This window comes from Mytilus californianus, unplaced genomic scaffold, assembly GCF_021869535.1.
Source record: "Mytilus californianus isolate M0D057914Y unplaced genomic scaffold, xbMytCali1.0.p SCAF_3, whole genome shotgun sequence".
NCBI classification, from domain to species: Eukaryota; Metazoa; Mollusca; class Bivalvia; order Mytilida; family Mytilidae; genus Mytilus; species Mytilus californianus.
Window position 1 is genome coordinate 91,664,949 of NW_026262679.1, and position 120,019 is coordinate 91,784,967.

The 120,019-nt window shown below is 31.5% G+C and overlaps 1 protein-coding gene and 3 long non-coding RNA genes across 4 annotated transcripts; 2 read left to right on the plus strand and 2 right to left on the minus strand.

The window, feature by feature from the left end:
• Window positions 1-6,698: 6,698 nt before the first annotated feature.
• Window positions 6,699-20,482, minus strand: LOC127735420 (uncharacterized). The gene is made up of 3 exons (XR_007998409.1): window positions 20,141-20,482; window positions 18,178-18,299; window positions 6,699-7,740 (listed from the first exon to the last, which is right to left on the minus strand). It is a non-coding gene; the product is annotated as an uncharacterized LOC127735420 (long non-coding RNA).
• A 1,641-nt stretch (window positions 20,483-22,123) lies between these two features.
• LOC127735422 (uncharacterized) lies at window positions 22,124-24,033 on the plus strand. Its single transcript, XR_007998412.1, has 3 exons — window positions 22,124-22,158; window positions 22,780-22,917; window positions 23,884-24,033. It is a non-coding gene; the product is annotated as an uncharacterized LOC127735422 (long non-coding RNA).
• A 2,103-nt stretch (window positions 24,034-26,136) lies between these two features.
• LOC127735419 (uncharacterized) lies at window positions 26,137-62,010 on the minus strand. The gene is made up of 3 exons (XR_007998408.1): window positions 61,592-62,010; window positions 27,938-28,010; window positions 26,137-26,891 (listed from the first exon to the last, which is right to left on the minus strand). It is a non-coding gene; the product is annotated as an uncharacterized LOC127735419 (long non-coding RNA).
• A 1,230-nt stretch (window positions 62,011-63,240) lies between these two features.
• LOC127735402 (transcription factor LBX1-like) lies at window positions 63,241-87,012 on the plus strand. The gene is made up of 2 exons (XM_052245579.1): window positions 63,241-64,578; window positions 86,268-87,012. The coding sequence occupies exons 1-2, from the start codon at window positions 64,164-64,166 to the stop codon at window positions 86,786-86,788; spliced, it is 936 nt and encodes a 311-aa protein (XP_052101539.1). The 5' UTR covers window positions 63,241-64,163; the 3' UTR covers window positions 86,789-87,012.
• The last annotated feature ends 33,007 nt before the right edge of the window (window positions 87,013-120,019 follow it).

Genomic DNA, 120,019 nt, shown 5'->3' on the forward strand with positions numbered 1-120,019 from the left:
AACAAGAAAAAGGTAAAATAACAAAAATACTTAACTCCGAGGAAAATTCAAATTGGAAGGTCCCTTATTAAATGGCAAAATCAAAAGCTCAAACACATCAAACGAATGGAAAACAACTGTCATATTCCTGTCTTGGTACAAGAAAGAAATGTTTGTCATGAATTCTATTCTAGTCTATCATGTTGGAGTGTCATTTATTGAAGATGCATATAGACCTAGTTTTTTTTACACAAACACTTGCACATACACATTTCTTAGGCACAATTTTGTTTTTGCTTTTGGTCCCATTTAGCTTTTTGTATCGCCTTTTCATGGCAGATTCTGAGAAATAGGGGGAAAATCAGGCGGCGACGACCTCATTTTCATGGTTCACTCGCGGCAAGTACTTTAAAGTCTGTGGGTTTTAATCACGTTATTTTCTCACTTATGGACTTAAATTCATATAGTGTTGTTTTCATTTTTTATGAGGGATAGGACAGCAGCATATTTTGTATTTAGCACATACTTGCAACTTTTCGTCCTATCAAATTGCATGAAATTTTTCCTGCTAAGTTTCGTAGTATATATTTATCCCGTGTATTAAGTAACTATGCATGAATGACCACAAGGGTAAGATTTCATTGTATCGTAATCAAGATATTGAAAGCAAAAATTACCACTGGCTATTGATGTTTGGCCCAAATTTAAAAAAAAAAGTGATGGTAGTTAGTATTTACATTGATTTTTATACAATCCAGTCATTAAAATCTTAAGCTCTTAAAAGATATTTTTGAAAGTACAAGTTTCTATCATTCAATTAAAGAATAAACAATATGGTTCTTAATATCTTGATTAGAGTATAATCGTATAGTTGTGGTATTTCATCATCAATGCAGTAACATTTAGCCAACATGTATGTACTATAAAACCTTGTGAATGGAAATTCAAGCAACTTGATGATGAGGAGGACGATAAGTTTTTAACCTTCTTACGGATCTTGATCCCTTTCATCGTGAATTGGAAAACCATGATGATGTCTAAAGGGAATGTGTGCCACCAATATCTTTATTGAACTATTAGTTTTTAAATTACTGGCTTTGAAATATTATAAAAAAAAAAATGCAATCTATTAATTGATCTATTGTTAGTTGCTTTTTAATGCCTATCTGCTAGACTATCTATGGGCCATATTTATCTATAGTTTTCAAATATAACATACTTAAGTTGTACTTTGAAATAAAAACAAATGTATAATGCGGATTGCAATTTAACTATATATGTCTGTTTTGATCAATTTGTTTCGTCATTCTACCATGTAAAGAAGTAGACATCTCTTTATCTTAATATACACTTAAACACACCCGCGGGTCCGTGACTGAATTAAAGTACTTATGACTTATTTTTAGAAAAAAAAAAATGGATTTTTAGTATTCGTATTGTAATCTGATAAAGTCATGCTAATTGTAAGGTGAATAGTTTTCTCTGTTTTCAAAATCTTTCTCTTTGAACTCGTCCTGGTTTTCTTACTACAATAAACTTACTATAAACTAAATTAAATATTTTTTACTAATTAACCAAAACTAATAGTGATATTGAGGTGGAAGAAAACACACTTGTTAAATAGTGTACTATAGTGTAGCATAGATATAAAACAACTACTGGAAGAATTCCAGGTTCTCCTGATAGAGAAGGGATTTACAGAAGGTAACAGGTAACTACAACCGGAAACTACATGTGACATATACTATTGGTATCGGTATCGGATTCGACCCGGAACTTGTTAATTATTAGTATTATTAATTATGTGGAAAACAAAAGGGCCTGGAATGGTGTATTTTTTAAACAACATCATTGACATATACTAGTTACATATAAAGTTGAATTCTTTGATTCATCGTTTTTACGTCATGCCGGCTAACACATTGGACCTTGTTATTTTAGTAATATACTAGAACACACCCATGACATCGCGGTTCCATGAATGAATTAAAGTATCTATGCCTTGTTTTCAGCCTGGATTTTTAATATTCGTATTGTCATCAGAAAAAGTCATGCTATTGTAAGGTGTACAGTTTTCTCTACTTTCAAAATCTTTCTGCTTGAACCCGTCCTGGTTTTCTTACTACAATAAACTTACTACTATCAACTAAATTTTATTTTTTAACTTATTAACCAAAATTTAGTAGCGGTATTGAGGTGGTAGAATACAGACTTGTTAAATAGTGTACGATAGTGTAATATAGATATAAAACTACTACTGGAAGAATTCCAGGTTCTCCTGATAAAGAGGGATTTTCAGAAGGAAACTACATGTGACATATACTATTGGTATCGGTATCGGACTCGAACTGGAACTTGGTAATTATTGTGAGTAAATTTACAAAACATAAAACTTAGTTAATGAATTCCGTTTTACAAACACCTGTGGAACAAGTACTCAGTCAAAAAAATACCAATAGACCAATTAAAAGATCACTCGAGTTGTAAATATGTGCTAAATTGGAAACTCAATGGAAAGGTTTTGGTACAAGCCCCTCGCTCTTAATTTCATAGTATTTACCATCGATACATATAATCATTTCACGGTCATATGTCTATATGTCCGTTAACATTGTTCACTTGGTCTTTACCTTATCAAGTTCATTGATTAGTGAACAAGGTTTAACTTTTGTGCTCTCATCGCGGGGATATGATAGTCTGTCCATTCGTGCGTCCGAAATACATCAATACTCCGATACCGATTGACAGAAAGCTTGCATACTCAGTAGGATTAGTTTTCATCATATTCTCTTGACCATATTATTTCGTCAATATGCTATGACAACTTTTACGGAAAGGTTGGTGATTTTTTTACCACGTTTTGGTATTTTTACAATGACTCCATGTGAACGCAACTCCTCTGAGTCCATTTTACAGAAAGATTTCATACTTGCTAGGATTGTTTGCGATCATGTATAGCTGACCCTATTGTACCGCTATTTGTCCGGACCATTTACAGGGGAGTTATAGGACTTTGAAGTTTTTACTAGTTAACACTATTGTAACACAATTGCACGCTGTGAACGCTACTCTTCAGTGACTATGATAGAAAGCTCTCATACTTGGTAGGATTGTTTACCATCATATGTAGATGATCATATTATACATAACTTCATTCTGATTCGACCATTTTGAAGAAGAGTCAGGGGACTGACCTTTATAAGAATATCTTACCACAATGACACCTTCAGACGCATGAAATTAATAAAGTGTTTTAATTTCATTTAATAGCACTGAGGCGATATCACTGTTGTTTGGACTGTTAGTCCCCGAGGGTATCATCAGCTCAGTAGTCAGTGCCTCGCTACTGACTTAATTTATAAAAAAATGTTTTGAAAATTCTCCGTTGATAAATTTTTATAAATTAAGAAATTAATAAGGAACTAAGATTCCAACTCCCACATGCAAAGTTGAAATGAGATGAATTTGTCTTTTTTAGTGTTCCGTTTGGCCATCATACATGTATCTCTTTATGTGTTTTGGTTTTATACTTTCTAGGCTTTCATGTGTTTTGATTAGAGCGTTCCTGATGCAGGTAAATCCAGAAACACGCTTTGGGCGCTCGACATTAATAAAGTGTGTTTATTTTCATTTTCTAGCAATGGGTCGATACCCCGAGTGTATCATTATCTTAGTAGTCGTAGCCTTAGTTGACATTGGATTGATTTGGCCATTTTATTTTTTTTGTCCCTTTTGGTTATATAGCTCTTCATGTGTTTTGGTCTTGTACATCATATACGAAATTAATAAAGTGTTGTTTTTGTTCATTGTTAACGCAACTCCTCTGTGATCGTTTGACATTCTTGGTAGGATTCCTTGCCATCTTGTGTAGTTGACCATTAATTAACCTCATTTGGATTCGATTATTTTAACACTTTCTACTATTATACCACAATGACATCATCTTTGGCCTATCGAATAACTGCAACACATTCAACAGCTAGAAATACACTTTATCTTGATCTATGGTCCTGCTGTTCAACTCTATATTGTACACACAATTGTATCCCTCATTTACACAATGGTGGGAGACTTTTCGTTACGGCGTTAATCAAATTGGTTTTATTATTACAAATGGTAGTATTAAATGAAAACTGCTCTATTTTATTTCAAATTTTCTTCTTCTTTATACTCTCTACTAAATACACCATCCATGCTTCTCTTGTGTTATTTTCATTATTTTTTCACATTTTATTGTCTTCAAATTTTTTCTTCAATTACAAATGCTATGCTTTTCATTTCTGCATCTTTAATTTCTATGTATAGTAACAACTTCCCTGGTTTCTTTTACCTTACATTGTTTTACCTGACTCTGCAATTTAAACATATAATCTAATTTGGTCTGTAAATATTCTTCAAAAGTCGCGCTTTATCTGTAATCTACTGGGTGAGATGTTTATGTCGTATGTTTTTTTCCTCTCACTCTGTGCCCGATAGTTTTCGGTGTACTATGAAGGGAGTACAAAAATGCTCGTATTCCATTGTTGTAATTAACATTTCCCATAGAATTGCAAGCGATATTCGAGATCTCGCTAGTTATCGCTAGCTTCTAAACTAAGGCAAACTATTTCCCGTTATTATCTCAACCGTTGTATCTTGGAGTTACTGCTCTTAGTTCAGAACTATAGCAACTCATTAACTGAAGTTAGTTGGACTAGCAGAATTGTTGAAATTAAAATAGAAATTTCAAAATAAGGAGATGTGGTATGATTGCCAATGAGACAACTATCCAACACACTATCGAAAACGTCATAGAACTGTACTTTTGATCCAATAGGTTTTTGCTAACATTGTTAGATATCCCATATTATTATCTTACCTCCTATACATTTCTAGGAATATCATTGGTTAAAAAGCGAACACATGAAGACCCTGTTATATTTAATATTGGTTGAGTGGGCGTGTTTTATTTCAATACACGGTTAGTAGCAGTGTTACGTCCCTTTGTAAAATTAACATGACGTCGAAGGGGAAGAAATTGTTCATAAACGATTGAATATAAATGCAGAAAAATAACAAATTGTAATTGTTGGTGTTTTTGTATACACCAATGAAGTACGTTCCTAATATTGAAAACGTTATCACTTTAAGAGGCAACTAGTCTGAATTCCTCATGTTAAGATAGCCGGTAAGATAAATTCGTTACATATTGGGTGAGAGCGAAGACCCAGTATATATCGTATTAGGTCACTAGCACACTTTGTAACTAATATAGACATTTGCAATCACTAAACTGAAGAAAGCAACGAAAATGTGATGTCAATGACCCTCTTGGCTTATACTTTCCTCATTCAATGTTGTATTGTGTACATTTATCCCTTTATATCCGTACTTATTTTCAAATATAAACGTTTTATGTGCATTTAGAGAAGAATTCAAATTTGCAAAATTAAACATCGATATCGATAAATTTTATCAAAATACTATGCTCTCCTGTATTGACTAAAGTTTAGAAGTCTAGAACAAATGATGAAATTTTACAGAAAATGTATGATCTACAGTATGAAATATTTTAGTCAGTAACATTACCGGTATATACAATTAGGCAAACTTGGTTGAAGAGGAAGAAGATACCAAAAGGGCAATAAAAAACCGTTAGTCGAATATATAAACACAATCACAAAAAAGAACAACATGGAATTGAGAATGGAAACTGGGAATGTGTCATAGAGACAACAACCCGACCAAAGAACAGAAAACAACCCAATGGGTCTTCAACGCAGCAAAAAATCCTGCACCCGGAGGCTGGCTTCAGCTGGCCCCTTAACAATAATGTATATTAGTTCAGCGAAATGGACGCCACACTAAACTCCGAAACATATAAATGAACAAACAAGACTAACAATGAAACTAACAAATAGTACAGAAAACTATACACAGAAAACTGAAGATGGAGCAATACAACAAAAATTCGGTAAGCAGATCCTAATCTACTGGTGACACCCGTCGTGTTACTAATTATAGTGAAAATTCATTGACATGACGCATTCAGTGATGTCATAAGAGGACTTGATTGTGACTACGACATGCATAAGTGTTAATCTATGACGCCGATATTCAATAGCTGAACCAAATTATAAAACATTCGAAGGGGTGCGTTTAACCTTAATAAATTCTTTGAAAGCAACAACACTCTTTCACGTAAATCATATTTAGGAATCCTTGAATATCGTATCACCTGGTAGATATATACACAATATCCATGTGCTGCTGGTATGGTGCTACAGAGGAAAGGGAATTTCACAATGAGAAAATGTAAATCAACTTTTTCGTCGTAAAGTTTAGTTTTCATCCGGTATCATTGTCAATTTATATATGTAGGTCAAGATATGAAGCAGACTCAATTGTATCTGTGGTATCGTTTATTTCAATTTCAATTATATAGGTGCGTTCAACATAGTCACCAAACTTTCGAATATTCAGCGAAAGGACATCATCTATATAGTAGAAAGTGACATAAAAGGTTAAAGTTAATAAAGTTGGACCTATACTTTCAATCTGTCTTTCAGTTTAGACTAATGATTATCGTGTAAACGGAGAAAAAAATCAACTGTTTTAGATCTATGCGATCTGGCCATTGGCCCATGACCTCTGTTGTATGGTTAAAGGACTTACTTATCTCGATGGTAATTATTCGTGCTTAACTAGATCAATTGCTTATTGAATATGTACGCTGAACAATAAGTAAATATATATTTGTTCTATTGAATGTGCAACAGCGGAGCATGATTTTGCTCCCAAATTACCACTGTACCATCCGGAGTTAGAACCCAAGACTATATATAGTAAGCCATCGCTCCGCCAACTGAGCTAAAGAAATACGCAATTGCAGCTGCTCTATGGCGGTTATATGTCTACTAGTCCAAGGTCCCCACATCAATAGTCTTTTATATTGTCGCTATCCAACATCAAACCCTATCGCTAAATTCTCTAAATTTCGTTTAACCATATTGGAATTTCAGTTGGATCACCAAATAAACAGTAGAAAATTATTTTCCTTCCAAAGCTTGTATCATGAGAACAGCAAACAGCTCATTACTCGTTGATGCAACTGTATAATATTTCTCATGTGAACCAGCAGAAGGTGTGTAATGGACAAGGCAGGGAATTTCAGCTTGAAGGTAAAGGTTTACACGTGATCAATTTTGTATAACACATAGTTTGATGTTTCAAATACTTGCAGTCATCTCTAAATCTAAATTGAATTACCACTCGGAGTTCAAGGTGATATTAACAATACTACAAGATCTACATGTACATAAGACTTGAATCTCTAGCTTGAAGGTGAAGGTCTATATTTCTGTTTAATATCGCAGACTTAATGTTCATTGTCAACAAAACATCAATCATAAATCGTTTAAATTAAAACACATCCCAATGATCCTGAGTATTGTTTAGCGTTCAATGATGATACTCTGTTTGATTGTTCAGAAACACTAGAATACTTGTTGCGAATAAGGTCACAATGTAACGTTGAACGTAAAGGTTACACTCTTTGTTAATGCTCCATGCCATTTGTTCATGGTTACTAATTCCTTGTTTAAAAAAAACAAACAAACTTTAGGACAAAAATCTCAGAGCAGATAGCACCGATTTCACCTCCATTGTTTGGTGTAGTTTTTATGGCTCAATAATTGTTTTCTGTTGAGAGATTTGCAGACTGTTGTGTCTGTTCGTCTTTTTGTTTTGACTTCTCCCTTTTAGAGATTTTGTTCAGGAGGGCTGAAAAGTAAGTTTTGTATTTTGTTAAAATTAAGGTTGCAATTATATTTGATAAGAGGCAAGCAGCTTTGTTGGCTTTGTGAAATATATTACATTCTTTTGCATGGCTTAATAAACTTATTGATAAAGGTTATAATCGTACTAATGTAGCCTATCAGGGTATATTTGGATTAATGTCGATTCGCTAATTTACAGTTTGAGACCCGCCTAAATGATTTATTTATAGCATTGCACAAGATCATGCCTTCCACTCATTGCAACTGCCGATAAAATAATCAGACATGGTATCGATATCTGCAACTTAAGTTCTTTGTGGTTGTTTTCAGTAACTACGGGCTATCTTTGATACTTTACTATTCAATTACAAAAGATGAAAAATAATGAAGCTTGCGGTGATGATATGTTTATTAATGAGTTTATTACGACTTTTCTCTACAACTTTTGGCAACTAAATTCGTTACTAGTTTTTGGCACCACGAAATTCTTCACAATTTTCTTAACTGCTGGTGTACTGCAAAAACATCCGTGTCGCTATTTGTCCTGGTTGGTCTTTTCTCCTATTCCGGCTGTTGGTGGCACATATTTTTATTTGTATTTGTTTTTTTAAATCATTATTCTAAGTATTTTTATTTCTATCTTCATTTATTTTATTTCTATTTTTTTATTCAATTTGTCAATTATCATTTATGAATAATGAAGATAATAACATCTGTCTGAACTTTTTAATGTTTTATTTTAATATATAAAAATGTTTTTCTGTTACGAATCATGATGTATTGTTTTATGTGTACATGTTATGCTGCCCATCAAGGGCCCTTGATTGGAATAATAAATATTCTTATTCTTATTCTTATTCTATTTATGAATCTATTTATTGATATATTTTTGTTCACATCAAATTATTTATACTCCTTGTACAAATTTATAAATATTTTTGTCTCTCAAATTACATTAAATACTGTAAGGTAAAAATAAATTATTAAATTGCAAAAAGGCGTAAGCCAGAGCCGACCGTGCGAGACCCTCATGTGAAGTCAAGGTAGTTAAATACCCCATAGTAGTTGTAGATTTGTTCAATATCATACGTTGCAAGGTTCTCCGATGAAGTTTTATTAATCAACGAAAACCAGTGTGGGTTTCGAAAAGGTTACTCATTAAGTGACCGTATCTCAATATTCGGCTTTGAGCGTTCCTGATGAAGGTAGACCCAGAAAAGGTCTTCGGACGCATGACATTTCATTTGTTTTACACTCCACTCTTTTTTTTTTTTATTTTAAGATTTAAAAAAAAAGAAAGTCCTGTGCTTTTGTCGATTTTTAAGAAACAAATTGACACAGGGAGGAGAGATGATTTCTGACATACGGTGCATGCTGGTAAAATATAATTTTAGTGGTTATATGAATAGAATTATTCATAACATGTATGCTGATATAAAATCATGCTGGTCATATGATACAATGGTGAGAAATCTGATCATTTTCAAAGCAAAAATTAGACTACGCAAAGGGGAGAATGTATCCTCTTTTTTCCCCTGTTTTGAACGATTTAGAAAAATTCTTTTATAACGAGATTTTGGTATGTTTGAAAACTATCGCGGATGTCCTAGAAGACAAAGTAGATGTTTATGTCACAAGTTAAAACTTTTGCAATTCAGGATCCACACATGCAATACTGAACTTATAACAGAATCAGCTCCAGAACTTCAAATCATTCCACTAGAAAAATTTCATTCATATAGTAATCATTAAAAAAAATAAAAGTCAATGCAGATAAGACCAACATTATAGTTTTTGTAGTGTTAGGCAACTTGAAAATCTTAAATATGTTGTGGCAACTCTGACATAGAAACTGTTGAAGAATTTAATTATCTTGAAATTTATTTTCCTATAGCACCGTACGATGACCTATAGTTGTTAATTTCTGTGTCATTTGGTGTCTTGTGGAGAGTTGTCTCACTGGCAATAATACCACATCTTCTTATTTTTACATTTAAAGCAAACAAGCCGCATCAGGCAGAAAAGGCTACGAGAGCCATACATGAAATTATAAAAAATGGAAGACAATATCGATAAGTTTTCATTTATATTTGTTTGATTAATTAGTGAAACAAGTTTGCTGTACGGCTGTGCAAATTGGTTTTTTTTTGGGAAATAATGAAATATTAGAAAGAGTTCATTTGAACTTCTGTTAACATCTCCTAACATTAAGCTTTAACAAATGACAACCACTGGGGAGGCTCCTATTTTTTTTTTTACATAAATATGAACATGAGGCAGGATTAAACTAGTTTTTTAGAGAGATTTCTAAGTTCACATAAAACCAATATATGCATACACATATACGACTGAGAAGTGCTTGCTTTTATCTGGGACATAATATATTAGAATAATAGTCCCAGCTTTTATTAAATAATTTCAAGAAAGACAGTTTCTAACGACATTGCTTACATTATTTTGTCAGTTTTATTCAATATTCACAAACTATCTCTATTTAAAAAAAAATCTCTTACAAATTTATTATCTCTCAAATTGTGTGGTCCTTTTGGTAGATTGTATTCATAGATTTTGGATATATTTATGACCATATAGTACACTAATATGTAACAGTCGTAACAAGGGAAGACCCTGAAGTCATCTGATAGAATCCATTAATATTCCCTCCATATCTACTTTGAAGCTGTCATATTTTTTAAAAACATAATTGGCCAATGTCATCAGGTGTAGAAACATACATCATCAAGATATTTTCAGTAGCGAAATTTTATGACTGGTATCATCTATGCTGGTGGCGGGTAAATTAATTTTTATTCCTAACAATATTCTATTGTATTTAGATATATCGACATAAATTTACGGCTCTAATATGCTAACATTATACCCACTTGCAAAATATTTGAAATTTATAGCTGATAGTCCACTCGGGTGGGTTCGATAAAACACTCTGTAGTTTATTACCTCGCATTTTATTGGAATCAAAAATGGAAGCCTAGATATCAGAGTTAAAATCTCTTAGCCTTTAATCGCTCACCCGTTCAACTGTGACCTTTTGGATGTAAAATAAACAAAAGGTTCTCCCTGGATTTTAATTCCACTGTATTTTTCATGCCATTCGCCATAGAAAATTTCATTAGATAAGAGTGAAGTAGGCTGTTTATGAGGGGCCATTAATTTTAAAGAATGCCTGAAATCAATTAATGTATCACCTGTTGTATACTGTGCCAATAATAAACAGAACAAATTATTAATATACTCCACAAAGATGGTTTCTTATGATGTCATAATTTTGTAGCAGTTATGGTTATTTACTTGTATGTATTCTCTTGTTTCGGTTTTATAAGTGACAGGGTTATCTCAATGTCAAATTTTAAAATGTTTACGATTTGGTGCAACATTTATTACCTAATAATTATTTAAAAATTATATTATTACCGGTAATTTAATATTAAGAACGATGAGTTGTAAAAATTTAAGTGATGTCTTTTCGTCCTAAAAAGATAATTAATATTTGAATAACCGTTGAAGTGACAAGAAGTATTTTAAAATCAATTGAGTAAGTTTTTAATGATGATATACATAACCAATGAATGCTTAAATGTACTGACAATCTTCATCTCAGGCCATTTACAAAATTCAAGTTTCATTTTTCTTTTTTAGTATTAAAAGAAATGCTGTGTTGCTCTCATATATCTACAAAAAAATCTTTAGAATTTGCGCATATAAATTGATCGAGATATTTCTGTGTATTTTAAATATTAATGTCGGAATTTTATGATATTGATAAAAGCGCCAATATAACAAAATTTTCAGAAAATATGAAGACACTTAGACTATTAGACATCCGACACTTTGTTAAAATGTATACAACCACGCTTATTTGGCTGTTTTAAGCTTTTCACATCGTCTATACACTTGTCCTGAACGTGCATGAAATATTTGTCACTGTACATTAAGCAAACAACAATAAATCGCTTGCGTTTTTAACAGATAAACCTCAATGAGACAGCAACCTGACATCACAAAACCGAAAGACGTCTTGATGTTAACATAATGTCTTCAACCTGGGAATTTTAGTATACTAGTCCCAGCTTCAACAATAGATGAATTTCCAAACAATATGTCCGGCTCTAAAACGCTCGAAAAAGTGAATAAATTGAGCAAAGATTACCAACGAGCTTCCATCAATATCAAATTTCAAATTAACATACAACATAGAACAGGAATAAAAGCCCTGTTCATTGATAATTTTGTATGTTTTCTATGTATTGTTTGCGATTTTGTCCCATATACATTTACTCCATATCCTTTCATTTTCTATACAACCGCATACAAGGTCCCTCCTTTTTGTATCGGTCTATGGGATATCAAGAGAGACTAAGAAAGCACGACAAAATAATTTCAGAAAAATATGCTTTACCCTATGATTCCAGTATTATTGACAATACAAACACAGGCATATGTAAACAATACTTAATAATACCGTGTCAAATAATACAAATAATACTAATGAAAGCAAGCTGAAAATGCGTAAAGTGCTGATAAAGATATCATCCCGTCCTATATATTCTAATACCAAGTAGATTTAAAACGGCAACTATAGAACAGTTCAGGAAGACATACTCTTGGCGTTGCCCAAAGTAAATCTGTGCAAAATTTTAATTCAGAACAATTAAAAGAAACATTTTAAGTATCATGTCATTGCATATAGTATAGAGGTAGCAAGAAAACATTGTTATCCCCGAAAAATTCATTGAGACATATTTCTTTACCCAAACCTTTTTTTCGTACAAAAATACTGATAAAAAACCTAATACATTAGAATATTTTCCCCCATATTTTTTTTTTGCTTTCTGTTTTTATTTTACTGTGACCGCTTTGTCGGCTAGAAATGAAATACATAAATAAATAAATAAAATAAAATGAATAAATGAATAAATAAATAAATAAATAAATAAATAAATAAATAAATAAATAAATAAATAAATAAATAATTTTGGTATATGTTTGAACATTTAATTAAAATATGAAATGTAACAAAATAGAAAAAAGTCTTTAAACAACTCTAGAATCTTCATTAAGTGTGCAAACGACCAGTTAAGTTCCATGGTTTTCGGTTGAAAACTATAGGAGTTGACAACACAAAACTAGTTTTCTCTATTGTAAATTTTGCTTAAAAAATTTCATATGTTCCCAAGGCTTAAAAAATGTAAATGACAAATATATAACAGGTGCGCTGCTTCAATATGTGTGCTTTTTTCTGTGAAATTTCCAGGATGTGAGTTAAAACTATAGGATGACAATATTCCCGGTAATCTATGCCAGGGAAAATAAAAAGTAAAATAAGTAAAATGTGGAAAATGCTCAAAGGTAATAATAACAAGAAAAGATTTAAATACTTTCAATTAGGTTTTAGAAAATCTGGGTGTTACGTGTATTATGGAGCTGCCGTTCCTATACCTGACGCAACGAAGGAAATAATATTGTTGTCCCGTCCGTTCTTCGGTCCATTCATCTGTCAATCTGTACGTTCATCCGTCAGTTCGTTTGTCAATCCGTCCGTCATCAGTTGTTGTCGCCTTGGTAGCATCTTTATTTTTGTCGATTCCACTTCACTCATCAAAACCATGGATGAATTCTAATCAGAAAATTCTGAAAATGGTTACTAACTTTTCGGAAAGGAGCTTTGTAAAAATTTCCGATATAAATTTTGTCGTTTGAATAGCGACTTATTTTCAATTTATATCCTCTACAAACTTGTATGAAGGATTCCACTCTTCAAACATCGAAACTTTGGATAAGTTCGATCATAACTGTGTTTTGTAATGACTAAATGAATTATTTCATATATTTTGGTTAATAAAATGTGCTTTCAGTTAATATCATATTCACATAACACGTGTCCCTTTACATTTACAGCATGATTTTTTGTTCCCATGTCTTTTACTGACCACCTGTAGCTATCTATTTTTTTTAAAGTTTCAATATAAATAGAAAGACATCTACATTAGCCACGTGCCCCTAAAAAGTAACAGACTTTATCTGCAACATTTCATATTATGACTTAGTATGTATAGAAATTTTGGACATACGATACGAAGTAAAAATTGCTTAATAGCCTTATCTGTATAATTTCATATTAAAATCATTTCCTATTACAATGACCAATGGTAACATAATTGAAAAAAGTGGTAATGGATTTCTAGTGATGAAATTAGCATTGGTCAACTCCTCCCAAGTGCATTCATCAAAATGGACATCAAAAGGTGTTACAGAAGTTTGCATAAAATGTGCGTCAGATGGCCAAGCGTAACTGTTTATCTCCATTAACGGTCGCAACAAAGAGCAAAATAATTGCATGTCAACTATACACAATGGGGTATTATATGAATATTTATTGTGATGTAAACTGACCAGACGACCGTAAACTTAAAGAGCCCTATACTGCACTGCATTCTACAAGTTGCAAGCCTGTATACCTGGTACATAATAACACCGGTCATTAATGTCATCTTGATTTTTTTTATCATGCGTTCGTATTTCCAAGTGAAAATATACACCAGTTAGTAAAGTATTAAACGAAGAATTTATTAGTTATAGATTACAGAGCACGGATACCCGAGACGTTAAAACGAGGCTTTGCCTACGCTTTTATTGACAGTTAAATGTTCTATATATTGTTATCGTTTCTAAACTGTTTACAATTTATATTCATTACTAAGTTACTCTTGCATTTTCATCGCAAAGGTCTTTGATCAGGTTGGTTTTACGATGGCATTTCACGACCTCACTGTGCAGGTATAACCGTTCGTTGTAAATAATTGTCCAAGCTTCGGAACAAGAGACTACTCAAAATTCTAGATAAAGATCACTTAACGATATAAAAATCAAAATTGCTTTACGATTGTCGCATCTAAATTATTACAATTTTTACTTTTAATTTGCAATAAAAGACTGAAATTTACACGAAAATTATTTTGTTATGGTCTCTCTTTAGCAATATAATGAGCCAAACAACTATTTTTTACGCGAATTCCATTTTAAGAGTTGTTATTGTGAAATAAAGGATGTGTTATAGTCAGACAAAATAATAAAATTGTCATAAATGGTCGCTGACACAGTAACAAACAGCCTTTAAAAAGAATGGTTAAGAAGGCGGTGAAATTTTCTTTAACCATCAATAAAGCATTTTGATAATGTATTAACGTTTATCAATAGTACATCAAGATTTTATGACGAATTAAAAAGCTTCATTTGGATATTATTTCTTTTCAAGCCATATAGTACTTATTCCACTGTAAATAATATCATTGATTCTAATATAATTTTATCAATTACCCTACTGATGAATTATACGTTGACTAACTGAAGGATATAAAAAAGAAAATTTTTCAAGCATTTTATATTTGTTTGGAAATAAAATAAATCATTTGAAGGAAGCTACAGTTTGAAATACAAATATAGACGGTTTGATCAATATACAAAATGAAGATAACCCTGTTCTTTGATTTTAAATAAAATATCCTACCTCTTTATTAAAACAGTGTTTTAAAATATGGCTCTTATTGGAAAAGGTCCGGCAAATGTTAACCTTTTTGGCCTGGTACATGAAATGTAAAACCGTCTATTAGTAAAGTGATGTCGGACAAGCGGGGACAGCCAAACTTCCAAACCAAATATTTGTTTCCACGAAAGTTCACTTAATAAATGAAAATGCTCATTGAATTGAAGGTAAGGTTAAGATAAGTCATCATCAATACACTTGATGGTGAATTTTAAGAATTTTGCCTGGTTTCTTTCCTTCCTGTCGTTTAGAAGGTTTTATATGTAGATTCTGTTTCACATCTGACATGTCACATGCTTACATTGACGAAGTGTGCTTGTAATATTTACAAGGTAAGTCGGGTAAGAATGTTTGTTAGGTGCAGGCTTCATCTTCGGATAAAACCTTGAAACATAAAATCATTGGAAAGAAGATTGTATACAGATATTGTTGACTGTTACGGGCAACTATGATGACGGGCAGCCGCATAGTCATGGATTGCATTGCACAAAATCATGTTTTTCTGAAATTGTTTATGACGTCTTTACATTAAATCAATGCATTGGATGTGTACTGATTGATATTTAAGTCTTAGAAAATTATAATGATTTATTCATTAATATTTAATCGCTTCGAACTACCATTTCAGTAACTGCGAATACTCTGTGCGGCTACTTTGTGTCTTTAGTCTTTTTTTCCCCTTTTTTCGTGCTTTGTGTCGATCTGATGAGTCAATCCTTTTTCAACTGTTTTTTTTACATTTTAATTTAATAATATGATTATCATCACCCTAGACTAGGTGTAGGTTGAGTGTTCCCAGACACACTTTACCCCATCACATACTTGATGTCTGTCCCAAGTAAGGAGCCTGTAATTCAGTGGTAGTCGTTCATATTTGTTTTGTAATAAATCAAGCGGTTTTCTCGTTTGAATCGTTTCACATTTTGCTATGTCGGGACCTTTTACAGCTGACTATACGGTATTGGTTTTACTCATTGTCGACGGTCGTACGGTGAACTATAATTACTTACATAGTTATCTCATTGACAATAACACCACATCTTTTTATTTTTATATTGAAATTAAATGTACTGCAAAGGCAAAAAAAAAATATGCCTCTAGATCTTGTTCTTGTTACTGGTGGACTACTATGAACTATAATAAAAGTAAGGGTTTAGCTTTTCTGAATGATCTTGACTAGAAACATCATACTAAGCTATATAAAGTACATTAGTGAATATTACAGAATTCCCAGAGAAATGCGACAAATTTCATATGCCAATCGGATATTCGTACCCTTCCAAATATTTGTAATCCATCTCCATTTTGTTTTAAAAAAATTATTATTTCAACTTTAATTTTATGAATTGTCAGGTATTGTTTTAATATGCATTTGGTGATTTCACATTATCTGTTTTGTGTTTTTATGCGGTTTAAACTATCTTTCAGTAAAATTCGCTTTGACACTCTTTTTTACAAACAAGTACATTAAATTTGAAATTACCGTATGATAATGATTTCCTATTCATCACATGTATGTTCAAAGCCTATAGTGACTATGGTGAATGCTATTCAAAGGATTTTATAGCTTTCCAAACAGTCTGGATTTTGTTCATTGTTGAAGGTCTTACGGTGAACTGTATAATGTAGTTATTTACATATTCATTCTTTGTTCTTTTCTAGATAGTTATGTTTTTGGCAATAATACCATATGTCCATACTATCCTACAAACATAACCGCAACACTAATGTTTATACCATTGCTTGTTAATGTAATACATCGTTTAAGTGATTTTTACAAGACTTTATTCTTTCAGACTTTAAAAGAATCTACAAAGTTTAATATCATTAATGACTCAAGTAATTTTACCGAGAATTATTATATCAATCATTCCAATAAAAAGAGCAAATGTGAACAATTTATCAGTTTCTTGTTCGATTAGATCATTATATTATCCATCATACTTAATTATTGTAACTGTCAGGTTTTTGCACGAATTTGCACCCATGGTTGCAGACTTAAATGAAAGCCACTAAAAGGACAATAGTTGACATTGAGCGTATATATAGTACTTTTGTCTCCTATTATAATGAATTATTTTAAAGGCGACCTCGCTTAATTATACCTATTTTTGAAAGCATGATATATCTAAGATATGAATTCATGCCTCAAGTGCAGACTTTAACACAATACCCTTAATGCAAGAAATTATTTACTCATTTTTGACAAGCCAAAGTATATCCAGATTTATATTTTACAATTTTGTGTTGCTTGAAATAAGATCAATCAGCTCTTTTAATTATTTGCCACGTGCTACTTTTTTTATTTCTCTCAAAATTTCCCCCTTTCTTTGAATTACCTCATTACTTGAAAAATGATGGATTATTACGATTTAAATTGTACACATAATGATATAATTTTAACCTCCAATTTGTATCCCTGAGATCAATCATTGTAGGGCAACACCATAATTGTATATTTTTTTACAATGAAAATTACCGCATATGCAGTGTACTATGTACTTATACTGCTACTACGCGTGTAAATCGAAATTTTGACTACTCGTGAGTCTTGTCTATGGTAGGAGACCCGCCCGCGCACGTGTCTTCAACTTTGGGCAAGTGCCCATACCTTATGACCAGCCCTACTGAATAGCCTCGAGTCTGAAACAAGTTCTAAATAAACCAAATATATCCTATCAGCAAATTCTCAACAGACAAAAACATGGAGAGACCATGATTAGCACTGCCATGACACATACAACATGTGGACAGGTTTGTTTGTTTTTTAACTGTTTGACATAGAAACATACTTGTACATTTGACCAAAGTACTAATCATGAACGAAACACATAAACATATGGAAAGGATGCTTAATTCTACTGTTTGACAGATACATACCTGCACATTTGACCAAAGTAACAACACTGCCAGGACACATAAGCATGTGGAATGGTTGGTTTAATTTTACTGTTTGACATAGATTTATACTTGCACCTTTTTACCAAAGTAACAACTTTTGACTGTAAACAGTTGATAAAAACTCTGTGAAATAAGCTAAAAGATAGCTAAAAAAGGTAGGTTAGAGTTTTGTTTATAAAATAGTTTACCAAGAAGTTGCGGTCACATCAACTTGGAAACTTAGTAAACACGATGAACTTTTTTTTTATACTATGGTATTATGATTTTGATCCAGCTTTCACTGTTAACTGAACATTGAAATGTGAGAGTGAGAGTGGGGCATGGTGTCCTATGGATACATATTCTCGTTTTTTTTTATGTCTATGTGTTTGTTTTTGTTTTTGTACTTTTTGTTGTCCATTATAGGGTGCCTATAAAGTGCGAAAAGAAATAGAAACGAAACGAAACGAAACGAAACGAAACGAAACGAAACGAAAAGAAACGAAACGAAACGAAATCAAATAACGAAACGACATCAAATTACGGATCACTTCAATTATTTTTTTTTAATCTATTTAAAAACAAAACTTTAAAAAAGATCATAAAATACTTAGACAAATACAATATTGTATTACTAGTGTATGTGCCTTATTGTGGTTTTTCGTGAGGGTGAGGGAACACTGACTGGCCTCTCGGAATTAACGTTCCTGCAGTTGTCATCCTAGCTGTTTAATGGTACACTGGAGCATCCAAGTTTAAAACCGACTAAGGCACGGACCATTTGACTTTTTTAGGGGAGGGGGAGTCTGGTCTTTTCATGTGGACCGGGATTTTTTTTCGAACGCTACGCGGGACAGATTATTGTTTTCATTGTTCAATGTAGAAAATTTATTTGGGATTTTTTTTTTCTATTGGAAAAATGTGGGCAACTTGGATTATTTTTTTTTTTAATCCAAGTGCTGGCTGGACAGATTATTTGTTTTACCTAAATCAGGGCCAGGATATTTTTTCTAAAAAAGACCCCTCCCCCCTTTCCCCAATAAAGTCAAATGGTCCGTGTCTAATCGTGTCTGTCTAGTATAACATATAGAGTTCATAATCAAATATTATATATTGTGTTTAAATTCCTAAACCACAGCTTGTTAACGATTACGCTGAATTTCACAGTTTTTTTCCCAATTTTAAAAGAAATTGTATCAAACTAGACAATACTATTTATAAATATAATCGACTTAATATTCAATTTGACTGATTTAAATTTTATTTCTATTTCGTTTCGTTTCTTTTCTTTTCGTTGGTTCCTATTTCGTTTCGTTTCGTTTTATGTTGATTTCGTTTCGTTTTTGTTTCTTTTCGTTTCGTTTCGTTTCTTTTCGTTTCTATTTCTTTTCGCACTTTATAGGCACCCTCTATTATAAACGATAATTTCTTTTGAAGTGAGAATATTTCTTCTTTAGTTTCCAACAAACGGCATGAGCATTAAAAAATCAGAACCACCACCATTTAGTTTTTCAGTGCTTATCATGGTTGATGGTCATGATTTCAGGTTTAATTAGATTGGACCATCCTAAAACCGTTTTCACCAATATTTGGTCAAATTGTGCTTCGGGGATTCTTCATGTTAGTAATTTTTTTAAACAGTTTTGACTGTGAGTTTAACAGGAAAAAATACATACAATCGTTTCTTTAAACTTTGTCAAAGCTTATGAGTCCGCAAAAGGACGGATGATGCAAAATAATAAGATAGAAGGCATATGATTAAATTTTACTGAACTAAATCTATAAATAAAAGCGATCGCAAATGAATATAACAGCTATATTGTAGCATGGAAAAAGTAAAAACAACAAAATATATAATTCAAAAGATATAAAATCAAAAATAGAAACTTGAAAAAGATTGCTTTGAAACTGTGTAATAAAATACAGCATAAAATTTCAATAAAAGTAATAGCTGTTTACTTACATGCTATTCCAAGTGATAATGCAAGATTGTAGAGCACGTTTTGAAAATTTCATATGCACTTGATGTCTAGGCCGATAAATTTCCTTCATAATGAGTGAAAGTTTTGAAGTTTGGGAGTCTGTCTAATATTATCGCTATATCATAGTTTTATGGATTTCGTGGTATTATGTGCCTAAAAATTCTGTCGTCTACTGACGTTGTACAAAAAAAGAGAAATACCTTCTGTAAACTGCAAAGATATAAAATGAAGTTGATAGAATCATCAAAAGAATAAATCAAAACCATAATTATAATGTCCAATGATTGCAAAAATAAAAAAAAAAACAAAAAAACTACAGTTCACAGAAAACTACAAAATATTTACTGCAATAACTGTTCCTTCCTATATTTCAGTTTCAAAAGGGAATCTCTATTATGCAAAACAAATATGACCAAAAGAGATGATTTTTCGTTCCCTATTGTTAATTTTCCTTTTTTTGGGGGTGCTGATGGTCCTTTTGGCCTCATCTTACGGTGTATATGGTATTCAGGGCCAATTCGTTTACTATGCCCGTGTTTGTAGTGACGTTATAGATTTCAATGAAAGAAAGAAATCTATTATTTGATAATATCAAGTCAGTGATTTCGTTATCACAAATTACTCAAAATCTTTACTAAATTCACCCATAGTGAAAAAAAATGATTTGGAAGTTTTGTCGAAAAACTGTAGAAAACTTATTGCAAACGGGATATCACATCCTAATTTTGACGACGATTTTGTATACAGAGCCTGTAAATTTATATACGATCCGTGTAAATTTATCAATCCTTTTATGACCGAGAGCCCGGATCTACAAGAAGCATCCATTATGTTGCTTATTGCAATTAATAGCTGGTAATCGAGGATACATTAAACTGTATTGGTTCCTGTCTATGACTTAAATGAAAAGTAGATACCAAGATGGCAATCGAGGATACATTAAACTGTATTGGTTCCTGTCTAGGTGGCAATCGAGGATACATTAAACTGTATTGGTTCCTGTCTATGACTTAAATGAAAAGTAGATACCAAGGTGGCAATCGAGGATACATTAAACTGTATTGGTTCCTGTCTATGACTAAAATGGAAAGTAGATACCAAGGTGGCAATCGAGGATACATTAAACTGTATTGGTTCTTGTCTATGACTAAAATGAAAAGTAGATACCAAGGTGGCAATCGAGGATACATTAAACTGTATTGGTTCCTGTCTATGACTTAAATAGAAAGTAGATACCAAGGTGGCAATCGAGGATACATTAAACTGTATTGGTTCCTGTCTATGACTAGAATGAAAAGTAGATACCAAGGTGGCAATCGAGGATACATTAAACTGTATTGGTTCCTGTCTATGACTTAAATAGAAAGTAGATACAAAGGTGGCAATCGAGGAAACATTAAACTGTATTGGTTCCTGTCTATGACTAAAATGGAAAGTAGATACCAAGGTGGCAATCGAGGATACATTAAACTGTATTGGTTCCTGTCTATGACTTAAATGAAAAGTAGATACCAAGGTGGCAATCGAGGATACATTAAACTGTATTGGTTCCTGTCTATGACTAAAATGGAAAGTAGATACCAAGGTGGCAATCGAGGATACATTAAACTGTATTGGTTCCTGTCTATGACTTAAATGAAAAGTAGATACCAAGGTGGCAATCGAGGATACATTAAACTGTATTGGTTCCTGTCTATGACTTAAATAGAAAGTAGATACCAAGGTGGCAATCGAGGATAGATTAAACTGTATTGGTTCCTGTCTATGACTTAAATGAAAAGTAGATACCAAGGTGGCAATCGAGGATACATTAATCTGTATTGGTTCCTGTCTATGACTTAAATGAAAAGTAGATACCAAGGTGGCAATCGAGGATACATTAAACTGTATTGGTTCCTGTCTATGACTTAAATGAAAAGTAGATACCAAGGTGGCAATCGAGTATATATTAAACTGTATTGGTTCCTGTCTATGACTTAAATGAAAAGTAGATACCAAGGTGGCAATCGAGGATACATTAAACTGTATCGGTTCCTGTCTATGACTTAAATGAAAAGTAGATACCAAGGTGGCAATCGAGGATACATTAAACTGTATTGGTTCCTGTCTATGACTTAAATGAAAAGTAGATACCAAGATGACAATCGAGGATACATTAAACTGTATTGGTTCCTGTCTATGACTTAAATGAAAAGTAGATATCAAGGTGGCAATCGAGGATACATTAAACTGTATTGGTTCCTGTCTATGACTTAAATGAAAAGTAGATACCAAGGTGGCAATCGAGGATACATTAAACTGTATTGGTTCCTGTCTATGACTTAAATGAAAAGTAGATACCAAGGTGGCAATCGAGGATACATTAAACTGTATTGGTTCCTGTCTATGACTAAAATGGAAAGTAGATACCAAGGTGGCAATCGAGGATACATTAAACTGTATTGGTTCCTGTCTATGACTAAAATGGAAAGTAGATACCAAGGTGGCAATCGAGGATACATTAAACTGTATTGGTTCCTATCTATGACTTAAATGAAAAGTAGATACCGAGGTGGCAATCGAGGATACATTAAACTGAATTGGTTCCTATCTATGACTTAAATGAAAAAAAGATACCGAGGTGGCAATCGAGGATACATTAAACTGTATTGGTTCCTGTCTATGACTTAAATAGAAAGTAGATACCAAGGTGGCAATCGAGGATACATTAAACTGTATTGGTTCCTGTCTATGACTAAAATGAAAAGTAGATACCAAGGTGGCAATCGAGGATACATTAAACTGTATTGGTTCCTGTCTATGACTTAAATGAAAAGTAGATACCAAGGTGGCAATCGAGGATACATTAAACTGTATTGGTTCCTGTCTATGACTTAAATAGAAAGTAGATACCAAGGTGGCAATCGAGGATACATTAAACTATATTGGTTCCTGTCTATGACTTAAATGAAAAGTAGATACCAAGGTGGCAATCGAGGATACATTAAACTGTATTGGTTCCTGTCTATGACTAAAATGGAAAGTAGATACCAAGGTGGCAATCGAGGATACATTAAACTGTATTGGTTCCTGTCTATGACTTAAATGAAAAGTAGATACCAAGGTGGCAATCGAGGATACATTAAACTGTATTGGTTCCTGTCTTTGACTTAAATGAAAAGTAGATACCAAGGTGGCAATCGAGGATACATTAAACTGTATTGGTTCCTATCTATGACTAAAATGAAAAGTAGATACCAAGGTGGCAATCGAGGATACATTAAACTGTATTGGTTCCTGTCTATGACTTAAATAGAAAGTAGATACCAAGGTGGCAATCGAGGATACATTAAACTATATTGGTTCCTGTCTATGACTTAAATGAAAAGTAGATACCAAGGTGGCAATCGAGGATACATTAAACTGTATTGGTTCCTGTCTATGACTAAAATGGAAAGTAGATACCAAGGTGGCAATCGAGGATACATTAAACTGTATTGGTTCCTGTCTATGACTTAAATGAAAAGTAGATACCAAGGTGGCAATCGAGGATACATTAAACTGTATTGGTTCCTGTCTATGACTTGAATGAAAAGTAGATACCAAGGTGGCAATCGAGGATACATTAAACTGTATTGGTTCCTGTCTATGACTTAAATGAAAAGTAGATACCAAGGTGGCAATCGAGGATACATTAAACTGTATTGGTTCCTGTCTATGACTTAAATGGAAAGTAGATACCAAGGTGGCAATCGAGGATACATTAAACTGTATTGGTTCCTGTCTATGACTTAAATAGAAAGTAGATACCAAGGTGGCAATCGAGGATACATTAAACTGTATTGGTTCCTGTCTATGACTAAAATGGAAAGAAGATACCAAGGTAGCAATCGCAATTATAAAGTCTAAATTGAGGAAAAAAACAGACAACTTTTAGTCTTAGATACATGATTTTTTTTATTAGTTGTTATTGGTTTTGAATTAGCTGCCAGTAACTTCGAGTACTCTCAGACCTGTTCTTAGTGTCTTTTTGTTGTGTGGGATGTATAAGTACCCGTCCGCGTCCACTCTGTGTTTTTGTTAGATGTATTTCTATTTGTATCCATCTGATGAGTTAAGCCTTTTTCAAATGATTTTATAGTTTGTTCTCATGTTTTACTGTTACACCACTGTCCCTGATTAGGGGAGAGTTGAGCGCTCACAAACATGTTTAACCCCGCCACATTCTTTATGTGCCTGTCCCAAGTCTGGATCCTGTAGTTCAGTGGTTGTTGTTGGTTCATGTCTGTCATATTTGTTTTTCGTAAATTGTTTTGTTATAAATTAGGCTGTTAGTTTTCTCAATTGAATCGTTTCATTTTTTTCATGTCGGGGCGTTTTATAGCCGACCATGCGGTATGAGTTTTTCTCATTGTTGAAGGCCGTACGGTTGTCTGTTATTGCTTACATCCACTTCATTTGAACTTTGGTGGATAGTTGTCTCATTGGCAATCATACCACATCTCCTTATTTTCATAACACAATGACGAACAGATACACGACGAAACAGTCAATAAAACACTACACAAAATCTAAAGATTAGGTTACTCGAACCCCATCAAAAACTAGTGTGAAATCAGGTGCTCCGGTAGAGAAAGCAGATCTTACTTCACTAGTGGTATCTGTTGTGTTTCTCGTGGCCAGTGAACGGGGGAGTTAAGACACATTAGGTGATATACATTTTATATAACCCATATATAGGCACTGATGTGATGTTGCTACACAAACACGGAAAGTTAACAAAAAGAAATGAAAATTAACTCTTTTGTTGTGAAGTTAAGTTCTCAATCAGCCCTTTTGGGCAATCGTAGATGCAAGTCAAAATATGAAGCAGGTCTTGCTATATCTGTCACAGTGATAGCTTCAGGGAATTTAAATTTAAGTTACAGTGTTTTTTCTACAATGATTGTCCCTTCCTACAACACGATATATATATCTACGTTTGCCATTTTCTTTTAATAAAACAAAGTTGAAATGCCACTTATGATTTGATTTACTTTATACATTGACGGCGGAGTACGAATATAAATAATGCAAAAGACATATTGAAAATTGTAATGTTATTTTATGTGTTTACCGCAACAACAATATGACATGAGAGAGCAGGAAAAGGTAAAAGAACTCACCACATTTACAGTGTTGAATTAAAAAGACCTTATATTAAATTACAAACAAATAAGTCTACCCAAAACGTTGATTTTGTAGGTGTAAAAAAGACCTCGTTTTTTATTTATTTATTTGTTGTTTTTTTTTATTATAATTTATTGGTTCAAAGAGCAGTTTTTTATATGTAATATGAAGGAACATTCCAGCAGCGCTTGCATATGCAGTATATATCTCTCAGTTGATGCGAGATTCCAGAGCTTGCATTTTCTATCAAGATTTCCTTGTCATAGGGTTGCTGCTTACAATGAAGCTTTTAAACCAATAGTTCCAAGTGGTGAAGTTGAAATCATCCCTTCAAAAATTTACGGACGCCACCATGAGTAGATTGACCGTTAACTTATGGGATATCGATTTCACAGATGACGACGGATGTGTCCCAATTACTGCCGTTACCACAATCCATCCTCTTTTCCTCGTGACATACTGAATTAGACTTATCACCGGGTTTGTACGTATATGTGCAATACGACGGGTACCACAAGTGGAGCATGATCTAATCACCCTTCCGGAGCTCCTGCGATCGCCTCTGTTTTTGGTTGGGTTCGTGCTGTTCAGTCGTTAGTTTTCTACGTTGTGTTTTGCATATACTGTTGTTTGTCTTTTGGTCGTTTTTCGTTTTTTGCCATGGCACTGTCAGTTCATTTTCAACTCATGAGTTTGATTTTTCCTTTAGTACCTTTCGCTTCTCTTTTATAATACACGAACTACTTTTTTTATCCATATTAAACAGCAGACATTTTGATCAATTAATTTCCGGATATGAATATTTTTAGCGGTACCAAAAGAAGTTGGAATGCACAAATCCAGATTGGAATACTTTCAAGAAGAATTTGGTGTGAATTTATTTGAAGAAAGGCTAAACGGTTCATATGTTTTAACAAATTAGTTTTACAGAAAGCAATGAAAGAAAATTTAAGTCATACTATGTCGATTTTTGCACTACACCAATTCACTTTTTGCACTACACCAATTTACTTTTTGCACTACACCAATTCACTTTTTGCACTACACCAATTTACTTTTTGCACTACACCAATTCACTTTTTGCATTACATTTATCCACTTTGATGTACACTATGTTTGTCGAAATCTTACCTTGTTTCATCACGACAGTACGTCCTGAATATTTCAACGTTTCCCAGAGTACCATTAGATATTCTTGGTGTCGATTATAAAATATTGAAACTTAGTTTACTTTTCTATAACAATACCATTTCTTTTCAAATTACAAAGGATAATAATAAGGATACAAATTAACCTCTTTTTGGTTACTGTTAGAGATATTGGCGATGACAAAGTCAAAAGTCCTAATAACAATCAATGAGATTTTACTTTTATTGTTCTCAGTGAAGTTCATTTACTTGACCAATTAGTAATGTATAACAGGCCAATTATAAAACGTTTTTTACTTGTTTTGATCGTATACAGTGCTGTTAGAAGATAATATGTTGATCCAAGAAGATATATATGTTGTATCTGCTTCTCACGATAGTGTTGTATATATCAATCGAACTTACGATTTTAGATTTTTAGTCTAAAAACGATTAGCTGAAAATATTAATAGAACAAAAATAAAAATAAAAAGGTAACTTTTCAAGTGCCCCCAAATGGAAGAATTTACGAAGATTACGAAGAAGAAGACTATTACTGATTTTGATTCGGACCATAATAAATTCAATGGGATTGTCTTTTGTATGAAAACTTTCAAATATAGAATTATCTTTGTCTATTTATCATGCAATGTTCAGTGATATGCTTTGATAGCATGACACACCATTGTATTGCAAAAAAATACATACTAGTTATTATTATACTTAACAGTTGAATGATATAGCCACTCGGTATATAGTGCATGATTCTTAACTGGGTACTTTCTTCGAAATTACTGTTACATTGATACCAGTAAATATAATTCGACTTCGCTTCAAAGTTATATTTACCTGTGATTCTAATTAACATTGTAAAAAAATCAAAGGGAAAAACTATGTTCAAAGGAAAGTAGAAAACAAATACCTCTGCTCATTAGAACAAATGAATGTTTACCAACTTATTAATAAAATTACAGATTGTTAGAATAAAATTACCACTCAAAAGTTAATGATTCGATTGCATTTTCGCTCCCGAACTGTCTTGCCTATTAAATTGATAATTATTTTCCTCATCAACTACATGATATAGAGGACATTTGAATAGATAAGCACTTGTCGTTTTCTTTAATGGTCTGCAGGTTTGTATTATTGCTACAGCACTTTTGTCGCCTATCATAACGAAAGTGAAGCATTATGGAAAAACATAAAGATGTTCGACTTAACTATATCTCATTTCTTCACAATTATCATTGCTTGTTCAATATAAAATGATGTTACGCATTACATTTTATTATGTTGTATTTGAGATCAACGACACACCTTCCAAGAGTATAATACATATTACATAATTGTTCTTTCTTTTATTCGTTTTGAAGAATCATGCCGTATTTTTATTTTCTTTGATCTTTTGTAATTTAGACATCATGACTTCCCATCATCGCGAAAACAGACAAAGAAAACTTGACTTTAAGCACCAAAACTCATAAATTAATGTATGTTTATTACCTGTGTACTTCTGTTGACGTTCTAGGTTCCTCTGGGAAAATAATTCATATCGTTATTGCTCCTCTTCTTTAATCTAAAAATGCATAATAGCATTACAAAAAAGTGAAATAAAAAGTCCATTGCATGCTAAACTTATTTACACACAACAATAAAAGATAACAAGTAGTACCCGAATAACTAGGAAAATTAAAGATGTAAACATAAATCCTGCACGTGCAGCAAGAAGATTACATGCAAGAAATATTTCGGGAAAACAAAAACTTTAAGGTAGAAGTCCAGTTATCTATCATATATGTGCATTACAGATTCATACGAATCGTGCTTTTCCTTTCTCCGCAAGGAATGTCTGGAGTGTAGCAATAAGCATCCTTGGACTTCTCCTGCCCGGCAGTTAAACCCGTGCTAAACTTCGGTGTCCGCTTGTCTGTGCAGGATGTTAAAATACGCAGCAACATTCAATCGGAATGGCGACCTTAAATTCGATGTACTATGTATGGTGATTGCCACACTCTGTGCACGTTAAAGAACTTCTGCATGTGACAACTCTCTTTTGGGTCAGCAGCTGGCCTGTTGCAAGAAAAGATTCTGTCCCTATCTAGTTCAAAGTTTCTCTTGAATTCCAATACAGCATAATTGCCTTAGAGGACACGAAAGTATACAAAAGTATTTTGGATGTTCTTTGTCGATTCAATATGAAAACATTACTTACAAACTATCAGGTATATTTTTTACTAATTTTCAAATATAAATGATCTTTCAACAGAATTTCGTAAGAGGGAAAGCTTTGAGCTCATCTTTTCCATTCATAATAAAAGTTATTTTACGAAAGTGCACATGGCAATTTTATAATGAAACAATAACGGCCTTTTCAATTCAGCTGCAATTCAATAAACGGGAAATTATCGAAAGCAAAAACACCAAAGTATTGATCATACTTTAATGAAAAATACTAGTTTTACTTGAACATGCCAAAGAATACGCTTTAGTAGCAAACTATATGAATGAGAGAGACGGTTTACGCCAATGATGCAACAATCCATGACAATAGAAAAAAAACAACAACATACATTTGAAAGTCAACACAAGGGTTTCGACAATTGCAATGAGACTATACAAAATGTTAAACTCTATGTCGTCAAGAGTCTAATGAAAAGGTTCTTAACTGCAGAAATACACATGAGCATGTGGCGGAATTAAACTATTATTTTAATTATTTCAAAGTGGGTGTAAAATGTCATGTACAATTTTTACTTGTTAAATATGCAAGTCATAGGGTATTGCTATTTAACTTCTTTTTTGAATGATATCCTGATTTTGCGTCATGGATGGATACCCCATATCCTTTCTTTTCTATTATAATATCTTCTTATTTTTTAATCTTTTGTATTCATCAGAATATTTCTAAATGCTCAGTTAAAGCTGAAAAATGAAACTGGTAAACAAAAAGTAATAAAAAAATGAAAGAAAACAAAATTGTAGAAAAACAGACAGAGCTTACTATGCGGTATGGGTTTTTGCTCATTGTTGAAGGCCGTATGTTGACCTATAGTTGTTAACCTCTACGTCATTTGGTCTTTGGTGGAGAGTTGTCTCATTGGCAATCATACCATATCTTCTTATTTTTATAGAAGGTCGAACTTATACAAAACTTTGTATCATAATTCGTCCAAACCAACCGAACCTTTAGTATACAAATGTCAATTTTCCATATACTGATGTAAGTCATAGGCTTTTTTGTAACTTCTAAAGATGGTTATTTAATGTCTTGGTTTATTCCCTGGTTTTAGTGATATAGTTTACTGTGTTATATTTTGTTTCAGTTGTAGATAGTTTCGTCATATTCTTTTGGTTATAGCATTGCCTGTTTCGTGGAATAGAAATCAAGGTAAAGGGGTGTATATATAAATACATGACACAAACTCCACGTATTTAACAAAAACCAAAACTAAAGAACAGCGCTTTTATTGTTGTTCTTCATCTCTAAGCCACATACAATGAGGTCATCATCATCGAGCAAAAGCTCACACTTTCTGCAAGATTAAGATGCTTCTAGCACCAGTTTGAACGGATTTATTTCCTAGATGTCCATCCCGCTAAATCTATACATTGAAGTACACCGATGATGGTAAATATTAATGAAAAAATAAATTGCAATAACATTAATATGGTTTAAATTGGTCCTTTGGTATCTTTTAATTGTTTAACAATACATAAGAATTTTTAAGGTGTACACCACACTTTAAGTAACACAGTGGTCTGCATATCTTCCTTGTGGATTTAATGGTGAAAGTCTGCTATATAGTTTGGCTTCGTGTCTCTTCCAAAGCCCTTAAACCGACCAAGTGACAGACTGGAGCCCTTAAACCGACCAAGTGACAGACTGGTATTAAAAACTTCACTAGTGTATCCTTTAGGTTCTTTGACCTCCTGGAAGCAAAGACAGGAGGCTATGGAAATATTTGAAAGTTGGATATGCTTTCGGTGGCCCTGAAATGACTGTGGATTCATTGTGTCAAGTTATTAGAAATAAAAGTGGAATGGTAGGACAAAAAAAAACTCCCTTGGTTTTTTAAAATTTTTCTTTGCATTGGAGAAATTGTGACCAGTTTGATTTCGTTAGTTTGTATGAGGGCACACGTATTTGGTGTTGATCAGTTGTTATACTACAAACGTCAATAAAGATGACTGCATCTTTGGTTTCAATAGTCAAATCCAAATTAGAGATTATCATGAGTACATTTGATGATATATGGATGTTTATAGCATGTTCGGAGAAATCATAAAGGCTATTATCAATTTCGTTCCAATTTATGTTAATATCATAAATGAATCGGAACCAGGTTAATGGAGAATAATTGTGTGCGTAATTTGGGACAAGTTTTATTCTCATGGCCATTTCATTGACTTGAAGAAAAAGTTACACAGTAAATGTAAAGCTGTTATTGCATTTGAAGCTGGAAACATTGCACACACTGTATCTTCACGATACGAAAAACCCAAAACATCAGCGCACCACAATAGACAAATAATACCTAAATCGAACAACATGCACCACATCGTACTGGTATGAAATATATTCGGACTAAATCACAGCAAAAAAAGCCCAAATCAGTAACACAGGAAAGTCGTGACACGTAAAAAAGTACTTCGCTTAATTTTTTAAACATAGTAACATCTTACTCTATTGGACAAAGCGAGTATTCAAAGTTAACTCAATGTATCAATTTAGTCACACGGCAGCTTTTTTTTTCGTAAATCCCTAAAACAGTGTATGTCTCTAGTAATATCTTCTTTTTGTTCTTTTACAAACTTGTAGTTTTTTGTTCTTTTACAAACTTGTAGTTATTGTCAGATCTTTGTTTTCTCTTTCTGTAAATTCTAATCATAAGTTGTCTCGACTTGGGCGAATTTAGCACATCATGGTAAGGACACTTATATATACCTTGAGAAGGTATGTTAACATTCTGCTAGTCATTTAGACGTATACCCTTCATTTCCTTAATTCAAACTGTATAACATACTGTCAAATATCTGTTCGAGCTTGCAGGCGAAAAAAATATGAGGACTGAATTCTTTGTTCCCAAAGGACAATGATTTTCGTTAAATTTGGAATGAATGTCAGTTATAACTTTTCTGGTGTTTAATCATATGGTATCTATTTTATCAAGAATACCTTTCTTCATCCCATCAATCAATACACAAATTAACACAATAAAAACTGTTCTAAAGATGGCGATGTTTTTCAATGAATGAAATGAGTTATAAATTGTTTACTATGTTATCCTGCGCATAACTGAGCAAAGAGTTTAATACCATAGAGGCCATATACACATTGTAGGAATCATGCTTTTCAGATAACAGTCATCAGGCGGCCTACTGCAGAGTTGAATAAAATTAAATTTTTTCCAAGTTTTTGACGTTTCTGTGATTATGTTTTGTGTGCTGTAAATCATTTTATAGATTAAAAAATTACCATTTTGTATTTATTCACGGCTATCATATATCAAAGAGTGAATAACGATACCACGTCGAGAACAGCTTTGGTGAGAAAAAGATAAACTATATATCATATTTTGTAGTAATAAAACATACGTCGGTATAAGTGTTAAGAGCCATGAAGGAATTCTGATTGGATGAAATGATAGAAGTAAAGGATTTTTCAAATAGGTATTTTTGTTTTAAAGCCATAACGTGTTGTAACACTCTATCAAGTTAATCTTGTTTTCTCAAGAGCTAATATAAAGCTCATATGAAAAACGGGAAGCACTGATTGAACTAAAAGATGTAATTTTTAAGTTGATGAATGCACATGTGTTTGCGATATAAGTATTATTTATATTCATATTAATAAACATAAATTACAAGCAGAATATACATTTAATAACTGTTTCAACAATAAAGTGCCATAATATCAAAATGAAGTGGATGAAATAATAGCTTTTCTTTCACATATTGCGATGGCCTTAACAACCTTCATCATTTTACATACCTTCTGAAATTTTTATCATTTATTTTGTGAGATATATGAAATAATTACAAAAATATTTACAATAAATATGTCACATCAGGGCATTTATTGTCTTTTATATTGAATAAACTTTGGTTATGATGATGACATGAAAATTGAAACTACAAAATGAAAACAGAATTCGTATGTTAATTTATTAAAGCTAAAATATAGTATAAAAAACATATTAAGCACAATAAAAAGTAGCAAAGTGCAATTTAAGTAAGTATGATATATAATTTAAAAGGGGTATTTGTTACCATATAAGTTTCGTGTCAAAGTGCCAGTTAATGGGCTTTTAAAACATTCAAGCAAACATGTTAAATTGCCTCAACACAAAAATGCATTTAGTTTTTTGTTCTGACAGTTGAAATTTCAATTCTTGAATTTGAATTTTCCGGTGATCGCTTACACGTCAATTTTTAGCCATCAACCAAATTAATTAATCATTCAGTCTTAGAAAATTTATTCATCTAAATTAAACAGCGTTAAATGTATATCATCTAAAACATCAGCTCTATTTTCAGGACATGTACACGGCCAATTATTATCAACATTGAAATATAATTAAGATGGTATATCTTAGATGTGTTCACAATGACTGTTACCCATTTTCAGTAAACTAGCTGGAGATCACTGTGATATCCTTCATATTCATTCGTTAGACATGTAATCATAGCAACAACATTGAAATATGACTGAAATAGAGAATAATCGTAAGTTCTTGCTGATAGAAAAGTCGACACAGCAATCATTTGATATAATAAAGAATCTCCGAACGTGCGAGACCCTCATTGGTAGCCAAGTCCGTTTAACACCCCCGCCCCCCTTAGTCTTAGTCTTAGATACATGATTTTTAATAGTTGTTATTGGCTTTGAACTAGCTGTCATATCTGTACTTTGTGATTTTTTTGTTGTTTTCAAGGATGTATAAATACCCTGCCACGTCGGTCTGTGTTTTTGTTAGATGTTTTTTCTGCATTGTATCGATCTGATTTTTATATTTTTTTTTATGTTGGTTTTGCTGTAACACCACTGTCCAAGGTTAGGGGAGGATTGAGCGCTTCATAACATGTTTAACCATACCACATTCTTTATGTGCTTGTCCCGAGTCAGTAGCCTATAGTTCGGTGGTTGTCTTTGGTTCGTGTCTGTCATATTTGTTTTTTGAAAATTGTTTTGTTATAAATTAGGCCGTTAGTTTTCTCTATTGAATTGTTTCATATTTTTCAGCCGACTATACGGTATGGGTTTATCTCATTGTTGAAGGGCGTACGGTTGCATATAATTGCTTACATCTACTTAATTTGAACTTTGGTAGATAGTTGTCTCATTGGCAATCATAACACATCTCCTTATTTTTATATAATGATGTAGGTAAACAGTTTTTTTTCTTGGCTTCTTCGGTTGCTTAATCGTTAGTGTTTTGTAAACTGTTGTATGACTTTTCATCGTTTTTCTGTTGTGCTACGGTATTGCCTCACCTTCCGTTCGACTTCAAAATTTGATTCCTTGGCCGTCAGTTTGTATCATCATCTAGAATATTTTCTATCGGAAGTGGTACAAAAACTCGTTTAAATATTGACAATTCTTTAATTGGAATGTTTAATTCAACTTGAAAGGGTGTCTGCCATAAATAGACAATATTCATTTGTGCAAACACATTAACATTAAATTGCTATGGCATGACATACAAACAATAAAACTGATAATTGTATAATTGTATGGGAGTGACATGGACCTTCATATGATTTTTTAAAATTAAAAATTACTATAAATGTTTGTGTATGCTTGCTTAATTATTAACATTCGCGAACAAAAATGAAAGAATACTTAGAAATTTGACAGGTTTTCTTGAAAAGAGACAATAATTTAGAGGTAATCCCGTAACAGTGTGGACAACCGTAATACTTATGTTGTTAATAATATTTATCTTTAATTTGTTTGTCATCGGCTATCTATAACAATGATTTTAGGCTCACTCTGTTTGCAGAGGAGATTGTAATAATCACTTGTTACACATTTTGATACATAAAATGAAACTTTCTTTTCACAAAACTTTAAAGGAATTTGTTTTAAATATTCTTTATATCAGCACACACAACATTTTAGAAAATAATAAATGTTCAGAGCTAATATCATTGAATAATCGAAAAATACATTTACACATTCCGACTCACAGACAGAAGCGGAGACCGACTCACAAACAGGCGCCGAACTGAAACGTCAGAAATATCTACAGAAACATACGATGTTACAGACTACAACCTACACATTTAATTGCAATCGATTGAATGTTCACTTATTCACTTTCACCTAATTGTAATAATATTAATTTGTAAAACTCAATAATAGATTTTGATAAATGTTTCGGTCTAAAATTAACCCATATGGTCCAAATACACGTATGGTCCAGCTCATACTAGACCCATACGGTCCAAATACTCATATGGTCTGGAACATGTATATCTAATTAACTAAAAGACTTTTTTGTTTGTATAATGCTTTTATGTAAAGGGGGAACCGTTACACGTATGTGTGATGCTTTTTGTCCCTTTGACAAAAGATAGTTATAGTCATAAATTAAATTGAAGTACTCTTCGATATATCATTTTTGTATCTCACGCATTTGGTCTTTTACTTACAAAACTTACTTTCTTGTGACGTATTCATAACCTATTTCATAAAGTAAATGCAAATTTCATAAGGCTTGGTCCAAATAGCTTTTTTCTTTCCAATATCTTGCAAGTACGAAAAAGACCGTACAGAAGTATATTTTTTCTATGTTTTGTAATTGCACAACTATTGAAAGTTGATCATGCATTCATTCTGAAATAAAATTTTAGACAAGATAAAAGTTAAAAGATACTAAGTGAAAAAAATAGACAACCACAATTGGTAAATCGCTTTGGCGTCCGAAAAAGATAATAGCCAACACATACATTGTCAATTTTAAAGCTAGTTGCATTAATTTTTATGCTTATAGAACGTGCGATATCATAAAAAAAATGTTTATCAAAACATAACAAACACGCCAGTAAAGAATGTTTAAGTATTCAATATTAATCAAAGCACAAGGTTTATTCCTGTACTAGTTTTTCGAATTATTTGATTCAGGCGTTGAGAACCTTTGGCGACCCCACAGTTTAAATGTTTATAAGTACGATGCGATAAGTGGTCGTTACGGACGAACGTTCACCTAATCTTCTGACCTAGTCAATTGATGACCTGAGCGCGTCAAGAAATGGTCTCGTCCACACTGTTATGAAAACGATAATATATATTTACAGTGATTTTTTTTCAATGACCGGCGAACCGCTGCTCAACCGTGTGGAAATATGCCTCAGTAATGTTACTGAATGCTTATATTAATAAATTTGAAATAATGTGGTGTTTTGTGTATATACGTGTTTCTCAATAAGTCATAGCATGGACAGAAGAAATGGTATTCATCCTCTATTTCAACCCTGTTGCAAGACAGACAACTGCGCGGTTTTCTTTCATTATTAGAATTATTAAACAGTTCAGGTTTTGTTGAGCCTGGTCAATGATCATTTGGTCGAACGACTATTAATATAAATATTGCGGTCCAAATTTAGATGGCCAAATCATGATTTATTTATCTAGTCTTTTACATTGTTGACCCATTTACTGATTTTCTCTACATTTTTATACATAAATCCGTTTTAAATCCACCTTTAGAGCGGTAAAGGCACAAAATTACATGTTGATATACAAAAAGAATTCTTTTTCAAGACTCCCTTTTCGAATTCGCATTTGCTGTATCGAATTTTTTTTTTTATAACTATGTCAACAACAAAAAATTCTGTTCGATAAAGTAACAAGGATCTGTAAAATATATTAAATTTTTAAATTTTTTGTAAGGAACTATTGCACGCAAAATACATGTATACTTTGACTTAAACTGTTTTTGTACGCTTCGCAGTTAACTAATTAACCATCTAAATAAACAGAATTAATTAAGAAACGAGGCAATAATTCTGTTTCTATAAGTTATTAACAACACGTAGCTACTACAGCATTTAATTCATTAAAATATGACAATTCTAAACGGAGAGTCCGGCATTTTTTAACAACGCATTTTAAGATATGTAATTAGCAAAGTAATTGCTTATGTGGAATGCTTTTTTTGTGGTATGCATAGAATAAAATATTTTTTTCCAACAATATCGAAAACTCATATTGCAAGATTGAAAAAATATACTGTAAATTAAAACAAAAACTGCTCTCCATGCGGTTAAAAAAAATTTAATCGTTATATTATCGGGCTATATAAAACAAATGGTCAAATAAATCATTGAAATTTGAAAGTGTTTCATCGAAACAAATTCCAAAGTTACAAAATTATTATAATTTATGACGAATATTTATGAAATATATATAAATATTAATGTTTTTTTGCTTCTTAATATTCACAAAATACAAAGAAAAAATAAATTCTTTAATGTTTTAAATAATTGCTTTGAAAATGTTATTGTAAACATCTTTATAATATAATGCTTCAAGTTAAATTAGCCTCTTATGATTTGTGCTTCGTTCTCAGATTCTAGAATATACTGATCACATTTCCAGACCTATGAATGACAGAACATTACACAGCTTGATAGATTGGTTGTTGTGTTTTTGAAATACTATGCTTTTTATCAGACACAAGTCTTTTGATGCAGATAGGCGGTCCAAACAAGATAGTAATTGAAAGACGCCACTGTAGCAAAAATACTAAACGAACACTTTGAGCTGCAATGTGTATATTTCATTAAAAACTTAACGAAGCAACGAACTGTTCTTCTAGCGTAATATAGATGATTTCAACTCTGTCATTATTGGAGCTAAAGCAGACGTAATTTCAATATTTAGCTCCGAAATTACCCAATAAATACTATTTTCTTGTGTAATTGGAGAGGTTTAAAGAAAAAATAACAGGTTTAAGATGCTGAATGATGGAATATGTTTTAGGGTCAATTAGGCAAATTTGAGAATTTCACTGCAGCGGAAATGCACCAAAATACAAAGGGACTATTTGCGTTAATGATACGATATATATTACAAAAGCAAACAACACCTCTTTGGATTTCCCATCAATTCAAGTCATCCTATATATTATATTGTTGCAATTCATTATCATTTTAATAATATATCATTATCTACTTTAACTAAAGAATGGTAATTGAAATTTAATTGTTCATCGAGCAGATAATTTTGCATTGTACACCTCAAATGAACCTTATTTAAAATGTTAAAGTCTTTGTCAGAAAAAAATTCTTCTATCTGTGATCAACCTTTTCGTATTTCAGAATATTTTTTTTAAATATACAAACATATAGATGATATTCAATAATAAAAAAAATACTCGTTCACATCTGATAATGAAATGTGTATTTGGTTTTCTACTCGTCTAATCTATTTTTTCTGACGATCCCTTTTATTTTTCCTAAAAATATTGCTATCTACATGTATTTCATTTATGGAACACGTCATTAAAGAACTGAAATATTTAAGTTATACTCTTAAATCCATACGTAAGTTTGTAACATAACAATTGCAGAAGAAAATATAGACTTGCAGTACAGTATATAACTGTTTTCAACATCATTGATATCTCAGTAATACTGCTATTGTTATATGTTTTCGGTGTTGTGTGTTGTATACTGTTGTTTGTCTTTTGGTCTTTTTCGTTTTGTGCCATGGCGTTGTCAGTTTATTTTCGACTTATGAGTTAGAATGTCCTTTTGATATCTTCCGCATCTTTTAATATTCTCTAAATTGGTTCAGCACTGTTGTAGTTATTTAGACTTCCTAAGCTTATATGATGATAAATATATAAATCCATAAGCTGTATAGAATAATAAAAAAAATACTTATTAAGCTAATATGACAGTAAATAAAACAGTTCAACCAGCATGCAAGTTGATCATTGCCACTACATCATTAATTAACAATATCACTTACCTCACATATCTTTCATCTTGCAATTCCTTTGGCTTTTTTGTTAGAATAGATTATACATGAAAGGGAGAGTTTCTCGAAACTGTTCTATGATTTTAGAAACAGACAGACCCAGGAAGTACAATCACCGAGACTATCAAAATGACCGCAGATACCAACTCTTATAAGAGCAAACTTGTTTGATGTATTTTCTTAAGAAAATGATGTGGCTAGATTTCTTTACAGTTCTGATTTTCTGATACTATGTGACTCATAAGGACACAATAATATATATTAAAAGGTACTTTTAAGTCGACATGTCTTAACAACCTTATTATTAAGATTCAAAGCAAGAAATGCGCATTGAAATGTGTATCAGTGGTTAATATTTTTATGCATATAACGTGTTCCTTGTCAACTGCGAGTAGGGAATTTGTTTCATCAATTAATACACTATATCCATTCTTTCCCGACGGAGAAAGTGTAAAAATATTTACAGTTACTAATATATAGAAAACTATATTTATAAAACAAAATACATACAATTCTATCCACAGTTATCTAGTTATTGTGTTGGTGAGACCAAGAATCGTAGAATAAAATCTTGTAACCTTCCTATATTGAAAGACAAGTCGTACCTTGGCTAAAACGTTGAAATTTGCTTCAAAGTAATATTGTAATTATTGTTTATCTTTTATTTTTCGCAATCTATTTCCAATACCACAATAGACTCAAAGCATCAGCGTTTCTATTTGTAAAATTCATCTTGCGAAAAATTTTATGATTATTCCAAAGCATTTAACAATTTCTCAAAATTCTGCTTGGACAAATAACGGTCATATACAACCTACAACATGTTGTTTTAAATTCTTCGATTTTTACTCAAATTATCTATGCTTACTTCTCATAGAAACCTTTTGCTTTCATCTAACAAAAAGTTTCTTAATACTTCAAAACTGTTAAATTTTGCTTAAAATAATATTCAGTATTCAGTTATAAAATCTTTTCTTTTTACAAGATCTAAGACGATTTTAGAAATATATGCTAAGGTGGACGTAGTATTCCGTATCCGTTTTTTTTTATTCTAGTTGTAGTTATCCCGACTGTAGCAGGTATAAACGATGTCAATTTCTCAAATTTCCAAGTTGTTCCATGTTGGTCGAATCTTTCGGTGAAGGAATCTTTCCAACGATGCAGTAAATTATAAAATTTTGTAATATTTATTCAAACACATCAGTCATCGTATTTGTATTACACCATTATACATGTATAATCAAATTAACGCAAGATGCCGAAATGCCTGCGCATGAATCGTGTTTCTGGAACAAACTTCAGTAGGTACGTTCGAGGTCAAAGTGTGAAAAGGTCAATACCTTCAAGCATCAAAATTTACAAGGTGCTTAACAGAACAGCTAAAAAAATCGCCTTTGGCGCACAAATAACTACTGGGCAGATGTATCAACGAGATGTTCAAGGTGCATCGGCTTGCTATAACGATATACACTGGGGGAAAAATAACTAGTCTTAATTGACTTAATTAGTATACTTATCTATAGTGACAGTGAAGTTCTTACTAGCACATTTATTTATTAGTCTTTCTAGATAATTTACATTCTACCGAATAAGTTTTACTAGACCGGACAGTAATTACACAGACAGTAAGCTTTCTAGATTATATATTTATAGCCGTTGAAATGCTACTAGGTTTTTCTTTTGAGTGCGTACTATTACTCTCATATAAATAAAAATAAATTTTGTTTTTGTTGAACATTTTTGTATTGTCTAATAAATTAATTTATATAAAGTTCATAAAACCACATGTATGCTTCGTGTCTTTTAAAAGCCAAACCGTGCATTCCCGCTGTAGACGTGGAAATATTTATTCGTTTTAAATAAATGTCATGGCTTTGCATTAGTTATCTTCGATTGTTAACATATTTAAACCGTGGATAAGGTCGGTCTGATTATTATTTTAAGGTATTTATCCTTCTATATTGTACTTATATATTAAATATTCCAATACAAAAAAAGTTTTGGGGTTATAATTTTGACTGGAATTTGTAACCTGTAAGTTGATAAATTTGAATGGAATAGCATGCAGTTGAGTTATCTTTTAAATTTTGTCTGTTATCTCTGATCCGTTATATTTCAGTTTTTTTCTGATAATATCATAGGTGTGATACATACTTTGACTACCTACCGAAGACTATAAATAAGGAAGTATTGAGATCATATAAGAACAGAAACGTAAACGTGACTTCAACATAAATTATCGAACCCATACAGTAATACTGCTACTACTACTACTACTAGTCTACTACTTCTACTACTGATGATGATGATGATGATGATGATGATGACGATGGTGATAACAACAACAACAACAACAACAACAACAACAATTATAATAATAATAATAATAATAATAATAATAATAATAATAATAATAATAATAATAATAATAATAATAACTGAATAATAATACAACAACAACAACAACAACAACAACAACAACAACAACAACAACAACAACAACAACAACAACAACAACAACAACAAAATAATAATAATAATAATAATAATAATAATAATAATAATAGTAATAATGATAATAAAAATAATAAAGATGATAATAATAATAATAATAATAATATTACTAATAATAATAAAATAAAAATGATAATACAAATAATGTTAAAAGAGAGGCGAAAGATAGGGACATGACAAAAAAAAAGAAAAAGACCAGTATACAGTATACAAAACACAACATAGAAAACAAAAGACTGAGCAACACGAGCCCCACCAAAAGAAAGGGTGAACTCAGGTATTTGTAATAAGTGTTTTGCTTCTGATAGGGTGGTGGAATGCTTTATCTGCGTAAGCGCAATATTTCCTTACGGTTTGCAAAGTTTTAATCAATTGATCTTTAGATAAGAGGATAATGGTTTAGCTATTTTCTCTTTTAAGGATTGTAACATTTGAAACCTCAGTTTTGATACAGTATTGTCCTGTTGTTGACAGGGATGTGAACCTTCGTAATATGATTTAATGAAATAATATTACAAAAGTTTTACCACCCAAATAAGATGGTGTATTTTACAATTTCTTTTACCTGGTATTGTAAGAGTTTTTAAAATTTTCTGTTAACTGAGCTTTTCTATACAAAAGCAATTGCTGTTTTTCTGAATGTGTAAAACCATTATCATAATTTAGAATTTTTGCCCATCAAACATAAGACAACGTTGAGGATGTTTAGTTTTCCGTTTAGGCCATATTGGTTTTTATGCTACTAATATTTTTATCTTTCTTTAGTTTTCCCGTGTTGTACTGTTACTTTTAATTTTGCTTTATTTTTGTTTAGTCTGTAATGGTTAATAAACAAAAGTTCTTTGTATAAAACGGGTTTGGTAACTTATATAATAAAAACATCTGTAAAAACTTAAACTATAAAAGATATGATTTTATAAAACTAACATACGTGTAAATTTGTTCGTTTTCTATACAGGTGTTGACTGTGCTAATTAGTTTCTGGTTTTGTCAGGTATACAATAGTTTTTTTCAAACGATATTTAACAAATCTGCAAAGATATGCAGATAAATTTACATATTAACGAGCATACCCTCATGAAAAAGGCCAACTTGTTCTGCATTTTTTGTCGTAATCAATATGAAGGACAAAGACATTTTATTGATTTTAATCCACAGTGCAACGAAGGCCTTCTATCGCTGCAATCTAATATGCCATAACAAGGTTTCTTTTGTAACTTTGTAATGATATATGCGGCAGCTTGATTCCTTAAATGCTTTACACTCGTATACAAGTCTTAAATCAACGCATTATTATATGTCAGAGTGCAAACTAATTATTCATTGTACTAATTGTACATGATTTTAATTTGATGTTGGTTAATTGTATACTGTAATTTCTTTCTTGTAAACAGATTCATTTCAACCACATATCCCTTCTTATAAAACATATGTTTAAAATGAGACAAAGAAAACAAAATGTTAATAAAAGTAAACAAACAGATACACTCTGTTTGATACAGCAATCTGATGACATGAACGGGAAAAATGAATGAATACTTTACGTTTGCTGCAAATAGGATAAATTAAAGTCATTTGGTTTTTGCATTTGATAAGAAATAATTACAATATTATTTTTGAATAACGATGATATTTCCAGATTCATGATTTATTTAATTATAATGGTATAATTGAAATGTGTTGTTTTTTTTTTTTTTCATGGAGGGAATAAGTGTATTTTATATGTGTCAAGAATTTACTGATTTGTATTTAGTTGTTCATTCTGCCCTGGAATTTACAGAACAACAATTTTTCAAAAACATAAAAGACACCGTCAACAAAAACCACTTAAATTTTATTTAAAACATTAAAAATCATCTTGAAAGGAAATAGGTCATCAAATTTAGATAAAAAAAAATTTGAAATGTAGACAAGGAACACTTAAGCAATTCCTAATAATCCATTAAAGGCCCATCTTACAGGGAAAGCTTCACAAAATAACTTAAACAGGAAACATAAATATTCTCTACACCCTAAAAGTCTGATCTTTACCCTGTGTGCTTATGTTATTAAGAAATTTGGAGAGTATACAGATTCATAATACCTGGCTGCAACAAAGCAAGATATCACAGCAATACCCTTACAACTTAAAATAACACTGCATAAATTCGTGCGTCCGATACGCTGGTATGGATGAACCTTCACATGGACAGCTCATTTTAAAGACAGGGTTGTATGAGTACGTAGAAATGTTGGGAGGTTTCATGATGACCAAAAGAGACTATAAAAAGAATAGCCAAATTCATCTAAGGTGAACTTTGCCCGAGGGAGTTGGAACCTTAGTTCCTTTTTTTTTTTATTAATTCATCAACGGGTAATTTAGAAAAATACGTTATAAATCATGTCAGTACCGAACACTTTATCAAATCCGGCCACTCATTCAAAACCTTTACATTATAGGGAATTAATTCATAAATCACGGTTCAGGAACCGTTTTAAATCAAACACTGACAGTATTCCCTTGAATCGATGTATCAATTCACAAAAAAAAACTGACTACTATTATCCTTTTAATTGGATCAAATTTGGTAAAAAAAATGACATGAAACTACCGAAAAAAATGGATACCGACTGAATTCACATGAGTAAAACAAGTAAAAAGAAATAGAAAAAAACAAAACAAAAGGGCAATAAAAAAAACATAAGCAGATTAAAAACAGACAACACCATGGCCAAAATAAAAATCAACGAAAAGACAAACACCAGTCCGCAATACACTAAACATAAAACTAAAGATTGAGCAGAATGAGACGTCATATGTGTCTCCATTTAACTTAAACACGCCAACAAAACCGTCATAATTGTTGCGCAGGGGTCAGATGTGAAGATGATTTGTTTCAGTTTATTTTCCCCATACATTGTTATCTAGACAAAATGTTAACAATTAAAACCAAACTGACAAGTTCTTCGATAAGGTTCATAGATCTTGAATACTGTTTTGTTGGTGATTTGCATATGAAAAAAATCCATCTCTGAAATAATCTTGCATATCATTAACGAGAAATTGGGTCATATTGCTACAATACCAGCGGTTTTGTTGGGTAAAATAATTGTGATTGAAACAATGATATTTTAATACGTGAAGTGATACAAAGTTATATTTATTATAACTTTTTTTTCTCCTTTTTAGGACAAGGGTATGAAAATGCCCAAAAAATAAAAAAGATAGCGAAATCTTTTTGTTGAAACCGAGAAAGTAAATGCTCCAGGAAGAGAGTATCAAAATGCAAAACAAAATAAATAATGTATGTGTTTTACTCATTGTTGAAGGCCGTACGGGGACCTATAGTTAATAATTTCTGTGTCGTTTGGTCTCTTGTGGAATGTTGTCTCATTCAATTTGGCAATCATACCACATCTTCTTCTTTTAAAGATAGCGAAATCATTTTGTTGGAAGAGAGAAAATAATTGCTTCGAGCAAATTAGCATACATACTGATATTTTTTGCAAAGAAGTACAGCGAACATGTATCTCGCTATCTTACAAAAATGATTTTATTAGTTTGCATAAGACTAGACTGTCGTTGGAGTCCATATGATGGGTAATGGGTATACGATATGTGAGAATAATTTATAAATTGAATTGTTGGAAATACATTAAATACAAAACAATAAGAGTTTTTATAATTAATTTTGCATTGTTCGTTTGCAACAGACTTTTTGTTATATTTAACTTTCCACAATACAGAATGTGTGTATTATTAATTTACAAAACCAATTCTTCATGTGCCATTTCTACCTTCCTTTATTCAGAATTCCAAGTCCTAATTAACGTCGATAACTATATTCTTTTATTGCGATTTCCCAAGAATCTACATTTTTGTCTGAAACATTAACAATGCAGTTGTACAAATTGTAGTATGTCTAACTAGACACGATTTCAGAACAATATATCAAGACCTAGATCGCTGTTTTTGATGTCAATATGCTTTTTACGCTAATCAGTAAATGATTGATTGAAAATAACTGAGATTTTGATGTTCATATGAAACATATCAATAATGGTTTGTATTTCAAGTTTTCTGTGGGATCTCGCACCAGGCTCTCTTTCTGTTAAGTATCATTGTAACAAAGTTGTCAAGATACATAGAGAGTTTAATATGTCTAAATGTTCTAAATTTTTGTTAAAGAGGAAAAAACTATTTCTTGAGTGATTTCTTAATCAGGGCGTTCCTGTGCCCAGTGTCTAAAGCTTCAAAATAACCTCAAAACAAGATATGATGATATTAAAAATGCATCAATCTTTAATGCATTATACTTAGCAGAAAAATTCATTCAATTGTTTTCTTCTACTCTTTTTTATTTAAACCCGTTCTAATATATATGTATGTGGATAGTTAGAATTAAATAATGAACACTATAAATATCATTACAGTTTTACAGTAACTATTTAAAGATATAAAATAACCATTTAAAAATCATGTTTTTACATTCTGGTTAAAAAAAATTTCTCATGGCATCTTATTCGGACAAAGAACAGTTTTATGGAAATATGTGATGCTTTACCTTTATATTTTATATGTCAATAGTAAACTGACAACACACAAAATATCTTAAATAATGGTTTATTTGTTTTTAGTTGTAGAAAAAAATCAGGCTGTTTATTTTCTCTTTTGATTTTTTTTTTCACATTTGTCAAGCCGGTGCCTGATGGAGGTCACTTGACGGTTTGGGTTGCGCTCAATGTTGAAGGTCGTACGGTGACCTAGAGTCGTTAGCACCCTCGTCCTTTGGTTACTGGTGGATAGTTATCTCATTGGCTATCATACCACAAATCTTTATTTGAATATTTGTTGATTTCAGAATAGGATGGAGATTATTTTACAATACCTCTATTGTAATGAAGTTTCACGTTATAAAAGATTTAGATTTTCAAGAATAGAAAAATTCTAATGTACTATTCTAAAATAATAAAAAAAAAAAAACAAATATATATTGCTTAACCTCAACAACAGGTCAAAAGAGATGAAACAAATGGATAACATATTGTATACTCTCTGAGAGTCAAATGTATCTTTTGATTGTAAAAAAAGTTTGTTTTTGGTGCTGGCTTTATCTGAATCCATGGCTCGTCTTTTTTCGAATGTTTATTTAACAAAACTATTATATCGCAAATATATTTTGTAACGTGCACCATCTTCTCCTCATTTATTTGGATATTTTGAAACGAAATTACACATTTCTTAGATTTTCTCTTCCATTAAGTTATATTACACTTTTGTTTAAGAAAGGTTTCGCTTTTCGCTAAACAATTGTTTAAAGACATTTTCACACTATATATCGATTTATACATATTAAAACGATTCGAGTGCACTCGTCTGGTGTTTCAGGAATAAACTTTCTGAAATCTGTATAGAAATGTTTATATTTTATTCGAACCCAGGACTCACACGTTCAATGTTGGCTTTGTTATGTTAAGTTTACCTCATCATTGATTTTTTATTTTTTTTTGTATGTTGTTCCTGAATGGATTAAAGGTCCTATCTATATAACCTTTTGCACTCGACATTTCATAAGATTTCCCTAATGTTATGAGAATTCGATAAATTTTGAAGACCTTAATTCAGTTATTTATTCGGTTATACTCTATTTGTATTTGGGAGAATGTAAAATCTATAAAGCTATCACATATTTCCAATTCATTTTGCGAAATGAATGACATTTAAATATCAAGATTTCAATGCTGTGCCTTCAGAGAATTATAAGTTTACAAACACTATCTGCTTAAAAAGAAGTTGAAATAATTATAGCAAATACATTAATCTGAAAAACGTTTTGACAAAATAAGATTAAAAGTAAGATCATATATAGGATCCACGGAAGTGTGAAAATACTCACCGAGTTCTTACTTTTTTTACCAAAAGCAGATCAATTTATATACTGTCAATCCAACTCGCGTAAGCAAAATTTATTGCCTTTCCTTGATAATCTTTCTACGTAGCTTTCAGAGCGAAAAGTTTGAAAAGCCGATAGAAAAGTGAAAAACATAAAAACAAAAGAAAATATACAGCAATCCAGCAACAACACCGAATGGTTAAATGAACTACCTGAGGGAGTTGCAGTGCTAGTTTTATAATTTCATACACTATATACGATGAATGCCATGTATTTTTTTCCCCTGTTATTTCCTTCTCAACTGAATGCATTTTTTAAAGAAAGTGAGGTATAATTCATATCCACTTATCGAGTATCTTTTAATATATGAGAGACTTTTGTTTAAATAATAAAAGAAGATGAATGGTATAGACAGAATTCGAATGACACTTGTAACCTTAAGGTTCATGTGGACCCTTTGGTTAAATTGGCTGCGTTTTTACCTCAAAATTTACTCCGATTACAGACAAACCTGTTCCTCTGGAAAAGTTTTAAGGTATAGCATGCTCTAGGTAAATAAAATTAAAGTGCATTTTATGTTTTAGAAAATTAGAAACTTAACTGGATTTTCCTGTGCACATTTTTTCGTCCTTGGAGTAAATGATAGAATCAACAAACAGTTGAATTTCACTTGATATGGTCCACTCAGTGACACAGTTTAAATCTCAAACTATTGTCATGTGTCTATCATTACAGTTCACTTCAATTATTACCTGTGGGGAAGGTCTCAAACCTCTTTCCCAACTTTCTTTATTTTGGCACCTTTTGTAGAAACATAAAAAAAGTAAACTGCAACATCCAGTTAAGTTTTTAATTTTCTAAAACATAAAATGCATTTGAATTTTATATATTTAGGGCATGCTATGCCTTAAAACTTTTCCAGATACACAGGTTTGTCTGTACTCAGAGTAATTTTTGAGGTGAAAACACAGCCGTTTTAGCCAAAGGGTCCACATGAACCTTAAGACATTTATTTGTCTACTAGCATTTCAAACTTCTACTAATAATAAAACTAAAATGACTGTGAACTGTAATTGGTAATACAATTGCTGAACTTAGGATTACAACAGGTATTACAATGAGCAAAAAGAAAAAGCAATCAAATAGAATATTTTCCCTTTGTTCCGGTATATTTTGTGTTCTTATGCATCAGATGTATTTGATAAATAACCACTGATGTGTGTGGTAAAATTAAAGCATGAAACTGCATTTTCTTTGAGGAAAATGGTATTTGTGTGAGTGAATACTTAAAGTCAAATAATAATTAAACTTAAAGGAATGCTTTTAATAAACACGAATTTACGAAAAAAGATGTAAATATAGATTTTACCACTGCATCAAGTGTGATACGATACTTATCCACTCGAGACAGTTAAATTTTCAAATTTAAAACGCGAGGCTTGTCGAGTGTGGATAAATATGGTATTGCACGAGATTTGGTGGTGAAAAATGTTTCTTTTATGATTTTTAGACGATATACAGACAATCTTAATCCTTCTTTTCATGTGATCTGCAAACAGAAGTGTTCTTTCTATGTGACGTCATCAGGCATGTCGGTCGCCTTTTTTTCATGACGTCACAATAAGAAATTCAGAGGAAAGCAAGAAAATTTGATGTCATAATCGAATTTTTACCAAAGAAGAATTGAGATCAAACGAACCACACGCTACTCTACATTTTGTAGGAAAGAAAGAAGTTTCGGAACGGAATGGATCCATGGACGGAGTTTGCTTTGGCAGTAAACTTCGGCAAAAAGGGAATGTAATAGCAGGTGCCCCGGAAGTGTTTAAAACATTTATGAATGTCTCATTAAGTCACAAAAAATATAAAATAATAGAACAATGCATTGTTCTCCAAAACTCCCATCATCGACTTATCACTGGGAGAAAAATAGTAACTCATAATATTCCTCTATTTGATGATGCTTCTACCATTGAACGATATCTGATCAATCGCTTCAAAAAAGGTAGACAAAATAAAATAAAAAGGGGAAGTCTGCAGCATTTACAGAAGACTAACATTATAATCTTAAACCTGTCGACAATTTTGGAACATTTACTGCAATTTTGACATGGTTTGAAATAAAAATCCATAAATCTGTAAAAGGCCACACCAATTTGATTAATAGTTCTTTGGATTTTCCCGCTCCTGTTTTGGAGAAATTGACTTTTCAATAGAAAAAAAATTACCGCTTCCGCAAATTAGTTTCTCCTTGAAATTTTTTTTTCACATAGACGCTTTTCTGTTGAATATAATGTTTCTATCGTTTTAAACGCACGTGTGATAAATCGATTTGTAAATAAAAGGTCAAAAATCGGGATGCCAAAATCAATATTTGTTAGAACCATCGTCACCCCCTATCCTTATTTCAACAGGCATAGACCCATCTATCTTTTGGATGAAATGAATTGTAAATTCCCATGAACTTTTTAAAAAATCGCAGAAGTATTTGATGTTTATGAAACCCCATATCCCCTTGTTACTCTTTTGTCATGCAAGCAGAACTCTTCTTTTGTAGGGGGGGGTTTAAATAGTTCCAATGAGACTAAGGTGATGCCGTATTGTGATTGGCATGCTCATAATAATTAGGGGTGTGTAATTGGTTCAACCACTTCTAGTCAAGCTAAAGAGTTTTAAATGCATTAAAGCTTTTAGGAGCAGAAGGAAAGAGTATTTTGCTCAGTAAGAAAATGCATGTGAATGGTGTGACAGGTATTTTAAGGGAATATTTTAATACATTTGGATCTACATGTGTAGCAATATAACTATCTTACTCAGGATGTTGTTTTAGTACAAAGCAAGAAATATTCACCTTACTCATTATTTTGATCCTAAATATGCATAAATAGTTCCAACTGGTTGTCAAGCAGCCAATAAATAAAGGCAACAGTAGTATACCGCTGTTCAATAGTCATAATTCGATTAAGCAAAATCAAATCCGGGTAACAAACTTAAACCGAGGGAAACACATCAACTATAAGAGGAAAACAACGGAACAACAGAAACACTGAACTACAACAATTAACAATCATAACCATACAATGAAAACAACTATCAAATATCTTTCAGGGGCATTTTTTTGGATACATACACATGATTTAATTTTATTCAACATCTATCATTAACCTAACTAACATACTTTCTCTTGTAAAACTGCATCTGCTATGCTTCCTACATATATATGGATTTAAATGAAAATTCACACAGATAAAGCTTACTTGAAGAAAATAACCAAAATTAACTAAACCACAGTGAGACAAGAAAGTCTGATACGGTACAGGCATCAATAAATCAAAGTATATGCATTAGAGCATCTGTTGCTCCACGTTTTTCTATGAAATAACTCAGTTATAACATACATTGTACAACTTCTAAATCACACAATTTAAAAAAAAAGTTATACCGCTCGCTTTACTTGTAGAGCACTCGCCTAAAAAAAAACCATTTCCAAGAAATATATAAAAACAAAAACATTTCGCTCGCTCGCCCCATATTTTTTTGGAGCTTTTGTCCGAAGAACTATTAATTAAATAGGTGTGGCCAAAGGTTGCCTTTTAATTTTAGACTGAAATCCGTTTTTTCAAACGTATTTTTTACGTTTGTATTTTCTTTTCTTTTTTTCACAATTGACTATGGTTTTGTCTATCATTTTTGTGTTGATTTGTGTCTTTTGGTTAGTGTGGTGGTATTTTCGTTAAAAAAATAGTCATTATGATAACAATTATTATTATTATTATTATTATTATTATTATTATTATTATTATTATGTATCGAAGAAAAATGGTCAACACCATGACCAAAAGAAAAATGACGAAAAAAGTAACAACAGTCTTCAAACTCCTATACACAGAAAACGTTTTGTTCAGTATAACGAACCCCACCAAAAGTATGGTTGCCTATTCCTACTTTTTGTACTTTGTGGGCAAACAAGACACTTGGATGCTTGTTCCTTAAAAAGGCAATATTGTGATTCTGCAGACGTTTGTTTTATTTGAAATTCTGGCTTCATTAAATGTTTTACGCGTCTGTATAACTATGTAATGAACAATGATTATTTATGGTAGACTGTGCTTTTTGTATGACTGTCCGCCATATGATAATTATTGTGATAATAATTTCCCAAAGCATGTCAAATCGACAATAAGGATTAAATAATTTAAAAAGCAAGTGATTACTCCATTAAATATGATGATGTGAATTCAAATGTTGGCATATAGTTTTAGCAATTTTGAATTAGGGCGTAAAAATTCACAATTGTTATAGAAGAAAAATGACGTTGGTGACATTTAGATCGTCAGTGTCAACGATATCAAAGAATATCACGAGACATCTGTCGCTTTAAATTAAACTTATATACTAAATACTTAATTGTCCTTATTTATATTCAAGCTTATGTCTTTGCATGGTTGCATACATGAATTACAACAATTGTCATGTGAAGAGATTATATTTCATATACAGATTTCAGTTCTTAATACTAATAATAAGGTCTATAAAATGATTTTTTGTATTTGATGTTTTTATGTTGATGCTATTTTTGTTACATTGATGTCTAAACATTAAACAATACGCTCCACCTTTTTATGTTGAATAGAAAAGTGAACTAGTTTATCAGATTTCCTTGAAAATCGTTGTTCATATTAATTATCACATAAACGAATGAATCAGATATACGCTTAAACATCTTTTCATCAGACAAAATTGATGAAGCAATATTGCACTTTTATTTGAAATAATTTTTTCAAGCCGGCTTGATACATTCTTAGTTAATCTACAGAGTCCATAAAATAATGACCTTGTAAGAAAGAAGTAAGTGCCGTGCACTCAAAATGATGAATTGTGAGCACAAGATAATAAATGATGCGCAGTCATATTTCCTTTTATAAGCTTTTCTTTGTCGGCACTAAATGTAACCTAGTCTGAAAACATAGGTCAAGAGTAATAAATCATTCCGCGAAGGATTGTATGCAAATTTCAAGCTAATACTTGGCAAACAAATTTTGTCATTTAATGCAAATATGTTAAATTTACTGTTTTTGGTTACATGCAAAAAGCTGAAAAAATATGGATAAATTTGTGAAATGATATATAGGTAAGCATTGACTGGGGAATCATTACAGTCTGGTTCGTGGAAGTAAGCAATTTTTTGTTATTATTTCTAAGATACATACACAAATAAGCCATCTTAATTCATCAGACTAAGAATGGAATTATGATATGAACCCATTAAAACAAATAATTGTTGCAAAATATTTCTAAATGACCGTTTTTGAAAGAAACATTCATCACACCCAACTTTTTTCTATCATCACCAGATTCGGACAAACACAAATAATGCTTATCTTATTACAGAGAGTGTACTTTTGCAATAGAACCGGTTCGTAGAGTTTTATATATCAAAACAGAGCTCATTTTATCGGGTGGTGATTTGCTGTGTTATTTACGTATATACCACATATTTTTCATTCTTATATATAATTACATGACATAGAGGTTCAAAAGGCTTCCAACATCTGATTGGCAGACAACAATCACATGGTATTTTGAAGTGATGTTTTATGTTCCAATGAAACTTAACATTGATAACTGCAAATGCTCTCTTTACATAGTAACAACAATGCGCAATTATATTCGAGTCAATTTCCTAATGCATGCAGAGTAAGAGTTTGGTTAGCTTGCTTGCCTTGCTTGCTTTGTTTGTATTAATGTTTGCTCCCGCATTGTAATTAAGATTGACATCTGCAAACAATATAAGTAGGCGGAGTTAAACCTGTATATAGGTAAATTTGATTATTTGAATATGTCCAATTAGATTTAAATATAATATATACAAGTTTAACTCTGCCTATTTATATTGTTTGCAGATGTCAATCTTAATTACAATGCTTGAGCAAACATTAATACAAACAAAGTAAGCAAGGCAAGCAAGCCAACCAAACTCTTATTCTGCATGCATTAGGAAATTGACTCTAAAAACAACACAAGCGAAAAGCTTGATTTAACTTGTAATATTCTCGTTTATCATTAAAGTGTATTTATAAGAAATAATTGCTTATTTCTAAGTATAATAGGGATGCAAATACATTTAAGAAAGATGCATTCAAATTTTGATTAACATAGCAAAATCCCCTAACAGTTAATTTAAACACAAAATTGTCCCATCGTGCATAACAAAGCAAATCAGAGTTTTTAAATAAACTGTTTTGTGAAGTGGTATATAGCTTTGATCCTCAAATATTAGAACTATACATGTAAAACTGGTTTTACCCCACTACATGTATTGCCTGTACCAATTAAGTCAAGCTATCACGACTGAGGGTTGTTCGGTGTGCTTGTCTTTATTTCTCAGAGAAGTCGGATGATATTGGTTGGTTTGGTCTGATTTACTGTCTAATATTTTTTGGCAAATGATGAAATAACCAGCTTTAAATTACAAAAGTTAGCCCTACACTGTATACTTTTACCCCTTTTTGAATGAATTCGTTGAAATGTTTGAATTATTTGTCTTAATGCCACAACTGTACAGACTGTTTTGTTACCTGAGCATAATGGTGTATATATCAATTTGTCTGATTTGTTCTATGATAAATGTACCCATCTATTTAACTGGAATGCATTGCAGATACCATTACTTTTAATACATTTTTCTTCCATGACAATAAAATCTTTTATTATTCTGGCCAATAATTTAGAAATTACGATCTAGTTCGTATTGAAGATTTATGGAAAATTGTCTGAAATATCACACTCGCCCGGAGATGACTGACAGCTATTATTTTAAATATTAAATTACAAAGACCCTTGTACAATTCTGAACATACAATTCATCTCTATTACACTGACAATATCACGACCAAATTTAATAGACAGAAATTAACAAAATCATCTGAGAACACAACAGTTCATCCACTTTATTTAGACGAGTATATGATTTCCCAATAATAGCAAGACGTTGGCGAGGTGTAAATAGTCTTCGTTCTCTTACTGATTGATTGTCCGAGAAAATTATATGTGAAACCGAAGCACAAGTCTTGCAGTGTGAAAATTTTAGATTACTTGGCGTTTTGTTGGATATCCCATGGGTCCATTATAGAATGATGTATTGGGATAATTACTGTCTTCTAGGAAATGAAGCTCTTGGAATTATTGTTTGTCTGAATCTTAAACTATGGTAATGCAGTTTTGATCTAGTAATTTTAGTAAAATCGCTAGTTGATTCAATTAAGAGATGTGTTTATTACAGTGTAATGTCTATCATGACAACACCTCGATAAAGGTTTTTGATTTTAGTGTAGAACAACTCGAACAACAGGCGATGACAGTCGTAGCACCCTATTTATCTTTGTGTTGTATAATTAAACAAGAAATTTAAATTACATACATAAAACTTTAAACAATCTTATTGATTCAACGTTTCGAAGTTAATTTCAAGAATGGTAAATCATCGGTTAGCAAGAACATTGGAATTTCCGTTATTTTTTATATTCTGTGTTTCCAATGTAAATGATTTAAATGAGACACGGTAAACATAAACAAAACAGCAACCCAACAAAACTACAATATATCACAAACATAGATTCTTCTAAATAGTTTCATACAGCAACGTTATAACTTGTACCAGAAAACACCGATCGTGTGCATTGTCCATAGAAACCAATGCAAAAAAGTGTAAATATGGAGAAGTATTGGTTAACGAATCAAATTCAATTCAGAGATACAACAACAATAGCATACTGATTTGTGTTAAAAGAGAGGCGAAAGATAACAAAGGGATATTCAAACTCATAAGTCGAAAATAAACTGACAACGCCATGGCAAAATAAAAAAAGACCAAAATACAAACAACATGCAGTACACAAAACACAATATAGAAAACTAAAAACTGAGCAACACGAACCCGTGCACCAAAAACCGGGGGTGAACTCGGATGCTTAATTGATGTTCAGTCAATTCAAAAGGTGAAGGTGAACATTATCCAATCTAATTACTTTGTTAAATACATAACTATAGATAGAGGAAGATGTAACATACGTTTTTTTTATTGAATTCGGAAAAGTGGAATCATAATTTCAGAATTAGTCCTGAAATTTATCAAATTCAGTATATTTAAAGCTTTGACTAATTTTTAATATCGAATTCTTTCACTACTAAGTAAAGTTATGCAAATATGATATTCTGACTATTCCAAAACATGTGCAGCGCATAAAACATTGAGAAATGTACACAAGGAGATAGTTAAAGAAAAGAAAATAATTATATGTATTTATTTACATAATTTGAAACTTTCTTTGGTGAAAAACTGTATATTCAATCACTCTTCAAATATAGTCACCAGACAATTTTGATTTAATAAAATTCAGGAATAAAAAAAATATCAGCTGTCAGTACAAACCGTTCTAAAAAGGGGTGTCTATTTGGATTGCAGGATGTATAAATACGCAGCCACGTCTGATAGGAATTTGGATGTTTAATAAGAATATCTACACCTTTCTCATTTGGTTGATTTTTATTTTCATCCTTTGAATTATGAAGAAAATGATCAAGCGCATTGTATGTCATTTCATAATAAAGATACGCAATCAAAACTTTATTTAACAATTTTTCAACACAAAGTTACGTAATAAATGTTGAATATTATCATAGGCATTATCATCTGGACATTTTAGGAAGTGTTGGGAGTTGGAGGGATTAAGAAAATAAACTCTAGATTGGTTATTTATTTCACAGAATATTTATAAGACATCGACATTCAAGTATGACTTACGATCAATTTTATTCTTAAGAGGTAGTATACTAGGTAAGATTTACTTACACCGCTTGTCTCCTTTTTATCGATATATTCTCCAACGACACTTATTGAATAGAAATTTTTGGGACAATCACATGTTGGTTTGAATTTACTTTTATAACCCAAGGTGAAATACATGATATTTCGTAATTCTATACTGAATACCAGAAGTGCAGTCTCTTTACAAACAAAGCCTGCCAAATGCTTCAAGAGACCTGTTATACATATATTAAAAAAATTGAAAGAATTATAGCTCAACGTGTTTCTTAAAAAAATACAAGTATCTTGTTTTTGAGGGAACAAATATTTCTTTGTTAGAAAAAGTTTCTTAATTGTAAAACTAATTATGTCTTTAAAAATTTACAGACGGCATCATCGTCTGGTTGGCCTATATTGAATATCTGTGATATCCCGGTTTCATTTGTCATAGCCACAATACTTTGCTCGATTACGACATAACCATGTGCTTCTTATCAACCGTCGTTTATCTCATGACAAAAGCCAGTTGTGGAGCAGGAATTCAGCACACCCTTCCGTACCACCTAACCTCATCCCCCGGTTTCTTATAAGGTTCATGTTGCATAACCCTTAGTTTTGCTGTAAGGGTTACGCATTGAATCTATACAATATACAGGTATAGGAGTAACACGACGAGTGTCACATGTAGAGCAGGAACTGCTTACCCTTCCGGAGCACTTGAGATCACATTTGGCTTTTTGTGGGGTTCATGTTGCTCAGTCTTTGGTTTACTATGTTGTGTTTTGTATACTGTTGTTTGACTATTTTTCGTCTCTTTTAAACGTAATGATAAAAAATGAAGCCTTCACAAGAGATTTTAATTGATGATGAAAGGAAAAAGGAGTATTTTCTAAATTATTTGTCTTGGCATAATTATTCTGCGTGTACTATATGTTTCACTTCTAGATAGTCATTTAGGGTGTAGTTGTACTCGGCGATAATATACCACCATCTCCACGGTCAGAACCAGAAATCAGTTTAAGAAGGATGATATATGTTGAAATAGAGCAATATATATATACTTGATATGTACGATAAAAAATCTTGTGTAAATAGATAGCAGCACCAAAAACGAACATTTCTATAACGATGTATAAATTATGAAACATAATCTTTAAAGGCATTATATATCCTCGTTATAAGGTTAAATCATGTAAAGTGTAACTTGAAGTTCCGTAAGACGAATTGTCCACTGCCATTTTAGAAACAAAATGCTGACAAGAAAGTAAATAAAAGAATGTTTGAATTGTGGGAATTAATACAAAATTGGAGGAGATCATGAATTCAAAATATATGATACACCTTTCGCATAATTCTACGCACAATTAAATTCTCCGAAATATAAAGTTGAATGAATTTTATTCATAAAAATTGAAATTAGATGAAATCGGATTTTATTTAATTGTTTTTTATAATTTATAAATTTTATATTCATTCACATGTATATATAGATACCCCCAATTGCATTTCTTTACTATATATTCGTACTGACGTGAAATATATGTGCATTCATATTGTAGTGATGCTACTACATATCAGCAATGACAGTCATTTACCAATCATAATTTTGAGTTTTATGATTATGATTATGATTATGATTATGATTATTATGATTATGATTATTATTATGATTATTATTATGATTATTATTATAATTATTACTTTGTTGTTGATTTTATGCTTTAGATTTTAAAACATAGCAAAGACAGTTGGCCGATGTCAATGCAATAAGTCCCGTTTACCTAACCTTTACGTTTGATTCACTTTGTGTATTACTGTCTGAATACTTTTTTATATACGAAATCGATGTAATACATATAGAGTCCAACCAACTGTTTGATAGCGCCTTTTGTGAACTGTCTGAGAGTACCATTCGCGCAGCGGCCAGTATTTCGATACTCCCCTAGTTTAAAGGTTACATCCATGATTGTAAAATGTTCAGTTGATTAGGAAGTCCATAATACTGAATATGAAGACCTATGTTTCACTAAAATGTATCGTAAGTATACAGAATTGTTCATGACTTATGGTCAATTTTAAACGCAAGAGTTTTTGTGAATCGCAGGCCAGTTCTTTGTCGTTTTTCCAACTTTAACATTCGTATATGTCAAAAGCTAGCATATATACACAACGTAGTGTGTTATATAAAAATAAGGAGATGTGGTATGATTGCCTATAAGACGACTATCCACCAAAATACAAATGAAGTGGATACAAGGATTTGTATAGTGTACACTATACAAATCCTTGGTGGATATAAGCAATTATATTACCGGTCTTCAACAATGAGCAAAACCCATACCGTATAGTCGGTTATAAAATGCCCCGACATGAAAAAAAATATGAATCAATTCAATTGATAAAACTAACGGCCTAATAAATAACAAAACATTTTACGAAAAACAAATATGACAGACATGAACCAACGACAATCACTGAACTACAGGCTCCTGACTTGGGACAGACACATACAGAATGTGGCAGTTCAAACAAGTTGCCAAACCCTCCCGTAACTTGTGACAGTGGTATAACAGTTCATTATAAAAACAAACTAAAATCAGTTGAAAAGGGCTTAACTAATCCGATCGATACAAAGCAGAAAATATCTATAACAATGATATTTAGTATGGTTTTAATTTACGATAACAAAATCAATATTTATACCAATAAAAACAATATTCAAAGATTTAATTACAGCGTTGAATTGGTAACCTTTTAGAATAAGTTTATTTAAAGAATTGATAAGTTTACCTGGATCGTATATGATTTTCCGGGCTCGGTAAACAACATTCCCGTAAACATTAGAATGCACTATTCCGTTTGAAATAAGTTTTCTACAGGTACAACGAAACTTGCAAACCAAATCTTTTTATCTATGGAAGAATTTAGTAAAGGTTTTAAGTGATTTGTGGTAACGAAATCCCTCACTAATACATAGATTACGCTCATTGAAATACAAAACGTCACTACAGACACGGGCATAGCGAACGAGTTATGATATATAAACACCGTAAGACGGTCCCAATGGAACATCACCGTCCAAAAAAGGAAAAATAACAATAGAGAAAAAAAATCGTCCCTTTTGTCGTAAATTTTTGTGAAGAGTTTCTTGTGTAAAACTGAAATATCTTAATCTAGAAAAGGACAGTTATTGCTGTTAATATATATTTGATTTATTTAAAGTAAGTTCCTTAAGATAAATTTCGGCAGTATATTTAGAGAATCTTGATTATTTAACGAAAAAATATCATCAAGATGACGATTAGTGTTGTTGAATTTATCAATTTAATCGAAATTAGACGGTTCCTGAATAGTTTGGCCATACACTGTGATTCATAACAGTACAGGAACAAGTCTGCTATTAAAGGGGCACACGTGGTGCCCATAGGAATACCTACGATCCTCACTTTTTATCATTTAGTTTAGATTATGATCTTTGAGTTTGGGGGTTGGAATAGAAAATTTTCTTACGCCACGCTTTTCGAATTTATGTCATTACTTACTTAAAAAACACATTATTGTGGACAAACATAACTATTATAATAGATATGTATATATAATTATGCGACTTGTCATATTTCAATGACGATGAAACGAGAAATTCTCTAATGTTATAAAACGTACCACTGGTTTTTTTTTTAATATGGTTGGAATATCTTCGTGAACTACATGTAACTCGCATTTGTTCTACGGATATACGATATTTTGGATCGTTTTTGTAACGCACTTGGTTTGGTACTCTTGCATCGAAAAGAACAGTTTCCGATTAAAGTTTGTAGCGTATACAGACACTGATATAAATAGCTGCAACATAGGAAAGTCCATTTCGTGATATTTTTATGGAGATTATTGCCTGTGCTTAATCGGTTTCTTAATTTAAATATCACTAATATACCTTGTGGTTTTATATGTTAATTTTATAAAGGCGAACGGTTGAGAACAAAAAAATTAAAACAAAGTAGCGCATAAAACAAGTGTCATTTGTCGGTAATCTAAAACGATAAAAAAAATTTGCTGAATTATGTAACTTCAAGTAAATAAAAATAAAGTGATGGTATTCATATATTCACTGAATAGTCTTATTTCGCTTCAAATAAACCGTTGGCAATGTAATCAAAGATACTAATGACCATAACTTTTTAAAAAAAGGCATCTTATTTTAATTTGATACATCATTAGAATCTATGATAAATGCAATGGTTTCTGTTTTCCTGTTGTAAACTTCCCATTCGTATGTAGCAACATACTATAAGCCTACGAATATTGTCTTTACATATCTAAAGTAGGAATTGTAAACGTGTCCTCAAAATTATACTCTAGCAACGCACCTGGACTTGGAGATAAGGTGATTTTAATAATGTTTGCTTCCATGGCATGTTTTGTCTGTCTACAACTGAACTGTTTACTTTGAAGTGATCTTTGCCGGGTATTTTACCTTTATGTAAAAAAAAAAAAAAAAATTGTAAGTCTGTCTCATTAAAATGGAGAGACCAATATTCTTACCAGATTATGATAGGGTATTGAAAAATTAAGATACATTGTATTTAAAATCCCAAAGACCCACGAAGATGAGGTAAAAGCTGCTAATGGTATTAACAGCTAAAACAGAAAGAAATCCATAGTTTTTTTTGCACTTTGGGTATTTTCCACGATGTTCCATAAACTAATTTGGAAATATAAACTTGAGGGCTTGTTATATGGTAGAACAAAACACTCTGCCATGACGAATCAACCTGGTGGGGCAGTGCATAACCAGCGGTCCTTATATGCTATTTTGCATATTCGAGGCAATAATTAAGAAAAGTTTGTTTAAAAATTATTTGTCCAATGAAATAATTAGAAAAGTGTATATCTCCAATTCAGTTTTATTTAGAATGGCGCCAATGAAGATTGTACAATAAAAATTCGTTAAAGAGATTGCAGTTTGGAATATCAAAAAAAAAATCTGATTTTAATTTTATTCTTGAAAACTCATCACTGTCGTCTGGTTATCATTAAATTAAACAGGAATATGTATTTACTAATTATAAACTCTACAAAAGTTAAGAAAGTTGTCATCTACTCGAAAAGCTGAACATTATTTACTATTGAAGAAATAAATTTTAGGTGCAAGATGAAAAGAAATAGCTCGAATTTCTGAGGAAAGGGGCGAAAAATACTTGGATATTGTAATCATCTGCATGTAGATTAAAACAATAGGAATTCAAAATTCAAAGAACGAATATGGGAATAATGTTATTGAAAATTTGCCGGAGCAAGGACGAACATTATTTGATTTAGCGTATTCATATTAGACTGAATCGAAAAGTATGTTGTCTAATCGTTTGAAATAGTTATTATTTACATTTAAAACACTGGAAAGACGGAAATATCAAACTCAAAATGAAAAAATAAGCGCGAGGAAAAATGGTCAGAGATCATATATACAGATAATGGAGAGATGTTTTTTCCTGCATGTTTTTTCAACCTCCCTCGTGAATGAATAATAAGATAAATCATTTTTAAGAAAGTTTGAAAAAAAATATTACCATGTGCATCTAAAGTGCATGGCCAGTGACAAGTGTCGATATTTGGGATCGTATATCAACTTGTTTTGAAGCAATGTTAACCATTCTTGACATTTCACCAAACAATGAAATAATATTACTGATTTTTTTAAATTAGATCTAATGACCTATTCTTTATCTAACACTTCAACAGGTAGCAAGACATGAAGCCTGGATCAGTTCGTTGTAGGCAAACGAACAGGATTGTGAACACTGAACGAATCACTTGTTCAGACAATATAACATTGACCTTGCTTTGTCGCTTATAAAAAAGAGGTTTCAATAAGTCATAGTTAAACTTCTGAATCATCTGTGTTGATAAAACAATACCTTGTGTCCAGGACATTTTATTTTGAATTCAAAAATCTCAGAAAATATTTTGATTCCTACCTTCTATAACTTCCGGTCCAATTATGGCGTCGTTTTGTATTACCACATGTTGACTAAAATGGCGTTCAAGAGACAAAAGAACAAGAAAAAATGTTATTTTCATCATCTTCCAAATGTAGTTGTTTTGTGTGTTTTATTCATTTAGATGAATTTTCATTTTGAAATAATCTTATACCACGTCTGTGTGTTGAATATTGTATGAATAGATTAATTGCATGAGTTGCAATGCAAGTGTGACAATTTATGTAATCTGGGACTACTGCACTAAATATATTATTCCTAGCTGCAATTGACCTTTTTTGACAGGAACAAGAACAATCTGTGTTTCATAATCATCTTAGCACCAACGTATTCGTCATGAATACTTTCCTGGTGCATTGGGTAAATATTTCTTTGTAAAAAAAAAATGATTGCTGTATAAATGTTTATTTATTTTGCACAAAATTGCAATAATTTTTCTACATTTGAAATTAAAATTGTTATTTTACATGGGAAAATTTTACTTTTAATTGTTTATATTCTTAGAATTTAAAAAAAAATGCTATCTTAATAGCTTTTATTTTTGTGCTGTTCTCTGTATTGTTTCGAAGCGTTTTCTTCAGTCTGATAAAAATAATTTTAAGTTTGTTTTTTTCCTCATTTCTCTTCATTGTTTTGTGTATAATTTTGTGATGAAGATTAAAGCAATAAATAACCTGTAAGTATTTGAAGATTTTTCAATGTTTGATAACAATCAGAAAATTACAAGTCTGGCCAGTTTATTAGTAACAAGAAGTAATATTTACGGTCAGAGAAAATTTGTAGATTCTCAAATAAATTATAGTTTAGTTTCTTTGAAGTATTTAAATATTTTCTTATTTTTATTGTTAATAATATTATCGTTGAGTTTTTTATTGGTTAATTGTTTATTTTTACTATCAATGATAGCTACTAAATAATACAACAGAAGAAAATAAAAAGGATTTATTCGGGTTCATCTTGACTGCTGAAATCCTGATATTTTAGTGGCCACCTTTATCATACAATTTTAACTCAATACCTACTAATTATGAAAAGTGAAAATTGTCCATAAAAGCTTATATGTAAGATAAACTATCTTAATTTGAAGTCAATGTCAAATTATGGAAAATTTATTGGGTTTATTCTACTTTCATTTTTTTCACGTTTTTAACCACTTAAATATATTATTTTCAAAATGCTTGTTAAGGGTCAAATTTCTAAAAATGGAAAAGCAAGAAATATTTGTTTAAAGTTTCGTTGCTTTCTATTTATCACATTGTTCATTCTACACGAGCTAATATTTTATTTATTTATTTTTTATAAGCAAAGAATTTAAATAAATTTATTCAGAAATAAGTATCTATAATTAATGTACTTACGTGTATTACAAAAAAAAAGTCGTTAATTTATATCAAATTTATGTCAAAAAGTTTTTAGAACAGATATAATGTTTATGTATTATTTACTAATGTGCAACAATGATTTAAAAATATAATTGTATATGAAATAAAAATCTAAGCTCAGCAGCTGACGATGAATTATTTTGCGTAAACAAACAATCTGTCATGCGATAATATCAATTAAATATCAATATATTTTTATATATTTTCTAATTATTTTCACAATAAAAGACGTGCATAATTAAATGGCAATATATCTGTAAATTGACCAGAAACATCATAAAAAGTGGCAAATCATAAGAGAGCGTTGCAGACTTTCAAAGGTTTGTTATTAGCATTTAATCACCATTTGAAATTTCATGACTGTCATTTGTGAGAAATAAGGGTTCCAATAATACTACACAATTGGCCAGTAATTAATTCTATAATCTTAAACACTAGCAATTGTTAAGCCTACACTAACAACAAACTTTGCTAATTTAATATCATCTTCAGATGCATGTCAACAAACAGCAGTCTTGATTACAAAGTGAATTGCACCATGGGAAGGCGGTAACAACACATTGGTTAGATCGAGTTGTTTTCTCCTCCTCTTTAGTAATAAAAATTTTCTGAAGTAGCCGTGTAATCCCATTATACTTGAAATCTTTTGTAGCGTCCACTTATTAATAATGGAATTTTTACTTGAACATGTGTCTGAAATTTGAATCTGGATACTGAAATAATCACCGTTGACCACAGGTTACCGAACATCCACTTGCAGCATTTTTCCGAAGGTGCATTCCGTTATCATTAATAATTAGTTTGAATTAATATTTCGTTAACCATAATCATCATCATCGAATTTACCTCCGGCAATTAGTTTTCTATGATCGTCAGCGAAAGTTACATGATAGACAAAACGTTTCACGCCTGATGGTGGTTCTTTACCCAGAGGGTGTTTAGGTAATGCGCAGACGACACATTTATCAGTTAAAGTCCCCCGTCAGTCAATCACTTGGAAATCGGCCTCGACTTGAAGTTTTGTTTATGTACTGAAAAGTTGTATAGTTCTTTTTTGATGTTTATTGCAAATTTATGGTTTTTTCTTTATGTTGTTAAGTCATAAGAGAAGAAAATTAAAATTATAACGGAGAATTCGTTATTATTCACAAAATTTTCAAAGTGTCCAAATGAAAATAATGTCTACTTCGAGTGGAGTAAGTGATTCTGAAGACAGTTGCAGAGACCAATATGAACCAATAAGGAAATTAGCAATGGTCCAAATCCATCCTCCGAGAAATCCAAACAAACCATTTACATCATTTTGTATAAAGGATATACTGTCATCAAACAATGTGTCTCATCATCAAAGAAACTTTCATTTTAATAATTGTGCAAATTCAAGAATTGTGCGCCCTTGGGACATTCGTTCAAGTTCTGGAAGAGATAGTGAACTTTCATCGGATGCAGAAGATGAAGAAATAAATGTTGATGATGACGAACCGGTCCACCAGATTAACAAATCGAACAAAGTGTCTCCCCTAGATGCACTGATGGAAATGGCAAACAAAACATTTGAGGGTCTAGAAACAGCGGAATCTGCAGGTATATAAATACATAATTTGTCTTTTATTTATAAAATAATATACTATCCTCTGCTTGAGGTCATTTGAAGAAAATAATAAAAACTCAATAATTCTTTAATTTTATTTTTTTTGGTGTTTTTATTGAAAACTCTTCTGGTATATATTTACTTTTATATTTTTGTTTTACACGCGTTTTTTACTTTTTAATATTTTAATTCTTATTTGATTATTATTTTCAACGAGTTATATATGCCAAAAAAATCATTTATTATTATTTGTGTTAATAAATAATGTGTGAAATTAATAAATTCGCTATTTGCAAGTGACACTGACAATTAACAGTATATTTTATGACGGGAGATATTTTTGTATCAAGAAATGTTTCATAAATATATAAAAAGATGAATAAATTTAATGTTACCGACCCATATTTGATGCATAAATTTGCTTAAAACGAATGCATGTTATTCATATTTATAACTTTGCGGCAAAACTTCCAAAGGAAAATAATTAATGTTCGAAATTTTTCTTAATTTCTATTATATAGCTAGATTTTAAAGATAAAACACCTTCCAATATTGTTACATTATTTATCTGTAACAATTGGTGTAATTTTGTTGATTTACAACAAGCGGTCCTTTTGATATAAACTAAATAAAAGTGAAATTTGTCAGTCCATTAAATAAAGATGAGACAATAATGGTCAAGATAACACATAAAAACAGCCAGTGGTCATACAACAGTCAATTATGACCCGCTTGACCATAATAGAAAGTTCTTTTAACATCTTTATTCCATGAAGCAATTACTTAAATGATTAATTGAGAGAAGAAGGGAACATATTTTGAAGATGTAGATTTTTGTACTACTATGTATGCTTTGCAAACGATCAGAGGCCGACCACATGTGCCTGCTGGTCAGTTGTATATTTCATGGTCATTAACTTTCTTGTAGCTTCTAGCACATCACTAAATCATGACAAATTAGTATACTAAGTAGGTGTGAAAGAACATAATGATATCTAAATAATGTTTGTTTCTAACTTTTGTCTTACTAACATGTGAAAATGACCATTGGAAGGTAATGATTTTGGCAGATAATCACTGCCAAACAGTAATTTAAGATCTATAGATAAATGTTTCACTTTGAAATCTCTCTAGTTACGAGTGTAACAGATATTCACATTTCTACCTACACTTGCTGTTACTAACTTAGGTTTTTCTTTTAATTAATTTTGACATCTAAATAATATTTATGCTGAATATAAGAAAATGAAATTACCATGACACAAATATCAAGAACCTTGAAACAAAAGGAAAAAGTTAATAGTGATTTTTTTTCATCCCGATGATACAAATTTATCAATTCTTTTTAAAATTTTCTTTAAAAAAATATATTGAAAAATAAAAATCGCGCACAAATGACAGATCAAAATATATTTAAAGTATATATGAATAAAGATTTTCAAATTGTGATTGGAAATTAGAGGATAAAACTTTACCGTGGTCCTGAATTGACCCAACATTTGCTGTAGCCTTTGTGGTTCATTAGCATTATGGTCAAAGTTTCAAAATGGTTAAACTTTATGCCAAATAACATTAAATAAAGTATGTAAAAATGTATTGCATTAAAATTCACATTATTTGTTATTATTTACGAGGTGTTTTTCTGTTTAATTTTGCTATTTTTGAATTGTCATATTATTTCTCCCACTTATGAAAGATTTTTACGACAGGTTAGGCCCTGATTAAGATCGCTTTCATTTAATTTTAAAAACGCCATCACATATTAAATATGATATATGTTTCACGGATAATAATTATGAAATTTTTAGTAGTCGTGGGCGATCTCCAAATTTATACACATACGTTGGTACTTTTTAGTTTGTATTCAAATATGCATATTTTATTGAAACCTTCGTAATGATTTATATTTGTTTTGTATCAACTTTACTTCATCGTCCATTCCAAAATTGTCTACAAAAAATCCCTTAGTTTGGTAGAAAAGGTAAACATTCACTTTTAAATTAATTATCATAAAGTTATGTACACATAAATGTATATTTCTGTGGTATTTTTCACGTCGAAATTATGAATACGTTAGGAAATATAAATGTTTTAAAACACATTCATGACTCTGTGCAATTTATTCGTCACAAAATCATTTAGAAGAGTGATTAATTAAATAACCATGTATCACTAAATGTTTCTTGTCATCTAAAGTCAATCATATGATATATCATAATCTCCAAAATTGTGTCAAAAATATTTAACCACTTTATTATATTCATAATTTTTTATAGTTTCGATATATCTTTAAAATGCAGTCAAATTCGAAGCAATCTTGCAGACAAAGTCCAACGTTGTTTTCCTGAAAACACTAACCATCATTGTAAGGGCATTTAAGCACATGATATATTTAAAAAAGTTTAAGACATACTAGTATATATTAATATGATAATAATTTGTATACACTTCATAAATATCTCTCTTTATTAAAAATATAAACCCTTTAAAAACATTTAAAGCGAAATCAGAATTAAAAGTTTGTCCTCATTATTTTACAATATGATTTTTATTCATAAATAATTTTGTCAGCCTAGCTTAGCGTATTAGATGTGATGACATGACGAATAGTTCACATTAAAGTAACCACAAAAGATCAGCGAGTTTATTTCAAGTAGTCCATGTAATAAAATGTGCTGTAACAATCCTATATGATATAGCTGCACCCGATGTCCCTTAACATTTTACCGAAATCCTAACCCGAATAATTCAGTCGTGATCATTCGATGCTCTACAATGGCTATATTTACATAAACCTCGCGATTCGGTGGGTCGATCACGTGGAGGGCCTGAATTATTCGGGTTACCGAAATCAAAGTCTACTGATCCCTCGCAAAGAATGGAGGAAACTTTTGGGTGATATTTTCATAATCAATGTTTCAGGGCAGAGCTCTGGTTACAATGGTCAAAAACTAATAAATTTATACTGTACAAATATTGACACAACAAAATAAGTGGTCTTAAACTTAAAAGTTAAAATATCTATATAAAAAAAAAATTACGAAATTCTCGAAAACAGATTTTTACTCTCTTTTTTGATGGATCCCCTTGTATTTAGATATTTTTCTTCTATTAGACTTAAAAATAGAAAACATGAACTGAAACTTTAATTCAAATAAGCAAATTTAGAAAATAAGGAAATATGATTACATAAAAGTTCCTTAAAAACATAGATCGCAACGTTCTACTTACGCATATCATCTTCATATGACAATTTAGTACCATTTTAACTTCTCCTTTTGCAAAGAAGGAGCTTATTAACAAAACTAATATTTTTCAAGTGTTAAGTTTTCAACAAATAAAATGGAGTTTCTGAATATATATACCTTTACGATTACATATAATCTATATCTCATACGGGTACATATAATTATTGAACTGAAAAATGATCTTCGCATGTATTGAACGAATCAATGCATTTAGAATGTTATAAAGGAATTGATTGAACTGTCCATAATTGCATCTTCTTGAAAGCCTCGTTTATGCGGGGATGTTTTGATATTTTCCCATTTCAGCAATTAAAGATATAACGTTACATGCTATACAATGCATGTATATCATGCATATTTTCAAACAAAAACTTAAAAAAGAAATACATCTAATGGTTTGAAACCTATGTTAATTCTCACCTGAATTTAACTGAAATGATAAATTTTAAAATAATGGAAAAATTAATAGTAAAAGCATCTGTCTGAAAAATCCAAACCCAACAATACCTGGACACAGATGTCTTTGCTATTCAAACACTTTTTCTTTTGAATTCAGCCACATGGTTAAGAATTTTGAACAGTATTTTGTACTTTAGATAAACGAATTGTAATTATGATAATTTATAAAATTTATGCTTTGAATTATGAATTATATTAAATGCCTGTATATTTTAATAAAATTCAGTTTAGCCGGTACAAACCATATGAATATGTAATAACTACAATAAATTACATTGGCGGGTTACAATGTCCAATTATAGCTAATAAATTACAGAGCATTACTTTCCAGAACGTGTGTATTTTGAGTCCATAGCATGTCAAAAATGTTAGACTTTTATTTTCTTTAGAAAATACGGTGTATAAAATTGAATCACTCCTACGGACATTGTTTCCTGCATATATGTTTTTTTTCCCATTTTGTTTCTTAAATCCATTATGTACACCTGTCCCGTTTATTATTTCCAAATAAATCTTGAAAATTTCAACAGTAGAATAAATTGCTTTTATTTATGTAATAACTAAAGATGCAGATGCAAGCATACCTATATGTCAACGCACAAACGACATGACACCGTCAAAAATATCAGCTCAAAAATACCCATTAGCGTTGCATTATTGTAAAAAACATACCATTTAGGTAATTATTATTGAATGTTAATTTATAACATAAAAGAACAATTATGTCTTTAAGTACTTGCTGTACTAAACAACTCGAAGCACAACTCGATGGTTCGAACATATTAGTATGTATAGTCATGTTTCATTAAGAAATAAAATCTCAAATCCATCATGTGACAGGTTTACTACTTATAATTTTTATAAGAAACAGGACTATGCAAAGAGTGCTATACAATTATAAGGAAAAGTGTGTATGTATGACATGTCGAAATGTAAACCCTGGCATTATATAGCTTCATTGTCCAAACATGAGTTTCTAATGAAGGCTCCTATATTGCTGTAATATTGCATACACTATTTTCAGTTAACGCCAGTTGCATACATGACATTCGTTTATCAAGTGAATATCTTGTAAAATTCTTGCTGTTTAGAAATACCCTATATGCATTTATGCCAGTTGTGTAACAGAACGTTCATTAAGAGTATTGTAGAAAATTTTCGAAAATATATTATCGGATTCATTCAAAATCGTATTTGGTCATTCCTACAGAAATTTATTTTGGTCACATGTTGCAAGGCCTTCTTTAGGTCATTGAAAAAAATATTAAAACGCGTTTACTGCGTTGCCACATGTAGATTATAAAAAAAATTCAGTGTCTTAAAAACTTTTTTAAATAGCCATATTATTCATAAGCGTTGCATTGCAACAATGTGGCTGGCATATATACGTAATTTCAATTATAAGGATTTAATACCCATTTATAACCATTATTATAATGTACATTTGTTTTCTACTAATATTTTGTTTTCAATATGTTATTTTGAATTTCATTTTTAATTGTCATACAGTTTTTAAACTTTTCTTTTTCTTCAGAAAGCATATTCCTATTATTTAAAAGACATCCAACCCCCCTCGTCAACGTGCAAATGTCAGAGGCGTCCGTATCTATTTGTTAAAAAAAATGTACACACAATGTCCATCTTGGTTTTGATCCATAATCAAAGGCTCGTCCTTTTTTTATTTTTAATTTATAAAACTAATGACATAAATGTATCTTTATTCTTTTTTTTTGTTTGTTTTGAAATTATTAGTCATTGCGTAAGATCATGTCATCTTTAACCATGCATGACGTTGCTTTTTGAAATCTATACCGAATTTCGTTATACTCCATATTGAGTATAACGAAAATTCAGAGTTCTATATTTTAATTAGACTGACCGAAGCATATCCACGAATATTAAAATGTAAACGTAGATTTATATATCAGTTGGTTATAAGTACTTTGTGCTTAATTTCAATAATTTTGAGCATTGTTATAGAGTTAAATGCTTTCTTAACTAATTTTATTGTAAAGTTTTCTATATATTCACGGCTTTATTCCGCAAATCGAGGTTAAAAAGACAGAGGATTTGAATTTTGCGTCCGTCAAAAGTTGAGGTGTCTGTCCCATGTTAGAAACGTCGTCAGTTGTTGTCTCTTTCTGTTTCTTTCTTCTTCTCTATTGTACTATGTTAAGATCATGGTGTTGATGAGATGTATTTGATAGTTCCTGTTATATTTAGTAATACCTTGGTATACTTAGTCGATTGAGAACTCGCAATTGTGCTAAAGCGCTACATATTGTCTATTGAACAGGGCTACACATTGACTTCTACTATACTACTAGTGTTTTGGAAATTTTTGAGTCATTGGGGTTGCTATCTCGATTAATTACTTTTATTCATATATATTGACATGTTAACTTTGCGTGGAATCTGTCTTTCCTGTGTTGTTTTTTTTTCACTCTTAAACGTATTTATACCTGCTTTACTTGTTCTAATAGAGCTTTGACCGTATACTTGTGAGTAAATTAACCAGGGAAAAATCATTCATGTTTTATTTCTAAAACTTCCCTCAGTTTTCATCACTAGCCTTTTTACGAAGTTCCAAGATTGTCTATTACTATATACTTTGTATTCGGTAATTATAGTTAAATCGTATCGTCTTATTTTGTTTTTGTTATAAGTATCATCATCTTTGCGAACGGTATCGGCTGCAGCATTCCCAAGACATCGCGATATGCCAATTTAAGTGCATGGTTGAATGAGGAGCGGCGTCTCTTTTCTTATAGATTTTCTGTATATAATATCATTTTCCATATTCATTCATCCCCTTTTCAACAATTTCTTGTTATTTGGCTTTAAAAAAGCAACATTAATTTAGTTGATCAATCCGTATTCTGTTAGCGTATAACTTGATTTATTAGAAATAGCTTGTTTGGATGCTTAAAGCAGAAATTACAGATTTGTTTTGCCACTAATTATTTGATTTGAAATGAATATAAATGACCAGTTGTTCTTTTGTTTATTTATTTAATGGATTTGAAAGCCAAGTATTGCAATCAGTTTTATTTGTGGTGGAAACCGTAAAGAAGGAAAGGACGAACCAACAATTTTCACCCAGATACATACTACAATTCAAGTCACATTGAAACAACCCAAAAGTTCGACACGTATTAAAACCTATACCGTCAATGACCATAACTCTGAAATGTTGTATTATATCACGAGGGCAATGGTTGCACCTTTTCTTTGATAAGACCTTATGATATATCATGCCACAGATTTAACTTTTATTTTAATTATTCCTCATGAATAGAACAGTGATATCCCTTGTATGTAAATAAAGATAACTTAGATTAAAAAAATTAAAATAAATGTTGAGAATACGTTAATATTAAATAATGAGACAGAAATCAAATGACACAAAAATAAACACCAAAAGACAATAAGTTGGTATTGAGTTGGAAGAGGTTGAAATATAACTGTCTGTATATACAAATTTTGCCAAGAAATTATCTCCAGTTCGACATCAGATTTGATCCATAATAATAATGATGCAATTTTTAAAGAAGCAACTTATTGATTTTGGAACGAGAAGATAACTACAACCGGAACTTACAAAATTTCTTAATTCAGCTGGTATATTTCTCATGGCATTTATATTTTGATAGGTTCTTTGGAGAAATGGGAAATATAAGACAGAACGTTTCTAATGTCTATCCGAAACTTGAGTTTCCTGATCCTGCGTACTGTTATATAGTAACTGCTATTTTCCATAAAATGTGGACTTTTTTTCGTTCTTAAGTGTGAATGACGATGAGGTCATTCATAATTGATTTCAGATTGAAACTTATAAGATCAGATTGAAACTTATAAGATAAAGCTTTATATTTTGGGAAATTGCCATGTTCAGATTCAGTTTTAAACTTAGTTTAAAACTGAACATACTCTTTGACTGATGGAAAAGTTTTGACATTAAGAATAGTTTCAGTTTAACTTTGGCTTTTAAGGAATATCTATGCCATTGCATTCGAGTGTTTACGGGATAATATAGTCATATGTCAGAACGTCCTAAACAATACTATAAAGCAAATTCAACTCCATTTATATGTATAAATTAGCTTGAAAATTGGCATGATGTTATATTGTGGTATGGTGATATGCACGTGAAACCGTTAACTGACAAGTGGATTGGTGTTCAAGTTATACCCCTTTTCTATTTTGTGAAAAAAAATTAAATGATCATGAATAATACTTATCATGTCTGCTATTGCAACATGCTTTGCAGAATTTACAATTACAGACTGTCAGATCATTATAAGAATATGTGCATATGGTCATCCTAAATAAGACCGAGTGACACTGTTCACAGATCCTGCTACATTCTTTAACCGATTTTCACGAAAGTTTATATATATATAGTAATGATTAAGATTGAAGCTGACTTTGTGCATGTGATAATGGATTTCCGGTCTTTTCAATTTTCTCTTAGTTTCTATTTTCGTATAAATATTTTATTGTATCTTTGCAGAACTTAGTAATATTGTTAGATTCTTATAGAATGATATTTATAGTTTGCTAGTTTCCTTCGATTTTTGCTAGAGTTATATTTCCAGTTGACCCATTTCATCATTCCCTCCTTTCCGGTCAATAAGTGGAGAGTGAGTAGTCCAGTTATGAAGTTTTAGCACTATTACTATTTATTTATTTTATATAAAAAAGTATAACAAAAATACGATTGTAAATTCTGCATTTTTTTTAGCATGTTTCAATAACAGACATGATTGTATTATTCATGATCATTTATTTTTTTTTTCAAAATAGAATTTGAGCATAACTTGAACACCAATTCAAGTAAATTTAAAAAAAAGGGGGAAGTCCATAAAAACAGACAAAATCAAACGCGAGACATTATCAACTATAACGGAACGAATGGAAAACAACCGTCATCTTACTGAATTGGTTCAGACATTTTCCGAAGAATATGGTGGGTTAAACCTGTTTTTCAGCTAGTAAACCTCCCACTTGTAACGTTAGGGAGATATTTTAAAAATTACATTCCACGCAAGCGAGGCAGCGTTTGTTAGGAAGGATTTTTCTGTTTCTATCTGAAGTTATGGCATTGATATTTGCTTAGATTTATGAATATCACACACGAAACATCACTTTTGCAAATGCGTAAAGAAATACCTTTGCAAAATAGTACTCATATTTTATTTTATTTGTTGCATTGTATCATTAATATAATTATGACTATAATAGATATAAGAGACTGTAAACTCATTTTGTTATGAAATAAAAGTCTTTTTTGTAAGATTGATTATGCGCAGTTACAAATCCTACCTCGTTAGAAAGACATGAAATTTGGAAAACATATTATACGTCTAACTCAAAACGTTCCACGCAAGATACAAATATCTTTTCAACACAAACGGTAAAATCAAAGGTGTCACTCATCGTATCTTTCTGGTAACGAGCGTGGAATATTATGATGTATATTTCTTCAGCTAACATATTATCGCACAAACCACGCTTCATTTGAAGTAGATTAGATAAACTGTAGTAGTTTCCCATATCTTTTCAGTTCCAACAACCTAATGCAAACGGTACTTGATTTATGTTTTGTGCACGGTTGTTTTCCAATAATACAATGGGTTGTCCACATATCATAAAAGTGCACATTGTTACGAGAACTTGTTTTGAAATAAATCAAAATGCAATAATGTGACCTGCATAATTGTATTCGTTCTGTCAAAAAAGGCTTAACCGGTATATATATTGTTCCTAGATGCTATAATTGTCCAAAAGTTTGGTAAACATATTTCATTTGAAGTGAATTAAGTTGTACTTAGTAATATTTTGTTATATATAATTGGAACTGTTAATGCAGTTAATAATAGCCGTTAATAATACAGTTTCCACATCCATGGTAAATTTTCTGCACGTGGATGGTCTTGGAGTAGATTAGATAAACTGTAGTAGTTTCCCATATTTTTTCAGTTCCAACAACCTAAAGCAAACGGTACTTGATTTATGTTTTGTGCACGGTTGTTTTCCAATAATACAATGGGTTGTCCACATATCATAAAAGTGCACATTGTTACGAGAACTTGTTTTGAAATTAATGAAAACACAATAAGGTACCCTGCATAAATGTGTTCGTTCTGCAAAATGTGATATATATTTTAACTAAAAGTGACATTGCTGCTATACATATTATTCTTAGCTATTACATGTGTTCAATTGTCCAAAAGATTAGTATACATATTTCAATTAAAGTGATTTAAGTATTACTTAGTAATATTTTTTTATAGATGCAGTTAATAAATACCCCATCCATGGTAAATTTTCGGTGAAGGGTCATGAACAACGTATATGTTATATAACCTTATATGACTTTTCTTTGGTTGTATTTATTTTGTCAGATGTATTTAAAAGATTATGCGGTGTTTGATTAAAAATTTCCTTTTAAGTATTTTATAGTTTAATTAGTTTGTGTTAAAGTTTTCTTTTTTTATTAGCATATATACATGTATAAAGATCAATTTTGAAAATATTCGATTATCGAAGTATTGTCTTGGGTCATACATGTAGGGTTAAGTCCAGTCGCTGCTAAATAATGCATACGCATTAGCTGTAAATATAGAAAGAGTGGTGTTGGATATTCTCCCAGATACGGTTGATAATATGTCGGGAATAACGTTACAAACTATTACTGTGGATTCATTATAATTGATGAGATACAATTGTGTGGGTTTCGTGGGTATAGGTAAACCACGAATGTTAATGTTCAACACAGTACAAATTAACAACAGATCTATATGTAGACTTGGGCACGACATCAAATATCCACGACAATATTGTGTTTCCTCAATCCACAAACATTGGTATCCTCGAACTTAAATTAATCCACAGTACAATAACTTCTTTTATTGATCTGACATGATAAACGTTTTGAAAAGTTAGTTGTATCAGCATTTATCTTACCTCCTATAGATTTCTGGGGATATGATTGGTTAAAGGACTACACGTGGTGACTACATATATTTGATATAGGGTGTCCTGAAAAATATGGGGTTAGTTACCATATGGGATTAGTTACCATATGGGGTTAGTAAGAAGTTACTTCCTTTTCAAAACAAAAAAGAAATCTGAAAGATTTCAACAGACGAAGAAATTGATAATGAACGATTGAAATAAATTCATAAAACAAATTTAAAGCCAACAAGTTGTTATTGTTGGCATTTGTTTTTTGTATAGACAAATGAAAGTAGGTTCTTAATACTTAGTATTCGCTCGAATCCCCATATGGAATTTATTGACCCCATATATATCGTATTAGGTCACTAGCACATCATGTAACTAATAATACATCACTGTACTCTAGTTTGTGCTTTTGTTTGTTGTTATGTTTTATTTTTTTCTAGAATACTTGTTTCGTCTTATAATAATTTTCAACGTGTAATTTTTCTCGACTCCAGTTGATTTGAATTCTATATGTAAGTCAACGTTGTTCGTTCATTTGATATTTTCAAAATAATATAATACAATCTTTATTTGCAATTTACACAAAAAAAATAAATGTAGGAAAACAGTAAATAGGACGATTTTTTTTAGCTATACAAGTAAACCAATATAAAACGCATATAAGTATTCGTGATATGAACCTTTTAATTAATCAACCATGTGTTGTTTCTAAGGGTTGAGACAATATCAATGTTTTGAGCGGAGTAAGTTGAGTATAATTATGCTGGAGCAAAGATCAATATATTGTCATTAGTTTAGTTTTCTCGTTTGAATTACTTTACATTTGTCATTTCGGGGCCTTTTATAGCTGACTATGCGGTATGGGCCGTACGGTGACACATAATTGATAATTTTTGTGTCATTTGGTCTCTTGTGGAGAGCTGTCTCATTGGCAATCATTCCACATCTTCGTATTTTTATATAACTGTTAATTTCATGTAGTATGTGATCTTATAACTTACAACTGCATAAAATTGACTTCTCGTTCAAATACAGTATGTTATCTTATACCTGTACCTGGAGTTGAATCCTCACACATACACACATGAATTGCTTGAACACTATCTTTGAACTGAGTTTTCTGTTATATTTAGATGGCTTGTATTTGTTTGCTTGATTATTTATCTTTGACCAACTCTTATCATTGTCACTACGAGTTTGCTTGCATTGTTTTTCACAGCTGTGCATATCTCTAATTTAGTTTTTGTTCTTTCTCTAAATTTTGTTCAATGTGGTATTCTTTTTATAAAATTTTGTTATAAAGAACCTTGTTCATTGTGCTTTTTCTGTACAGTTAAATCGTACATAACATTATCAGTCTAGTCATTTTGATATTTTTGTTTAGGTTTATCAAAAAATGATAAGAGATATGGTCTATCATATATATGTTTACCAATGAGACACCCGTCCACCAAAGATCAAAGGACGTGGATGTGAGCTACTATATGTAGTCGTACCGCCTTCAACAATGAACAAAACCCATATCGCAATTTTGGGTCCTCAATGCTCTTCAATTTCGTACTATATGTGACCATCTTAACTTTTTTGATTCGAGCGTCACTGATGAGTCTTTTGTAGACGAAACGCGCGTCTGGCGTACACAATTTTAATCCTGGTATCTTATGATGAGTTTATCGTATATAAGAAGCTATAAAAGGCCACGGCATGAAACGGTCCACATTAACAAAAAAATCGGTACCAATTGAATTATCTTATATACATAGTTACATATGTTTCGTAAATATCAAACTTCCAAAATTTTGGCTACTTATTGTTTGAAATATAAAACTCACACTTTTATCACGCCGAAATGTCTGCTTGACTGCTTTTGTTTCAAAGATCGCTTTAAGAATTTTATTTCAAACCATAAGACATTTAAAAGATTGTTAAATAACAATTTGGTCTCTAGAACTTATATTTGTGTTTGCTATTAATGTCATTTTTGAGGTGATAGAAATCTGTTGTTATTTTATAGCATCTTTATTCGTCTCGAAAACAATATGATATCGTCTAAGCATTGAAATTTTTCTTTTTTCAGCACTATATAGTAAAGCTCTTTAATTTATGATCCGTGTTGTCTTTGATAACTAAAATGTATCATGAACTTGTGTATAGGTGTAGATTAAACAATAAAATGTGTAAAATACTGCAGAGATGAGTGACTTTCACAATGCATATACCGTTATATCTGTTACTCTCATCTGAAATAATATCCAGAAATTTCAAAAATCATTTATCTTTCGATATAAATGCAATTTTAGATAACAACGTGCGAAACTACGGAACCTAAAAACTCCATGATGACTTGTGGCTGTCCGTCGTCTGCTGTGTAAATATAGTATTTCGGTTGTTCCCTTTTTAAATGCTTTTCGAATTTGATTCAACTTTCTGTTTTTTTATGCATCTTACTTGATAGTTGTTTTGATGTTTGATGTTGTACTTTTGTACACATTACTGCTAAAGATTCCATCAAATAGCTCAAAACATCATACAGCACATCTGACGTTCTGAAATTTATCGACATATAATGGAAATATTTTTCATCTTTTTTCGATGATTGGTGTCCATAGGGAATTATATCACTTCATAATTTACTCTCTTACCAGTTTTGATCACCCAGGCAGGAACGAGTCTCGTGGAGTGCATACAAAAAGGCGCAAATCTGAACGCGTTTAAGCGAATGTAAAAGTCATCATCGAAACTGCGGAAAATTACATCCCACTGTTTCTTTGAAGTTGATACTTATTTTGTTGTTAGGCTGTTTCTTTTTCATTTTCTGAACGTAATTAACCCCCTGAAACCGACATACGATCGTTTAAAAGCATAAATGCTATGCAACCTTTCATTATTATAAATATATCAGTATTTATTAGGGTTAACTTTTCAATGTTCGATTGTATGAAGAGTGTTACGCCATGGCATATTTTCACCACTGCATTGTGTAATGAGCTATCACCGAAGACAGATAGTCACGTCCGAAAAAGATCTCGTCGCATACCGAAAAAATATTCATAGACGCCTCCCATCTTTTCCAATCAACATTCAGTGTTGTTGCGATGATTCTATGACGTTTTAGTTCTCACTTAAGTATTGAATGAAACGTTTTGTGATGTTGTTTAAAATATGCCTGTTTTCTTCTACAAACGGGAAAAAAAACAAAAATGGTGACTGGTCTATGCATCAAAGGAATAATTAAGTATTACATTTTGGTCAAATTTTGGAAAAACTTTTGTTAAATATCATCAAAAATAATATGGAATTATTGTAGGGGAGTAGTTTCATTGCACAATTTTGTTAATAAAAAGTGGTATTACACATTCATTATCTGTGAATATATCTATAATAAAGGAAACAGATGTGAAAATAATCTATAATTTAAAATATTTTTTGGCTTAATAAGCATGTTGATAAAGATTCGAAACACGGCCATTAACTTCCTTATCTATAATTTTCTTTTACTGTCCTGTATTGAAATTAACTACACAAAATCTTACGACGTCTTTTCCAAGAGCTCGAGCTTTCCTCAACTGTCCATGATGTCATGTATGAAATCTACAGAGGAAGTACAGCGACCGTTACCTTATTGCTAGAAGATCAGACCTAAATATCAGGAGATCCAGTTCTTCAAGTTTACGACAATTCTTTTTATCGTTACTTCTTCTATGTACCATTTGGTCATCCATTGGTTGAGAGAAAAAAGGGGATGGGAGGGGTTAGGAAGGGGTTATTCAAAACCAAGAACCCCATCACGTGTATGTGTGTCTGTCTAAAGTCAGTACAATGCCAGACATTTTCTTGATATATATTGTTAAGGCGTTTTTTTCCTGTAAATAATTTTATATTGATGCAAAATAAAACAGAAAAAGGCACGTAATAGGAAATTTTAAAAACAACGCCGTATGTAAAACAGGCACGAAGTTAAATAATATATAAGGTATATATATATCAGTTAAAGTTGAAGAATATATATTTCGGCACATTACAAAACCGTCTACATCTATAGCAAATATGCCAGTTGATGAAAAAGAACAATCAAATCATAGTTTACTTTAGTAAATGTCACGAAAATGTTACTTAATTACTTTTCTTCTTTTTTTTTCTGGTTATAAATTTATATGATTCCTAGTGAGGTTGGCTTTTAAATGTTTTCTTGAAAATGGATTATAAAAAAATCCTAGTAAAATCTGTGCTTGAAATAGGAGTGCTTGTTGCCCAGCATGTCCTCAGTCGTCAAAATGCATTCTGTCTGCGAAATTATGATAAATGTTTCTTGCAGTAATCAACCTTGTCAGTTTCTGAACAAGATATTCATTTCCTTTCATTTCTCTTGTTAGTATGTCATCAATTTAAAACAATTAGTTCGTCATGTTTCTTCGGTCAAAAGTAGACAAAGGAAGAGGAAAAGATACATGCTTGCGGATCTAAAGATTTTTTTCATTCCAGTTGTAGCTTCATTCGATAGTTACACTTTGTCATTAACATCGAATAAATATTTTTTCTGCATGCGAATTTCAATACCTGAACACAGTTAAGAGAATAGGTGAACTATAGGATGACGATGGTTTGTTTTAGAATGGTGTTAGAATATACCCGAGTCCTTGTCCGGGTTTTAGAGCTCCTGATTTTATACATTATTATCTCAAAGGAGAAGGTCCGGTAAGGGCTAATTTCGGCCTAAAATTTGAAGTACATCTGATGAAAGATTTTTGACATTTTTTAAACACTCAAGTGTCTACTTCAGTTGATTCAATTAGTTTATGTTAAAGATTTGAATTGATTTGATCATTAAAACAGCCCAAATTCAAGCTTCAAATATACCATAAAACGTCAATTTTCAGATGGTTTTCGTCTAAAATGAAAGTGGCCGCTTTCGTTTTCAGTCTCAACATTTATATATGTTATGTATTATCATTAAATACAACACATATTTAAATATTAAGACTGAACACAAGTGCAGCCACTTCCATTTTAGACAAAAACCTCTTTATATTAGCACACATGCTAGAATTGTGAAAATTTCTGTAATTTTGCATGAAATAATGATGCATGTCCATTATATTGTCAAAAACAGCCCATATTTATATAACATAAGTATTCTTCTTTCCAATAAATATCTAAAAGTGACATTTTTAACCACTTTGTAAAAACGCTATATTTTGGGGCCAAAAAGGGGTCTTACCGGGCCTACTCCTTTGTCTTGAACTAAGGATGTCTAAAATTTATTTTAGATATACAACCGTGAACATTTAGGTGGGTGAAATGTATAGAATTGTTTCTTATACCTAAATCACACAATTTAGGCTAGTATATTAGGTCCATATGATTAAAAATTATAGCTATTTCTAATTGTAAAGACATGGGAAGTCACAAAAGATACTGCGGGGACTGGGCAAAAAGAGGAATACTTAGACATTTAAATTTAGATTTTCATCCTCCTCAGCAAAGATATTTTGAGAAGGTGAAGATGCTGTTTTCAAACGAATTTATTAGGAATATTAAAGAAATACTTAAAAAAATTAAAATATGAAATTGAAGATGTGATCCCGAAGAGCACTATGATGAGGAATTAATTTTACACTCCATTTAAATTTAGAATTTCATTCTATTATCAAAGTTTTATTATCTTATTATTTTATACTGCACTTTTGGCTAAAGGGAGCAACAGGCTTATCTACTGATGAAGGTAATATTTTTGACTTTACCGCTTTATAATTATGTGAGTGGTAATGTCGTTAAAACAATGAGCAAGTTATTCATTTTGAAAAATCACCACTTGCGTCTCGTAAATAACCAACAAAGAGCCATTAGTTGCATAAATATCCTATGGTTCATGCTCATTAGCAAATAAATTAACCTTCTCTCAGTAGGCCTTGAAATAATAGACAGCTTAATTTGTGGTCAAGTTATGTGGTCATCGTGGTCATTAGGCTGATGAGAGATATGGTCATTAGCAGTGTGTTTGACACGACTAAATGCCTATTTGTGATGTAATTCACACTCATTTATCAACCATGTTAAGACGTCAAATCTTGAACCTGACTGAAAGTCAAATTTTGAAATCTCTATCTTGTTTATATCTCATAAATATTGTTACTGCAGAAGCAGGTAGCAGGTCGATTTAACTGAGTTTCGACTTAGCATATTTAATTTCAACGGCTATCAGGATTTCTTAGGAAACAAGTTAACATATGAATGATTTCTGCTGTAAATATAATATAAGACATTGTATAAACATTTTAGTAAAATAAAAATTTTAAGATACAATTTAAGCAGTGAAAATCATAACGGTAATGAATGACCCGTAGAAAAGACGAACAGCAGCCCACAAAGCATTACGCAATAACCTTAAGATTGGATAATGCGAACTTCACTAAAATACGGGATGAAACTCTGGGCAAGACGTTTCTGTCCCAGTTTTAGTGGCAAAGTCGTGTTGCTCAACAATTTTACTTAAAAAAAAACAACAACAACAAAAAGTGGTTGCATAAGTACACCACAATTCTGTAGTGAATGTCAGTATTTTTGTTTCTATCTATGTCGAGATTAAATGAACCTTAAATATAATGTTTTATTTATTTATTTGTTTCTTTTTTTTTTCTTTTTCTCTTTTTACTTTTTTTATTCATTTTGTCGAAGGATGTGGCTTAAAGATTTTAAATAGTCTTCAAAACATAACATAGAAACCGAAAGAATGGGGCAGTTCGAATTTATATTTATTTTGTGACACAGTATTATAACTAAATGTTCTTGGCAAAACAGTAACTATTATCTTTTTTTATAAGCCAGCAGATATGGAATAATGTCGGTAACTAATAACTTAAATTGGCTTATTTTTCCGTTAAATAAAACTCGCTGGTTGATTGATTTGTTTTCGAGATATAACCATTACCTTGCAATCATATTGTACCATAATACATTCCCCCAAGTACGCTGAATGCATGCATTTTTTGAGGTACAAGAGCAAGAAAAATTGTCAACTTGGATGTAAATGATTCTGAAAAATTGATGGCGCTACATAATTTACCGAGATTTAACTAAGTACACCTACAAGTGACCTTTCTTTCAAGTGTTTGACAGGATCGTTCGTCACCCATCATAACGATGTAAATTTCATTTGTCCCTTGATGATAATTTTCAGATACCAATCTTGTTACATGCCAGTTATATGTCATAATTTTTCAAGTTAATTAGTTCATCTATAATGAAAATTTATTCTTGCTTAAAAGTATCAAATTGCTGGAATAAACTGAACTGTCGTGATTGAGTAAAACTTTTGGGCAAACTTTGTGAAGAAAGAATATGCTTAAATGTAAGAAATTAACTACTAGTGCATTGTAGCCTTGCTGAATTGCTTTACCCATTTTTTCTTTTCTGTTCTCTGTTGTTTTGTGTTTTCCCCTTTTTTTAAACGACGACTAATGCTGCTATGTCATAAATATTACAGACTAAGGTATGGGTTTTACTCATTGTTGAAGGCCGTACGGTGACCTATAGTTCTTAATTTCTGTGTCATTTGGTCTCTTGTGGAGAGTTGTCTCATTAGCAATCATACCACATCTTCTTATTTTAATAGTTGCGCAACGATGTAATTTGACGCTATTTAAAGCACCGTTTTGATTTGAAAATATGATTTAGCTTTCCGTTATTATTGTTCTAAGATTTACAAATTAGATTTTTGTAATGGTTGTTTCTTTATTTATTTTGTTACAGAAGCTTATATGATACTTTGCCCTAAATTTATTGGCCGTATTCTTTTCTCCTAATTGTTCAGGTCAAGTCGGACATAAGAATAGATAACATAGAGTAATAAGATTTGACGAGATATGATCGTTTTCTACTAGCCAAAGGTGATAAAAGTCACACACAAAACCATAATCGGACACATCAAAAGTTGTCATCTGACAAAGATCAGTTGACCTACAGTCATACCAAATTATACAGAACCTGTTTAGTACACGGTGGGAGTTAGGTGGGAGTTTTCCCTTTTAGGTCATATTTCTGTGCAGCAAATATGTGATAGAGTGTAGCATTAACAGTTCTTTTAAATATTTCAATGAGTAATTTTCAAATGAAAGGGTTTCTACTCTCATACACTTTTAAATTTGATCTTCTAAACGGGTTGAGGACAGTAGCTAAAATTTAAAATTAACCTTTTTTGGGGGGAATACTGTAAAGTTTTGCAACTCTCGTTCAGATTTCACAAGATTTAAGTTATTGCTAAAGTAAATACGCAGAACAATAAGACAAAAAATTTGTACACACCAATTATTTTTTTGAATTTCATTGAATATTACTAAATGCTGTTTATTGTTATATTTCTTTTACACTGTTTATAATGAACATCTACGTCATTTTGGTTTCTTCTGAATAGTTTTCTCATTGGCAATTATACCACAACTCCTTATTTTATATTTAACAGGAAAATACACTTAAAAGCGTAAATAAGCTTTATTTAATGCTCAATTTTTTACCATTTTCCGTATCAGATTGTTAAAATGCTCCTGCATTTTTCTGTAGCACAAAATATGTTTTTCAGTTGATATTCTGACTTCTTCTTTCATTTGGAAAATTGAAGTTTGTTTTTTATTGCTGAAGTTTGAATCAATAACATTTCTGTGCCCTCAGGAAAAATGTAATACATTCAATTTGATCAGATAGAATCGTTTGTTAAACTTGTAAATGCGACACATCGGTCAAATTAAGCTGTTAAGGAATGCTTTGAAGCTTATTCACAGAAAGTATGATAAATTAACTGATCAATTAAGATAATTTATTTATCTTTCTTAGATGTACATAAACAGGTGGGACGGACTATTACTATCAATAATCTTCCAATACTTGCGTAAACACTGTGACAGGAAAGTGATGGGTAGTCAACTGGGCTTTTACTTTTTAAAGGGTTGTAAAAAGAGAGAGAAGACACAAAAAGTGCAATCAAAAACCATCAGTCAAAGAAAAAAATAAGACAACGCCATTACCAAAAATAAAAACGACTAAAAGATAAACAACAGTCCCGAAATCTTCTTGACTATTGATTAATTACCAATACTTTATTAATTAATTCTATGTCGAAATAATAATAATAATATTAAAAAGAAAGATAAATAACAAGTTTTACATGTAAACAAGTAACAAAGTCTTCTGATATTTTTTCGAGTCTAATTTTGTATTTGTATATTTACAGAGAATTTAGTTTACTAACTGAAATTTGGTTTCATAAACGAAATGTTCCACAATCTCAAAATGCAAAATAAACCGATTTTGAAATGTTCAATATATCTTTATACTCTGATTTAATAGTTTGATACATAGATTTTTAAGTCTTCGTTGATTTTTCTATATTGATTAATTCAAATGTTTACAAAAAAATTATGAAAATGCATAGTCTGGATTTTTCATTAAGGTGTTCACAAATTTAAAACATTCAAAAATAAGAAATTAGCAAGTGCAAAATTTCTTATAGTTGACAATTTATTATATATTTGTTTAATAATTCCTATGTTAACCTGGTCATGGATTATAATTAATAACTTCTGACGTTTATCAAGTTAATTAATGCAACCACAAAAGTTAAGCGTTATGATTTATTATGAACATGTTCTTTTAAAATGACAAACTTTTCTATTTATCAATTAATAAAATATGTATCTTGGATACTTTAATAGTTATGATTTACTTTAGAATGTGCTCTTTTGACAAGACGTGATTCATAAATATGTCAAAATTTATAATATAAGTTACAATTTCAATCAATGGAAAAATAATTTGAACTAATTTTACAGAAGACGTTTAATCGGTGAAATTGAAGTTACTGAAGAAAATGGTAACCAAGTTTAATTTGAGTTAACTCCCTTGTGTTAATTTTCTACCAAACTTTGAAATAAATATAATTTGAAAAAAATGTTTGTTTATGCTGCAATGATTTTCCAAAACTATATTTTATTTTATTGAAGTGACGAAAGACAGCAAAGTTCAAATTCTGTAATTATGATATTCAAAGATTTGAGGATGCCATCCAATTATTATATCCACTTTTCATACAAGGAAACAAGAGTCATTATTGTCATAACCTTGTACAGTTGTATTTAAATAAGCCTTTTACATTAGAATATAAGATTTTTCTAATGTGACAGATATGAGCCTTTAAGTTAATTGTACTGGTATGAACTTCTCTGCAACTGTCTACGAGAAGTAGTTAATGTTTCAACGTTAGCTACTTGTGACATTTTCACAACCAGTTTGTCCTAATATGACATTAAGTCTAATATATCTTTTTCTGGTTGGTTACCTCCTGTTAATGTTTTTGGTAGTTGGACAAAGGGAATAACTGCTTATATGATGTGACAGGGAAACACATATAAAATATAATATGGTTTAATTATGAAAATAGGAACATAATACCACACATGAACCAGAACTCACTTTTGTTTTTAATATTTCATAAAATGTTAACGATCTTGTCAAACTTAATAGCTTTTACAAACAAAGTACATTAAATGAAGTTGCATCAAGTACAGAGTAACCAAGGATTTAAAACAATTAGCAGATGGTTTATGTTTACTTGACCTTCACTTTACAATCAGTTCAGACGACGCGACGTCAAACTGCTCTATTGCTTCCGTCGTTCTTGTCCGTGTGCAATAAAGTATTTACTGAATGGTTTAGGGGCAACATATCTGTTTGAAATGAAACACATAGACTTGAATGAAGCATTAGCTCTTAGAAGACAAAAAAAACAGGAGAATAAATCTCGAAACCAAAAGATGTATGAAGCAAAAATGTAGTTAAAAAACAAATTATACATCTAATAGTTATAAGGTTTTTTTTATCTGAAAATAAACCATAAATTCAAAATATACTTAAATATATATATAAAAAAAAGAATCGCATGCATCGCCTACTTTTAATTTTTATTTGCAAATTTACAAAGTTTATTACTATGATTGTTTTTTTTTTCTATTTGACAGAAACAAAAAGAAGAGAACAGGCTGCTTTATTTGGTAAACATCAGCCTCCTAAAAAAAGGAGAAAGTCGAGAACCGCATTTACAAATCAACAAATTTACGAACTAGAAAAAAGATTTCTGTATCAAAAATATTTGACTCCTGCAGACAGGGATGAAATAGCTCAAACTCTGGGCCTAACCAACGCACAAGTCATAACTTGGTTTCAAAATAGAAGAGCAAAACTCAAAAGAGACCTCGAAGAACTTAAAAATGACGTTACAGCCGCTAATTCTGCTGGAGAAGAAACTGTAAAAGCTCTTCTTAATAGTGACGACGATTCACGTGACAGTTCATGGAGCCATTCTCCTCCTAAAGTCAAAAAGACATGTGTATCTGAAACTGTTTCACATGAGAGTGACAAACCTTTTTCAGAAATAAAAGAATCTACGTCAGGAAAGTCAAAAACGATATTTGAAAAACCCGAAAAACAGTCGGAAGGGGATGATTCCTCAGGAAATGAATCGGATGATAATTCTTCGTAGTTATTGTTTATTTATTATTTGGATGTTTGTAATGTTTTTTGCATATCATCATTATATATTGTGACTTCATGATAAATAGTCCCCCATTTTATGTGAAAATAGACAAAGTAAATAGACAAGAGGGTCTGAGTGATGAATCTTATGAAATCCAACACACGTTTATCAGAATATATCATTCTAATGTCTTGCATATACACGTTGAAATAAAAGAACTCGCAATTTTATGTGGCATTTAATGTGATTATCCATTTTATCATTTGCATTCAGCTTTAAAAATCAAGTTTGTTTTATGATTCAAATCGTCAAAATCCACAATAACATAACACTCGTTTTCTGTGTTTCTGTATTTGTATGATTAAAAGGTAGCAAAAAGAAAACCTCATCAAAGATAAATGATCGCTTATAATTTTGTACGCCAGGCGCGCGTTTCGTCAATAAAAAGACTCATCAGTGTGATGCTCGAACTGGGGCCAAAATTCTGAACGGTTTTGCCAAATACAGCTAAAGTAATCGACTCTTGGGGGAAAAAATCCTAAGTTTTTCGAAAAAAAATACATAGTTGTGTGAACAGCTATTTAGATCTATAATTATGAGCATACGAATGAGTAAACAAACCCTTGGTCTTTGGCAATGGATGAATTTACCTAGCTTTCCGAAACAGTTTTTCTCATCTACAGGCAATGATGGCCTTAGTCAGATTTGGTACAACCCTTTAAGAGCTTTTGATTTCAATGCTCATCAACTTCGTCATTGATACTGCCTTCCATTTGGTATCTCTAGAAGCACTGATTCATCTATTGTAGAGGAAACGCGTGCCTGCGTGCTTATTGGAACTTCTCCTGATATGTATTGTGCTGAAATTGAGGTTTTATCTAACAAGTGGAAGTTTTGACATTGCAAACATTTTCAACACATTACTTTTTCTTGAAAATGCACATACAGTCAGTAATATAACAGCCATTCTCTAGGATTTTCATGTACTCCCAGTAGAAAAAAAGACATATAGAGAATGCACGTGTAAAATAATCCAAGTTTAGAAACATTCAATTAAGCGAAACTCATAGCACGGTCTCAAATATAGGGGTAAGCTCATATTATAATGAGCACAGAAGACACGCATCAGACGGAGAGCTAATGTTTCATATCATACTGAGGACTAGTGACTCATATCATGATGCTGAGATCTAATGGATCATAGCATACGAATAGCTAATGAAGGACCCCCGAGATCGTTTGCTGAAGACAATATCAAGAAGACCGGAAATGAATCCTATAGCATTGGCTGTAAAAGTAACAACGAAAAGACACACACACCCGCGCGCTGGACCATTTCCTTTGACAGGCAAATTACATACAATAGGGCGATTGACAAAGCGCTATGCAGACTAGACTTTTACTTCTGAAGATAAAGACTTCGATGATGTCATATAAAAGATAACCAGAATATTCACAGTGATTGCCTGAGAATTCAAGAAATTCCATATAATATCTGAAAGATAATGAAGAACATCAATATTGATTCACTTGTAAATTATATAAAACAGAGGTGGCCATTTTGACTTTAACCGATCTAAAAGAGAGAGACGATAGATACCAAAAGGATATTCAAACTCATAAGTCGAAGACAAACTGACAATGCCATGGCAAAAAAACGAAAAACAACGAAAATACAAAAACAATACACAGAACACAACATAGAAAACTAAAGACTGAGCAACTCGAACTCTACCTGATATTCCATAACCGTAAACCAACTCGTGTTTGCGTTTGTTGAATTTTCGATTTCAACTTCACCACTTGGAACTCTTGGTTCCATAGCTTCCTTGTAAGCAGCAGCCTTCTATCAAGGAAATAATGATAGGAAATGCAAGATCTGGAATACGTATCCAATGGGAGATATATATACTCCATATAGAGGCGCTGCATAGAAATGGAAAGTTCACTATTGGGAAGCTGAAATCATCTCTGTCATCTCTTTTGTCGTAAAGTTTTGTTTTCAACTAACCGAAAAGGTTGATAAAGAGATTAGTTAGTCTTGTTCTGTCTTTCAATTGATTAAAAACATACTTCTACTAAGACATTTTGATTACAGCTATTTAGTATGTCCAAGCTATTTTCAGGGTATTCAATAGTTTTTTCTGCTTGTTCTAAGCAGTTCTCACTTAAAGTGATTTCAAAGATAGAAATATTTCTGAATACCATTGAATTCACCACGAGAATGTCTGAAAAAATACTCGCTTTGTAACAACACTCAACTTTTGTATAATAGTTTCGGAGGCACTTTTTCAATCTAAAATTCATCTTTAGAAATGCATAGGTTTTAGTTATTGCAAGGACAAAATTAACCTGCTGTGAATGTTTTCAATACAAATACGGTATTCAAAATTTATTTTAGTAACTTTATGGTTATCTCTTTCAAACTAAATAAGCTAAGAAACACAGATAGTTAAGAAAATTCATCTGATTATGAAAATGGTAACCATGAATATTTTCATGAAACACAAGTTGAGAAAGACCATTTTATTTGGCTATTCGCGAAAAAAAAACTTTTGAAAATAATGGAAAGTACCAGTAATTATCAATTCTAATAAATGCATGCAGTTTCTATCTCCAAAAATGATATCATTTTTGATTGATTCTTAATTGGAGCATTATATTTTATGTATTTAAATATAAGAATTGATTCGAAATGGAATTACTTAACGATAATATATTCAACACAAGTCTGACAGTAGTTAGTAGTTACGGGAAAAAAAACAATATCAAAAAGAAATTTGTAATAAATATTTATACTAGAAATGGCAATTTAAGTTAGTCGGTGGAAACAACAGATATCATTTTGATATGTTGATTGAGGCCTTTCTCAGATATAAAATATATGACTCCTTGTCAGGGAGAATTTTTTTAACATTTCACTGGTACTGTTCTATGGAGGGGTATTATTGGAAGAAGTTCAGGACTAACGGATATAGATTTAAACTTTTATATCTCTTCAGAAAGTAATATTTTGTTTCTCCAAAAACTTCGTTTTTCGAGAGACTAATGATTTTTTACTCCAGGAATAGACAACCTAAGCTGTATTTGCAAAACCTTTCGGAACTTTTGGTCATCAGTGTTCTTCAACTTCGTACTTTATCTGGCCTTTTTAAATTTTTCGAAGCGAGCGTCATTGATAATCTTGTTAAATATGATGAGTTTATTTACAACCACTGGGCCGATGCCACTGCTGGTGAGGGTTTCTCCCCGAGGGTATCACCAGTCCAGTAGTCAGTACTTCTGTGTTGACATGAATTATCATTGATATGGTCATAATTAGAATATTAACTGTTAACAAAACTTTTAATTTTTCAAAAATCTAAGGATTTTCTACTCGCACTTTATTTGGCCTTTTTGAAGTCTTTGATTAGAGCGTCACTGATGAGTCTTTTGTGTCATGGTATACTTGGTGAGTTTATTCTCATATATATGTCTTTTTGATGTTTCTTTTTCATCACCACCGTAATCATCAGTGAATCATTGACGGTTCTTCGTGGCATTATCTAAATTCTTTATGAAAAAGGACTGTAATTTGTATTGCAACAATACTTAAAAGTATCAAAACATTTATGGTAACGAAGGTTATGTATGTCAATGAAGGAAAGTGACGATATTGGATTAAAATATGAAACTATACACACCATTGAGATAATTCAAACCGATATAGAATCATGAGTATAGCATGATTGTCAATGAGAAAAATATCCAACAGAGTCTAAATGATGTGGAAATAAGCAACTATAGGTCAGTGTACGGACGTCAAAAATGAACAAAAATCCGTACCGTTTAGTCAGATGTAAAAGGCATCGCCATGACAACATGTAAAACAATTTAAACAAAAAACCAACGGTCTGATTTATGACAAAACATTAAACGAAAAACAAATAAAACAGACCGCATCGAGCGACAACCATTGAAGCACAGGCTCCAACTTGAGACAGGCACATATAGGATGTGGTGGGGTTAAACATGTTTGTGAGTGCTCAAACCTCCCTTAACCTGGGACAGTGGTTTAACAGCACAAAATGAAAATAGAACCTGTAAAAAGTAAGAAATGGTTTGACTTATCATATTAGCACGAAGCGCAAACAAAACTAACGTAAAGTACCGAAATTAGAGTACTCGAAATAACTGAAACTAAACTAGTATTAGAAAATGAAAAAAAATCTGTATAATTTAGGTGGGTCCGAAGCGCTTTTCATAAATATTACTTAAAAGAAAATAACACTTTATAACTTTTAATGCTTCCGTAGAGCTTTCTTGATTTACCATCACCAGGAATACTTAAAGCCCCCAAAAAATTAAAATCAAGGATGTATAAGTATCGAAACACGGGAAGACCTACATGACCGGAAGGGTCCAAAAAATAATAATCAGATCCATCTAAGGTCATTTTCCCCGAGGGAGTAGGAACGTTAGTTTCTTGGTAATTTCTTAAATCATGAAGGGAGAATATAAGAAAGGCCTGCTTTAAATCATGTCAGAACGTAATTACTGACCAATGATTTGATGATAGCATCGGGGACTAATAGTCTACCAACAGTGCTATCGAACCAATGGTAGAAAATGAAAATAACGCTTTATTATTGTTTATGTCCGAAGTCTTTTCTGGATTTACCCTCATCTTTGAAATCTTCAAGCAAAACAAAAATGAAAGTCAAGCAGGTATAAATACCAAAACACGTGAACGCTATATGATCAAAGGGACTATAAAATGATAGACAAATCCATCTTATGTCAACTTTGCCTTAGGGAGTTGGAATCAAAAAGAAAGAAATGGTAATCCTAAAACCATAATTCGAAGAAAAATAAATACATGATGAAAAGAAAAGATCAAAAACAAAACCGAATATCAGTTCACAAAATAATACACAGAAAATATTGAACAATACGAACTCAACAAAAGATAAAAACGAACACCGATGTCTCGAAATGGTTGGCTGTTCATGTTCTTTAATGCCACTCTTTATGTTGCTAATGACAAGAAAAAAGTTTGGGTAATAAGTCGAATACGAATATGTCATAATCAAGGAAATGATAACGGATTTCGGAAAATGGTCATCTGTGACACAAATATTTTATAACAGTTAACCGAATCCCGATGACGTCCGTAAACAATTCAAAAGAAATACTTCCAGTTTCACCATTAGTAATCTTTAGTTTACTGTATTCATCATAAGGAGTTACCCTCCTTCAAAGATCAGGATAGGATAGGAAAGACTTGGAATACCATATAATATGTGTTATGCATACTCCATATATATATATAGGTGCTACACAAAACATGCGTCTCAATGAATTACACTATCCTGTTCAACAACATTGTTTTGCGATCAATCAGACATATGTAATATAAGTGAATGGCGGAGTGATTTCAATTTTATATGCCTTATTCATTCATCCATCCACTCTATGTTTCTTATCAAATTATTTATACATATAGTGAAATTAATTGTATCACCGAAAATAACTTTGAATATGACACAAACAGCAATAAAGAATGGGTCGGTTTTTTTCACGTTGAGATTTAACTTAACTGTTCTATGACGTAATTCTGAAATGATTAATTCTTAAACGAGTGCATTTAATGTGTATTAAATGTTTCATGAACAAAAGTAAAGTGAAAATGAAAAAAAAATAGGTTGATGGTTGATAACTGAATTGCAGCATTTTAAAGCATGACTTTCAAAAACCTTCTGATGATAAAGCAAATCCATTATATAACAGATTGAAAGAGAAATGAGTTATACAATTATAATGGAAAGACGTTCTTCTGCTTACATGCACGAGGAAAGCGTCTAGTATTTGAATAAAAGGATATATTTAGAATACGTCAATTTTTTATTTGGATGTTTTTTATCAAGGGGATGTTTCGTTTTCATCTTTATGAATAAACTCATCATAGATACCAGGATTGAAATTTTGTATTCGCGCCAGACGCGCGTTTCGTCTACAAAAGACTCATCAGTGACGCTCGAATCAAAAAAAGATGTAGTTTAATTTGGCTGATGCTTATACTATGCACAATCTTCATCATGCGTGGTGAATTAAATCAGCTTTATACTCAAAGACAATGTTCCTTTCAGTATTATGCTGATAAATAAGAAACAGGCTATTCAGTGACCACATGAGATTTTTATAAAGTAACATTAGAGTTTGTCAATCTATCAATCATTTTAATTTGTACTTATGTGCGTGCATGTGCTGTCTGGTCTGATACCAACATAGCAAGTTTTACCTCATTATTATCTCAAGTATACTGAGTAATTAGTATTGCGTGAGTCCAAACTACCGCAGTTAATGAATTGTGGAGATGGCTTACGGTTAATAGTCTCATTTTGTTGACTGACATTAACAGTAGGTCTTTAGGTAAGTGTTATGATAAGTAATACAGCTAGAAACTCTTTGAAAATTGCATATCATAAACGATAATATTTATAAAATAAATATGTTCCACATTCAATGCTTAAGATCTTTATCAAAAAGCTCATAAGTCATTTCATGTAATAGACTAGTGAATTCATTTAACGATTCTTCTTTGATTAAAATGATAAATATACCAAGAAAATGATATCCATCTCACAAAGCTGTTGTAAGTAGTACAAAATGGAATAATATTCGATAGAGGCAAGGGCGACCGCTGGGAGTTGAGAGAAGAACAACTATAAAAACTAGTATTTTGTGATATATATTGAACTATATGACATATGTATTACAAGATAAAGGGGAAAGATATACCAAAAAACTAGTGTTAACTACATCAGTAATTCGCCTCATAAGAAATATTTTAATAGAATTCGCTGTCGGATATCCCTGATTTGAAAGAAATATTAAATAGATGAAAAATGAACACGTGAAAAATGTTTTATTGCCTCTTGTAACTGACATATCATATAATGAGGAACGGTATATTGACGTCATAAAAAATAAGGAGTTGTCGATGTACAGTTATTGTTTAAAATCATAATTAAAATCAGAAATACAAAACAATAATAAAATGCGCATAAAACGATAGAAATATGAAAAAAAGTGTTTTGAGTGTAGATAAGTACGCTTTTTGGTTAATTTTGATACCGTTCTTCATAACACGAACTATATATTCAACGTTGCTGTTTCATAAATTTGCCATATTTTTCATTTCCTTATATATAAGGCTTTTTTTTTTCCTTTTTGCATTTCGTGTTTTCCATTTATCATTTTCAGAAATTGGAAGTAGTTTTTTAAAATCTAATTAATCACATGTTTTTTTTTAAATTTATTTCTTGATCTAAGCATTTCTTCAAAAAAGTAGCGAAAGATACAAAGGGGACGTTCAAAACTCATAAGTCGAAGCAAATCTGACAACGTCATGGTAAAAATTGACTAAAGACGAACAAGACCACGAAACACTTTATATAGAAAACTAAAGACTGAGTAAGATGAAACCCACCAAAATCCGGGACGTACCTAGATGATCTGAAAAGGTAAGCAGTTCCTGTTCTATATGAGGCACTGGTCGTGTTGCTCATGCAAGTGCAAATCCAGTGATAAAACTCATTCCGGGATATCATAATCGATGAAAAGAAGGCGGAATATTGTGGTTACGACAGTTGGAACATATATGTGTTTATCTGTGACACAGATATTCAAGGAATCTTATTTATTGCTTTGTTTTGTAACAGAAACGTTGTGTAAATAAGTTATAAAATCAGTTACACCTAATTTAGTGCATTGAAAGGGAGATAATATTGCAGTATACACATTGATAAAATAAACTTCGCCTATAAAAAAATATTGCCTAAAGTTGTCTTATGTCTAAGAATTCATGAGCGTGCAAAAATTTAGCCATAACAGTTAAGTATGGACCAAAAAATACCAGAAGATATCAAGGGATCAATCAAAACCAATTTATCGAAGGACGGACAACACCAATACCAAATATTATTGCGATTTTGTCATTTTAGACTAAAATGCGATAATAATTTTTGCGATATTGAGGAAAATCCTGTTTAATTCATATCAAAAATTTCAAAATGCGAGTTTAAATTATTGCGATTATAACCCTGTCGCATTTATCGCAATAATAAAAACATCGCAATAATTTCTGAATTTACAGTAAACATTGACTAATTTTAGGAAACAATAGTTTAAACAACATCATAAACCAATTAAGAAGATACAAATCAAGGCAATAAACATGAAATAATTGCATGAGCTCCAAAAGCAGCGAGACCGGTTGCATCGACAGGTATGCATGCATCACATATAATTCGAGAAGCCACACTCAGTCAGGATTGCGCTTTGAAAAATGAGACCCGTATACGGACATTTGTAAAAAAACTACTACGTTTCAGTTAACCATGTCATGTTGTTGTTTGAAGAGAAAAGTCAACGATTTGGCCTTCCAACTGTTTTGATTTGGGTACCATTGATGAGTCTTATATAGACGAATCGCGCGTCTGGCGTACTGAATTATAAGCCTTGAATCTCTGATGAGTCTTCAGAACCCTTGGTTAATGAGCAACATCTAATAGGGAACACATGATCTAAAAGATCGCATGAAACGAGAGATAGTTACTATTACTGTAGATGATGTGGGTGTTGCACGTTAAAATGGAAAACAACAAAAGTAAATTTGAAGTACTAGTAATCTTTTTTAGGGTTGACAAATGTAAATCTCGACCAGTCTTGCTGTTCGTTTATTATGTGTTAAAAAAGTATAACACAAATACCGAACTGTAAACCAAATTCAAAAAGGGGGAGGCCCTTAAAACTGACAAAATCAAACGCTATCAATTAACGGAACAAGTGAAAAACAACTGCAATATTCCTGACTTAGTACAGGAAGTCAAGGTTTGAGACAGATTTGGCTGTATCTGTGGATATTCTTCTGATATCAAACGGTGTAGATACAAGAACAGCATTGTTACTTTGAATAATTTAGCAAAATGATATCATCAATATGATGGAACGTAAAGTCTTCCTTGCTTTTATTCGTTTTAAGAAATTCCCTGTATGCAGTTTGCCTCATAAGGAAGTTTTGGTGCAAAGTTGTAAAATCCGTAGTTTTGAACTTGAGTTTAACATTGATAACAGGCTACTCTGTATACTATGAGAATCACAAGACAAGTGAATATGATAGCATTATTACTTTCTTGTTAACATTCCATGGTTGTGCATTCTTTGAACTACTGTAAACAACTTGAAGAAGGCTTTTTTCAACGTTTGAATTCCTGATTTCATTTTCAAAGTTAATGAGCCATGCAGACCCTTTAGAAGCACATTAGTTCATTAGTTCATCCCTAAATTTGACGGGGTTCGCATTACGCAATCTTAAATCTTCTGATATCGATTTATACGAATTTGAATATAAAAATGATGTGCAGAAACCCATTATATCGTCGAAGGTACCAATATTTTTTGCATCCTAAATTTCTTATCTGTTTCTCTGGCGTCTGACCTGTTCTTAATCGTATATCATTATCAAGAATCCACTTTCACCTGAATTTCAGTTACATTCTAACTTTAATTAACTTAACACCTACTTCTAAAAAACGATGGTCCTTTCTGAAAAATATTCGGGTGCCTGCCTCAAGTTAGAATTACGTCATTGGTTATCTTATGATGCTGGTATTGATGACATATCTTGAATATTTCTAATTAATCTATTCACAATCTTCATAGTCTCGGGAATATTTAGATCTCAAAGTATTGTAGCGACTACCGTCTATTTGTAACGAGTGTATGTTTCTGGAAACCCTCGGACATTTTCGTCATTTGTTTGCTATCTCAGTGGTGTATACCCCATACCTTTACTTCTATAAAATTGAGAATGGAAATGGGGAATGTGTCAAAGAGACAACAAACCGACCAAAGGGCAGAAAACAGCCGAAGGCCACAAATGGGTCTTCAACACAGCGAGAAAATCCCGCAACCGGAGGCCGGCATCAGCTGGCCCCCTGTGTACTAGTTCAATGAAAATGGACGTCTCACTAAACTCCAAAACATATAAATGAACTAAAATAGAAAAAAACGTACAAGACTAACAAAGGCCAGGAGCTCTTGACTTGGGACAGGCGCAAAAATGCGGCGGGGTTAAACATGTTTTGTGAATTCTCAACCCTCCCCCAATACCTCTAGCCAATGTAGAATAAACAAACACACAGCAATACGCACAGTAAAACTCAGTTAAAAAGAAGTCCGAGTCCGATGTCAGAATAGGTAACAAAAGATACTAATCAAAATAACAATGATCAACATAAATTAACAAAGGACTACTAGCAGTTACTGACATGCCAGCTCCAGACCTCGATTAAACTGATTGAACGATTTTGTCTTCATCATATAAAAATCAAGCAAAATCCCTCCCGTTAGGGGTTTAGTATCATACCATCATAAAATATAGGCAGTTGCTATTTGTCCGGCTAGCTGGATGAATAGTGCTTGGACTATTTTATTTGTCCGGCTATCCGGAAGAATAGTGCGAAGGCTATTTGTCCGACTAGCCGGATGAATAGCACTGGGACTATTTGTCCGGCTAGCCAAATCAGTAGTGGTGGGACTATATTTCAAGTTATCCAGAGGAATATTGATGCAGCCATTTATGTAGATAAACCCATTTTAATAGCTAGTGTAATGATGTTTATCCATCATTTTCTATACACATGGAATATCATAGAATAATTATCCAAAATATTGCTTTTTAGTCAAAAAGTATCCTTTAATTGGTCATAATCCTCACTAGAAACCAAATCAGATAAATGATTTTTTAACAAAAAAGTTAAAAGCAACATTGGTTTTGAAACCGACCATTTTGTGAAAACACAGTGCTTATTGAATAAAGGTGATAAGGTTAAACTCAGGCCCATCTAATCCAGTGAAGTTATAGTGATATAGAATAGATACTGTTTTCTGAAAAAAATTTTAATATCACACCAAAAAGACTTCTACAGAATTGTCACACCATATATACTACTACCTTTACATCCTTCTGTAGGATAGCAGGTGGTTTAAATAATTGCCTGTTGATGTTAAAATTACATCCAAGTTTTCCTTTGATAAGTGAAAAAACTTTGCATCAGACCCTACTGTCTGCAAAAAGTACTCATGTTGCTTATAACTTTGTTGTTAGAAATAAATTTATCTGATTTAGTGACGCATTCAGACTTCTTGTATTATGACATCTTAGCATAGATGAGCAAAAAAATAATTTCCCATTTCTATAACTTCTGTATGCATTTTTTTCATGTAAATATGTGTTATACTTACATGGCATAAATTGACCTATGATACTTTTCAGTCTTTAAGATAGCCTAAGACCATTTTATACAATTGTGGTATACTATTTGTACCTTTTTCCCCATTTAAAGAACATTGAATACTTATGGGAGAATTGTTTACAAAAAAAACCTTCAAAATTTTAAATTGGTGGAAAAAATTACATTTTCATACAAGACCCCCTTCATTCGAAAATCTCTATTTTCAGGAAAGGCTCATATAAATTTGACTTTTGAATAATTATAATAAATCTGTTACATCAAATGAGTGTTAAGTTGCTTAAAATACATGCCATATTTTATAAGGGCATTAAACAAGCAATTTTTCAAAATCTTAAATTTTCCATTTTATATTCATGTGATAGACTATTTGTAACCTTTCTTTCATTCAAAGTACATTAAATATATATGAAAGAATTATTTATAACAAAAAAGTTCAAAAACTATAAATATGAGAAAAAAAAACTATATTTTTATTAAAGACCCCCCTCCCCAAACCACCTTCTTCATTTGATAACTCTATTTTCAGACACAGGCTCATATAAATATGACTTTTAAATAACTTTCATACATATGAAAAATTAAATGTGAGTTAAGTTGCGTTAAATACTTATTTCATTATGAATAAGGACATTTAAAAAGCATTTTTTACAATATCAAAATTTTTTAGGCCAAAATCTCGATGTTGATCTTGAAATTGTTCCCTTTAATCATCAAAAATAAACACCCAAGGTTTGAATATAAAAATGGCCATATTGTCTTCAATATATATCCTATATATGACCATGAAACTTGGTCAACTGAATCATAATTCCATAAGCTTATGTCATGCTAAGTTTTATTAAAATCGGTCATGTTTTTAAACTTTCTATAACGTAAGGTTAGGGAAAACAGCTCGATCACGTCCTTTGATTTTTGATATTTGTTGTCATGAATTTTGAAGTAATGAGAAATTTGATCCAGTTGAAAGAAGTAAAAGAGTGTTATGTCTTAAGCTATCAAACTGAATTAAAGACCCCCTTAACATAAAATTTACAAGGAATTATGCTTATTTCTGCAGTAAAGCCAATTTTAAGTTTTCCAAAAAAGCAATTTTGTAATAAAAACAAATACTATTTTTTTAAGTTAGACATGTCTGTGTAAAGCCTTTCTCCATTAGTTTTGATTTGATCCGAGACAAGTATTATCTTCTCTGATTTGATAATCTTACCACCATTTATACAGCTATATCGAGTCGAATTTGGTTAAAAACTTGAGCTATTCGCTAATTTACCTTTTAATTCCCCTTTTTCTTGCGATTTTAATTGTTTTTACAGATTCCCTTTTATAAAATTCGATCATACTGTCGAATTCGCGTGTCAAGTTCTGATAACTGGAAAACGTATCACAAACATTGACACCGCCGTTTTCAGCCATGATCCCAACACCAGTGATCGGATTACCTGCGCAATGCCATAGCCGGACAAATAGCCACTCCGTAAAATATATGAGAACATAACCCGTATCATGTCAACAACTGGTTTTGGAATAAATGTGTTTATTTTCGATGCAAAGACCTTGCACACTTTTATCTTACTCAATAAATACACCCTACCAGCTTTCACACCTTCAATTTATTATTGATGGAACCTCTGATGCATTTTTTTTATTTGTGTGTGTATGTGTGTATGTTACTTATCATAACAAAGTCTAAATTGAAAACAACTTTTAAACCTATGATTGCGTTGGATAAAAACCGCAATTTTTATACGTGTGCATGCAAAACAAATTTCTTGGTAGAGGGGTCTAAATACAGCACAAACAACATTTTCCAAAAGACTTATCATATATATTCTTGGACTACTATTTGTTAATAGAATGGATGAAACGTTCGACTTATTAGATAATTATCCCATTGTACATTATTTGCTTTTAGTTCCTTGTTTCTTTGTTTCTTAACCATTCCTTAGTTTATAGATGTAAGTCAAGACAAGAATCTTAAACCTTTCGAACGCGCGCGAAATCAACATGTATTAATTATTAAGGCATATACAACTTTCTTTAACTTGTCTGATGTATAAATTTGGATATGAACCGTATGGATGCAAACATTTCCAAACATTCAAAAAGAAATTAAAAAAAATGACTCTCACGTTGGATAATTCTTTTCGTAAATTGTCAAAAACTTAAAACAGACAGAAATTGTTTAAAAAGAAACAACAATGGTAAACTGTAGAATTCTCCCAACTATTATTTACCAACTATTTTGTAGACTTAATAACTTAATAAATAAAGTTATTCAAATATACCAACAGAAAATTATGAAATGGGAAATCGGTTGGTTATTGATACAATAGAATGGTCAGAACATTTCATGATAACCAAAAAGGTCCTGTAGCGATATGTATTCAAGAAGTTTTCAATACGAATTTTTGCATAGACTCATAGCAATTAATACCTTTTTGTAGAAAATCAAATCAAATATTGAAAAAAACTATTTTTTGTAAACTTTTGTTCTGAAGAAAAAGAACTTATTTTTTGGTTTGCAAAGAAATTTTATTATTGAATCTGTTAGTCATAATTATACAGAATTATATATATAAATATAAATTGAATGAAACAAAACCAAATATGATTGAGTTTAAGAATAGAATAAAGAAGTACCAATGTCTTGAATATTATATTGGTAAAATAATACGGGTCAAGTCTGTGATTATGTAATATTTAGTTACTTATTGTTCCATATTTTCTATTTTTAGTCAAATAAAAATGAAAGAGTTAGATGCTATGAACAAAGTCATGCTTCGCCTTAAAAAAATTCAAAATACACATTGAAGCAAAGCAGGTGAGTGAGAAGTATTAGTATTGAGAGAAAGAGAGAGAGAGATTAATCAAATAAAATTGATATGTTGCTTTATATAATCATAATGTAAAAATCAATTAGTCTGCAGTCCAAGTTGTATATTGCAATATCTACTAAATTTGATCCTTTGATATCCTTGTCAGGTAGTGTTGTATAGCGGTATGCGAAATCCTTACTGAAAATGTAGACTTTGAAAACAACAAGGGGACAAAATTAACTTGTTAATTAGGGACAAGTCCATATGACCAATTGAAAACATATAAACAAAAGCACACAGAAAAAAGAAGATTGATGAATAGACATTAAGCTTTAAAAAACCTGCGTTCGTAAAATTTGTAATAGTTAATCATTATCTTAATTATCAAGTATGACTAAATAAAAAAATCCATGTTCCTTTGTTCTCTTTTTAATTACTACCTCGGTGGTCTCGTTATAGCGTGTTCGCCTAGAGTGCGGGAGGTCGTGGGTCCCAACCCGGCCGGGTCAATCCAAATATTTTAACATTGATATTTTCTGCTTCTTTGCTAAGCACGCAGCATTAAGGAGAAAGAGCAAAGACTGATCGGCTCAGAATAATGTGTCCTTGTAGGGTGACATGTCTTCCTTTGGACTGTTACCTTGCGAACTAGCACGTTCAAAATCTGGCTCAGTGTGTTGGTCTAGTTCAAAGCAGGGTTAATGTTATTATCGTATCAAGATGTTCTTGTCATGAATATGCATTTGATTTGTTCCCTGTACTTCTCTTTTAAGGGTAACGTCGTTTTGTTTAAAATAGTATTGTCAAGTTACATTAGAAAATATAATATACACGCATTTATAATGAAAAGAGTTAACGATAATTGGCCAACATTGTTATTATTTTTTTTATTTTCTCTTGAAGAAAAACGATTAATGGTATTTAATTCAGACATAATATGATGCTTTAGTTTGATATTGAATGTGTTCATATCATGCCAAATGATCATCAATAGTAATTGCTCTTCAAAACTGTATGTTTTGTATCAAAAATAAACATCTCATTTACACTTTCATTTATAGGTGAAGAGCTTATGGGTATAAATCTACAAACTAATTTATTTGTTAGTATTTCATTTAATGTATCTCGCTTTTTGTCAATAACCAACGATACTTCCTCTTCACACATTGAGTGTTTGGCAGTAAAATTCTCATTCTTGATATAACGCTTAATTAATACATCAATTATATTGTGATAATGGGCTATTCCAACTGCCAAAATATTAGTTTTCCTTCATAACACCAGAGGCGTTACTCCCGATATACAGCATATGGTTTATTTACTCTATAAATCCGTCTGTCTGTTCGTAATAAATCAAGCAACAAACTAATTTATGACAATGAATCTTATTATATATATATATCAATATATTGCACTGTTTTGCCTTTTGATGCTCCGTGTCATAACTTGTCAATAAAGTGTTAAGAATCTGTCCTACACTGCGTGGGACGATTTTCTGAACATATATATCAATATCTTAATAAGGTAATAAGGAAGACATGTCATATGGAGACTGTTTATGGATTTGGAATGACATATAATAAACAAATTAGCCATAGTACTTATCAGTATATTTCTAGAATCCATTATTACAACGAATCTTAGCCGATTCATACAGCTATTTTCCATTTCTTTTATTTTTCTTTATAAAACTAAGACTTCATCTGAGAATACAGAATTGACCTTTTCCTAAGTTTAAAATGATTGCCAACAAATTATTTTCGTCATTTGAATATATTTCCTTTTTTCTTGTAAGCTGTCGTTGTTTTTTTAAACCATATTTACAAAAAAGGTATACAAGTTATTTAGAAGTATAAAAGCACTATATGAAAATAAGATATTACAAGTTAATTGTTTGCACCATATGCACATTTCGTAATTCTAAATCTAGTCAGTGATGCTCATTTCTGGATATTTTATATTCAATAATTTCAGAAAGCTCTTAGAGCAATGAAGCTTAATATTATCAATTGCAGAACAGCTTACATATGGCTATTCGTTTGATGGTTCCAATTGGGTTGGCATTTGTTCGTTATGCTCATTTACTAGGTTACATGGAATATGATGCGACTGTCATACAAGTGAGAGGTTTAGCTAGCTTTAAAACCAGGTTTAACCCACAATTTTTTTCTTAAAATGTCCTGTACCAAGTCAGGATATGGCCATTGTTATACTATAGTTCGTTTCTGTGTGTGTTACATTTTAATGTTGTGTTTCTGTTGTGTCGTCGTTCTCCTCTTATATTTGATGTGTTTCCCTCAGTTTTAGTTTGTAACCCGGATTTGTTTTTTCTCAATCGATTTATGAATTTCGAACAGCGATATACTACTGTTACCTTTATTTGTATTAACAATCGACATTACAAATCATGAGTTCACTAATCATTATGTTTCTCAATAATAACAATTTGAAATATGCTAAATATATAGAAGCAATCCTTTTGATAGATGCACATCATTATCCGTTCAATTGCAAAACAGCTATGGTGACGTTATTGATCAGCTTTTGGGTTATTTTTACCAACTATACTAGCAATATTAAAGGTAAATACATGGTACACATTACCTAACGCTAACAGATGAATCTTCTTTAACTTTCAAATATTTTGAGTGTAGATAGTTTAATTGCATTTTAATTACTCAAAGTAAGATTTATGTAAACATCTGCTAAAAATGTAGTAAAACATTACAAACAATGCGTACAGATGACAGTTTTATATTGACATACTAGCCTACAGACTATCACGTGTAACTGTTGATCAATTTCGTGTGGCCTAATTGTTAAACAATTCATTATTGTAACACAAATTACATCTGATTTATATCATGGATATTAATTGGTCTCTAATTTTGAACACGGACAGAATCACAATGACGCAAGTGATGGGACAACGATGAGATATTCCGGAGGGGGTTGGGTAACTTGACAAAAAATATATTGATACAAAAAAAGAACTATCGATACTTTATTGATCCCGATGGTTATTGTCTTCGTTTTAGTCGCCACCCCGTATCATACAGAGCTAATATCCCGCATGTGGTGTTTAAAGTTATCCGTCCAAATTTAAATTTAAACCAAAATAACAGTTGGACATAAGCAAAGCACTTGCCAATACACGGGAGCCACATGTGGAGGAGGAACTGCTTTCCATTCCGGAGTACCTGAGTTCACTCCTGTTTTTGGTGGGGTTTGTGTTGCTCAGTCTAGTTTTCTATTTAGTGTTTTGTGGACTTGTTCGTCTTTTAATTTTTGGCCATGGCGTTGTCTGTTTTTCTTCAACTTAAATTCACCATACCAACACATTAGCAAAAATATTAATTCCTATGGTCGTCTTCAATTTATTTATTTAATATTCTAGCATCAACTGCATATATAGTATATGTCTTTCAAATTGATTTTAATTTACAAAGCTCGGATCCTATCAGGATTTCCTTTAAATAGGATTTCTACTTACAAGTACTAGTAAGCTACTGGAGAAAGGGTTATTAATTGTATCATAACTTGGTATATCCTTGTCAAAATGGTCTTGTTTGTAAACCATTTGTCGTGTTCACATTCTATTTATCCGTTTTTAAGATGCAAATTCCTTGTTTTAGTTCCTGAAAAAAATCACAACAAATACATCGAAGATCACTCCATCAAAATGAAGGAATTTCGTTCAACAACACATATTTTGGTTTGAAAGATTAATATTGAAACAGTCAGTAGGTATTTCAATGGAAATAATAACTAATCCCTACTGGCTTGTTTATGAACTCACATGAAACTGAATTTATACAGAATCTTTCAAAGACAAAAAGGAAAAAATTGCCAAGTTCTTTAATATCTCTTTCAGATATATTGATAACCCACAATTCAGTTAGTGCTTTCATCTAATTATAACCAGTAAATTTGATATTATAGTACTACAGAAATTAGATGGTCTGCTACATATTTTGAAATTTTCCTAAATATTGAGCCATATGGACTTCCAACTAGATTTTATGGTGATTTCAATTTTACAATTGTCTTTTTCCATTTCTCCACAGTAAGATATCATATGTCTCATCTTATGGCTTACACATATTAATATCTCAACTAATACGTTAAGCTCGTGTATGTTGACATTATGCGAATTTGATTAACTGGGGCCGTGTCCCTGATACAAAAACTGTTCCAACAGAGTTAAGAAAACGAATGACTGAAATCGACAATTCGTAGGTTTTACGGGCAGCATCACCAATTGGTTGATCGATACGGTGTGTCTGTGTCTCAACTCACAAGCGACATATTTGCAAAGTCTTATATCTCTAGAAACAGAAAAGAAATTTTATCTGTCAATTTACCCATTGTATTCTATTCCAGTTAAGAAATTATGACTGATGCATGCATAACAGTAGATACCTATCTTGTCGACGCAAGAGATCTTGCTCCTTTTTGGGTTCATGCGATTCCTTCTTTTTTATAATTGATTTGTTTTGTTAATGGATGTATGAGATTAGAACATTGATGAACTACGGTTGCATCTAATTTATCACTAATTAAACAGGGCAGTAGTCACACAGAAACTACTTACCCTTTCGGAACAACCAGGATCATGGTTGGTTTTGGTGGAGGAGAGTTTTTTGAAAAGTGAAATAACAAAAAATACCGAACTCCAAGGAAAATTTAAAATGGAAAGTTTGTCTTTTCGAATATTTGTATATGCTTTTATGTTTTCTATTCTTTGGCTTGTAATTTTTGTGGATTATGAATGTTATCAATGATGATGTGAGTAATATAAATAATATCCGACCGTTAATCGATAGAAATCTTATTTGCAGAAGCTGCAAAAGGTAAGAATTAAGGCCAAGTTATATATAATGGATAATGCCATTTTCCTTTTATTGAAGTTGAAATAGAAGATACAGTGCCTTTACCTCGTTAATTGCCTAAACCTAAAAAAGCGATGAATAAATATTATTTTGGAATAAAAGTATGGTTTGCACGAAATATACGTAAAATAAGCAAACAAAACAGTTGGAATTGTCTAAAAAAAAATGTCATCCTATCAACAATTCTTATCCATACTTTTGTTTTATCAGATGGGAGTTTTTATCGGTTAAATTTTCGTTAAAAGGGTGTGAAATAGTTTCTAGTTTAATATATAGTTACAAAAAATATTTTAAGTAAATGACCAATTATACTTTGTGAATAACCACTCTGATTCAAGAAAACGTTTTCTGAAACTGACATCATCGATTGACAGGCTTGTTTTTTATATTGACAATATATTTGTCACTCTTGCTGGACATAATTTCAAGAGAAAATCGACGTTGCTATTGGAACCAACTGTGCCCTCTTCTTCTCGACTTTTTTTCCTTTATTTATAAGGGACAGATATCATACAGAAGCTTCTTAAAAAAGGAAAAGAAGCTGTCATCATCTTTAACTTCCGCTATATAGATGTTGTCCTCTCACTGATTGATTTTAAGTTTGGTGACTACGATTATCGTATCAATTCCATTGAATTTGGAATAAAAGTTCACAGTTAAGTCTGCTTCATATATTTATGTTCATCTACAAATTCACAATGAGGGTCTTATGATAATTAAACATTACGACAAGAGATGATTTGATTTCCCATGATGATTACTTTCATTTTTGTTTCGCAACATTCCGGCAGCACCTGTATGGAGTAGTATACATCTCCATTTTGCTACGACATTCAAGGGTTCTCGTTTCCTATCATGATTTTTTTGACGGAGGATTGCTACTTACAATGAGGTTATTGAACCAAGGATTGTAAATCATAAAGTTAAGGTCATCCCTTTGTTCCATTAGATATAGCCACAATCCCACACTCTTTTCCTCGATTGTGACATCATCAAATACGACTTTTTACCAGATTTTAACTTTTATGAGCATCGCGGAGGGTTAACAGTAGAAGAACAGGACTGCTACTTTCAATGAAACTTTTGAACCAAGGATCGTAAAGTTGCGGTTATCCCTTTCACGTTTTACGGATGCCATTCTAATGTGGTTGAACGCTACAGAATATCACAGACGACCATGAAGCAACAGATTGATATATACTCAATATGCATGTGCTGCCACAAAAATGGAAATAATCACTATTGGCAGATATCTATGTCTCAACTCACTAGTGACATGTTTCCACAGTCTTAGATCTTTAGATACAAGAAAATGCATCTGATCTGTAAGTTTGTCGAGTGTGTCCTATTCCTGATTTGTGACATTTTGACTGAGTGTGAATTTCATTGCGGGTGATGCATGCATAGCAGGAGACGCATCAGACTCGCTCCTTTTCGAGTTCATGCGATTCCTTAAGTTTTGCTTTGTTACCTTGGTTTGTCTTTTTAAGGGCATACGATACAGTTATAGGGGAGGTAATGAAGTAGCTAACGTTAAATGATGTTTTTCTCGACGTCAAACTTTGACATATCAGGATAAGATGCATTTTTCGACTGATTTTGATCATTAGCTTGAAAACGAGTACATTGACCCCTCTTTTTTAAAATGACATCCAGATTCATAATGTATGAAAATTCTTTGTACCAATTTTTCTGAAAAAATCACCGATGATTTTTTTTTTAAATTTTATAGATATACAGCAAAAAACGCCGTTTTTTATCAATATTCATGAAAAAAAAATTGAATAATTTCCGTAATTTTGTTACTCAAATTAAAAATATACTTATTTGAAGACAATATTCCGAATGTTTTAACAAAAGTCCGCTTGTGATTATCTTTTGAAACAAAAAAGCTAGTTATGTCTGTTCAAAGGATAGTAATTTCCAAGAAACCAAAATTTTTAGTAAATGTCGAAAAGTTCGACCCTTTTTATCTCTAAACGTAGCACACGAAGGCATATTATTTATTACATATTTGAATAAACTAGGTAAAAAATAGCTTGTATGCACATTTTCATCAAAAAATCACCGTGGGATCAAAACTATAGACTTGAACATCGGTAGACTACTGTTACCTTCATTTACCCTTTCTTATTTAAACAACTGAATTAAATCTTTTATTTCAATTTCTGGCTTGTTACAATATCCGTCAACAGTCCAAGTTCCTCCTACTGTTCCCGTTACATTCTATTTATTACTCAGGACAGTTATTAGATGTTAAAGTCATAATACAGCATACACATATTCAATCATTTCACTCATTGTTCAAATATTGTCTAATGGCTACTAAATTTTTATTTTGAATTTTAACATTTACTATTTTATTGAATTATTTAATGATCAGGTGTATAATACGTTTGGTAAATTGAAAAACTTACAATTATTGATTGTAGTTTTAGCCAAAATATTCATCATCAGAAATTTTGTATCCAACAACTAAATGTTTCAATTTTATCTTAAAAGTTATTTTACACCTCTTTAAAACTTCATATATTTTATTCCAAAAGTTTTCTAAATACGGACACAATATAAAGAAGTGATCATAATATTTCTGCGTAAAAAGAATTACAAACGCTGTTTTTGCAATTTTCTACCTGAATAAAAGTTTCTTTTTAGGTAAAACATGTTGTAGTAATTTCCACCTAAAAGTTTGATTTTTTTAGAATTTCAAATTTTTGAATAAAAATTCATGTAAATTGTTTTGATTTGACACATTATCTATATAAAGAATACGCAACAATTTTGCAGGTACAATAGCTGGTTCAAATATTTTTAATTATCAGAGTCTTAAACAAAAGTTTGCTTGATAATGATTCTAATTTTAAAGTCATACCTTTCCATATAAATTAGTTTCTTTTTAGGTGGAAACTATTATGCTGTGTATAAAATCTTCAGACTTTAAGATGGCGAGTTAATCTTTTGGCATTGATTTCTTTACTAAATTGATTTCAGCTATCCAATTTGATTTATTTTTCATTTGCCCTTTTCATTTATTATATCATTTCGTAAATTTGATCGCGTTTAATCCATTTTCTTTTAAAATTATAGCTATATTTTCAAATTTGATTGAATTATTGTTCCATAATATTTGTTTTTCTTTTATGAACTATCAAATTATATGTTTTGACAGTATGGAAAATAAAAAATAGGATCAAACTAAATTGTCTATATGATCACTTTAATTTATCGCATTTCAAATGCATGTATTAATGAAACGGTGTTTTGAATGAGCAGTATCAAAGAGGATACTGACGTTATGTTTGATTATCAATCCACCAAGTTAATTTCTACATCTCTAAGTTTAGTATCGATATCAATGTCCTTTCAATTGAAAGTATGATTTTTTTTCTCGACCCACGACTAGAAACTGCTGCCTGTGTTCACCATTCCTATAAAAGAAACATTGTTTAAACAGGAACACGTAATCAATCCTTCAAATTAGACTGTGTATTCGTAGTGTAGACTAGTGAGAATTCGATTTTAATATTGTCTAAATGAAGTAGGAGCCGTGGCGTATTTTAAAGTATTCACTTCTAATTAACAGAGTACATCTCCTCACAATATTGCAATGCCTACTTTGACTTTAGTAACACATATCTAAGAATCCTGGAGGGAGGTGACGATTAATTTTTAGAATGACTTTCTATATAAATATAAAAATAAAGAGATGTGGTATGATTTCCAATGAAACAAATATCCACCAAAGTTAAAATAAAGTGGATGTAAGCAATTATAGGCAACCGTACGGCCTTCAACAATGAGAAAAACCCATACTGTATAGTCGGCTATAAAAGGCCCCGACATGAAAAATATGAAAAAAATCAATTGAGAAAAACTAACGGCTTTATTCATAACAAACGATTTACGATAAAATATATGACAGACATGACCCAACGACAACCACTGCACTACTGACTTGGGCCCGCACTTTAACATGTTTGTGAGCTTTCAACCCCCCCCCCCACTAAACTGGGGCAGTTGTGTAACAGTACCACATATGAACAAACTATAAAAATCAGTTGAAAAAGGCTTAACTCATCAGATAGATGTAAAGCAGAAAAACATCAAACAAAAACACAGACCGGACGTGGCAGGTCATTTATCCAACCCTCATCCCTAATAACAAAAAGGACACTAAGTACAGATCTGATAGTACTCGCAGATATTGACGGTTAGTTCAAAACCAATAACAACTAATAACAAAAAAATCATGTATCTAAAACTAAAATATCAATCAGTACACATCAAACATCCAATGGATTCTGTGTAAAGACGTCATTAACAGTCAGAGAAAAACATGACCTTTTGCAATGCGAAAGGTATCGACAAACTGTAGTACCGTTAAAGTGCATATGTGTATAACAATACTATTCAGTAGGATTTTAATTTACTGACATCAAAATCAATACCAATAAAAACAATATTCAAAGATCTAATTACAGTGTTGAATTGGTAACCTTTTAGTATAAGTTTATTTAAAGGATTGATAAGTTTACCCGGATCGTATATAAATTTCCGGGATCTGTAAACAATATCACCGTAAAATTTAGGATGTGCTGTTCCGTCTGAAATAAGCTTTTTACAGGCACAGCCAAACTTGCAAACCAAATCTTTGTATCTATGGAAGAATTTAGTAAAGGTTTTAAGTAATTTGTGATAACGAAATCCCTGACTTAATAATTTACCAGTAATACATAGATTACGCTCATTGAAAATCCAAAACGTCACTACAGACCCGGGCAAAACGAACGAGTTGGGATATATAAACACCGTAAGATGGTGCCAGAGGAACATCACCGTCCAAAAAATGAAAATTAACAATAGGGAAAGAAAAATCATCCCCTTTGTCGTTAATTTTTGTGAAGAGTTTCTGTGTAAAACTGAAATGTCTAAATCTAGGAAAGGACACTTATTGCTGTTAATATTTGATTTATTTAAGGTTAGTTCCTGTGGGTACATTTTGGCAGTATATTTAGAGAATTCTTGATTATTTAACGAAAAAATATCATCAAGATAAGGGTAGGCGTTGTTGAATTTATCAATAAGTTGGAATTTAGACGGGTCTTTACTGAGTTTGGCCATAAACTGTGATTCATAACAGTACAGAAACAAGTCTACTAGTAAAGGGGCACAATTGGTGCCCATATGAATACCTACAATCTGACGATAAACGTTATTGCCGAAACGTACATAAATATTGTCAAGGAGAAAAATTATGTCTTTAATCATATCATCACACCTCCAGTAAGTATATCTAGCTATATTTACCTTTAGGTCTTTATATAGATTATTTCATAGATCATTCAGGAAAGCTTACGGTTTCTACATTTTTTTTTCTAAATGTAATCGTCTTTTTTTTTGTTCAAATGATATTTTCAAAATACAAACATGTATTATTCTAGAATTACAAATCTAATGACAATTTTGTTTTTTAAATCCTGATATCTCTCAATCTTCTATATAATATGATTATATGCATTATGCAAATAATGAAAAATAACATTCCTGAAGTCTCGAATATTTGTAAAACATCAATGAGGTTCTGCTTTTTCATAATATGTTTAAAAAATGCACATTATCATTCATATCTTTGATAACTGTTATTGAATTTGGTAAACCATATCCCTGTTTTACCTATGCTATCTAACGACAAAAAATAAATAAAACTACAAAGTACAAAGAGAGATGGAGAGAGAGATGCGACTTACAATAAATAAAATATATGACTCTTTATAAATAACTCATCATTTAATTTACTATTATGCAGAAAGTCAAGTCATGAATATGACAGTTTTTTTCTCATTCGTTTGATGTGCTTTTGATTTTGCCATTTGATAAAGGACTTTCCGTTTTGAATTTTCATTGGAGTTCGGTATTTTTGTTATTTTACATTTTTCAAACTCAAAGTATGACACAATTGAAATAGTACTTGTTTTCTGATTAAAGTTTTTGTCAGAGTGTATTCTTGATTTTGAAATATAATGAGATTTTTCTATAGAGATCAAGACAATTGATGAAGTCTTTATTTTAGAGTCTTAATATTCGGCTTTAAGCGTTCCTGATGAAGGTAAATCCATGAAATTCATAAAGAGTTGTTTTCATTTTTTTTAGTAGCTATTTATTAAAGGGAGAAATTGTAGAAGTTTCAAGCACTTGTTAGCTGGAATATACTTTCATATATTGTTCTGAAAAAAATCTTCTTTGTTAAGTCATAAGTATCAAAATTGCTATTTTAAGCTAAATCCAGAAAAGCTAATCGGACACGAAATCAATAAATTATTATTGTAATTTTCGACTATTTTATTCAGCTGGTTTATATATCTTCTATCAAATATGTGGATATTAATGAGTGCAATTCAATATATATTTAAATCGGCATTTCACGTGTAATATATAGTACAAAATATGATGGCCATGAATGTTTTATTTGACAATTTGACACTTCCTGATAGAATTCTGATGTGTAGAAATGTGATCTTGTAAGAAGTCATAAATAAAAGGACTGTTAGTAAGTTAATCAGTATTGAGGTGAAAAGTTTTCATATACAGTACCTTATTTACAACTTTACATATAAATGTATAAAAGATTTTGTTATTTTAAATCCCATTATGAGACCATGTTTTTGTCTTTTAATACCTATGGGTCGGTGAGTCTGTACCGAAGCTGGTACACTATCAGTCCCCACTGGTATCATCATTCCAGCTACCATTGCTCTGGTGTTGATATTATTTGAATGGTACCTTTTGTAAATTTCAAGTTCTTTTACTAAGCCTTATGTTGCAACTACCTTCTTAGAAAGTGAACCTTAGACTGTCAACGCCGTTCAGTTTAGGCTCTTCTCGGTATTTAATTTATATTTCGGCATTTCAAAGCTTTTGTCTCGGGCATACATGGTGAGGTTTGTGCAAGAAACACAGGCCGGGCGTACAGAAATATGCATCACAAGTTTGTATTACTACCACTGTGTCGTTTTAGAACTGGCGGTGAATAATCAGTTAACGATGGCACATGTCATACAGTAGCCAGTGCAAACTGAAAAGAGGCGGAAGATACGAAGGTGACATTCACAACTCAATGAGTCGAAGAAAAACTGACAACACCATGGCTAAAAACGAAAAAGGACACAAAAAAAGTCCACACACAACTTCAGACTAAGCAATAAGAACTCCACAAACAATTGGTTGAATTCGGAAGAGTAAGTAGAATCTGCTCCATATGTGACACCCGTCGTGTTACTCTTATAAAATACGTTGATAAGTAATATCAAGTGATTAGGCATCACGCAATAACGTGGATTGGTAATTGACTCTTATCTAACCCTTGACATTACCAAATTAGTAAACCATAACTAATGTAGATTTTCTAACCCTTAAACTTTTGCAAATCATTCCTTTTGTGAATTCATTTTCACAAATTGATTTAGTAATTGTACTGAAACTAAGGCGGTACTCCCTCGGGCGGAGTAAACCTAAGACTGTTTTGCGGTTTTATCGAGGTCATTTTTGATTTTATGCTTTTTATGCTTTATAACGGAAACGAGATACATACTTTTTTCATTCCTGTGCAAGTTTTTTTCATTATGGTCGTTTGAAAAAATGCGAGAATGACTATACAACATTAACCCACTATCTGTGTATTTTTGAGAGAGAGAAAAATCAAAGTTTCAAATATGAGCATTGATGTTTTAATTCTACATATGGAAGTTGAATATGTTTGAAAATTTGGTCAGTTGAAACATTGGCTACTTCCAGTTTACGTGAGAAAAAACTTTGTTTATATCCAATTAAAATGAATCGTTTTGTTAAAAGAACTTAAATAGTAAAAGGTGCTGATTTTGTTTATGATGCAATATAATATCAATAGTTTCAGTTTGATTATCAAATCTTACACACTCATTAAAGCAATTGTGTAATTGATTTAATGCAAATTGCTTACTTTTTTCAAAAACAAAATCTATCTTATTTCTATGTTTAAGTAATATAATATGATGATGTAAATGCCAAAACATGGAATACTTGTTATTTGACGTTTTTAACTTCTTTTATTCAAGCGTCGCTGGTGAGTAAACGAGACTCGCGTTTGGTGTACACAATGTTTATCCTTGTATCTATGATAAGTTTATTGATTATACCTTCGATGATTTTCTGAGAATTGTACATCCAGTGGTAGAAATACAAAATCATGTAATAATATGATGTATCGTATGCGTATTTTGAAGCAGTGGACGGACTAGCGGACCCAAATGAGTATAAAGATCAGTACAGTTACCGCTAGAGGCAGGTGACCGCCGAAACAAGGTGCCCGTTAAGGAAAGTTTGACTTTATATTTAAAATAAAAACGATTTAACCAGTAAACAATAGTATCTTGAAACAGAAACAGTTTTTTTTAATGCAGGTAAAACTTAAAATAAAACGTAAACCAAGTAGGTCAAAACGAAAACTAGAAAACGTATAACATAATAAGACATGTTTTCGTACAAACAATCAAACACGTTTTATTTAAGTTCAGGAGAATTGAATTCTTAAAAATACAAAGGGATATCAGTTCATCCGTACAAGTAAGCATGATTATGAATTACAGCGACAGCAGTTTTTTCCAATGTTAAAATCTCGCAAATTGATTAGGAAGAGACAAATCAAGGTAACGAACAAAACCCCGAGGGAATCGCATAAGCTCCAAAAGGGAAAAAAACCAGGTGCGTCGACATGAGTAAGCGTCTCCTGCTAAGCATGCATCATCCGCCATGCTAATTCACGCTAATTCAAATTGTCACCATCGGGAATAGGACACAATCGGTAAAAACTTTACTTATTTGTGTAATGAAAACACCCCTGTTAATGAAGTGTGAACACGCACGAGCATAACGTGTTAACTGAGATATGTAAACGCCAAACGATGTAAAAGAGGGTATGTTACCGCTTAGAAATGTGAAATTGACAATTGGAAATGTTGAAATTTTCACGTTTGTTATAGATTCTAGTTTGAGGTCGCTTATCTATGTCAAAATCGAAAAAGAAATCAAGGTCTGAAGCAGACCTTCTACTTTCGGTAGTGACCTTAATCTCAAGTTCACTAGGATGTATGAGATGTAAGCACTCATTTACTTATTCTACGTTCAATTCTTTGCATGCTCTCTACAGAGATTCAAACAGTAGAGTACTATATCATCATCACATATCAGCTTAAGGCCTCCTCTAAACATTTGAAGAACCCTTTATGTATTGGTTACTCTATCTACACAAAAATACAGCCAAATATCTTTTCATCTCGGCTCTTTTTGAAAGATCATTTGAAAAATCTGTTTTCAAATGTATTAGCTGCAATTGATGTCAAGCCTTTGTAAGTAAAGAAAAAGATAAATGTTCTAAGATGTATTAACTAGAACTGTGGTGGAATGATTAAATGAATTGACTTAAGACAAATCTAACTTATAAACAACATTTATTGTCCTTTTTCATGACTTGGATATTTCAGTATCACACGGAAAACACTATAAAAGTTGACGACAAAGAGACGATTTTTTGTTTCCTATTTTAAAAAAAAAAAGTAAAATCACAAAAATACTGAACTCCGAGGAAAATTCAATCGGAAAGTCCCTAATCACATGGCAAAATCAAATGACAAAACACATCAACCTAATTTTCCTTTTTCAAAGTGCGATGTTTTTTTTTTTTAATTCTTACAGTGTGTGTATATTGTCCAACTCGTTTGATACGCCCGTGTCTGTAGTGACGTTTTAGATTCCAAACGTATAATCTATGTATGACTAGTAAATTATTAAGTCAGGGATTTTGTTACCAAATATTACCTAAAATTTTTACTAAATTCTTTCATATTCAAATCCAAATTCAAAGTTTTATTCTTAAAGTCGATATTCAGTACACTACATAAACACAAGCTCTAATGAGCTTTTCAAATCGACTGAATATCAAAATATATACACATCAGTCAAGAAAACAATACAATTTTAAACATACAGTTAATGGTAAGATAAATTTAGCTGACATATAAAAGTTGGAATGTTTTTGAAAATGTGCATGCAAAATAAAGTATATCTTGAAACATAGATTTCATAAATATACATATTTGGTTTGGAATTTTAAAAGTATATCTATACCTGTGGAAAACTTATACTTTATAGATATCACTTCCTAATGTTAACCAAGGCCAAGCATATATGTATATAAAATTCTGAAATAATCCATGTACACTTATTGATCCTTTGCAAAAAATATTCTTAAAATTCATCAATTTAGTATTGCAGTATGATATTTGAATATTGTCTTTATCGGTACATACACTGATTTTATCATTTAATGAAACAAAAATATATTGCTATCTATGTATGAACACTTATGGTCCTACTTCATGTCTACACTGTTTTTGGTATTGCATTAGGACATGTTTTTCTCATCCTGCTTCTGACGTCTTCACAGCAAATCCGTTGTAAGCGTACTAATTGACATTTTAGTCTGAAGATCTTTATTCATTAGTTGAAATTTGGCTTTAATCTAGATTTTAATAACTTCGAGTAATCTTAGATTGGTACTTTGTGTCCATGTCTGTTTGGGTTGCTCAACCAATTTCGTCAATATAACGGAACAATAACTGTCATACAAATGTCAGCTTCCTATAAAACCAGGTGTTACCCACCATTTTCTTCGGAAAATGCCTGTACCAAGTCAGGAATATGACAGTTGTTTTCGACTCTTTCCGTTGGTGGATAACGTTTAATTTTGTCAGTTTTTATGGACTTCCCCTTTTTGAATTCACCTTGGAGTTCAGTATTTTTGTTATACTTTGTTCATGTGTGAAGCTATTCTTAAGTGATATTTACAGTTTGTTCGTATGTTGTGCTATAACACCACTGTATCATGTTAGGGATATGGTTGAGCGCCCACAAACATGTTAAACTCCGCCACATTCTTAATGTGCCGATCTTAATTCATGAGCCTGTAATCAGGTAGATGTCGTTGGTTGCAGTCTGTTGTAATTGTTTTCGTTTACTGTTATTAGCACTCATTAAGTCCTTCTTTTTTTCTGTTTTCAATTGTTTAACATTTTGTCATGCCTTTTAAAGCTTACTTTATACAAATATGGGTTTTATCTCATTGTTTCTCATACTGTGATCTGTAGTTGTTTGCATCCTCGCCTCTTGTAGATTGTTATCTTATTGACACTCATACCAAATTCTCTTTTCGTTTTTTGTTGATACATACGTTATTGTATCCCATATATTGCCATTTGTTCGAGAAAAGAGTCTTAAAGGTCAAAAGGTTTCTGAAGTTTCAACATTTTAATTAACCAATATTTTAGGGTAATTTTATTAGAATGATAAATATAAATTCGACTAATAAGACTAAACTATTATACAAATATAAAAATAAGAAGATGTGGTATGATTGCCAATGAGACAACTCTCCACAAGAGATCAAACGACACAGTAATTAAGAACTATAGGTCACCGTACGACCTTAAATAATGAGCAAAGCCCATACCACAAAGTCAGCTATAAAAGGCCCCGAACTGACAAATGTAAAACAATTGAAACGAGAAAATCTGTATCTATAGTACTAATATGATTGTTATTACGTTCATTATGATGATGATGAGTATTCTTATTATTATTTGCAGAAATGTAATAGAAGTAGTAGAAGTAGTACAATCACTATAATTGTTGTTCTTTCTATTGTTGTTGGTTGTTTTTGTTATGATGATGTGGTTGGTGGGTTTTAGGTTGCTGTGTTGATGGTGATTGTATTCTTTACTTTTTTTTGGGGGTGGGGGTCTTGGAGCTATATGAGAATTACAATGTGTATTAACAATATGGATTATCATTTATGAGTTTCAATGTCCCCTTGGTATCTTTCGCCTCTCCTTTGTATCACCAATCACCGCGAAACTTAATTGTATAAATGAAAAAACCTCAAATTTTCTTTTGAAACCTCAAGACATTTGCTGACGTTTATTCTAATGTTCGCACCGACTGGTATTAAGTTTGAACACCACAATTTAACCACTTCAAATTATGTCATTCCCCAAGAGAAACATAAGCCTCAATTTCAAATTCATTTGGGTAATTTAGTGAGACTCCACGTTTTAAGTAGACGTTTCAATTATCAAAGCGATACTAATTTAGGTATTCCGCAAAGGAAGATTTATTTTTCTCTATTGTTAAGTTTCTTTGCATGTCAAATTGATGGACCGCCCTATGTTTAACGAATTAAAACTCACACTGTTTGAACATAAATGAACACTACCGCACAGGGCTATACAGACAGAGGGCACGCTTCATTGCTATGGCGTAATTAAAGGCCAGGTGGGATGGTAAAGCTAAATGACTACCATTAATTGATATTTGACTAACATGGTATTTTAAACTTATTTTAGGCTGATCAAATAATTGAAAATTAGATGTATTGACGTTTAATTCCCCGCCCCTGTTTGCACAACAGGATTAATATTGGTAAATAACATATAATTTTGATATCATTAGCAGTGCAGTCGTAAAATGAACGGCAATGATTTGAATAATGAGATATTAATAACAAAACTTTTAACACAAAATATATATTGAAAGAGTTTTATGAGAGCTCGTATGACACAAAAATATGTCTGGGTAATTCTGGGAAGAGTAACCAAAGATAAGGGCAGCACTTCTACCCTAGGACATGAAAATTATTAATTAAACATTCCTAGTTTCAAAATCAAATACATCTGAAACAATAATGATATTTGTAAGTTCATGTGGGTAGCCACAATACTTCATTTACACCATAAATTGTGTCACGGATTGTTGCCCTTTCGAAAGCATAACTGTATGAATGATAAAACAAATGTTTGCATTAACCGATAAAAATATATCGTTTACAATTACGTTTACTTTGCCATTAAAAGTCCTTCAAACAGTAAAGAAGCTAGCATTATCCTTCACTTCACTTTCCGCTAGACAGTTGATGATTTCTTACTAAATAACTCAAAGTTTGGTGAGTATATTGAACGCGTCTATCCCATCGAACTTGAAATAAAGGATACAACATATACAGTTAAGCCTGCCTCATATCTTGACTTACATCTAGAAAATGGCGATGAGGGTCGGTTGAGAACAGAACTTAACGACAAAAGCGATGATTTCAGCTTCCTAAATGTGAACTTTCTATTTCTATGTAGAACATTCAGCGCCTGCATATGGAGTATATATTTCCAAGTTGATACCATATTCCAGGCCTTGAAAGGGCTTTTCCTATCGTGTTTTGCTTGATAGAGGGTCGCTGCTCACAAGGAAGCTATTAAACCAAGAGTTCCATGTGGTGAAGTTGAAATCATCCGTTCGAAAATTTTACGGACGCAATCACGAGTTGTTTGACCGTTACGGGATATCTGTTTCACAGATGACGACGGATATGTTCCAACCGTCGTTACCACAATACCGCCCTCATTTTCTCTCAATGTGACCAGGCCAGGCCAGGTTTGTACTTACATGAGCAACACGACGGGTGCCACATGTGGAGCAGGATCCGTTTACCCTTCCGGAGTACCTGAGATCACCCCTGTTTTTGGTGGGTTCGTGTTGCTCAGTTCTAAGTTGTGTTTTGTATACTGTTGTTCAGCTTTTGGTCTTTTATTATTTTTTGCCATGGCGTTGTCAGTTTATTTTCGACTTTGAATATCCCTTTGGTATCTATGAGTGGCCGTTCGTGTCATTGGCGGTTTGAACATACCGTATGAAATTTTCAACGCGTTGGTTTTTACTTTCAACGCGTTGGTTTTCACTTTCAACGCGTTGGTTTTCACTTCCAACGCGTTGTTTTTACTTCCAACGCGTTGGTTTTCACTTTCAACGCGTTATTTTTCACTTTCAAAGCGTTGGTTTTTACTTACAACGCGTTGGTTATCATTTTCAACTCGTTGGTTGTAAAAACTAACGCGTTGATTCGTAATTCATACGATATGAAAAACCAATGCGTTGGTTTTCAATTCTATACCGTAAGTTTTTCATTCCATACCGTTACCGTAAGTTTTGCACTTTTGTCAACCAATCAAAAACTTTCTTACAAAGTATTATCTAAATACTGGTTACACTAATGACTGGACCGATGACAGGACAATGACAGGACCAAATGAGAAATGCTAATAACTTTTCTCAAATGAATTATCTCAAATTCAAATATAATAAGATTTCATAATT

Excerpts from the sequence above, each read along its gene's own strand:
- LOC127735402 (XM_052245579.1), top strand. The coding sequence starts at position 64,164 with ATGAAAATAATGTCTACTTCGAGTGGAGTAAGTGATTCTGAAGACAGT. Across the intron at positions 64,579-86,267 it reads AGAAACAGCGGAATCTGCAG|AAACAAAAAGAAGAGAACAG; the intron begins GTATATAAATAC and ends TCTATTTGACAG.